The 144179-nt window shown below is 39.4% G+C and overlaps 2 protein-coding genes across 8 annotated transcripts; both read right to left on the bottom strand.

Annotated features, from left to right (window-relative positions):
* Window positions 1-58884: 58884 nt before the first annotated feature.
* On the bottom strand, window positions 58885-61793 carry rassf10b (Ras association domain family member 10b). Its single transcript, XM_077202095.1, has one exon. It carries the CDS (start codon window positions 61603-61605, stop codon window positions 60241-60243), a length of 1365 nt encoding a protein of 454 aa, XP_077058210.1. The 5' UTR covers window positions 61606-61793; the 3' UTR covers window positions 58885-60240.
* A 4068-nt stretch (window positions 61794-65861) lies between these two features.
* On the bottom strand, window positions 65862-142856 carry tead1b (TEA domain family member 1b). Of its 7 annotated transcripts, XM_077201754.1 has the most exons (15): window positions 142628-142856; window positions 142113-142209; window positions 120055-120307; window positions 88961-89025; window positions 85078-85140; window positions 84924-84986; window positions 80709-80720; window positions 78711-78845; window positions 78381-78427; window positions 75326-75387; window positions 74970-75094; window positions 73855-74028; window positions 72458-72598; window positions 71282-71434; window positions 65862-69305 (listed from the first exon to the last, which is right to left on the bottom strand). In XM_077201754.1, exons 3-15 carry the CDS (start codon window positions 120200-120202, stop codon window positions 69192-69194), a joined length of 1302 nt encoding a protein of 433 aa, XP_077057869.1. In that variant the 5' UTR covers window positions 120203-120307; window positions 142113-142209; window positions 142628-142856; the 3' UTR covers window positions 65862-69191. The 7 variants fall into 7 exon arrangements, with proteins under 7 accessions (XP_077057869.1, XP_077057870.1, XP_077057871.1 ...); XM_077201755.1 differs by lacking the exon at window positions 80709-80720; XM_077201756.1 differs by lacking the exon at window positions 84924-84986.
* Window positions 142857-144179: the final 1323 nt, after the last annotated feature.

Raw genomic sequence — 144179 nt, 5'->3', positions numbered from 1 at the left:
ATAAAGCATTGTTAATATACTTAAGTTGTGAGTTATTTATTTACATGGCAATAATAGTAATTATAATTAATATTAATAATAGGTTGATTAAAGCATTTTGGCCAAATAATCCAACAGATTAGTTTTTTGTAACCCAATTTATTGGGTAAAACTAGTTACCTAATTTATTGGGTTAAAATAACCCAACAATAGGGCGGTGCTATATCAATCCACCATTGGGTTAGATGTTGGGACGTTTTTAACCCAACTTTTTTAAGTGAGTAATTACATATTGCGTAGCCTCCACATCCCAACAAGAGAAATATGACATAAAAAGCAAAGAACATCCAACCATAGCCACAAATTTCAAAATGCGACAAGCCAAAATACAAAATGTATTATTTATATTTTATTCAGGGGAAAACAACCACAGGGAAGGGGTTTTCTCACTATGCCATTATCAGTTTATCCAAGCATAACTCTTGAGGAAACATACCTGTACCTGATGCAGAACACACCGATTAAAAACAAGCCAAAACAATGATCCATGGGGAGATAGACATGGACAGAGAGGTTTTGTCACAGGACAATTACAAAAAAAGAAAAGAAAATAAGTGTTCACAATGTGCCAATCACCCCTTTCACACATACACACATATGTTTAGAAATTAAACATTTGTCGGCTAACGTTGGACATATGTGCAAAAGAGAAGAATCAATAAACATTTCCAACACTTTTAAAATTAAATATTTTGTTTAATATCATTCTGTGGTGGAAAGACATTTTAGACATTTAAAATAAAATACAAGTTTTGCTCCATTTTTCTTTGTGAAAATCATTTTATGTGTAGCATTTAAATACGCACAAATTACTGTAAATAATATTTTCAGGTGATTACTTCTTGATTGGAGATGACACACAATAAAAATATTCTGCTCACATGATGTTTCTTTGTTTTGAACAGGCATGCTCTTCGCTGGCACTGTTATCTCCTTAAAATCAAGTACACTAATAGAATAGAGCTGCAAGCAGCAATTAAGGGGACAAGCTCAAAAAGGCCTGATGAGTTATCCAAGCATGGCTGGAAGCATCACACCAACTGCAAGCAACAATGAGCAGTTCAAGACATTTTAGATGATTTTAGTCAAAACGGCTGAAAAAATTTAAATGGAATCACTGTATAATTTTATTTCTTATCACTTTTGACCGATAGGTGTTGCTGTGACCAAATTGATGTGGTGTAGTCAGTGTGGGGTGACAATAACACACACAGTTTGACATGCCTGAAAATGATCTGAGGAGAATTTGATGAAAATCAGACAAACCGTGCAAGGAGTAGAAAAAAGTAGGTTTTTCAAGGAAACAAAATGGCGCATGGGAAGCAACTATTGCACAACTGGTATCGTGTGACTCACGGAATCTATCGAGACAATTTCAATAAAATAGGCAAAATAAACCAAAAGCTATTAGCATTTTTTAAAAATTTTATTATAATTTTGACCACAAGGTGGCGCTGACCCAAAACTTTTTGAGTACTTTCAAGGCATCATGCCGAAGACACATACCAAGTTTTGAAATGATACGTGAATGCATTCTTAAATATAGTATTTTGCAAAATAATTCAAAAGGGCAGATGCAAATGGTCTGGATACGCTGAATAAGTGTTGCGGAGATATACAGCCTCATGTCCACTTTGCCGTGCTCTTGTCAAATCCTTTTGTGTGTTATTCGAGAACGGTTTGACAAATTAACTTGAATTCTATAACTCTGTGTCGCATGGTTTGACGATGACGTGAGATGTTTATGTGAAAATCGGAGCAACTGTCTAGGAGGAGTTAAAAAAAAAGGGTTGTTTTCAGAAAAAATCAAAATGGCGGAAAAAATTTCATGGCGGAAAACTACGTCAAAGGGTGCATTCGAATCATTTTGAGCCAGGGAATCAGAGAAAAAGTTATAATTTTGTGTCTAGTCCTTAAGATTACTAGCATTAACATTGGTGCAAAGTTGGACAGTTAGTGAAATAAATAATAACCAAAAATAAAACGAAAAAGAATAAAATTACTTCTTATTTTTCCTTCTATCTCATTTTTTATTTCCACCACCATGTCCCTTTAGGGCCTCCATAATTTCACACTTAGTTTGAATTATCAAAGATTTTAAAATGTTACAAATGTTTATTCATTAGATTGTCTTGTTCTGATAAATAAAAAAGGGTAAAACAATAAAAACAAAATCGAAGCATAAAAGTTATTTGAATAGTAGCAGAAATAGAATCAATCTGTTACTGTATTTGAACAAATGCCTATACAAACTATCCTTTCAGTGTCCAACACAAAAATGTACAGTCACTACACTGACATCATGCACATTTCCTAAAGACAAAGGGAATTTCACACTGGCTACGTCATATAACACAGTTTCTTACTTGTAATTAGTTCAAAAATACTTCACATTTTCAGCATGGTTTTCAGGTTTTGTTCTTGGGTCGCTATGATGAAGTGGAGTATAAATGGTTCTTTGTGTTTGTTGTTTAGAGTTAAAGCTAAAGAATGAACTCAGTTTTACCTTCCTGAAGGCATGCTTGACCTGCAGACCATCTCCAACCTTTGACATTTGACCGTCCCACGGGGCACTAATGATGCCTAAATCCTCTGCTTAAAAACACACCTGGTGGTTAGATACTTCATAAAAGACCGGTTTATGGGACCAGAGGCATTCAAAAAAAATGCAGAAAAAAAAACAATTTGTGTCACTCATTTGTTTGATGTTTGGTTAGCTACACTGTAAAAAATTATCGTGATTTTAACGGTAAAAGACTGTAAAAATGCTACAGTGCAAAACTGTTAATTGGTTAACAGAAAGTGTCCTTACTATATACGGTAAATAACTGTGATAGATCTAACGGTACATTTAATGTAATTTTACTGTAAAACACCGTTAAATGTACAGTTTTTGAAAGTGAAAAAGAACAACTCATTGTATAATTTACAGTGAAAAAACGTAAATTGACATTCCCACAATTCCCTGCGTGACACTTCACATTTTATGTATTTTTATTGAAATAACTATGTTTCTTCTTAGTTTTCTTAGTTATTTTCTAATCAGTTATGTACATTAGGGTTTTATGTCACATTTAATGTTGTTAAATTAATGTTTATTGTATTTTTATAATTTCGTGTGTGTTACCGTGATGGTGTTTAATGTTTGTGCGAATGACACTGTGCAGCTTCTATATAATAGTCTTAACTTTCTTGTTGAAGATTGCTTGTGATAAGTTTTGATTTATCACGTGACTCTCATCACTGCTGTGGTGATTGTTGGTTTTATTACAATGGTACAAAACAGATATTAATACTTCAATGGGTTGGTAAATTAACATTAAATCAGATTATGAAATACGGTTTATTACTGCAAATTTTACGTTAAGTCTGTAAAACCAATAACGTTGATACTGTATTTTTGACGGTAAAGTTCTGGTAACCACAGCTGCCGGTTTTATTCCGTAAAAACAACGGGATTTTTTTTACAGTGTAGCTTTTCTATATATATGGAGCTTTGTTCAGTGAACTGCTTCTTCCAAAGCTCACGCTTTTGACCTGTTGAAAGCCATGTCAAAGATTAGAAAACCCCACCTTACCTCAAAGCTCAAAGTAAACATGCCGTTGATTTCTGCTCAGGTAATGTATATATGTCAGTAAACCAATACAATACAATAAAGTGTGACTTTTCTTTCGATTATTTTTTCAAGAATGCATCAGCAAACGATATAATTGCAAATCAATGTGAGCTTCCCATATCATTCCAACCATTTCAAATCAGTAGGAAAGCCCGCTCAATGAGGAATTCCCACGCCTGACTTAACCCACCACGTCTTCAGAGTAACAAAAGAGGTAAATCATGCCATACTGCTTCTCACAGATGGGCTGGCTTCTTTGTTGACAAAGGCATGCAAAATAGTATTTACAGATGGCAGAGCGGGCTCTGGTTCTCTAGCATAAAGGCTTCCCTTTTGAGAGGCGTTTTAGGGCCATGAGAAAACATCTGAGCTGAAGTGTGTGGCGCTTGTACCACCATCCCTCCCTCCTGGACCACATTGCTGGAGTCTTTCACAGCAGCCTGTGGATCCTGGAAGCAGAGACGCCACTGCTGTGAGGACATTCAGAGGATGTGACATGCATGACATGTTCATCCCCATATTCTCTGAAAGAATAGTCCATTAAGGATATGTGGCATTTGTTTGCACTGTCAGACTTCTTGAGTCCCTGTGGTAAATATCTCTGAGACTAGGGTCTGATCTTGTGAGATTGACCTTTGCCCTTAACTGCATGCATTTGTCTTGTCTCCCAACCTGCAGATTGATGTGAGAATTCTTACACAGACTATGCTCAATAATTCGATAATGTGTAAGGTCATGTAAATGCTTTAAACCGTGTTCTTTTATTTGGTAGAGGTCATAAATGATTTAAGCAGATCTGTATACCTTTGTTCATTATTTTGGTAACACTTTAGTTTAGGGTCCAATTCTCACTATTAACTTGGTTATTAACATGCATATTACTAGGATATTGGCTGTTTATTAGTACTTACAAAGCACATATGCATGCCTTATTCTCCATGACTATATTATACATATTATGCAGCATGACTATTTTATACTGAAGTGTTAATAATAAGCAGTAATTAGAAGTTTTTTGAGACAAAAGTCTTAGTTAATAGTTAGGTAATAGTGAGAATTTGACCCTAAAAGTCTGACCATTCTTTTTGTTCTCCATATGGTTGTTGTTCTTCATCAGTTTTGATATCCATGTAAATACCCTTATTGCCATTCTGATTGCTTATTCAGTAAAGTTTGGAATAATTATATATTTTTTAAATGCTTTTTAGCTTCTTGAAGTCACTTATGCTCACCAAGGCTACATTTATTTGATCGAAATACAGTAAAAACAGTCATATTTTGAAATATGAATACATTTTAAAATAACTGTTGTACATTTATATATATTTTAAAATGCAATTTGTTCCTGTTATGCAAAGCTAAATTCTCCAGTCTTCAGTGTCACATGATCCTTCAGAAATCATTCTGAAATGCCGATTTGCTGCTCAATTATTTTTGGGGGGTCAATTATTAATAATGGTTATTATTAATGTTGAGGACAGTTTTTGCTGCTTAAGTTTTTTTTTGTTTTTTTTTTGTGGAAGCTGTGATACACTTTTTTTCAGGATTCTTTGATGAATAGAAAGTTCAAAAGAACAGCATTTATTTGAAATAGAAATCGTTTGTGACATAATAAATTATATCTTACCCCAATTTTTGACTGGAAGTGTATCATAGTTTCACAAAAATATGAAGCAGCACAATTGTTTTTAACATTGATAATAATCAGAAATGTTTCTTGAGCATCAAATAAGCACATTAGAATGATTTCTGAAGGATCCTGACTGAAGATTGGAGTAATGATGCTGAAAATTCAGCTTTGCATCACATAATAGTTTTGAGAGTTTTGTTTACATGTAACCACAGAGACTCCAGAGTTTTTTACACAATTTGCAGTAAAAAAAAAAAAAAAAAAAAACCTATTCCACATGATTGCCCAAGTTCTCAGATGTTCCCCATCTGTGGTCTGATGTTATGAAGCTATTCCCTTTATAAAGGTCAAGTTTGGGGAACTGGATGGGCATCAATCATATAATAGTTCAGTGTTTATATTTTAAAAACATGAATGTGTTGGAGCTGTAATAGTGCCAAGTGGTAGTACAATCTTCAGTGAATTGTGACCTACGTTTGGTCTCTGTTTCTTACATAAACTAGCTTTAGAAGACTTGGAAACGCTATAGTGCATTAGTTACTATAGCTTGTTTGTTACATATATGGTGTTTTTCTTTTGGTGCAATAACTTCATGGGTCACAAACTTTCAATGTATGAGAAAGAGGTGCATGAAAAATGCATTTGGGTTTAGAACAACAATTCTGTAATGACAGAATGTTTAATCTTGTGTGAACTTATGTGAACACAATCAAAAAGATGCATAAATATCAGAAACTTGCAGCCAAGTTCTGTCTCCTTGACATTCATAGTTTTCTTATACTAAAAAACAGTCAGGATCCATGCTGAGATTTTGACATGGACAGCGGAATATCCAGCTTGGTTAATGTCAGTCTTCTGGCTCCTCTGTGTCAGCTATTAATGAAGCACAGCAGGACTTATGCAGACAGTGACACACCACAGGAAGAGCTCCAAAACATCCACTGGGAACAGGGGAAGTGGGGTAGAAAGAAGAAATGCTGAGGGCTTCAACCATGGAGCAAAAAAAAATATCACAGATTTGAACTACTGAGGGTATGAAACAGTCATGAGGAAGACCTTTGTTCAAGATTTATTGAATCCCTGTACACTGTAAGGAACTCTTTTGCATGGAGCATTAAGCTTCATGACATGCTTTTGGATGACGTATTTGAGATTCCAGCTGCTAAGAATCTGAGAATAATAACTTTACTGTAATGTTAAATACTTCTTGTCAACATAATTCACAACTAACACTGGTTGCTTGTCATTGGGCAATTCGTCTCCATGAGCGCAGTTGCAACAGTCCCATCACCTTATGTAATGCTATGCAACTGTAAAAATGTCATGGCGAGGTTAAAAATAATAGAAAAAGCTTGTTTATTTAGTCATTTAGTAATAGCTAGAGTTTTCAGAGTGAAAAGCTGAATCTCAGGTATTCATTATAGACCAAGCAAAGGTGTGTGTATACATTAAGAATATATACTTGAAACAGACTGCAGTTTTAACAAAACATTCCTAATGCGGTAATTGTTAATGACAGCAGCAGCACACACACACACACACACACACACACACACACAAGCTGTATGAACTCCAAGCTTGCGTAAAACCTGATGATACAGTTAAATGCAGTTTTTTCAAAATCCTATAAATGTGTTTTTTATATATATGAAAAGTATGAATGGCTGACCAATCAAAGTGAAATGTAAATATATTATATTATATTAAAACATGATAGCCTATATATAAAAGAGTAAGCAAACACATGGATTGCTTAAGATTTGACATTTTCTCCGATAATTCGTCTCTTGGTATCCTGTAAAGTTGGTTTATGTCTCTCTTCCAGAGGTGCATGGAAAGTAAGGAATTACATTTACTCGCGTTACGTAATTGAGTCGTTTTTTTGTGTACTTCTACTTTTGTAAGTAGTTTTTAAAATCTGTAATTTTACTTTTACTTCAGTACGTTTTGTTTTGAAGTATTGTACTTCGCTACATTTGAAATTATATCCGTTACTGAGTAAAAAATAATAATACAAGGGAGAAAAAAAAATCACACTCCCGAAGGGGGGGAGAAAAAACACGCAAAAAAAGGTGACGCAGTCTCAGCTGAAGCTGAAAGCAATAATGGCCAGTATGGAAATACTTTGGATGTAAAAAAGTGTGGTTGTCCTCGAGGATAAATATCCAATTTGCAAAAAATGTGGACACGAAGTGGCTGCAAAAGGAGGATGCATAGGACACCATCCCTCCTGCAGATAAATGTAGCCTATGTCCCGATTATAACGTAAGGCCGAATGATTTACGTGATGCAGAGGGAATCCCGGAATCCAGTCATGTAAATTGAAGTTACATAACGCAGATGTCATGTAAAATAGGCAAAATGATGAATGGATGAATACATGGAGAGTAGAACTGTGCAATAAATCTAATCACCACATCGTCTGTGAATATTTAAGCGCAAAGATACCGCCATGTAAGTATAACCTGCTTGTTCTCCGTTTCTGTGAGTGTGAATGAGCTGTGGCTTTGTCTACTACATACTCAAGTATGGGTGGTGTTTTCAGCGTCTCACAAACTATTTGAGTACATGATGATTATGAACATTTCCAGAGCTGCTCTGAGAGAACGCCTAAGGAGCATTTTCATCATTTTATTTAAGAAAAACCATTGTCAAATAGGCTTACACTTTGAAACTGGTCTTCACTACAACCCGTCAAAATAAAAGTTTGGTTTAACTAGGAGTAATTATGACAGAAATATATTACTATTGTAGGCATACAATAGAACATACTTCTCAAAATAATAATAATAACAACAACAATAATAATACAATTTATTTATACATTAATTAAGGCATATATTTTTTGTCCATGGTTTAATTAAGTAGCCTAAATCTGTTTTTTGCAGCTCTTCCCCAAAAAATAAAAGGACACAAATTTAAATTTTCATTTGATTGCCACCGTTTTTGATAATATATTTGGATTAAATCATAAAAAGAAACATTAGTTTTCTGAATAAAATCCATTTCATAGGATTATATTATACTTACATTTTTTTATAAATTATTAATGTTAAAAATGAGTTGTTAATCTAATTCATTATCAATTATTGAATTTAATTGATTAGACATGTTCTATTGAAATTTTAATAAACAAAACAAACAAATGGTTTCAAGTTTTTTATAATAAAAGCATTTTTTCAACCCCCAAAAAACCTGTTTTCTTTAATTTAACTGTCATTTTAACTGATGATAATAATAATAACCATAATTTAATAATACCGTTTATTTAATAATTGATCAATACTGTAAACCGTGATATTTTCTGAGACGTTATCATACTGTAAAAATCTCACACCATTACAACCCTACACGGGAGAGCCCCCCCACCCCACCCACTGTTCACCCACCTCCCACTGTTAAAAAAGTAACTCAGTAACTTTTACTTGAGTAAATTTTAAATGAGCTACTTTTTACTTTTACTCGAGTAGATTTTTAGACCGGTAATTTTACTTGTACTTAAGTAAAATTTCATTGAAGTAGTAGTACTTTTACTTGAGTAGAATATTTTATTACTCTTTCCACCTCTGCTCTCCTCAGATAACGACCATAAGCACAATACAACAGTATCTCTGTGTGTGTGTGTGTGTGTGTGTGTGTGTGTGTGTGTGTGTGTGTGTGTGTGTGTGTGTGTGTGTGTGTGTGTGTGTGTGTGTGTGTGTGTGTATGTGTGTGTATGTGTGTGTGTGTGTGTGTGTGTGTGTGTGTGTGTGTGTGTGTGTGTGTGTGTGTGTGTGTGTGTGCCTGTTCAAAGACATCAGCGGTTCTCTTAACACTCACAGATGCTACAAACCAGGGGGAGAACAGATCCTTTTGATTCATTTTTGGGGAAAATTTTGCTTGTCCAAGAGACTTGTCAAATCTAGAATTGTCACATCGGTGAATAATTAAAACATATTTTGCAATGTGTGTATATCCAGGTGAAACAGAATTTCCACTGAGAAAAATATAGAAAATTAGAGTTTAAAATAAACTAACTGGCTATATTGTCAATTATGCACTGGGATGCACTTGTGTTGGAAAACAGTAAACACGAGTGGCAAAAGTTAAACATAACATAGTTGTCATCGTTCACCCACAATGACCCAAAATTGTTCACACTTGTTTCTAATGATGTGATCAAATCAACTGCATGAAATATGAGCTAGTTCAGAGAGCTCCGGTGACTCAGCTGCACTGAATGTTGATATGAACAATGGATGGAAACGATCTGAGAGGCAGAGGAAGAGTAGCCTATGTGTCAGACGTGGTGGATGAGGAGGATTTTCTTTTTTTGACTGTACTGTAAAATGCTTTTCATTTAGAGCTTTCTTTTACCTTTTGGGCTTTCGCAGTTTGACTACTGGATTTTTACAGTATGCAAGGGCATATAAAGCAATGTGATCTACTATATTTGCATTATACGTATTCATCTTACTAACAATACCTTATGTAATTGCAAAATTTGTTTACTGTGCAATATCATTTTTTAACCACATGCTCTGTTCTCCATTTTCTTATAGTTTCTAATTAATGCTCTGTATAGTGTTTATATATTATGCGTATATTACAGTAATGTGTTGAGTAGAGGTAAAATGGTTGATGCGATTGTTTAGTTTTGCCAGAAGAGTCAGGAGTTTTGTGAATTTAGTTTAAAGATTTGTTTTTGAGTTTAGTGTCATGAGAAAATGGGTGAAGGTTTTAAGAAATGTGGCTTAAGGTGTGAAAAACTGTATAAGGCAGCTGTTGCTTATAAATCTGTGTATTAACTAGGGGTGTAACACTATATCGTGTCACAATATATCGCAATACAAAAATGCAACAATATCTACCATGGATAGTGACAATATTTATTGTGTATAGTTCACCCAAAATAAAAATTACTGTGTGAGAAAAAAATTCAAGTTTACAGAGTTTTAGTGTCAGTACTACATTAAACTACTATATATACTGTAATGTTGAATATAATGTATAGTAATGCAAAGGGGGAATATTTGTCGGTCCTGATAATGCCAGATGTCTTTTACCAGTAAAAGTGGCCTCCCTTAATTTAAATATAATTAGTGAGTGACAGAGTGAAAGCATATTCATCTAAAATAATTCAGTATTTTCAGCTTCAGAATCATGAATATGTTTATTACGGTGTCTCTATTGTCCTGTGCGTTGGATTTCCAACACCAAGTCCAAGTCTATTCATTTACACACACAATGTAACATTTTAATCAACAGTTAATTTTTTGTTAGCCTTTTACCATTTGTCTTTAAATATCACAATAATATCGTATCGTGAGTTCAGTATCGTGATATGTATCGAATCGTGACATGAGGGTATCGTTACACCCCTAGTATTAACTATCTTAGTCAGCTTTGTGTTATACTAGCTGTTTCATCTTTCGAGGGGAGAACTGGCATTGTCAGGTTAATGTAGAATCAAAGCAAATGTCATATCAAAACAAATCTCATTAAGAATATATTTATATGTATACATACGAAAGAGAGAGCCATATCTATCTTTCATGATCATTGTTACATATCAAAACAGAATACATCTGTCAGTAATCATTACAAGATAATAACTGTTTGGATAATAATTAATTCAATTGTCACTGATTTCCAGAGAAGCGTTTATTTGACATCTGTTGCATTGACGCTGTGAGCAGTTCTCCACCTTGTGTTTTACAAGGAAACACCCTTTCAGAACAAACAAGGGCTGGAGCAGGTTAAGAATGTCAACCAGCGGCTCTGAACTGATTTTTCTAGTTTCCGATATGAAACAGCAGCTATAAATCATCCTCACACAGTACATCAGTGCTTGTTGACTTTGACACTTGCAGAGCTTATGGATCGTAAAATGCACTTGTGGACGTGTGCAAACAAGAGTTATGTACGCGCACCAGTACAGAAACCAAACTGACTCCCTTTATCTGTGCAAAATCAAGGTAGTATTTCATACATCTAAACAGATTCCCTGTATAAGGGTGTTCAGAGATATATCATGAGTCTTATAAAACCAGTCAGATGTTTGTAATAATTTTGCTTTTTGTTTTAATAATTTTTAGAAAGAATAGGAACATTCTCTGTAGGTTTTTTTTTTTTGCAACCTAACGAGAACCTACCCAGAACGTTCCCTGCAGGTTATTTTAGTTTCATTTTATAACCATGTTATACTGAAATGTGTCATTTTTCATAAAGTGCATACAGCAGTTTATTAAAGTCCCCCTCTGGTGAAAATCCAGCCTTTAATGTTGTTTATATGTCTATGTGGTGTTTTGTTTAATATGCTTTAAGACAAACCATGTGCAAATTCATAAGTGAACACCATTGCTGATTATTCTTTACTTAAAACTGCAGTGAACCAAAGACAGTCTCAAAAACATGGTCTGAAATCGCTGCTGTTTCTGACGTCACAAACTAGCTTGTAACCAATCAGATCAACATGTGATCGTCAACGAGTTGATCTCTGAGCTGAGTTAGTGAGTGATTGGAGGCGGGGCTCATTTACATATTCATAGAACCACGTATACTAAATAAGGCCAGTGTGTAGAGTTACATTCGAGCTATTTCAAGGCATGAAGAAAGAGAGTAAATAGTGTGATCTCAGAGAGATTTGACACGTCTAATTGAAGAAAAAATGAAGTTAACTGAGAAGTTTTTGGTAACTGACCAAAAGAGAGAAGCACGTCTTGCTAATTCAGTGGTTCTGGGATTTCTGGGATCCAAAAATTGTTAGCTGTGATGATCCTATTGAAATCACATAGAGACATCCTTGCTGAATCCAAGAATTTATCTATTTACAAGAAAATCTTACTGAGTTGAATGGCAGTGAAATATCCAATAAAATTTAAATATATACATTTTAATTAATTAGGTATTAGATAATATAATTTCTATTCACAATCAGAGCATCACATAAAAACAACATTTCAATGCAGTGCCTCAAATGTGTGGTTCCACTTAAGGCAAGTTTGATGAGAACCCATGTTTAGTTTATTTACAAAAACCTGGACAAATACAAAATTAAACAAAGACGTGGCTTGACGATAAACATGGACAAAACATGAACTTAAACAACCTCTGTAACAGGGGTAACAAAATCTAGACAAAGGAACAATGAAACATGAGGACTATTTATACACAAATACTAACAAGCAACAATAAACGCTTACAACTAAAACAATGAACCAATCAGAAAGTGCGCAAGGAAAAAAGAATGAATGAAAATGAATATATTATATATACACATGAATATAGTATACACAATAAAAGACATGAAAACATAAAAGAGAATACAAAACCAAGTATGACAAAATGAATCAGTAAAATGTGTTTGCATTAGTTAATTTACACAAACTGTCCAAATGGAAAGATTGACTAAAATGAATCAGACTTTTCCAAACTACATTAAAGATTTAATTTGATTATTGCATCATCTTACTCAGCTGTAAAACTGTGTGCAACACAATGTGACATGAAGAAAAAATGTGACAGTCATTTAGTGAGTCAACAGCTTAACGTGGCTATAGCTTACATTTTACATGAACCTACATTTAGAAAGGTTCTGGCTAGCGTTCTGGCGAGGTTCTCTCACAGTAATGAAGAAATGTTCTTCCAGTAACATTAATAGAATGTTCTAAGTTATCTGCTCTTTAATTTTACATTGTGCATGGAGGTGTTTCATCCCCCCCCCCCCCAGCCCACCCCAAAACGTTATCGTTTTTTTCTAATGTTGCTAATTTCAGAACATACCGAGAACATTATAAAAGTAACATCCCCATAATGTTTGCATAACGATAAATTGGAATGTTCACTTCACATTTGTTTTGAACATTCTCAGAAATAGCAATTTTCATATCATAATGGGAAAGTTAGCAAAACATTCTCTTTTTTTTAGTTAGTTACTGTACTCCCCAACACTGCAGCCAATGCTGGATCTGACCAGGCACTCCTGTTAAAAACACTAAGGGGATCAGGAAGAAAGATAAGATTGGTCCTTGACTTTCAATTCTAAAGGTCTACAAACACAATAAAAAGTTAGTAAGGAATTAACAATGAACAGTTGCATGTTTAAAAATGACATTAACCTATATTAATAAATGCTGTAAAAATTGTTATTAACTTTTGTTCCTGATGTCATTAACTAATGTTAACAAATTCTCATCTAACAGGGAATCTTCTTAAAACGTTCTGACAAGGTTCTTCCAGTAACGTTAACAGAATGTCGTTCAGAGTTGTCTGGTCTAATGTTCTCCAAATGTTAGTACAACAATTTTATCTCTACATTATTCATATAACTTTTTTTCTGAAACATTTGAACATTTTTTAACATTTTCTGTAACACTTTTAAAATAATGTTCCTTCATTAATGAATAATTACACAGGAACAAGTGAGACACATACTATTCTAGTAATTGCAATTAACTGAGACTCTGATTAAATAATTAAGTAATAGCGCTTACTTGAATGAGGTACTTCACTATTAGCTAATACATTTTTTTCTTTTTTTTCATGCCTCCCAGAGGATATACTAAGAACTACTTTATACAGGTTCATAATTAATGTGACTAATGCACAATGTATAATTAATGCTAAAGTGAAGATCATGGTAACCCACTAGTAATTACTCAAGTATTACCAAATACGTCAGAAGCAACTATCCAAAACTTTACAAAACCCTCAAAATCTTACAATGATTTATGTTTTTACTAAAGAGTTATCATGTTATTAACTTTAGAATACTGATCCAAACAATTAGTTATTCCTTCTAAAGGATTTGAGTGGGTTACCATGATCTTCACTTTAGAATAAATTTTGCAATATTTGCATCAATTATGAACGTGTATATAGTAGTTCTTAATAATCTGGGAGCTATAAAAAATAGTAGTTATTGATTAGCTAATAGCTCAAACTGAGCACTATTACATACTAATTAATTAAGTTGAGTTTCTTGTTCGTTAATAGCAGTTATTAGAATGTTAATATTGCGTGACTCATTTGTTCCTGTGTAATTAATCATTTATGACGTGGTGGAACAGTATTCTAAGTGTTGCCTTTTTTGTTTTTATTTTACTGCTTGTTTCATAATCTTCAGAGAACATTCAAAAGTATTGGTCCCATAATTTATGTTCAGAGAACATTCAGAAATGCACAATAGCTTAATGTGAAAGTTAGCAAAATGTTCTTAGAACATAGCAAGGTTGTACCCTATTTTAAAGTATGTAAAAAATTGTTTTATCCTTTTATTACATGATCAATATCAAGACCCCAATACTGTCTGAGACCTTTTTGACATTTATACTAAGAGCACTCATGTGCAGGTAAATACTTTTAAATGTTTGAAAGGCTGTGGCAGACTGCCATCACCCATAGGGCTATAAGCTCATTACACACTCATGAACTGCACTCACTTGGCTAGTTAACAGGTTAGTTTGCTCAGTGAACACGCTCTGTGAGGTTAGAAAAGGATAATATAATAAATGTGATATAACTAAAGAAAGAAAGAAAGAAAGTCTTAGCAAACCTGCAGTGATCATGGCATTACTCTGGAGCAACTGCACAGTGAAATAGTATGATGAGCACAGTTCCCTTTTATGTCGGTCACTCCCATGTTCGTCGGAGGGATCCAACAGAAATGGGATCTTCGCAGAAAGTCCAATCTACTTCGAGAGAAACTAAACGAGCCAATGCACATTGGCATGCGATAATTGCACCAGCTGCTTCTATCATGCAGTGCAGGTATATAATGAGAAGCAGGTGCAATGCATCTTTGACAACTTTTCGAGTGATCTTTTTGGAAGAAGCCCATACTTTCGTGTTGGTGTCAAGGCGTGCTACAGCAGGATCAGCTCAGAAAAAAACAACAACAAAAAACAGCTGTTTTCACAGCTCTGAGCGTGGCGGTTCGGTTGAGTGCCTCAGCGGATTGCACTATTTCCCACTGTTGGCCGCGGACATCCCCCTGTGCGCTTCAGCACTAGAGAGAGCAAATCTTCCTAAAAGAGATTACACGAGTGTGACATTCCACTCGTGTGTTTCTGGATGGAAAAATGATTCTCTCAGGAGAACATGACCATGTCGGCACGTTGTTCATCCTCCCTTTCTCGCAAGGGCTTGAGTGTTCAACGCGTTGTGTGCCGTCCAGCTGCCGGTGCACGGGTTGTCATGGCAACTCAGCGCGTCGTACGGTGCTCTAGATGTGCGGTCGAGACTCGAGTGCCTCACACAGCGGTGGAGTCCCTTTGCCTATTCCCTGATTTAGTTCCTTCTGGTGGCCAAAGAAAAGGGTGATTTTGGTTAATAGCACTGGTGATCTGAGGATTACAGTGAGCTTTCCCCGACAAGTTGTTCCAAGCATTTTCAATTGCATCCATCCGCAAGATTGGGTTGCAGCGATCATCCTGAAGTATGTGTACTTTGTGAATTTGAACCGGACCTGGTTCCCAGAACTAGTACTCCTCGCGATTGTCCCTACCTGGCCCATTCCTCTGAGGAAGGACCTACTTTCTCAGAGATGGGGCACCCTATGGCCCCCTCTACGAGGCGCCTCTCTGCATTGAAGTGGAACCTATTCGTTGAGTGGTGTTCTTCCAGACGGGAAGACCCCCGAAGATGACTGGTAAGAGTTGTGCTTTCCTTCCTGCAAGATGGGTTGGAGCAAAGGCTGTCTCCCTCCACCCTCAAAGTGTATGTTGCCACTATTGCCTCGCATCACGATGCAGCTGAAAGTAAGTCATTGGGAAAGCATGACCTGATCATCAGGTTCCTGAGGGGGGAAAGGAGACTAAATCCGCCTCGTCCCCTCTCTATACCTTCTTGGGACATGTCTCTGGTGCTCAGCGCACTGCAGAGGCCTTCCTTCGAACCGCTGTAGTCAGCCGAGCTAAAGATTCTGTCATTACCGACATTGCTCCTGATGGTGCCCAAGGTTCCTACCACGCCTTTTAGATACCAGGTAGTGAACCTGCAAGCGCTGTCCTTGGAGGAGGCAGACTGCAGAGGCCTACCTTCAAACCGCTGTAGTCAGCAGAGCTAACGATCCTGTCATTAACAACAGTGCTCCTGACGCCGCCCAAGGTTCCTACCACGCCTTTTAGATACCAGGTAGTGAACCTGCAAGCGCTGACCTTGGAGGAGGCAGACCCTGGCTTTTCTCTGATCCTGTCCGCTCCTTGCGGTTTTACGTGGACAGAACGCAATGCTTTAGGACCTCAGACCAGCTCTTCGTCTGTTACGGAGGCCAGCAGAAGGGAAAGGCTGTCTCCAAGCAGAGGTTAGCCCACTGGATAGTGGATGCTATTGTCTTGGTGTATCGGTCCCAAGATGTGGCTTGATATTGCAGAGCGTCTGACGCCAGGCCTAACACTCGTGTGCATTGAGGAACCTTCCCTAGGCTGGGTGTCCATATGTAGCAGTCCCTTTGGTGACCCTATATGTGTAAAGTCCACGGTACGGCTATCCTGTCGGCTAGCCAGTGTCATTCTCTTGGCAGAGCCCGCTCTGCCGCCTCTGCCGGTGCGCTTCCCCCCAAGGATTAGGCTGGAACCACCCCAGAGACTGCCATATGTTACACTGCCTGCTAACGTCTCGGTTACGTATGTTAACTCATGTTGACTGAAAGAGGGAACGGAGATGTTCGTCCTGTCGCCATGTTGTTGTGCCATCGCTGCAGACAGCCAGCTCCCTGGCTCGGCTCTTCAGCGAAAACCAAAGACGCGTTGCACCTGCTGCTTATTATATACCCGCACTGCGTGACAAAAGCAGCTGGCGAAGTTATCGCATGCCAGTGTGCATTGGCTCGTTTAGTTTCTCTCGAAGTAGATTGGTCTCTCTGCGAAGATTTCCATTTCCGACGAACGTCTCCGTTCCCTCTTTCAGGGAACGTGGGTTCCCTTTCGTTGTCACTCCGAGTTACGTCGGATGACGACGAATGGGGTTTCGCTTAGAAAGCCTATCAACTTCGAGTATTACAAAACGAGCCAATGGCAAAGAAATGCCATGGGTCTGCGGAATTTGCATGACGTAACTCCGCCCCACCTCGTGGGTATAAAAGGAGGACGCCAGCAACAGGCAGATATGTTTTTGCTTCGGAGCCAAGTGTAATTCTTCACTCCTTAAGCTATCTCTGATTGTCAGCTTCTTACGAGACGAGCAACTCTCCAGTGTTGGTGTGACGGCGATCTCCCGGCGAGTGCACACTTCCTGCTTATCTGAGCGTGGGTTGCCAGCGAGTGTGTTCTCCGCGGGCGCTTCAGCACTGAGTTTCTCTCACAAAAAGAGCTTGCACGCGGCACGTCTTTTTAAAGATGCCTCGCCCGTGCACTTCTGGTTGCGGTCGACTGGTGTCTGACTCTGATGGGCACGAGCGCTGCTTGGTGTGTTTGGGCTTTGATCACGCTAAAGCAGCGCTCGTGGATGAGTCATGTTCTTTCTGTGGGAACATGACCATCGCAACACTTAGATCGAGACTCAAGGATCTCGCAAGAGTGAGAGTCCCCTCATCCACACCCCGATCTAGCGCCTCCTCGAGAGGTTCTACTTCGGCTGGTGGCCAGGGTGATCTGAGGGTGACTGTGTGGAACAAAGCGCCGACTATGTGTCCGTGCCCCGCAGCACCTTCTCCAGTGTTGCAACCCGCGAGCGTTCAGGGGATCATCGCGGGACCGTCCTTTGAGGTCCCGCGGGTGTCCTTTGGCGCTCCAGAGGAAGATTCGATGTCGATCGCAGCATCACTAGGCGGGTCTGATTCGTCTGGAAGTGACGACTCGTCACAGCTGCCACCCTCGGGTGTGAATACGGCTGTGGCTCAGTCTGATCCAGAGATGACGGCCATGCTTTCCCGGGCGGCCGCGAGCATTGGTTTGGAGTGGAACCCTCCACCCTGTCCTGAGCGCTCGCGGCTGGACGATTGGTTTTTGGGTGCAGCTGCGGCTTCCCGTCCTCAGCTTGCCCCAATACCTTTCTTCCCGGACGTGCATGATGAAATCTCGAAGTCCTGGAAGACTCCCATGTCTTCCCGCGACCGCTCGTTGATTTCATCCGCCTTTCCTCCCCTCGATGGGGCAGCCGCCCGTGGGTACACTGGGCTCCCCCCGGTTGAGCGCTCTGTTGCGATGCAGTTGTGTCCTCAGAGTGCCTCTTCTCGCGGCGAGCCTAAGCACCCATCCAAGGCCTGTAGGTTCTCGTCTGCCCTAGTGGCGAAGTCCTACAGAGCGGCGGGACAGGCGGCTGCCTCTTTGCATGCCATGGCCACTCTGCAGGTCTATCAGGCGCAGATGCTAAGGGACATGCACGAGGGTAGGACGGACCCAGGGCTCTTCGATGAGCTGCGCGCCGCCACCGACCTCGCCCTCCGGGCGACGAAGGTGACCGCACGCTCCCTGGGTCTGGTGATGTCCACAGCTGTGGTCCAGGAGAGACACTTGTGGCTGAACCTGGCTGACATGCGGGACGCTGAGCGCTCTCGCCTGCTCGACTCCCCCATGTCCCAGGCCGGCCTATTCGGCGGTGCGGTGGAGGACTTCGCCCAACAGTTCTCCACCGCCCAGAAACAGATTGAGGCCATTAGGCACATTCTGCCCCGACGGCCCGCTGCTGCCTCCACCCAGCCGACCGGGCAGATCCCTCAGTCTGTTCGCCGCCGAGGGCGCCCTCCTGCGGCTCCCGCCCCTCCCGCCCGGCCCAAGCAGCAGCCTCCACCCAGGCCCGGTCGCGGAGGAAGCCGTAAGAAGGCGCCCCAGCCCTCTCCAGCCCCGCCCCCCGCTAAACGCCGGGCCAAGCGGCGCTCCTGAGACGGGCTGCTCAGGGATGCTGAAAATTACTTCTCAGGAGATGGTAGCAGGACCACTCCTTCCCCCGGTGGAGGGCCGGGGGAGAATCTTTTGTTCTCCACTCCCCGCTGCTCACCTACGGGTGGGCAGCACCCTAATGTGGTTAAAGAAAGAAGTAACATTCCCATCCCTGAGCACACAGAGTTCTCGGAGACACGGTGCGCCGCCTCCGAGCCGTGCACCCCTCGTCCCCCTCTGTCCCAGAGCCGGTTGGCAGCGCGCGCCGTCCCCGGACCGTGCCGCTCCCTTCCGCCTCTGTCGCCAGCCCCCTGGCAGAGCAGACCCCCGTGGAACGTTCTTCCTTCCCTGGTCTCCTCTGTCAGGGCGCGGTTAATGACTGTGCCCCCACACCGGGCCGCTATGCCGTCCACGTCCGGGCCAGTCATTCCGCCCTGCTGCACCATCGGTGGGAAGTCTGTGGTCCGTATGACCCCGCTGGTACAGTTTTTGGGAGCCTGGCTAGAGCTCCCCCTCCTGTCCCGCTGGGTCGCACGGACGATCAGGCTCGGCTACGCGATTCAGTTCGCGCGGTCTCCTCCCCGCTTCAGGGGAGTCCGCTCCACTTTGGTCGGTGGCAACGCCCCTATCATGAGAGCAGAGATCGCCACCCTGCTGGCGAAGGGTGCGATCGAGACCGTCCCTCCGGCCGAGATGAGGACCGGCTTCTACAGCCCGTACTTCATTGTCCCCAAGAAAACCGGTGGGTTACGACCAATCCTGGACCTGCGTGTGCTGAACCGTTCCCTTCACAGGCTGCCGTTCAAGATGCTCACTGCCAAACACATTCTCGGATGTGTGCGGCCCCAGGATTGGTTTGCAGCAATCGACCTGAAGGACGCCTACTTTCATTTCTCCATTCTCCCTCGACACAGAACGTTCCTTCGGTTTGCCTTCGAGGGGCAGGCATACCAGTACGCGGTTCTCCCTTTCGGGCTAGCCCTGTCTCCTCGCGTCTTCACGAAGGTCGTCGAGGCAGCCCTTGTTCCCCTTCGGGAACACGGGGTTCGTATCCTGAACTACATCGACGACTGGCTGATCCTAGCTCACTCTCGAGACCAGGTATGCGAACACAGGGACCTAGTGCTCCGGCACCTAGATCGTCTGGGCCTTTGGGTCAACTGGGAAAAGAGCAAACTTTGCCCCGTGCAGAGGATCTCTTTTCTCGGTATGGACATCGACTCGGTCGCCATGTCCGCGCAGCTTACGAGCGAGCGCGCGCAGTCACTGCTGACTTGCCTGAGACAGTTCGAGGGCAAGAGTACGGTTCCACTGAAACTCTTTCAGAGGCTCCTGGGGCATATGGCATCTGCAGCCGTGGCAACACCGCTCGGATTGCTTCATATGAGACCGCTTCAGCTTTGGCTTCGCGACCGAGTCCCGAGGTGGGCATGGCAACACGGCCCCTTCCGAGTAACTGTTACTCCGTCCTGCCGTCAGACCTTCACCCCGTGGTCGGACCTCAGTTTTCTACGGGCCGGAGTGCCCCTGGAACGAGCTTCGCGGCATGTTGTTGTAACGACAGATGCCTCCTCCACGGGCTGGGGTGCCATGTGCAATGGACGTGCTGCCGCGGGCTCCTGGACAGGACCCCGCCGCCTCTGGCACATCAATTGCCTCGAGTTGCTGGCCGTACGTCTTGCTCTGCGCCGCTTCCGGGCCGTGCTCAAGAACCAACACGTACTAGTCCGTTCAGACAATACCGCCACTGTAGCGTACATCAACCATCAAGGTGGTCTACGCTCCCGCCGTATGTCGCAACTCGCCCGCCACCTCCTCATATGGAGTCAGAAGCATCTGAGGTCGCTTCATGCCATTTACATCCCCGGAGCCCTGAACTGTGCAGCCGACGAGCTCTCACGGCTTCAGCCCCTCCCGGGAGATTGGCGACTCCATCCCCAGTCGGTTCAGCTGATTTGGGACCAGTTCGGGGACGCACAGATAGATCTGTTTGCCTCTCACGACTCGACCCATTGCGCCCTGTATTATTCCCTGACCGAGGGCACGCTCGGCACGGATGCACTGGCGCACAGCTGGCCGCGGGGCCGCAAATATGCGTTTCCCCCAGTGAGCCTTCTTGCGCAGACCCTGCGCAAGGTCAGGGAGGACGAGGAGCAGGTCATTCTGGTCGCGCCATACTGGCCCGCCCGGACCTGGTTCTCCGAACTAGTACTCCTCGCGACAGCACCTCCCTGGCCGATTCCCCTGAGGAAGGACCTCCTTTCTCAGGGACGGGGCACCCTATGGCACCCTCGTCCCGATCTTTGGAACCTCCACGTGTGGCTCCTGGACGGGACGAAGCAGGTTTGAGTACCCTTCCACCTACGGTGGCGGCTACCATCACTTCCGCTAGAGCGTCGTCCACGAGACACGTCTACGCGTTGAAGTGGAACCTCTTCGTCAACTGGTGCTCTTCTCTTCAAGAAGACCCCCGGAGATGTTCGATTAGTGTCGTGCTTTCCTTCCTTCAAGATAGGCTGGAGCGAAGGCTGTCTCCCTCCACCCTGAAAGTCTATGTTGCCGCTATTGCCGCACACCATGACCCAGTCGAAGGTAAGTCTGTTGGAAGGCACGACCTGATCATCAGGTTCCTGAGAGGAGCGAGGAGACTGAATCCTCCTCGTCCTCCTCTCGTTCCCTCTTGGGACCTCTCAGTGGTTCTAACTGCCCTGCGGAGTGCTCCCTTTGAGCCTTTGCAATCAGTGGAGCTTAAGTTCCTGTCTATGAAGACAGCGCTCCTGGTTGCATTGGCCTCCATCAAGAGGGTGGGGGACTTGCATGCATTCTCCGTTGACGAAGCGTGCCTGGAATTTGGGCCGGCTTACTCTCACGTGATCCTGAGACCCCGGCCTGGATATGTGCCCAAGGTTCCTACCACTCCCTTCCGGGACCAGGTGGTGAACCTGCAAGCGCTGCCCCCGGAGGAGGCAGACCCAGCCTTGGCACTGCTCTGTCCAGTACGCGCCCTCCGCGCCTATGTAGACAGGACGCAGTGTTTCAGGACCTCAGACTAGCTCTTTGTCTGTTATGGTGGGAAGCCGAAGGGAAAGGCTCTCTCCAAGCAAAGGTTGTCTCACTGGATAGTGGACGCTATTGCCTTGGCATACCAGCAGCAAGGTCGACCGTGCCCCCTTGGTGTGACCGCCCACTCCACCCGGAGTGTGGCATCCTCTTGGGCTCTAGCGCATGGCGCCTCGCTAACAGACATCTGCAGAGCTGCAGGCTGGGCGACACCTAACACATTCGCCAGATTCTACAATCTCCGAGTGGAGCCAGTGTCCTCTCATGTACTCGCTTCAACCAGCTAGTACTGGACCCGCTCAGGTGTCTTCGCTTGCTCGCCATTCCACTCCACGGACTGGATACGTGCGATATTCTCCTCAGGTGAGCTTCCCCGAAAAGCCCTGAGTTCCTCCAGCACTCCTGACGTTGGCGCCAGTGTCTATTGCCTGTGCGTCGGCTAGGTGCCTCCCGTGTGCATGGTCCCTCCCCTGAGCGACCCCCACATGTGTATTTCCACTGTAAGCCTCTTGAGCATGTGTCTTTCCCTTGGCAAGCCACCTTGCCTCCCCTGGGGTTGAAATATTCCACCTGCGGCTGGACACCCCAGTGTTCTCCATATGTCTCCTTCGGGTCATATGTGTATTCTCTAAGTCCCCCCCCTCTGGGTTGGCAGTAATTGCATATTTCCCCTAAACTTTGGGATATGCTCCCCAGTGTACCTTGGCATTCCTGTGCTAAATTGGAGTCCTTCGTCCGTGCCAGTCTCACGACAGGGATCTCAGATTTACGCAGGGCACTGGAAGACAGCTGAGAAGGTGGCGTGATTAGACTGGTAACCCCATTCGTCGTCATCCGACGTAACTCGGAGTGACAACGAAAGGGAACGTCTCGGTTACGTATGTAACCCTCGTTCCCTGAGTAGGGAACGGAGACGTTACGTCTGCCTGCCACTTTCCGCTGTACCGCGGGGATCGCCTGAGCTCAGTCTTGGCTCCTCAGCGAAGAAACATATCTGCCTGTTGCTGGCGTCCTCCTTTTATACCCACGAGGTGGGGCGAAGTTACGTCATGCAAATTTCGCAGACCCATGGCATTTCTTTGCCATTGGCTCGTTTTGTAATACTCGAAGTTGATAGGCTTTCTAAGCGAAACCCCATTCGTCGTCATCCGACGTAACGTCTCCGTTCCCTACTCAGGGAACGAGGGTTACATACGTAACCGAGACGTTCCCATACGTAACCGAGACGTTTTCTTTCCTGTGTTGAAGTTTTTTTCCTTTTGAGACAGAATGGGCTTGTTACAGACTTTAGCTTATGTTTTAGGCTACAATATGTTTCGATAAACATGAACATTCACATGCCTTCCATGCAACTATTTATCTTTAACATGGCACTGAGAATAACGTGCGGCCAACCAATAAGGTTTGGTCATATATGCTGTTCCTGTTACATAAAGCTATGACTTGGTGGTGTTTAAAGGGGCAGTAAGGGATTTCTGAGAAACGCTGTTGATATTTTAAAAACTCAAACAAACACACCCCTCCCTTGATTGCTCCACCCCTAAAATGCATGAACACGCAATGCAACAGTGGATGTATTTTTACCAAGCAAAATAATTCTCCACAAAAAATAAAGCCAAGATGATGAAGGAATGACAAGGAAGAACAAAAAGTGAATACTGTATGTAATACACAAGAGTGTATACAAGCAATAGTTGGTTGTTAGTCGCCAGCAGCACATCAGCTCCAGGCAAACAATGACACTCAAAACTGTCCTGTTACTAGAGCTAACATTACAACAACAGCTTATTTTGGTTCTGTGAAACAGAGCAAAACCAATGTAACTCAAATATGGAGCAGAAACAACACAACCTCGGCATCTATTTTCAGACCTGCCCACTCAGGTCACTCCAGCACTGGAAAGTTTTTCTAATATTAACGCAGGTCCTAAAGCTCTTGCGTGATCATAACTCTTCTTGTTCCAGTGATATTACTCTGACCTTTTCTCTTTTGTAATGTCTCTCGCCATTTCTCTTTCAACAGTCTTTCTTCAAATCTCCCTCTTGCTCACTCTCTCTCTTGCCTCATCAAGAGTGGACACCCCCCTACTGCTGATTGGCTCACTCTCTCTCCTCCCCCATCATAAGTAGACACCCCCTACTGCCGATTGGCTTGCTCACTCTCTCTCCTCCCCCATCATGAGTAGACACCCCCTACTGCCGATTGGCTTGCTCACTCTCTCTCCTCCCCCATCATGAGTGGATACCCCATACTTCTGATTGGTGAACTCTCTCTCCTCCCCCATCATGATTGGACATGCCTCCTACTTCTGATTGGTTCACTCTCTCTCCTCCCCCATCATGATTGGACATGCCTCCTACTTCTGATTGGTTCACTCTCTCTCCTCCCCCATCATGATTGGACATGCCTCCTACTTCTGATTGGTTCACTCTCTCTCCTCCCCCATCATGAGTGGACACCCCCCTACTTCTGATTGGTTCACTCTCCCTCCTCCCCCATCATGATTGGACATGCCTCCTACTTCTGATTGGTTCACTCTCTCTCCTCCCCCATCATGAGTGGACACCCCCCTACTGCTGATTGGTTCACTCTCTCTCCTCCCCCATCATGATTGGACATGCTTCCTACTTCTGATTGGTTCACTCTCTCTCCTCCTCCAGCATAATTGGACACGCCCCATACTGCTGTTTGGTTCACTCTCTCTCCTCCTCCAGCATGAGTGGTTCACTCTCTCTCCTCCTACTGCTGATTGGCTACAAGTGTGTTGTGGCGCTCGGTCCAATCCACTTTCAACAGTTTTTCTCAGAAATCGCTTACTGCACCTTTAATGAACAATGTATTTTGCTAAGGTACAGTGAATAGTAGAGAAACAATCCGGAACCGGCTCTCTTGTCATTTTACTTTTGTTACTATAAAAAGATGGAACCATACCGCCAATCCAAACTGCATGCAACTTGTCAATTATCTTTGATGATAGTGGTTCCAACAGAAAGACTTTTGGTTCCACTTTAGACATTCTACTAACTATAAGTAACTTTACGACTACATGTCAACTCACTTTTATTAGAGTACAGTAGACTGTTAGGTTAGGGTTAGGTGTTAGAGTTTGGCTAAGGAGAATAGGTTGACATGTACAGTAGTTGCAAAGTCACTTATAGTAAGTAGAATGTTTGTTGGAGGAACAGCAAAATAAAGTGTTAGCAGATATTAAGCTACTAATACTCTAATGACTGCTAGTTGACATGTAGTTGAAATGTTACTTTTAGTTAGTAGAATGTCTAATGTTGACCATTGAAATAAAGTGTTGCCAGACTTTTAATTGTACAGTATGTGTATATGGCATCAAAGCTAACCAACATATTGTATTTTGTATACATACTAAAAGTTATTTTGATTTCAAGGGACCTTGAAATCAGCTGTTTTTTTCTTTTTTGAGGCATGCATGTCATGCCTAAGAGACATGGACCAAAACCATGCTGCTTTCTAGAATTTCAAAGAGAGCTCAAGACATGCCCTGTGGCCAGTGTAATGCTGTCTTTCAGACAATGTCACTTTATCCAGCCCTCAGCTGGAGCCTGGCTGCTCTGTGATAGGAGCTTTGATCAGAGGAACACAATCAGATGATCTGAATGTCCTGTCAGATTCAGAGTCAACAGCAGCACAATAAACAGTGAGCCAAACTAAGAGATATTTACTTCATACTTTGATTCAGCAAGGATGTGCACAGCTTTGACCCACTGTGGTAATTAACACATCAATTTATACTATTAGTTAGGGAATAATCCATGACGACACATTTTGGGAGAATTTATAAAGGATTAAAGTGGGTCGTGGTGATTATCTGTCCATTAATTGGATTTAATCAATGCATATTAGTGCACAGGTGTTGCTAATATGTTACACATATTAGAATGATTTCTGAAGGATCATGTGACACTGAAGAGTGGATTAATAATGCTGAATATCCAGCTTTGCCATCACAGGAATAAATTACATTTATTAAAATAGAAAACAGTTTGCATTAAGACTTGGTGAGTATAAAATACTTTTATTTCAAAAACATTTCAAAATCGTACCCATTCCATACATTTAAATGGTAGTGTTACTGTAAAAATTAAAAGATCATGGATGAACCTTTTGGGGTTCTGGAACCTCCAGAAACTGATCCCTTTCAAAAAGGGGAAGTTATTGCATATTATAGATACATGTTATTACAGTTTTTTTTTCTTTTGCTAAACGACAGTGAGCACAACTGGAGCTACTTGTTGAAAACTCTAACTACAGTCTGCACTACCAACAGTCACCTGAGCTAAACAGTTCACATCACCTGCAAAACTCATTCCAAGCAACACAACTCTTAGTAACACATGGCTCAAAACAGGCTCAGTGCAGCCAAACACTACGCACAACCCTCACTGAGATAACACACACTGTCACTCAGAACACACTGAGAGTAAAAACACTAGCATCAAACACCAATACAGAAAATATAAACTTTTCAGTTTAAACAATTTCAGTGACTTCATACAAAGTAATATTTTCTTCAAAGAAAAGAGTGACATTCTTTCACATGATTTATTTATATCTTTAGAACATAACAATTCTTTAAGGTAAATGAAAATTAGCAGTTTGCTTCAATAGTCTGTAGTAATTTACGGAATTACAGTAATGAGAAAAAAAGGTAGAAACTAAAGGTACATACTGTAATTCGAACAAATAACAAACAAGACACTGCTTAGCCTTTCAGCTGAAATTGCAAACAGCAGTGTTTGAAAATCACAAGGCTGAAATCTATTCTGTTTTAAATGTGTGGTTCACAGTTTTGACAGCAGTGTGTTAGCATTTGGACAAAGTGCTGTAAATCCACAGTGTTGTGCAGGTTGTGGTTAAAGTCATGGGGTAAGTGTGTAGAGTTTTGAAAACTGTGTTCAAACAATGAAAAACGAACTAGAGTTTGGTCCACATGAACTGATGCTGTGCAGACTGTAGTTAGAGTTTTGCACATGTAGCTCCAGTTGTGCTCACTGTCGTTTAGCAATCTAAAAAACTGTAATACACTTGGAAAAAAAAGCTAATATATCTGCTGTAGAAAAAAGATACTGCCCTGTTGATTATAGCTTCAGTGTTTGCTAGATTTTGTGGTAACACTTTATTTTGATGGTCCCTTTTGAACTTTCTGTTAACTAACTTTGCAACTACATGTCAACTAATTCTCATTAGAGTATTAGTGTACAGTCTGCTTCATATCTGCAAACTCTTTATTATGATGGTCTTCCAACAGACACTCTACTGACTATAAATAACTTTGCAACTACATGTAAACTTATTCTAACCCTAACCCTACCAGTCTACTAATACTCTACTAATACTCTAATAAGAGTTAGTAGACAAGAGGGTGCAATGTTACTTATAGACAACAGAATGTGTTAAAGGGACCATCAAAATAAAGTGAAACCGATTTTGTTAGTAGCTTGTAGTCTGACTAAATATTTTACTGTAAACGAGTAGCCTGACTGTAGCTTATATATCTACTTTAAATCAGTAGCCTGTAGCTTGGAAAGCTACAGTTTCAAAGTACTGTAGTTCCCCCAATTGAGCGCAGTCTCTCTGCATGACAGAACTTCAACCCTGTGGCACAACTGTCACAGAGGAATTTCACACTTCAAACATCTGTGTGTGTGTGTGTGTGTGTGTGTGTGTGTGTGTGTGTGTGTGTGTGTGTGTGTGTGTGTGTGTGTGTGTGTGTGTGTGTGTGTGTGTGTGTGTGTGTGTGTGTGTGTGTGTGTGTGTGTGTGTGTGTGTGTGTGTGTGTGTGTGTGTGTGTGTGTGTGTGTGTGTGTGTGTGTGTGTGTGTGTGTGTGTGTGTGTGTGTGTGTGTGTGTGTGTGAAGATAACACTCTTTGTATATTTCTGCAGAAACTTCATGCTAAATCTACAGCCAGTTTCAAATTAATTTACCATGTATGATCTGAATGCAAAAGAGTTATACCTTAATATGATAAATGGAATGGTGTAACAAAATGTTTAATGGTCTAAATTCACAAAAATCTAATTCTTTGTTTGAAATTAATTCAGTTGTGGATAGGTTTTCACCTATTAAAAGTAATATTTATTGACAATCACATGCAATTAAATATATTTAAAAAAATCTGAAGTATTGTTTAAAAGCACAGAGAAGAAAGGAGCGTACATCAGTCATAACAACAATCAGCTAGCCCTTCCAAAACCTCCACTTTTTACCACAATCCCAAAACATGCAAATATCTCTCTTTATCTCACATAAAGTAACATTTGTTTTCAAGAGTAAGAATCCCCTTTCCAGTCACTTGCAAAAAATGCTTAGAAATGGAAATCCTTTACCTGAAAAGGGGTGTAGTCCTAATGCAAACTGGTTTAGTAAGCTTGTACTGTATGAGTATTAAGCAGACGAAGAAAAAAAAAAAAGATTGAAGGTTGTAGGTTTAAACTTTCAAAGTTTTGATCGAACCAATACTTTCTCCAGGGGTCAGTTCTTGTTATGTGCAACATCTAGCTTTGGGGAAAAGCCAAATTAACGAGTGGAAATATATTATATTATATTATATTATATTATATTATATTATATTATATTATATTATATTATATTATATTATATTATATTATATTATATTATATTAATTAAAATTATTAATTTAATTTAACCTCATGATTTTAGTGATTAATCTCATATTTTTATTTTTGTTGTAATAATGCGTAGGTCCGAAGCAGAAGCATAAATCAGCCTTAAGTTGACTTGTAGTTGCCAAGTTACTCATAGTCAATAGATATCTGTTGGGGACCAACAAAATAAAGAGTTTGGAGATATTAAGCAGACATTCTACTAATACTCTAATGACAGTTAGTTTATATGTAGCTGCAAAGTTACTTATAGTTGGTAGAATGTCTAAAGTAGACTATCGAAATAAAGCTTTACAGACTGAATTAAAGAAAAAGCTCCAGGTCTCGTTTCCTGACGTTGAAGGTAAGAATTTCAGACAGATCCATAATATTGAGATTGAAGATGGTAATCCATCTCGAAAATGAGTCAAGACAGAGACCTAAAGAAGGTCTGAACAATTCGAGCGGTATAAATACGTTTTCCATATGTGTGAAAGATCTCTGATTTTACATCAGCGTTACGCAAACCTTTGCAGTGCACATATTGTGATGTATGCTGTGATAGAAATGCCCATACGCACCTGGCTTAAGGCAATCCAGGTGTCTCCCACAACACCCTACGATTGGCACCTCCAATCCAAAATTATCATCGAAATGACCTCCTCTCTGACTATGTCGGTAACCCCCCACGTCTAAGAATAGGCACTCTGACAACATCAGGTAAACCCAAATGCCTAAGACTTGAAATACTAGTATTCTGACCACAAAATATGACTAAGAATAATATCTACTCTAACTATGTTGGTAACCTCCTAGTCACTCTGAGTCCGATGAGATCTCTCCCTCTATGAACACTATCACTTGGGATTAAGGTCTCTAGTGTTTCGCTGACCTGCTGCGCAGCAGTTACCAAACAGACTCCAAACAATTCCTTTGAAATGGTTTAATCGTGACCGCGAGGACCTCATATCAATCACAGAGGAACCTCACGACAAAAAGAGTACACCAGTTTATATAGATACGTGCATGGCAAACGTGACATGATTCATTACATCATTTTTCTCTACTATAATTGGTTCTTCGTATATGCGAACACTTCTCTATTACTAGGTAAAAGCAAATCTGTATTTCTCGATTAAGTTTAGGACATGTGAAGCCCAAGTATGGTAACCCATACTCGGGTTTTGTCCTCTGCATTTAACCCATCCAAGTTACTGTGGCACCCTGGGAGCGATTGGGGGTTTGGTGCCTAGCTCAAGGGCACCTTAGTCATTTTCTGCCAGTATTGAGAATCAAACCCACAATTTTCAGGTTACCAGTCAGACTCTCTAACCTTTAGGCAACAACTACCCAACTTCAGTTTGTTACTCAAGTCATAAGGTTATATATTTGGACAGTCGTCTTGTCCATCTCCATCCATTATTTCAACACACACTAACTTTGGCCCAAGTGTTGGGGACATTTAGTTTTCAAAAGCATATATATATGTTAATCCTGCAAGAAAAAGGAATGTTAGTTATGATTAAAACAAACTGTTGTTGTACTGCAGACCATACTCGGAGTCTGAGACAACTAACGATTTGTTTCTTTTTAGCCATTCAGATGTGGACTTCTGTGTTTTAGATCATTGTACTGCTGCATCACAGTTGCACTTGAGCTTCATCTCTGGCATAGATGGTTGGACACTCTTGAAGAATATCTGGTAAATTGCAGACTTCATGTTCCCTTAAATTATAACTCATTGTCCAGATCCCCAGGCAGAAATTAATTCCCATATATTCACACTGTCACTACCATGTTTCACTCAAACAGTTCTTTTGAAAAGATGGATGAGGTGCTGCTGTGTTCTTGGGGTAAATTTTCCCACTTCTGGGAACTGAGTCTTCTCCAAGTGGAGGCTCTGGCTTGCACTTTGGTTTAGTGGAGTTCAATAAACGTAGAAATGGCTTTGCAACCTTTTCAAGGAAGATATATTACAGCATCTCAGCTGCTCGGGAATTTCTTTTAATTGCGCCATTTTGTAGAAGCTTTGAGGTGAGCAGTTCTCTCTGATATACAGGATGCACAATTTAAACTCAACAGGACATTTCACAATTTGTGAACAGCACATAGTTTTCCCAACTTCTACTGTACTCAATACCCTCTTAATTTGTTTTCAATCAATTTGCTTGCCAAAACTGGGATCCCAGAGCTCAAGGAAAGTCTATTGAGTGCACAGCCTTTTCTGACGAGACACAAGAGGCCAGTATTGTCTCCTGCAGAGGATCAAATCCTTCAGTTGCAGAGTTTAGACTTCACTTTTCAGTATCGAACATTGGTCCATGACCTACCTGACACCAGCCTTTGTGAAAGCATCTCTATTCAGCCTCCTAATTTGAATGGGATTAGGCCTAATGAAGGTCCTCTCACATTGGCTACAGGTCAAATCAGCAGCCTGTTGTCCTGGAACCTGCAGGCAACTTAAGGCCGTGACACACCAAGCCAACGTCAAAGAACTAGCAGCAACAATTTTGCAATAGGCTGCGTCTGGGCCGAAAAGCTGCACAAAAGGACTACAGGCGACTGTCAACTACCATGTGCGTTCTGTGTCTGGTGCAAGAAAATAACTGTCTATATTATCAGGTATAGATAGTCTATATTTGTCATTCAGAAAGGTGAAACCAAAATTAGGACTGCAGATATACAAACCGTAAACAAAGCGGCACTAAACCATTTGTAATATCAATCATTTCGATCACTTTCTCTATTCCATGCAGCTCATGTTGTTAATGTTAATTTATGCATTAATTACCATTAACTAATGGAACCTTATTTTACTTTACTTGTTACAGGTAGTTTTCATATTACTTTCTCTCAGTCCTACACAGATTCACATGCTGCTTAACTGATACACTTTATATTTCAGAGATTTAAGAATTGGAAAAATGTCTTGGGTGAAAAAAATCAAATATCACTAAAAAAGGAGACACTTTCCCACATGCAAAAACAACTAGGATATTGGCTGTTTATTAGAACTTATAAAGCACATAATAATGCCTTATTCTGCATGACCTTATTCTACATTCCTAATCCTGTCCAATACCCTAAACGTAACAACTACCTTACTAACTATCGATAAGCAGTAATTAGGAGTTTATTGAGGCAAAAGTCATTGTTAATAGTTAGTTAATAGTGAGAATTGGACCCTAAACTAAAGTGTGACCAACAAAAAATAAAAAAAATACATTTGGAGAAGACATTATTTAAGATGAAGGCTTAAATGAATTGCTACATCACTGCGGACACCAAGAAACTGCAAAAACTGTGGGGAAAACATGCAGTGAAAGGTTATTGTCATTCCCCTTGCCAGAATAAACCTCTTCAAATGCTATCTAATTTCATATTTATCTTAAGGGCAGCATATCTTGAATTAGGCTGGGTCTGAGTAGCAGTCATGCTCTTTTTATTCATTACTACATCAAAAGTGCTCTCCATGCCTTTAAGATACAAGCACACAGACAATACTGTGGCTGACTCACTGTGAGCTTTGAGCCAATCTGATGGGAAGACTCTCTTTGGGGGGTTTCTGCAATGTGGGTCCCACATATTCCTAACACATTGTGTCAAGCCTCAGTGTTATTATTTTCATTTCAGGGATGTGATGAACAGACTGTGTTTGTGTGTTTATGCAAGGCTGGGTCCTTAACAATTAAGTGACTGTTTAAGTGGGGGAGTCATGAATTATCTACTGAGATAACAGAGATTGTCTAGACAGATAAATTCATACCACAAATCATAACACAAGCATTTGTTATACACAAATAATATATTATATAAAATCATGTATTATATAAATGTCATAGAATTTAGCAACACTTTGGAATTGAATATGACGTCACACAGAATCTTATGCCATAACTTAGCTTAGACTGCCCTATTTGAACAATCTATGCGCATGGTCTAAAGCGCATGGCACAAATGCACTAAGGAAAATGGTCTGCGCACCAGGCGCATTGTCTAAAGGTGTTGTCCCTATTCTCTTAATGAGTAATGGGTGTGTTTTGGGCTTTACGTTCAATAAACCAATCAGAGTCTCATCTCCCATTCCCTTTAAATGCCAGTTGCGGAATGTTAACATATTTACATGGGGGAATACGTATCCGGAAAAACTGAATGCTTCTTCAGAGCGCAAACGGATCTCTTTAACCTCACACACGAGCAGACCATTTACGGGACAGGCTGGATTCCACCATGTCTTTATGTACACAATAAAAATCGTTTACATTTGTTATCCTTTTATTTTTAATATTTGGCTAGTTTTTGTGCTGCTGTGTTACGCGCGTTTATTAAGCGAACATTACTAACGCGCTCTTTAAATAACAAGACTTTAGACCAGGTTTCAGTTGGTCAATGGCTGTCTATTTCAGTTGCCTCAAAATAGCAACGGGCCAACAATGTGCCTGAACACACCTCGTTTTCAGACCAGCAGTCCATGGGCGCACAGATTGGCACAAATGCATCTGCTATTTAAACAATGTGGTGCAGGATGTGAAAATGATAACTGAGTTAGGCTGAAACTAGCAAAAAACACTTGTGTCGCGCCTGGCGCTGCACTGGGCCGGGTGTATGATAGGGCCAATTATGTTAACACACTTAAGTACACTTTTTTAAAAAGTGCACTTTTGTAATAATGTTTTTACTTAAATAAATAAAAGTTTTACTTTTAAATCATTGTTTTAATATTATTTTGTCATGCTTTAAAAAAAATCACTTAATTTGGTCATTGACTAACATTATGTCACGATTTATAAATTCTCTGCTTTTTTCTTGTCTCGTGATTGTGTGTGTGTGTTGCGTGTGTCTCTGTGTGGGCGTGGCCGCTGAGTGCCGCTGATCATCAGCGCCGGCTGATCTCACTCTACATCGGCTATTTATTCCTGTGACTGGTATCTCTTGTTGTCAGATCGTTTTGGTATGTTCCTGTGTTGGTTCCTGTCCTGTTTCGTGGTCGTCTTCGTGGTCTTCTCCGGGGTCTTCGTGGTCTTCGTGTTCCCGGATTGTTTCCCGTGTCTTCACTGCCGGATCTACTCATGTCATTCCTTGGACACTGGACTATCACCAAAGATCATCACTCACCACCCGGTTGCCTGTCAAAGTCCCTGCGTAACTCGCCCTGTCTATGTTCTCTGCGTTCAGTGTGTTCTCACCAGCGTTTCTGTTTATTCTTAAATAAACGTTTATCACTGCATTTGCTTCCAGTCGTTTCCTGACATAACGATCTGACCAGCTGTGGAAGCAGCAGGAGGATCCCCAAGCAGTCTGGAGGAATTCATCAATCGCAGCATCGCACGGATGGATTCACAAGAGATAAACATCAGCAACACTGGAAGGGCAGTACAGACATTAGTGACGCAGGTGTCCGAGCTCACCCAACAGCTACAACATCTGAGTGCTCCCACTGCGCCACCCACACCGCCCGTTCAACCCACACCACCTGAGTCGCCATCCCAGTCAGAATCACGGTTACCGGTACCTGAGTCTTACAGTGGAGAACCCAATTTTTACAGAGCCTTTTTGACCAGGTGCTCTATGCATTTTTCTTTGTAGCCACGCACTTTTCTAAAGGAGGAGACGAAGGTGGCATTTGTTCTCACCCTGCTGACTGGGAAATAGGCGTTATGGGGAACGGCGGTGTGGGAAAATCAAGATCCATGCTGTTCCTCGTTCCCGGCACTCGCCGAGGAGATGAAGCGGGTCTTTGACCGTTCGATGGCGGGAAGAAAGGCGGCTAGACTTCTCGCCGACCTGGAACAAGGCAAGCGTTCGGTTTCCGATTACTCCATTGAATTCCGCACGTTGGCAGCCGAGTGCGAGTGGAACGAGGAGGCGCAGTGGGATATGTTCCTGCGTGGGCTGGCTGATCGTGTCCAAAAGGAGATTTACATGTTGGACTTACCCAAGACTTTGAATGGACTTATCGACCTGGCGCTGAGAGTGGATGCACGTATTTCCAGGATGGAGTGTCGGGGTGTTTCGAACCGACTATATGGTGGCATTGAAACTTTTCAAAACAGCGGCAGGGACAAGGTCACCCCTAACAACGATCCTGAGCCCATGCAGGTGGATAGTATTGGCTTTTCCGGGAGGAGAAGGAGAGGCGGAGGTCCCAAGGACTCTGTCTGTACTGCGTGGGAGCGGGCCATTTTAGTAACACCTGCCCGGTAAAAGGCCAAGCCCGATAGTAAATCTGAGGCTACTATCGGTTGGGATCTCCGCCGAGAAGACCTCATCACCATCATTCACGCTCCTCCCGGTAAGACTGAGAAGGGCAACCGGCACCCACACCTGTCAAGCCTTACTGGACTCAGGAGCGGAGGGGAACTTCATTGACAGTAAGCTCGTTCAGAGACTTAACATACCGGTCCATTCACTCACTCGCAAGGTATCTGTTCACGCTCTCAATGGACAAGAACTTCCGGACATTTCTCTCACCACTGAACGCATTACACTAATCACCTCAGGCAATCACACCGAAAACATATCATTTCTCCTCATGGACTCACCATTAGCTCCCATAGTTCTCGGCCACCCCTGGCTTAACGAAAATAACCCCCGGGTGGATTAGCATCATCATTCCATTTCGGCTTGGAGCACTTCATGTTATGAGTCTTGTCTTGTCTCTGCTTGTCCGTCTGTTCCTGTTTCTGTGTTTCAGGAGGAGGCAGGGGATTTATCTAACGTGCCCGCAGAGTACCTGGATCTGAAGGAAGTGTTCAGTAAGTCCCGGGCTGCTTCTCTCCCTCCTCACCGTCCCTATGACTGTGCCATAGACTTAGTGCCAGGTAAGTCTCTGCCTAAGGGCAAGTTATACTCACTCTCTGTTCCAGAGAGGTAGGCCATGGAGAAATATATTTCTGATTCTCTAGCATCAGGGTTCATCCAGCCTTCCTCTTCTCCGACGGGGGCGGGGTTCTTCTTTGTGAGTAAGAAGGATGGATCCCTGAGACCTTGTATTGTCTACCGGGAGTTGAACAACATCACAGTAAAGAATACTTATCCTTTGCCGTTGATGTCTTCAGCTTTCGAGAGGTTGCAGGGAGCATCAGTCTTCACTAAGTTGGACTTACGCAATGCTTATCATTTGGTTCGCATCAGGAAGGGGGATGAATGGAAGACTGCTTTTAACACCCCCAGGGGGCACTTTGAATACTTGGTGATGTTTTCGGGTTGTCAACTCCCCAGCGGTCTTCCAGGCACTCATCAACGACGTGCTGTGAGATATGATTGATCAGTTCATATATGTTTACCTGGATGACATATTGATTTTTTCATCTTCTCTCCAGGAACATGTGCAGCACGTCTGATGAGTGTTTCAGAGGTTGCTAGAGAATGGGCTTTTTGTCAAGGCGGAGAAATGCGATTCTCATGCACATTCTGTTACTTTTCTAGGATACATCGTCTCTTCTGAGGGATTACGTATTAGGGATGGGACGATTACCGGTTTCACTATAAACCACGATAAAATGTACTGACGGTTAGTATTATCGTTTAAAATTTAATTATCATTAAAATCGTGTTTGATTATCGCGACTTTAATAACTCACTATAAATACTGTCCAGCCAGCAACAGTCTGACGCAGGAGCGCAGCGCACAATGTTGTTTTTTTAATCGAGAAGGAATGGCGGAATGCAGTGACCGTTCTCGGGAGATTTTTCCGTCTTTTAAGAGGACCAAATCTGAGGTGTGGTGATATTTTGACTATTACAAAAGTCCTGAGGGAAACTTAATCGAGGATGGTCACCCTGTCTGCAGAACATGCTCAAAAAAAGTCCCTGCAATAGAGGGAATCACTTCAAATCTGTTTGACCAAAACCCACTGTTGTAACTTAGCGAACGCAAGGCAAGTTAACTTTGACCTCAATACCAAAACTACATCTGGGAAATATTTGGGAACAAAATTTTGTTTTGAGTTGAAATATTTTATCTCATTCACTTGAAATAGACGTGAAGCTTCCGCGAAGAAAAGTTTGCAGCAAGTGACTTTGAGCCAAAGACGAATGAACAAGTTCAAACAAGACTAGGCTTATTACGTTTTTAAATTTAAGATATAATAATGTATATATATTGTACACTTATTACACCGATTTTTTTGTTTTACCACATAATTACGGGGACATATTGAATTGAGATTAATGTTTTGAATCTTACATGTTAAATCCATTTTGTACAGCGTACAAAACTCGACCAGGCAATATGATCACAACAACATTATCATACTCTGTATTGAAAATTAAATCATTGTTGATTTATTGTTTACAATGAAAAACGAAGAAGGAAGACAGCAAGTTGAGAGAGCGCGTCCATTGTGATGCATGGATGTGCGCAGTGTTATAATGCGTTGCTATTGACGACGGTCATTATAAGGAAGGAAATGCCACAGAATCTTGCTTTAAACAGTGCATAGAGCTGCTTGTTTTATTTGTTGTTTGTTGATTTTCAAATATAAAACCTGTTGAAATGTTTTCAGTGGGAGCATCAGTTCTTTTTGAACACTTTCATCTCATTTTAACAAAACCGTAATGTTAAATACATGGTATATAATTTACCATTACTTTTAACATTTACATATATTATAAATATGTACTACTTAAGCGGGTGACAAAAACATTCAAGCTACTTTACTTTTCTCTTTTTTAATAAGTACTCTTTAAAAAATGTTTGCTAAAGTGTTCTTCTTTTTCTTAAGGGATATTGGGTATGAGAAAGTGGGTCTGCGGAATTTGCATTGCGTATCTCCACCTTACCTCGTGGGTATAAAAGGAGGACGCCGGCAACATGCAGATATGTCACTTCGCTGCGGAGCCGAGATGGAACTCAGGCGATCCCGGTACAGCGGAAAGTGGCAGGAAGACGTAACGTATTCCTACTCTGGGAACGAGGGTTACACACGTAACCGAGACGTTCCCTTTCGCTGTCGAGTTATGTCGGATGACAACGAATGGGGTTACCAGTCTAATCACGCCACCTTCTCGGCTGTCTTCCAGTGCCCTGCGTAAATCTGAGATCCCTGTCGTGAGACTAGCATGGACGAAGGACTCCTATTAGCACAGGAATATCAAGGTACACTGGGGAGCATATCCCATTAGTTTAGAGGAAATACGCAATTATTGCCAACCCAGAGGGGGGGGGGACTTAGAGAATACACATATGACCCGGAGGGATGCATATGGAGAACACTGGGGTGTCCAGCCGCAGGTGGAATATTTCAACCCCAGGGGTGGCAAGGTGGCTTTCCAAGGGAAAGACACATGCTCAGAGAGGCTTACAGTGGAAATATACATGTGGGGGTCGCTCAGGGGAGGGTCCATCCACACGGGAGCCGACGCCCTTTCCCTTCAGCTTCCCTCCATAACATACAAAGAGCTGGTCAGAGGTCCTGAAACACTGTGTTCTGTCTACATAGGCGCGGAGAGCACGTACTGGACAGAGAAGTGCCAAGGGTGGGTCTGCCTCCTCCAGGTGCAGCGCTTGCAGGTTCACCACCTGGTCCCGGAAGGGAGTGGTTAGAACCTTGGGCACATATCCAGGCCTGGGTCTCAGGATCACGTGAGAGTTGGCCGGCCCGAATTCCAGGCACGCTTCGTCAACGGAGAATGCATGCAGGTCCCCTACCCTCTTGATGGAGGCCAATGCAACCAGGAGCGCTGTCTTCATCGACAGGAACTTAAGCTCGACTGATTGCAAAGGCTCAAAGGGAGCACTCTGCAGGGCAGTTAGAACCACTGAGAGGTCCCAAGAGGGAACGAGAGGAGGGCGAGGAGGATTCAGTCTCCTCGCTCCTCTCAGGAACCTGACGAGCAGGTCGTGCTTCCCAACAGACTTACCTTCTACAGTATCATGGTGTGCGGCAAAGGCGGCAACGTATACTTTGAGGGTGGAGGGAGACAGCCTTTGCTCCAACCCTTCTTGAAGGAAGGAAAGCACGACACTGATCGAACATCTCCGGGGGGGTCTTCTCGGTGAGAAGAGCACGGGTTGATGAAGAGGTTCCACTTCAACGCATAGGCATGTCTCGCGGACGATGCTCTAGCGGACGTGATGGTAGCCACCACCGCTGGGGGTAGGGTACTCAAACCTCCCTCGTACCGTCCAGGAGCCACACGTGGAGGTTCCAAGATTTGGACGAGGGTGCCATAGGGTGCTCCGTCCTTGAGAAAGGAGGTCCTTCCTCAGAGGAATTGGCCAGGGAGGTTCTGTCGCGAGCAGTACTAGTTCAGAGAACCAGGTCCAGGCAGGCAAGTGCGGCGCGACCAGAATGACCTGCTCCTCGTCCTCCCTGATCTCGCACAGGTCTGTGCAAGACGGCTCCCTGGGGGAAAACGCATACTTGCGGGTGGCCTGCGGCCAGCTGTGCGCCAGTGCGTCCATGCCGAGTGTGCCCTCGGACAGGGAGCAAAACAGAGCACAATAGGTTGAGTCGTGGGAGGCAAACAGATCTATCTGTGCGTCCCTGAACTGGTCCCAAACCATTTGAACCGACTGGGGATGGAGTCACCATTCTCCAGGGAGGGGCTGAAGCCGTGGGAGCTCGTAGGCTGTACAGTTCAGGTCTCCAGGAATAATGGCTCGAAGCGACCTCAGATGCTTCTGTCTCCATAAGAGGTGGCGGGCGAGTTGCGACATACGGCTTTAGCGCAGACCACCTTGATGGTAAATGTACGCTACTGACGCGGTAATGTCAGAGTGGGCTAGTACGCGTTGACCTTGAGCAACACAAGAGCGGTGCAGAACAAGCCGTACTGCCAGCAACTCGAGGCAATAGACATGCTAAGGGCATAGCTAGGATAGCCAGTCGCCGAGATAGTTCAGCATGCTAACCCCGTGTTCTGAGTCGAAGGAGAACGGAGACATAAAAGTAGGCGTCCTTCAGGTCGATTGCTGCAAACCAATCCTGTGGCCGCACACATTCGGAAATGCGTTTTGCCAGGAGCATCTTGAACGGCAGCCTGTGAAGGGGGCGGTTCAGATGCGCAGGTCCAGGATTGGCTGTAACCCACCAGATTCTCCGGGACAATGAGGTAGGGGCTGTAAAACCTGGACCTCATTTCGGCTGGAGGGACAGTCTTGATCGTACCCTTCGTCAGTAGGGTAGCAACCTCCGCTCTCATGATAGGCGCATGGCCACCGACCATAGTGGAGTGGACTCCCCTGAAGCGGGGAGGAGACCGTGCGAACTGAATCGCATAGCCAAGCCGATGGTTCGCGCGGAACAGATTGGGAAGCTCTAACCAGGCTCCCAAGAACTGTGCCAGCGGAGTCATGCGAACCACAGACATCCCCTCAGTGGTGCAGCGAAGCGGAATGACCGGCCCGGACGAGGACGGCATAGCGGCTCGGTCATAACCGCACCCTGACAGAGGAGGCCAGGGATGGACCAGCGTTCCACGGGGGCCTGCTTTGCCAGGGGTCTGGCGACAGAGGAGGATGAGATGGGTACGGTCCGGGGACGGCACACACTGTCATCCGGATCTGAGACAGAGGGGGATGAGGGGTACACAGCTCGGGGGTGGCGCACTCTGTCGTCAGTGAACTCTGTGTGCTCAGAAACGAGAGAGTCAGTTCTTTCTGAGAATAAGGATTCTTCCCCGGCCCTCCACGGGGGAAAGGAGTGGCCCTGCTACCAGCTCCTGGAAAGAACTGAGTCCCATCTCTGAGCAGCCCGTCTCAAGAGTGCCGCTTAACCCGATGTATAGCGGGGGGCAGGGCTGGAGAGGACTGTGGCGTCCCACTGCGGCTTCCAGAGCCAGTCCAGGTGAACGGGCGTGGTGGGAGCCACTGGAGGGTGCCTTCAGCGGTGGGCAGACTAAGGGATCTGAGTGGACGGCGGGGCCGTCGGGGCAGAATAAACCTCAATCTGCTGTTGGGCAAAGCGCTCAACCGCACCACCGAAGAGGCCGACCTGTGATATGGGGGTCCTGCACATCCTGCACATCGGACAGGTTCAGCCCCAGAATGGTGGGCATCACCTGACCCAGGGAGCGTCCGGCCACTTTCGTCGCTCGGAGAGCAAGGTCAGTGGTGGCGCGCAGCGGCCCCGTCGAGGGAAGGAAGGGCGGAGGAGATCAACGAGGGATCGCTGGAAGACATGGGGGTCTTCGAAGATTTCGAGATCTCCTGATGCACATCCGGGAAGAAAGGTATTGGAGTCAGCGGCAACACCCAAAAACCAATTCCTGAATTCCTGTCTTGTTCTAAACACAAAAGAAGATATTTTGAAGAATGTCGGGAACCAAACAGTTGATGGGCACCACTGATTTCTATAGTATGGAGGGGAAAAAATACTATGGAAGTCAATGGGGTCCACACTTTGCATTTTTAATGTTATTATTCCTAAATGTTTTCTCTCTTTTTCTCTTGCCAGCATTTTAAAAGCATATCCTCTGGAAGCAGAACAATGTGTGGGCACTGATGCTATCAGAGAGGTAACAGAGATGCGGCTCTAGGCAGATGAAAGGCAGTATTGTGTGTGTTGTCCACAGCTCTGCTGCAAGAAAAGCGACTCTAAGAGGCTGAGAAAGTGAGCAGGCACTCAAGGCTGCCAAAGCCACCATGATTCCAGCACTCCCAGCACTGCCTTTCAACACTCTGAAGTTACTCATGGAGGCGAAGATGAAAAATTCAAAACATCAAGGCTATTTTGTCAAGCTCCTATGAGAGCTCTAGACTACCTGTATTATTGACATAAAATGTGCTTCTCAAAATACATCAAAAACATCTCATTTTATTGAACATGTGCTTTGAGGTTTGAGGTTTTTGCATTCAAATGCTACCAAAGAGACAGCTTTGTGTGTCTCTCCCATGTGGGCATGTCCAAAAGGCCTTGACAACTCTCTAAGAGAATTGAAGCATATAAAGCAGTGAATAGACTTTATTGAATGTCCTGCTTGACTCTGTGGACATCTGCTAAGGGATGAGGCGTGGACGGCAGACAACGTCTCCCCTTACACATGTCAGACATTAACACTTGACCCTCAATCTGCTACACATGGGTCTTGTTTCACTCAGTGTAGTCGCTGTGTGCGGAACACAACCTGCTGTGAGCTTACAGAGGAACACTAGCCTCAGATAACTACTACCTGAGCAGATTAACTTACCGTCCATTCACCATGACACCGGATAGTGTTCACACATACAAAGTATGTGGCTACATGCAGTTTGCATGAACAGCATGAACAGAGTTCCAGCTTATTCATAGATGAATTAAAAGGGTCACATAATTAAAAATGTTATTTTCTGATCTTTTAAAGTAAATTTGAATTTAAACAAGGTTACTGGTTCTTTCAGCATCTTTAAAGTTTGATTAGAAAGTATTAGGTAAAAAACAAAACACAAAAAAAACCTTTATTTTTTAAATGCATGTTATATCTTATTGTGAACGATTCATCTATGCATATGTTTGCATATGCATTTTTTCTTTTTGTGTTAATAATATCCAACACCAAAAAAGACAGAGAATAGAGAAATAAATATTATCTCCAAAATCAAATTTTGCCTCCATTTTTGAGTGCAAAACTCAAAATCCAATCAACAAGTCCCCGACCAACATTTCTTAATTTTCAACAAGCTGTTATACTAGGATGCGTGTCAAAATACAGATCAAATACAGAAAAGATCTGTCACTACTTCAGCTGCTTTGCTACGTTAATTATCTTAAAGGGTTAGTTCACCTCAAAATAAAAATTCTGTTATTAATTACTCACACTCAAGTGGTTCCAAACCCGCAAGATTTTCGGAACACAAATTAAGATCTTTTTAATGAAATCTGAGAGCTTTCTATCCCTCCATTGACAGCTACGCAACTACCACTTTGACGCTTCAAAAAGTTCATAAAGAGATCGTAAAACTAATCCATATGAATTGAGCGGTTTAGATGAAATTTTCTGAAGAGACTCCTTCGCTTTATATGATGAACAGATTTAATTTAGGCTTTTATTCACATAAACTTTGATCAGCAAACAGAAAACAGAAGCTCAACCGAACCTGCTTAATGAGTGAGAACAAGCCTCATTGGTTCTTGCTGAAGCTCAAACATTGCTGCGTAACACAAGAATGAACCTCATGGGTTCTCGCACGTCAGGCAAACATGCATGAGCTTCTGTTTACCACAACTGATGTCTGAGTGGATGAATGTTTATATGTGAATAAAAGCCTAAATTCAATCTGTTCATCATATAAAGCGATCGTGTCACTTCAGAAAATTTGCACTAAACCGTTCAATTCATATGGATTAGTTTTATGATGCCTTTACCTTTCTGGGGCTTGAAAGTGGTAGTTGTGTAGCTGTCAATGGAGGAACAGAAATCTCTCAGATTTCATCACAAACATCTTCATTTCTGTTCCGAAGATGAATGAAAGTCCTACAGGTTTGGAAGAACATGAGGGTGAGTAATTAATGACAGAATCTCCGTTTTTATGTGAACTATCCCTATATGTCAGTATAACTCATTGAACAGACTGAGCGTCTGTCCCTCACAGACTCATTTTCATTCATGTCAAATTAAATAATGCCGGCCCTGGGTCACTGTGACTTTGCCAAGTAAGACATGTTATTGGTTCAACATACACTCACCTAAAGGATTATTAGGAACACCATACTAATACTGTGTTTGACCCCCTTTCGCCTTCAGAACTGCCTTAATTCTACGTGCCATTGATTCAACAAGGTGCTGAAAGCATTCTTTAGAAATGTTGGCCCATATTGACAGGATAGCATCTTGCAGTTGATGGAGATTTGTGGGATGCACATCCAGGGCATGAAGCTCCCGTTCCACCACATCCCAAAGATGCTCTATTGGGTTGAGATCTGGTGACTGTGGGGGCCATTTTAGTACAGTGAACTCATTGTCATGTTCAAGAAACCAATTTGAAATGATTCGAGCTTTGTGACATGGTGCATTATCCTGCTGGAAGTAGCCATCAGAGGATGGGTACATGGTGGCCATAAACGGATGGACATGGTCAGAAACAATGCTCAGGTAGGCTGTGGCATTTAAACCCTAGCGTAGCCAGAAAAGCGTCTCTGGGTGAGCGTCTCTCGCGGTCACTGTGATGTTGCTTAACTGTATCATATCATATGTTATAAATATAAAAACTCCACATTAATTTTTTAATCACTCTATGTTCATAAAGTTTCTTTGTGTGATCTGCGCTCATTTGTTTCCATTTCTCCTCATGAGGCTGCGCGAGCCTCAACAGTACAACCGTATTACCAGTCAGCGGCTGTTTGCGGATTGGTTGGCAGTCCGAATGTCGGCAGATATTTTGTTAACGATAATAATTAAAAAATGTAAATACATTTTAAAATGTACAAATATTTTAAGTAAACAACAATAGTCCAAGTTTAGGAAACGTTTTTATTAAAACTTTAAAAAATAATTCTGCATCTATTTTAGGTGTGCCAGCTGCCACTGTGGGTGGCACCGGCACACCCTGGCACACCCGTGGCTATGCCAGTGATTTAAACGGTGCCCAATTGGCACTAAGGGGCCTAAAGTGTGCCAAGAAAACATCCCCCACACCATTACACCACCACCACCAGCCTGCACAGTGGTAACAAGGCATGATGGATCCATGTTCTCATTCTGTTTACGCCAAATTCTGACACTACCATCTGAATGTCTCAACAGAAATCGAGACTCATCAGACCAGGCAACATTTTTCCAGTCTTCAACTGTCGAATTTTGGTGAGCTCTTGCAAATTGTAGCCTCTTTTTCCTATTTGTAGTGGAGATGAGTGGTACCCAGTGGGGTCTTCTGCTGTTGTAGCCCATCCGCCTCAAGGTTGTGCGTGTTGTGGCTTCACAAATGCTTTGCTGCATACCTCGGTTGTAACGAGTGGTTATTTCAGTCAAAGTTGCTCTTCTATCAGCTTGAATCAGTCGGCCCATTCTCCTCTGACCTCTAGCATCAACAAGGCATTTTCGCCCACAGGACTGCCGCATACTGGATGTTTTTCCCTTTTCACACCATTCTTTGTAAACCCTAGAAATGGTTGTGTGTGAAAATCCCAGTAACTGAGCAGATTGTGAAATACTCAGACTGGCCCGTCTGGCACCAACATCCATGCCACGCTCAAAATTGCTTAAATCACCTTTCTTTCCCTTTCTGACTTTCAGTTTGGAGTTCAGGAGATTGTCTTGACCAGGACCACACCCCTACATGCATTGAAGCACCTGCCATGTGATTGGTTGATTAGATAATTGCATTAATGAGAAATTGAACAGGTGTTCCTAATAATCCTTTAGGTGAGTGTATATTGTTGACATTCCTGTCCGAAAATTTAGCCGTAACCCTATCCCTAAACCTAACTCATAAGAATCCCTAAAATTAGAAGGAAATGATGATGAATAACACTGATGTAGAAGCTCCTAACCCTGGTTTTAAGCCTAAACTTGGCAAAAAAAACTATAAACTTGTCACTTTGAGTCTGATGTTGATCCAAGAACATATTGTACTTGGTGAAATCACGTTTACCTGCAGGTCCATTGTTCTGTGAATGTCACAAAGTAATACGGGCTTTGCGATGAAGCTGCTGCTGAAAAAAAATGGGGCAGAAAACCTGCAACTGGAAAAAGTGAGTCCACATTTATTTTCTTTTTTCTGTGTAGAGCATGTTAAATCACAGTAGGCTACTTTTAAGTGCAGTATTATTGTACTGTACTGTATTTTAATATACGCCCTTACCAGGACTCCTGATTCTTTTGTATCATTGATTCAAGTTTTTATCATTAGAGACAGTGACAGATTTGGTAATATTAAAGTTTCTCTGTGGATTTTTAGGATTTCATACCCAGTAATATAATCAACAGCGCAAGTGAAAGCACTTTAATTTTACCTATTATAGACAGTTATGTGACTCAACACTGCATATGGACAACAGTCCTTTGATACACTTTATTTTGTGCCGTAGTGTGGTTGAGATAGAGGTGATTACAACACCGTCATCTGCTGCAAATATGGTAACTGAATTTAAAGAAATTTTCTGCTTCAAATCTCTGTGAACTCCCTGACCTGATTCCATACAAAAAAGTTTCTTCTTAATCCCAGAAATCATCTCTGCGTATCCAGCCTAGCTGGCACATTTATTAGTTTGTATGCTCTCTTTGCCTTTAGAAACATCAATCAAGAAAAAATATTCAAAGGAGTGTGTGTGTGTGTGTGTGTGTGTGTGTGTGTGTGTGTGTGTGTGTGTGTGTGTGTGTGTGTGTGTGTGTGTGTGTGTGTGTGTGTGTGTGTGTGTGTGTGTGTGTGTGTGTGTGTGTGTGTGTGTGTGTGGCCTGGTAAACCCTACCTTATGGGGACAAAATGTTCTGTGATGGGTAGGTTTAGGGGTAGGGTTAGTGTAAGGGAATAGAATATACAGTTTGTACAGTATAAAAATCATTATGTCTATGGAAAGTCCCCATAAAACATGGAAACACTACGTGTGTGTGTGTGTGTGTGTGTGTGTGTGTGTGTGTGTGTGTGTGTGTGTGTGTGTGTGTGTGTGTGTGTGTGTGTGTGTGTGTGTGTGTGTGTGTGTGTGTGTGTGTGTGTGTGTGTGTGTGTTTTGGAAGAGAGATGTGGCCACACTAGCTCCCAGGTTTGAAATTGAATCCCCTGTTTTAAAAGAGAGAATCCATTTAGCCATCATATCTCTGACTGCTACATCTCTGAAGCACTGCCAGAATTCCCATTCCTAGTCAATATTATATATATCGTATTCACAGCAGAATGCTTCAAGGTGACATACATGAACATTCCATCTATTCACCCCAAAGAAAGCTTTAAATTTGTTACAGTGTTATGAAAACACACAACACTCAGTGCTGCATTAAACAGAACTAATTCAGACACATATAGAGCTCATACTGCAACTTGTTCATATGAAGTGATATGTCAACAATAACAGTTAATATTCTATGTGCAAGGCTCGGGGTGTGTGTTTGTGTAGGGGTGGGGGGGTTGGTCGTCTGGGGAAGATACAGTACTGGGGCATGTTGTCACACTATATGGGGTAAGTTGTCACAATTGCAACCTGCTGTTTTTGACTGATTTGAGAGTAACTTTTTTGAAATATTGAAATATTATATAAAGTTAAAAGTTACTGCTACTGCTATAATAACAATACTATAATAATAATAAATATAGATGCAAGCAGCCATTAAGGGGCCAAGCACAAAGAAGGCATGACAAGTCATCAGGTCCACTGCAACGATGAGCAAGTAGAGACATATTAAAATGATTTTAGGCAAGATGGCTGACAAATCATAAATTCAGGCACTAGTAATTTGATTTAATGGTTTATCACTTTCGACCAATAGGTGGCGCTGTGACCAAATTGATGTGGTGTGGTCAGAGTGAGGTGACAATGACACACATTTTTTGTTGGCATAGTCTGCAGACTACACGTTTAAATTTTCGTGATTTTCAAATTTTTCAAGACATATCGACGTATCAATGTCGAATCGTCTTAAGCCAAGGAATCAGAGGAAAAAATAATTTTGTTTCTAGCACTTACGGCTAAAAAGTTATTCTAGAACCCAAACAAAAAATCAAGACTTTGTAAAAGGGAATAATATTGCCACTTTAATTCATGAGGAATATATATATATACACACTGAACAAAATTATAAATGCAACACTTTTGTTTTTCAATTTCAATTTTATTAATGGATAGCCCCTTGAGATGCAACATCTCATAAAATCCCATGCTTTTTTACCCCATTTTTCGTGAGCTGAACTCAAAGATCTAAGACTTTTCTATGTACACAATCTCTCTAAATCTGTATTAGTGAGCACTTCTCCTTTGCCTAGATAATCCATCCACCTCACAGGTGTGGCATATCAAGAAGCTGATTAGACAGCATGATTATTGCACAGGTGTGCCTTAGGCTGTAAATCTGACAAGTAACATCAGAATGATGAAAAACTGAAAATTAAATGTCTCTGGAGATTTAAGGCATATTACATAAAACCCACGGCTTTACACATGATATGTAATCATGCAAAGTAAAGTACACATTAAATAAACATGATTCACGGTTTACCGCAATTGTGCTCAGTGACAGAGATAACTACTGCTACAGTTTCACTCTCAAGTTTTCCAACACAGGAAACTAACAAGGCATGAGCTAATAAATGTTGCATAGCAGAGCATTCGGAACGATAAACATTCCAGATACAAGTGGTCTGATCACAAAAGTTGAAACCAATATGGACATCTGCTGTAGACTAGAATACACAATGAGTGTCTGGACATCTAAGAGCATTTTCTGAGGGTAAAGACCACTAACTTCATTAGAGACCAATCCCACAGGAAGTAAGCAGACGGCTAATGGGAACTAAGAAGTACTTATGTTAGCATCTGGGTCATTGAGGCATAGCTGACTTGCTTGGTTGTACTTCAGGCTTTGTTCTAAATTAATTTAAGGCGGCTCAGTGGCTTTTGGTGACCAAATTAGCTGCCGAGACACATTAGAAGAAGACAGTGGGCATGTAAATCTCTTTTCAGAACCGGCCAAGAAGTGTTTGAGGTGCCATCGTAATATGTGAAAGTAAAAAGTAAGCAAACAAAACATCAAATTGTAACTTAAATTTTACATTTTCTGAAATAAATTTTGAATGCTACTTACCTGTGTAATAATTGCCTTTCTCATTTACTTTTTATGTTAAGTAATGTGTTGCGTTACTTTTGCATTACTTTTCTCATCTGGGCTTGCTTGTTTTTATTTTATTTATAAAAACTATATATATATATATATATATATACATATTTAGCAAATGTAAAGGCCCTTTCACACCAAAAGTGAAATGAATAATCCTCAGGCTGAAGAAGATGCAAATTCACGCCTGTACATTAGAGGGCGCAGCTCAAACAAACCTTTCAGATGTGCTGCCATTCTGGATCGCAGGAGATGAAAGTTTAACACTCTTACATCAGCAATAAAAACAAACACAAAACAAAAATTAAACTTAAATGTGATGTTTATCTAAAGTATTTTTTTGCTTATTAATATGGCTGAATGGATCATTGGAGGTCAAGACATTGGTTCATAAAGTGAGATTAAATACATAAAGGCCTGGTTTCACAGACAGGGCTTAAAGTGTTAGTTCACCCAAAAATGAAAATTATGTCATTAATGACTCACCCTCATGTCGTTCCAAGCCCGTAAGACCTCCGTTCATCTTCGGAACACAGTTTAAGATATTTTAGATTCAGTCCGAGAGCTTTTTGTCCCTCCATTGAAAATCTATGTACGGTATACTGTCCTTGTCCAGAAAGGCAATAAAGACATCATCAAAGTAGTCCATGTGACATCAGTGGGTTAGTTAGAATTTTTTGAAGCATCGAAAATACATTTTGTTCCAAAAATAACAAAAACGACGACTTTATTCAGCATTGTATTCTCTTCCGGTTCTGTTGTCAATCCGCGTTCATGAGTCCGCTGACGTAAGACGAGCTGACGTGTTATCTGGTGCGCCCGAGCTTCGTTTACAGTCTGAGGGAGACGCACACTGTAAACAAAACAATCTTTGCAAACATGTCTAAGGATTTCGACACAGGGGAAGACTTGCAATTTTTTTTAACCAGACTTATTTATTTGAACCCGAATACACGGACGCACCAGATAACACGTCAGCAGCGTCTTTCGCCAGCACTGGCCTCGTGAACGCGGATTGACAACAGAACCGGAAGACAATACAATGCTGAATAAAGTCATCGTTTTTGTTATTTTTGGAACAAAATGTATTTTCGATGCTTCAAAAAATTCTAACCAACCCCCTGATGTCACATGGACTACTTTGATGATGTCTTTATTGCCTTTCTGGACAAGGACAGTTTACCGTACATAGATTTTCAATGGAGGGACAGAAAACTCTCGGATTAAATCTAAAATATCTTAAACTGTGTTCCGAAGATGAACGGAGGTCTTACGGGCTTGGAACGACATGAGGGTGAGTCATTAATGACATAATTTTCATTTTTGGGTGAACTAACCCTTTAAATTAAACCTGGATTAGGCCTTAGTTCAATTAGGGCACTTAAGTATCTTTTATAAACTTGTCTTAGGAAAAACAGCTCAAAAATGCATTTTAGTCTGTGAATAGGCTTAAGCATTTGTCTGTGAAACCAGGCAAAAGTATATATGTGTAATTTAACATTGAATTACTGCAGGTGTGCGTAATATTCTGAGTTTGCATTCCACTGTTTTCAGTCATTTTGAGGATCACTAAATTAGTTTTTGCATGCTCACATTTATTTTAGAACTACAATAACCAACATGTTTACACAGCGCACGGACGCTACTCAAACGGAAGGCTCGTGAGGCCGTGTCTTTCTTAGTCCAGTCCTTCAGAGGCTTTTAGGCTAGAGTCTTCCTCAGCGTTAACTGCTAAAATAAGACGTCTAGTAAGTGTGCATGTCTACATCACACATGTTTCCGCCCCCACGGTACAAAAATAATATTATAAACACACGTAGGCTACATTTGATGCATCCTTAAAAATTAGCTGAATGAAGCACGTGAAACGAAGGCTGCCTTCCAAGGATTGCTAAAATTGAGACGGCCTTCAGTGGCGCTTGATGACATGGCAGCTGAGATATGCATAAATATGACATACATTTACATTTGATATATAAAAGAAAATGTGAGGCATCCTCATTTTTAAACCCCTCCGCACACCACTGGTTCTAACCCATACAGAATGAGCCAGAGCTACAGTGATGTTTGCCTTAGCAAACACCTCTAATGAGTGTGCTGCGGGCTACAGTAATATTTCATGAGATGATAAAGCACCGCCACATTAATTAATCTCAAGGAGATGAATATTGATAAATAAGAAATTTCTAATTTCATTTCTGCTTCGTCATGAGGTTCTTATTTCTTGGCAAGAAAGAACTTGTCGTTTAGCTCAGCATCAGTGAAAATACAGCATAGTGTACAATGGGAGTGGAAACTAATTGCAAACAGTCTTATCTCTGCCTCATTGACCAGGAAAAGGGTCTGGCGGTTTCATTTGATCACCACACCATCTGTATCTCAACATTCATAATCATCCATTATGAGTTGTTTACCTAATGTGCATAGAGATCTCACCGAGCGGAACCAGGTATGTAGCTGGCTCACATTAAGTGTGTGTGTGTGTGTGTGTGTGTGTGTGTGTGTGTGTGTGTGTGTGTGTGTGTGTGTGTGTGTGTGTGTGTGTGTGTGTGTGTGTGTGTGTGTGTGTGTGCGCGTGTGTGGGTTTGTGTGGGGGTATTTAAGGTGGGCTGTATTGTATGGATGAGGTAGAGGAAGTGGAGCGGAAGAGGAAAGTGGGAGCCAGCTGTGGTCACCACACACACACACACGCACATACACACACACACACACACACACACACTCCGGCTACAGCAGCCCTGCAGGGAGAAGGCCACAAGGCACAATGAATGACAGCTTGACCTGCTGTCTCCTCTGCATGCTTCCCCTGAAGCACCTTTATAGCCTGACCCATGAAATTTCATTTGAATGCAACTCTCCCCCTCACTGCTCGCCATTAACAACAATCCACACATGCAGGAATGCTGGGTAACTGAGACACAGTGTTCACATATGCCAATTTTACAAATAACTGTGTAAAAGAGTCATCCATTTAATTCAGTAATGACCATATGCCATTGTTTACTGCACCGCTGCTCCACACCACCACTGCTACAACTACAGTGACTGCTACAGAAATCATTTTATCAGTAAATTTAGTTCGTAGTCTAAGGCCTTGTCCCCAAATGTAACCCTAAGGCCTTGCATACTTCTTCCGAGTCCACACTTTTTTCAGTGCATATTGGCCACAAAGCTTCTGAAACCTAAAATGAAAAGTGGGACACCCTACATTCTCATGGACGTCACGATCACAGCGACCACTGTAAGTCCACAAGACTGTAAGTTCATATGAAGTGTACCATTTGGTACACCATTTACACCATTTATCCTTTCTCGAGGCCACATGAAATGTGCAATTTGGGACAGGGCCTAAATTGAATGAATGAATGAACGAATGAATGAATGAACGAACGAAGGAAGGAATCAAGGAATTAATTAATTAACACATTTGTGATTTTCTTTCCTACAGAAACTCACCAGTTTTTAGGGTGTGAATTTGATTAAGTTGATGTTCAGCCTCTCTCACTCATGCCACCAAAAAGTTCACATTCCTTTCCATTTCATTTCACTCACAGAACCTGTGTGAGCATCTTCAAATCTTGTACCCCTTATTTAAGATGTGTAAATGCTCTAGTGTCCTCTGAATTCAAGACCACTAAAAAAAGGTGAAACGAGCTGAAAATGATTTAACGCCTATGGCTCATCAAAGGAGTTGCTAAAGTGCAACCGAACAGCAATCCTCTAACAACAGTGAACACACACACACACAAACAAACCTTTTCAGAGATGAGCAGAAACACAACTACAACTGACGCACAAACCACACTGACTCATAAAATCAATATCTCACCAGTGGATGATTAAACTACTCCAAAAACAGCATTGCCATATTCACTTATTACAAACCAGTTTGACTTAATTTATTTCATATGGTAAATGTACAAAAGTTGATAAAGTCTGTTTGAAGTCACCATTATGGTGATCAATGTTCTTTTTAGTTTGGCACTTGGCCATTGACTGGTAGAATTTATTCTCTTTCAGCAATTGTTGACAGTGCATGCTATCAATATTGTCAGCAATATTTCATGCTCCTGACTGCAATGTGCACTTTTGGAATCAGTGACAGACAACTGTATTTTTTATACATGTGAGTTCCCAAATGAGTATGACAGTCTTTAAAAACAGCAACTTTCAGTTTTGAACTTTCATTATCAAGTTGTTTATAACTGTCCCATCGAAAGAGCTCTTCTCATAATCCCTTTTATTTAACAAACTGCTTATTATTATGTTTTATTAGCCATTTTGTCTAAATGGTTTTGTTTTGCAATGTACACAAGCTCTTTTTAATTTATTTGAACTGATTTGTGTACAGATCTTTAGAAACAGGAGATAATTCCTTTTGATGTTTTGAAACATATGACCAGTTTTCCAGTGTTACCATGTTCAGTTCTACTTTTAGCAAAGGGAGCAAAAGAAATAACAAAGTTACAATCATATTATTCACAAAATCATATGTTTTACCTCATATTGTTTACCCTTTACATAATTAATGTGTTACATAGAAATATTCAAGCAAAAACTATGATTGTCCCCAAAACACTGTTACAGACAACTGGCCTATTCACATTCAATCCAAAGACCAGCTTCACCATCTCCATTTTTCTTGATCAAATCTTCACCATTTTCCATTTTTCATTTTTCTTGATTTTTCCAGCATAAACCACTAACAAGCATAAACCAGCCTGGATCAGCACTATACCAGCACTAACCAGCCTGGACTAGCACTATACTAGCACTAACTATCATAAACAAGCCTGTCCCAGCACTAACCAGCCTCGACTAGCACTATACCAGAACTAACCAGCATAAACAAGCCTGGACCAACACTACACAACGTCCACTAACCATCATAAACAAGCCTGGACCAACAATATACCAGCACTGACCAGCATAAACAAGCCTGGACCAGAACTAACCAGCCTGGACTAGCACTATACCAGCACTAACCAGCATAAACAAGCCTTGACCAGCACTAACCAGCCTGGACTAGCACTATACCAGCACTAACCAGCATAAACAAGCCTGGACCAGCACTAACCAGCCTGGACCAGCACTATACCAGCACTAACCAGCATAAACAAGCCTGGACCAACTGTATACCACGTCCACTAACCATCATAAACAAGCCCGGACCAACAATATACCAGCCCTGACCAGCATAAACAAGCCTGGACCAGCACTAACCAGCCTGGACTAGCACTATACCAGCACTAACCAGCATAAACAAGCCTGGACCAGCATGGATGTCATTATGTCAGCTGCAATGTACTAAATAAAGTCTTTTGAAATCAAAATGCACACTATGGAAAACTGCCACTAGTGACACTTTTTGCTCCAGTGAGTATTTCTTTTTGAAAGTGAATATTTGTATATGAAAATCTTAAAAGTTCTGGCTGCAAAAAGCCATTAAACTTTTCTCTCTTGAAAATAAAGAGTCTTTATTAGCATCTATGGTCCCACGAATAACCTTTTACATCCATGGAAACTTTCCAATCCACAAAGGTTCTTCATAGTGGGAAAAAAAGGCCCCTTAAATTTATAAAATGTTCTTCACACAAAAAAATATGAACTGTTTGCTGAACATTTTCTTGTGTTATGTCACCAAGCAGATTTATTACAACCTAATCATAATGTGTAAAGGTGAAGCACAAAGGCCTCCAGCGTAACGCAGTGAATGAATGTGCCCTCTTATGTTTTATGGAGAAAACACTGGCACTTTTAAGCTGTGGGACTGGTTGAACAGTGTGTGCTCAAGTGTATGTTGGCACACAGGTGTTTGTACAGAATGCATTACACGTCTCTACCCTCACGCACCAAGGGACGAATCAACAATTTGTCCACATTTCAGTGTTTCGCAAATTGTACACGACAAACACACAGGTATCTAGCCAGATGGGGCCCGTGTGCCAGTTCCTCTGTGATATGAGGGTTGATGGTTTATTCTTCACTCCTCCCTGCTGCAGTTTAACAGCTCTTGACTTTATTGTGTGAAAGTGTACTGATACTCGTTCTGCCAATAATTCCCTGCAGACATTTCTGATTAGTGGAGATGGATGGATCGGTAAAGGGTCCGTTTACACGACACCATTTTCAATTAAAAACTGAAAAGCTTTAAAGAGTTTTGGCCGTTCATTTACATGACAACAGTGTGTGTTTGTGAAAAAAGTGACATCATGCGTATGCATATTATTTGTTCACCCAGACATAAACATAGTGTCGGCCCAGATCCGGCCCACATCTGGGCAGTGTGAAATCCACCAGATGTGGGCCGGATCTGGGCAGACATTGTCACAGTATGTTCAGTGTGTTTAGTTATCATGTTTACATTTGTCTTGTGCCTTTGTTCAGATTCCCACCACTCGTTTGTCTCCTTGGTTACCTTTATCATTAGTTCATATGTGTCCGCTGTGTGTGATCATTGTTCTTCGTTTGTCTTCCTTCTTAAGTTGTTCCCTCATGCACTCCTTGTCGGTTATTGTTTGTGTATAGCACACTGTTTTGCGTGTTGGCTGTTTGTTCTTAATATTATATTAAATCTTGTGTTATCTCATCCTTGTCTTCATCTTCTGTTGAACCTAATGTTCTAGACACTATGTTGCTGTCTGGGCAGTCTATAGGTGTTTCTTTACAAAGTGACATCGCCAACTACTGGCCTGGCTGCAGAATCTGCGTTTTTAATCGTTTTTGCGGATCCGAGGGAACGGGGATAGTTTTGATAACATTGTTGTCAAAACAATGTTAACGGGTATAAGGGTCGTTTTGCTAAAAAAACAAAGGAAAAACGTTTCCGGTTTAGTACTTCATTGATGTGTAAACTTAACCTTACAGTTTTTTTTTCAACTGCTTACACACATTTTCAAAATCTTTGCCTCTTTTTTTGCACAACTTTGCCTCTCTTTTTTTTCAAAACTTTACACACAAGTTCAAGAATTGCACACGCAAAATGCCGCACTGCATTCAAAATATCACGAACACATCTCAGAAGCAAACATTTGTCTTATGTTGCAAACACCTTTTCCATAATATTATATTTTTGGATATATCATATACACACAGTTATTCAAAACATAAAATTCTTCATTCATGAGCTCCTATGTACATTTCTCTACATGATTGAAAGTAATTGGCAGAGAGATGTTGAGAAATTCATGGTAAACACGAAAGCAAGATTGAAACCAAACTTATTTTTTTACTGTAAGCATTTGTGGTTGTGAATACAGTATTACACAGTCCGAAAAACTTATAACTTTGACCTTTTGAATTGTGTGTTGTGTGTAATGGTCAGTGTTGGGGAAGTTACTTTTAAAAAGTAGTGTTTGCTTGTTACTCGTTACTTATTAAAAAAGTAATCCGTTACTTTACTTAGTTACCCCCTTTGGAAAGTAACTTTTTACGTTACTCGTTACTTTTACGTTACTTTTATGTTGCTTGACTTTGGGCAGAACCCAATATCTGTTCCTAAATGTGTAGGCCTACATAAAATTCTACTATGAACTCTACTTATTGAAAAACTAGAAGAAGAAAAACGAGTAAAAAAAGAGAGATAGAAATTTTTTTATTTTATTTAAATAACATTTGAAAAACCTGTATAAACTGAACACCAAAGAACAATATTGAGCGGTGGTGACGCGTTCATGAAAAATGTCACAAAGAACCGGCAAATGTAATGATTATGAATATGTCAAAAATAGAAACGAGATATTCCAATTGTTTATTAATAAACAAGTGTTTTCTTTGTCAGTCAGTGTTGGCTGCAAAGATAAAGTTGACGATGCTGACTCGCGATCTTCGCAGTAGTGATTGCGCCAGAGAGAAATGCACATTGGATTACATAAGCAGAGAGTAGTCTGTTTTCTTTCGTTTTGAATCGTTTTGTTTTAAAGTACACATTTCAAGCTTTATATATATTTCTCAGATCTTTGAGGCAAGTAGCTTATATGCTGAGTTTCGGTTCATTTATGAGACGAGCTCAGTTCAGGCGCCGGCACGAAGTCCTGATTATATTGCCTGCTATAGCCTATTTACTTCTTATTTATTAAATCCAGACAATTGGTTGATTAAACATTGATTAAAATTAAGATACAATTAATACAAAACGAAATTCACTTTAAAGAAAGGCTTTCTACAAAAACAAACTTAATGAAGTGGTCAAAATCATGTCTGCCCACTCCATTTGTCTCCCGATTGCGATGTTATGATCTTACTCATGCTTTTCACTTTTCATATAATCAATATAGGCCTAGATGAAATTAAAAAAATAAATTATTTTATTTAAACATAAATATGAAACTAAATCGTTTTCTTTAATGACTAGGCTACAACACGTAGGCCTATACAGATAAATTTAATATCGGAGCGGATTTGAGCGAACGCCGTCTTACGGTAAGCATGTGGGGGGAGGGGGGGAGAGGTACGATTTTCGAGCAATCATCGAATATTATTTTGCTTGATATGCGAATCCTTAATATTTGGTGTTTTAAATGCCTGTTTGAGGTCTCTGTGAAAGTTTTAAAGCAGTCTTTTAGTGCGGCTTTCAGAGCGGTCATCACGTCCGAAGAACTGTTTTCTTTCCTCATAAATGCGAACACGAAAAATACAATAAAATGAATATTTTATGTTCCGTGGAGACCCAACCCTTCTTCATCCGGGGGGTAGTATTACTTTTGGTTTGCGCAGTGTGTAATTCACAGAATTGATTGCTCTGCTTCCAGCCTCTGTCACGTACCGTGTGGAGCTTGTGACTATTGCAAGCGCGCAGCTGAGGAGACAGTGTTGCGGTCAAACTTATCCCTGGGAAAAGTAACGTTGTGCGGAATTGAAAATTCGTAACCAAATTTTCAGTAGTAGCGCGTTACACACAACACTGGTTTTGGTTTTGCAGATTTGGTGTGTGGTTCTGGTGTTTGAGTGTCAGGTTTCAGAAATTGACAAGTAAGGATTTTGTGTGTAAGCAGTTGAAAAAACTGTAGCCTAATAAACGTTTTATCACTCCTGAAGTCTGATTAAAAGGCTGGAATCAAGAAATATTTATTTGTTTATTGCTTTGGTTTAATAGGCAGTGGTTCAACAGTTGTAGGCTACTGCTTTTTGTTTGTAGAAACTGTGATTAATTTTTTTCAGGATTCTTTGATGAATAGAAAGATCAAAAGACCAGAATTTATATGAAATAGTAATCAGCAACATTACTTTCTCATCTGATAAATTTAATGTTCTGACCCCAAACAGATGCATATGAGAAACAGTCCACTATAGATGGAAGAAACCATAATGCTCAAGATGGAAGCAATAGTCCTGCATTCATTTTACAGAATTGTACGTGATACAGTGTCTGTATCTCAGATTGCTCTGAGCTATATTCAGTGATAAGAAGTGACTTGGGATCTTCTGTCTGTTTCTGGGGTCTTTCGTCAAGCGTGAGCACATGAGTGGAGGTTATCTGGGTGGGTTATGTAAATGTCCTGCTTTTACAATCACCCACCCCCCCCCCCCCCCCCCCTTACCTCTGGGACAGGAGGATTGTGTAACAGTTTATGCCACCAGCAACTCATCTACCCTGTTCACACAACACTTGCAATTACTTTTCCATGCAAGTTACCTTTCTTCACCTTTTAGCCTGAACAATATTTATAGTTCTGCAATTATACAAGCAGAGAACCATCTGTGTGTGCTGCAACATTCCCCCTTCTGTTAAACATCAGGAACAATGTTGTGTTACATTTACATGATGGCTCAGCTGCAGCTGTGATTGTTTTGTAACACCTAATAGAGCTTGAATTGAACACAGATTCCCCACTGAACAAGACAAATGATGAGCATTACTTTCACTCTTCACTGCAAGTGCTGGAAATGTTGCCTAGGTGTGTCATACATTTCACAATTCATATCGTAAATCCTCTGGTGAGAAATGTCACCCCAAAATTAAAATATATATGGCCATAATTATTATTATTATTATTATTATTATAGCATTTAAGCACATTTCTCTTATAGTATTAGAGTAAAAACAATTACTGTAAGATTTTTTTTCCTCTTTTTTTTAATTACCATATATTAAAGGCAAAAAATGTATATATTGCATTGTAGTAATTTTGTTTTCTATTTTTAATATAGGCCTATTTTACATTTTAAATTATTCCAGTGATGGCAAATTTTTCCTTCAGAAATCACTCTAACATGGTTTTTTGGTCCTCTAGTAACATTTCTTGTGTTATTTTATTATCAGTGTTGTATATAGAACAGCATTTTTTTTATAAAAGTTTTTAGCAACATTATTATTTAAGTTCATCAATTTCTTTTTCTATTGATTTAGGTATCAAATATCAGGTGAATAATTTTTTTGTGATTGTGTGTTTTAAAATATAAATAAATGAAGCATTTAGCATTAGTTCAGACGATATTGTTTTATCATAGATTCTCATATTACACAAATGTTGTATCTGTACAATTCTAAATACATAGGTTCTCTGTTAAAAGACAGTATGATATAAAAAATCTCCTGTATCATTAAGTTGTATCAGATGTCCACTTGCTCGTGTCTATACTGAAAAATATATTCCGCTCACTCGAATCCCACAAACATAACTCTCTTGTGCTTATGGCAAAATGCAACTTAAAGCTGAAGTGTGCAATTTTTCTCAGTATTGAAATACTTTCTCTCAAGGAGGTCTATAATACTTGGAGAAGTTATCTGTCAGCATTCCTATTCATCTCAAAGGCTGTTGTTCATTCTGTAAATTCAATTCTGCCATCTTTGCTCATGGTTCCGCATGCATGTTTTTTGAGCCAATCACCTGAGCCGTAAATGACATGTGACTGGAGCTGCATGATAATGTCAGGGCAATGCAGATTGCCAGCAGACAGTGAGAATTTATTTCATGCTCTTGAACTGGCAGAACATCTACTACAATATCATTAAATATTTGCAACATTCAAATCAGTCTGAAAACTATTTTGGAAATTCCATTTGAGGATGCACGGACATCACACACTTCAGCTTTAAATAACAAATCATAATTCATAAACCATACTGCAATGTAAAATTGATCTTCATTGATCTGCAAGGCACAGCCTTCACAGTGCTGGATCGTGTCCATTATACTTTCTCAAATTATGTCTTGTGTGGAAAACTCCAACCATTTCAATCCTGCATGTATTTCACAAAGTAACTAATCACTAATTAATGTCTAGATAAAATTAACACTGTTTCTTGTAGGATGCTCAATAAGTGCATAGTTGTGTTCTTTGATCATTTTCATTTGCAGGAAAGTACTTTTTTTGTTTACTTTCCCTCTCCTGTTTGCTTCCACTTTATGCTTGTGTATTGTGTGAAAATGTAAAAAGTGTGTTATATTAAAGGGATAGTTCACCCAAAAATGAAAATTATGTCATAATTTACTCACCCTCATGTTGTTACAAACCTGTATGAGTTTCAGTCTTCTGTTGAACACAAAAGGAGATATTCTAAAGAATGTTGGTAACCAGACAGTTGTCGGCACCCATTGACTTCCACAGGTTTTTTTTTTTTTTCCTACTATGGAAGTCAATGGGTGCCGTCAACTGTTTGGTTACCAACATTCTTTAAAATATCTTCTTTTGCGTCACACAGGTTTGGAACAACTTGAGGGTGAGCAAGTAATGACAAAATTTTAATTTATGGGCGAACTATCCCTTTAAGCCAGTGTTATGTTGTTCATTTCAATAATCCAGCCAGGGATAAAGTGAAAGCAGGCTGTGGTTTTCACACTAAAGATTCACAGACGGGTGTGATATCTGAGTCTTGACTGTGCATTGAACTGAGTCCCGTATCTGAGTCGTCATCATTCCCGTCACATGTTTTTGAAAGCCCTCTTGCCTGCTCCACCCACACACTGTCCCCCTCGAGACCCATCAGTCTGTCTGTTTCTATTGTGCTTTCCTCTTTCAGCTCCGCATTGTCTGCACTGTCCTCCTCAAAATCCAAAGAGTTGACTTTCTCCAATAAATCTGTTAGTTCTTTCTCTTTCGCCCCCCATATCTCCTTGGTCAAGTCCAAATCATTCCTTATAGCCTCCAAGTCTGTGTTCAACCGCAGGCCGATGTACAAACTGGTGTCCAGTTGGGTTCTGATCCTCTCCTCTTCCAGAAGCAAGTCATTGTCAGGCGACACATCCAGCGCTGAAGATCCTCCATCATGTTCTTGAGTTGTGACTCTGAGAGATACCTCGCCAGAAGTGCTTTCGGCGTCTTTATTTGCAAGTTCCTCATGCCTTCTCTTCATCCATCTCTGGTTGAGTTCCTCTTGGATCTCAGTCGTAATGCTCTCCATGAGGGCCTCGTGCTCAGCCAGTTCTTCTTGCAGTTTGATGACCTCCTCGCATCTCCTCGCATATTCCTCAAAGTGGGCGAGAGCTTCTTCTGGGCTGGTTTTGTCCCCCTCGCCAACTTTATCAGGGTTGGCGTCCACTAAATACGTATCCTGGACATAGTTGATCCCGTGCATCTTCATTCTATCAAAATGAACTTTGGCCTCATACCTGTCGATTTCCCTGTCAAGCTCTTTTATCCTCTGAATCTGCTGGCGGATGGTGTGATCTTGAGATATGACCAGGTGCACAAGGGTCTCCATCTTCTCCATGCATGATTCGTCCTTAGATGCAGCCTGTGCTCTTTTCTTATTGATCTTATCCAATTTTCTGAACGCTTTCCTGACTATACGTCTTTGTTTCTCTTGTGACAGAGCCATGGTCACTCTCGCGGTCCCCTTGTAAACACACGGGCTCTCCTTGCTGAGAACTACGCGCGCCTCTGCGCTCCGCGGTCCGTTGCTCGGGAGAGACGCCTCGTTCTTCACCAGCACAAACCGCACGTTTTCTTGTTCCTCTCCCCACGCGCTCCACAGTCGCAGGATCTTGGTTTTGTTGGGTAAAATCCGCTCGACCCCTCTCCATTTCTCCACAACGCAGTAGGACTGAGGAGAGCCAGAGAGAGACACGCGCGTCTCCGTGTTCTGCTCCTCCAGTAAAACCCGGATCACATCTGCGCAGGTCGTGCGCTTCGACAAGCCCGACACGAGCTTCTCTTCGCGACAAACCCACACTGATATTTTACTCTCCTCTGCCTCCATCTCTCCGACTGATAGTTACTGTCCCAGCAAAGTTTCCTGCTGCAGGAAATTATTCAGACGAAGTGAAAACTATTATAACATATACCTATTGTAGCCTATACAATGTAAAGGGTTAATCCACACTGTTGAAATGATAAAGTTGAAATGTTTCTGATTGAAAGAGTTGCTGATGCTCCACTCCTCATGTGTGTCTCTCGGTCTCTGGGAGTGAATGAGAGCTGACGGGACAGCGCTCCTGCGAGTGCACTGCACTGATCACATGACCTCTCTCTAGCCTAGATAGTGCCATTATAAGATAGCCTATATCTGTTGTGTGCAATTCTATTCACAAAGAGAAACAAAATCTCTTTTTAAGGTATTTAATAAAAAACGTTTAAGTAAAACAATAAAAAAAAAATTAAGCAAGGAAATGAGAACATTGGATAAAGGAATAAGGATCTGATAAGTTGTTTTGATTGTCTAAAGAAATGACGGTGATAAACGGATCATTGACCAATAAAGCTTTTCAAAAGTTTTTCAATTATCTCAACAGCTTTAAAACTACTGTTATTTATAAAATTTGTTTATAAAAGGTTTCAAACCTAAAATTATGTCATAGTATTTAGTTATTCATTTATTGTTATTAAGCCGACATTTTAATTTGTTATTCGGACATTTGCACCACCTGACATTTTGGGGGTTTAAGATAACAAAACATAAAATAATATGTATTATTTAAATGTACAAAAAATGAGTTCCAATTAAATGGGTTTTATAGAATAAAGTCATATATGTCATGAATTTATCAAATTATTTTAAAAGGAAATAATGCAATTGGACTCAAACATATGCATGTCATGTCACTGACCCAAACTCAGTAAATTTACTGAGTTTTATAAAGGAACAAATACCCTGACATGTTTAAAAAATAAAAATAAAAACTTGATGATTATCACATATAGGCCTACATTATTAGTATCATCATCATTTCATAATTATTATTTTGTTTTCGTTTCATGACTTGAGGTTTTCTTTTTCTTTTTTTTATGCCACAATGAGTAATATCATTTTATGACATATATCCCAGTGAAACAGCTTCTGGAACAAGAACAAATATAGGGCGCAGGAGGAAGGGGAAGTTATTTTGTTATTAGAGGGCACATGAAAAAAAAGACTAAAACAACAATGCATACTTTGCACAGATAATTGATTTATAATAAATAGCCTACTGCTATATAAGATTGGTTCATTTTGATTTCATGGTGACAAACAATTAGCAATACATTGGCTTACAGTGTTAATGCAATTGTTTAATATTAGTTAATGTTGCTCATGTCCATTATTAACAGATACAATTTTTGATTTTAATAAGTAAATGTTGAAATTAAGATAAAATATTGGCATACGCTTCAGAGCATTTTCATTGTTAGTTCATGTTTACTTATGTAGTTAACTAATGTTATCATATAGTAAAGTGCTACACATTAATTCTGTGAGTAGTGGATAATGGGAGGTTTACAAAGACACAATCTGTGTTTAGCTGGTCATGTGATTTCAATATGTCCCCTTAAGGCACCTCACTAAATCAGCTGTGATCAGTGGATGACTGAGGGAGTCATCTCATGTGAGTGGACATGATTTAAAGTATTATTCACCTTTAGCCTGAGTACATCTTTAACCTGCCGTTTCCGAAACAATAAAACCAAGCAGCCTCTCCCAACCCACAGTAAACTGATCCATTTCATAAAGGCCAGAGTTTACTGCTTAACATGCCTAAAAAAGACCTTTTGATGAGATGGACCGTTTGTTTGCAAAGTTAATAGTTGCATTTTTTCATCTTGAAGGCCAAAGTTGGTGTATTTGCTTCTTCAAGCATGTAGTGCTTCCAGAGTATTGCATTAAGAAATTGACAAAAGAAAAACTTATTTAGAAATTGTACATCACAACACCAAACAACCGTTTATCCTGTCGTATGCAGTGATTATAAGTCTGCAAATTAATAGACTACATGCAAACTGTGCAGTGAGTTTATATGCTCTTATTTGATTTGTCGGTAAAAAAAAATAATAAAAAAATCGAATTTCAGGGTCAAACCTGATCCAATTGTGATTAAAGGGCCATCATCCTTGTAATAAAAAGCAAATTGCATGATCATTGTATGGTTTAAAACTTCAGAAATCTCTTCACATCCACAAAAATAAAGACATATGCAATGACACCACACCTTACCTCGCTCTCCCTGTTAACGGAATTGTATATTTAATTTTTAAACCTTTTAAATGTCTTTAAGCAATAAATTGCTAATAAAAGTAATTTAGTTTTAACTGCTTCCTGAGAACGATCCTGCAGTGACACCTGCTGTTTACTCTTATTATTGCAAATTCACAATTCCTATCTGTAAAATACTGCCCCTAGTGTTCACTGCTATTACTTTACTGTAACTACATGTCGTGTACGAGACGGAAATAAATACAGTAGGCCTACTAACGCCTACAGCTTTTATATATGCATTAAAATAGAACAAATTATGCTAATTAAAATTAGCTAAGGGCTACCACTAGTGTTCAAGTTTGTAAGATGTCTTAAGTTACAATACATTCAATAGACTATTACACAGCTGTAGAGTTAATAGTAGCATAATTGTGCAAATACAAGACATGCACTAAATCTGTAGATTTTCATGAATAATAATAACCCAAATATACAAAATTCACACACACACACACACACACACACACACACACACACACACACACACACACACACACACACACACACTTAATTTAAAGGGTTGGATCACCCAAAAATGAAAATTCTGTCATCATTTACCTGTAGAGTTAATGGACCCCGTAGTATTTTTTTTCTCCATAGGCTACTATGGAAGTCAATGGGGTCCATTCTGTCTGGTTACCAACATTCTTCAAAAAGGTATTTTTCGTGTGTTCAAAAAAAGGGCTGGCACAACTTGAGGGTGAGTAAATAATGACATCATTTTACAGTTTTTTACAATCATTTTGTTACTATTTTCAGAACCTTGATGTCATTTTTCACAACTCTAGACACAAAACTCACAACCAATGATCAAAATGCACATTTTTCAAAACTCTAACCCTTTTCTCAATTGCTTGGATACAATACACATAAAACTTAGATCATTTGTTCATTCAACAAAAATCACCTGTTCAATATGACACAACTTAACATCACAGTACTACTATTTCAAAAGGCAATTCACACATTACATTTCAAATGAGTGTCTATTCATTTCCGTACAATGATCTAACTATCAATTGATACAACTGCTCAAAATGATAAGTAACTGTTGCATTACTCATAATGCATAGTTGTATGGAAACACACGCAATCTTCCATGTTTACAGTAAATCATGAAAGTTTCAAGATAACGAGATTCATTGTCACCAATTAGCGTGGAGCATGAACCAATTAGACTACAATATCCATGGATGTAGCCTAATATTTTATATTTTTGCTTTGATTCCAATAAACCTATGTTGTGATTGTACTGTAGTGTTTTGCATCAATATATTACAAACTTTCTTCGCTGATTCCACTATTTGTGTATTCTCTCTACGACTGCAGTGCTTTTACAGAGATGTATATTTACTGTACATGTAGTACCATAATGAAACCTGGATCACCTATTTTGTTCTACAATATTTAATGATTGTACGAACAATGACACAGTGAAACTATCGGTTGCTTGTGTGTGGGTGATCTATAGTTATGTTTCAATGGTATTTCACAGTAAATTTGTTCTTTGAACCAATGATTGTGCAAGTGCAAGATTTCTTTAAAGATGTGAATGCACAATGCAATGTTTTGAACATTAGACAGCCTGTGTTACAAGTGATAACCGTTGTGAGTTTTGTGTCTAGAGTTTTGAAAAATGACATCAAGGTTCTGAAAATAGTAGCAAAGTGATTGTAAAAAACTGTAATGTTTGGGTGCACTATCCCTTTTCAAAAAGTGACGACAGGTGGCGCTGCAGACTGGCAGATAATTTCAGTACTACAATCCATCCCCGCGAGAACATCAACTCACATGTCATTCCAAAACTGTATGTTTTTTTTTTTCTGTGGAACGTACAAAGATATTCATGGAAACTTACAAAGATACTCCTGGAAACTTTCCATAGAACAAAAGACATACGGGTTTGGAACAACATGAGGGTGAGTATAAATAATGACATAACTTGCATTTTTGGATGAACTTTCCATTTAAATTAAAAAAGGGAAAGATAACATGATTAGACAAGCTGTGTTTTAATTATTTATTTTATTCAATATTGTATACATACAAAGTATTCTAGAAAGCTACAAAATATCTACCACTTTATCAAGGCGGCATCAAAATGTTACGGAGCAAAGACAAGACATATGCGATAAAGAACACACACATTATACGTTTTTTCTTTTCTCTCTCAGCCCTGCTCCAATGTGTTTTTCACCCCCATCATCAGGGATATTAAAAGATAGCACACCTTTGTACCAAGAAATGCCAGAATATATAATTTTATACAAAGCACCTTTTTACAAAAAAATCTCTGCACACAAACCCAATATCTTTTTATGATACTATCTGAACTAGAGGAAAGTTCACTTTAAAGCCAACATCTTAAATGGTAATGAACATAGGAGGTACCAGTACCTACACACAGACAAAAATACAAACATAGATCAAAAAACATAAGCTAAACTGCCGTCATACTGTAGTCCGGATTCCGCTCAAATCCTTACTTAGTGTCCATTATTAGCAAAATAATGTCCGTTTAACATCCATCATATTAAAGGCATTAGTTCTCAAATCCCTAGAGAAGTAAAGGGGACTGTTAAGGAGGAACTGACGTAGCAGATGCACCAGCAGTAACAGTATCACCACCCAAACGGGCTCTGAATATACTGACGTCATCACAAAACATGTATAACAATACAGGAAGATCTCTATATGAAACGTGAACAAGAAGGCGAAGGTAAGGCAAACACAAAACAATCAACATCGTTTGCCATTTTGATATTGAGCGTACTTAACTCCACAGTTTACTTTAAGCGGTACAACATACACAGCTGTAAATCTAATTTAGACTTTCACTCTTTGAGGGTTTCATCCACTTAAATGAACAACATGAATAAATTATGCAGTGGAGATGATACGGTTTGGTGAAGCCAAGAACTTTGCGGATAATATCCTCAACTGTCTTTAAGGTCTGAGGAGAAAAACACCTTTACGTCACTTAATATAGTGTTTGCTGTATTCACAAAAGAAAAAGAAGACATTGGAATGGCTTAAATCAAAAAGAAAAGGAAAAAGAACACCATTTAGCATTCATAATCTCCATGGTGCTGTGAGGTTTTCACTTTTATAATTTGATTATGCACTAGAAAAGACGTTAAAGATAAGTCTCACAGAGAATGGAACCGAAGTTCTTGAAAGAAGAGAAAAAGAAAAAGAAAAACATGACAGTTTGCCACATCCACCAAATCAAATGCTGATAGAAATTTGTTATTAATAATTATTACATAACTTTATTTCAGAACATCTCCACTCACTAGCCCATTTTGATTTTTCTATAACATTTTATGAAGGCAATGTGGTGAATATTTTACCTACATCCACTTTTTTTTGGTTTTTGATCATCTTAACAACGCACAATAACATGTCTTTTCTAAGCTGGAAAAATCGGAACCAAAGGCACTTTCATGCTACAGTGCAGGAAATAAAGAGGAGCTCAGTGCGTCTCCAACTTTTTGGTCTTTTCGGATAAGAAAGGCAAGGTCAGATACTTTACGTACAGTATGTCTAAATATGTCTTCTACGTGTCTCTGAGAGTGAAAGGTCAACCAAATGGCCAGTGCTTTTTTTTATAAAGATGACACGTAGGATCTTATGGTGCGGTCACATTTGCAAAATTGCAGCGAAATTTCAAGGACAAAAAAAAGTGGTGGAGAATGCAGGCATCTTTGCGTGTAACCTCCGATCAATCAACAATAGTCCATTGTCTATTGTCAATAGCGTAGTGATTTCCCCCCCCCCTCCCCCCAAAAAAGCAGCTTTCTGTTGGTCAATGCGACGAATCCACGTGACCAACTTGAAAATTAGCAAAATCTACATGTGGAAAATTTTCGCCATAACGCAAAACTCTGGATTATGCGGATTTCTATTGAAATGACTGGATTTCACCAGCAAAATCTCGCCGAGCAACAGCAAACGTGACCGCGCCTTTAGCGTTACTTTTTCCAGAAAAACGACTGCGCTCATCTGCGTTGACTTCATACACTAAGGCACTGTGCTGTATATTGTTACACTTTGGCAGGTTTGTACTGTACAATTCCTACAACATGTGACAATAACAAGAAAGTCTTCCAGCTTAGGAAAGAGGTCACAGCTTTAGTGGCATCTTTTGGAGTTCACACAACCATTATTAAGGCTTGCAGTCGTAGAAATCGATTAGGCCACAGAGACATGGGCTGTGTGGGAATGTCGAAGGCAGCAAAGAACTCTGGGACAGGACTGATTCTTACAGAAGATGAAGGAGTGATCCATGATGTACAGCATGTTCAGGGATGGGCTTTGTTAAGTGTGGCTTCCCCAGCGGCAGAAGGCATGTCCGACGAGCGGGTCCAAGTGCTCGGGTCAAGCTGATGGATAATCCATCAACCCCGGGTAGTTAATGCAGTGCTTCTTGTTTCTAGAGTTATCTTTTATACAAGCATGTTGGCAGGAGGCATTTAGCTGTCCAGTCAACAGGGTTGATTCTCTGCGTTTTCTTATTGCAGGTGGTGACACGTGAAAACAGACACAGGTTGGTATAAACTTCTCGTATCACAGTGCAGTAATTCCTCAACGAAAATTAAAAAGTAGCATGTACAAAGTAACTCTTTTCAAGGGCTGGGCTTCTGAATTCCCTGAATTCTCTGAATGTTCGGAATGCAAGAACTTTTGTTTTCCGATGGCCACAGGAATTTTTTTTAACACCTACAGTAGCTTTCTTTTCAATAAATCAATGTTACAGAATGAAATTTCTCAAATACTTTTTCTTTGGGAAAAATACCTGTGAGAATGTACTGTATATACATCTGTACACCCACACCAAACCCCCCCCCCCCCCCCCCCCCCCCACACACACACACACAAACATTTATGGCTGTACCCATATGCTTTCAGATCTTTTGAGTACATTACATGATTTAAAAAAATAAAAATCGAAATGAGGTTGTTTTCAGATTCAACCTAACTCAACCCAACCCTTAAGTCGAACGATACCGTACGTCACTTTATATGTATAGTCTACGAATGAATCTTGATCCGGCATTCTTTGACATTCTTTCCTGTATTAAAACATAATACAACTGTACCGCCATTCAAAGCTGCAGTTAAACGTCAAACACATATTAATACAGAAATATATATATTTATATATATATATATATATATATATATATATATATATATATATATATATATATATATATATATATATATATAATTAGAAGCATCACCCAAATGTGAGTGAAAATCATCTTGAGTGAGTGTTGAGCTAGAGGCACTGCCACTGTACTGAGGTCGAGAGTCTGTGTGAAAGAGCTGCTTCATTCCTTCACTAGTCTGTAGATGTGATGCTGGGCTCCGTGCTCGCTGTTTGACACTTCGAAAACACAGGCCATGCACAGCAGAGTCTCCTGTGTGTCTCTGTTTGTTACCACCTAAACAGAGAGCCATAGACGTCGCATTAAACCACATGAAACCTGTCAAAATCATACTTGGGTTACACTTTATTTTCAGGTGTCACTGTTACAGTGTAATTATACATTTAAGCACTGAAAGTATTAAGTACTTAAGCATGCAACTAACTTTAGGGTTAGTTGGATACAATTAGGTCTAATTTATAGTTATTACTATAGTAAATACATATAACGTGTAACAAGTACACATTAAAATAAAGTGTTAACTATATGTCTACAACATGTTTAGAAAATTAAGCACAACACCCCTCAATTCTCATTACTCTAATGGAAAAAATATAATTCAGCAGTGGCAAAAAAGTACTGTACGTATACACCTCCCATTCAATAGTTTATGGTCAGTAAGGTATGCATAATTTTATGCAGAAAGGATACATTAAATTGCTGAAGGGTGACAGTAAAGACATTTATAATGTTCTAAAAAATTCTATTTCAAATGGAATCTTTTCTTTTGAACTATTTATATTCATCCAAGAACCCTGAAAAAAAAATGTTTTATTAAAATATTAAGCTGTTTTCAACATTGATAATATTAAGAAATGTTTCTTGAGCAGGAAATCAGCATATCAGAATGATTTCTGAAGGATCATGTGACACTGTAATGATGCTGAAAATTCCGCTGTGCATCACAGGAATAAATTACATTTTCAAATATTTAAACAAATATATTTCACAACATTTCTCTTTGCATTGTATTTAACTGTAAACATAAAAAAAATCTCACAGACCCCAAACTTTTGAATGGTAGTGTACATCACAGTAGTATTTGGCATTGTATGTGCTGATTTAAAATAAAACATAACAATACAATGATTTATAATTGATAAAAAAATATAGCAGTATATACACAGTACATTTTTTTGTACTTCAATTATATGAAAAACCTGACCAGCAGACTACAAATTGGTAGAGCACAATGATTTTGTCTCTTTCATTTCAAATAATATAGTAAAAAAAAAAAAAAAATATATATATATATATATATATATATATATATATATATATATATATATTATAGAAGCAATGATAATCTATTGAAAATTACCAGAATTACAAAAAATAAATAAAAATACAGCTTTGTAGCTCTCTATAAAATAAAGATCTTTAGCTTTCTAAAGATCTAAAACACATAACAGTAATACGAATTTGATGTGGGAAAATTGTCTTGAAAATTATGGGATAGTGCAAATAATATTGTTCTAAAATATTGTATTCCTTTTATTTTGGTGAGAAATGTGACCTGGGTGTGTTTTTTATGAGATTCACCAGTTCACTGATTAGATTTGTGAATGGATTTGATCAAGAGGAAGGTCTCAGGTTTTTGACTGCATGCATCACTTTATGTCAGTGCGTAAAATAACTTGTTTTTATTAAGTCTTGTGTCTTTTATATTGGACTTTTTTCAAGCACTTGACTTTAAAAGCCACATTTAACCGACCATGTTTAAAACCTGATATGATGCAATGATGGCTTGATAGGTAAGGTTGGGATACATTAGTATTTAAAAAGAGTTTTAAATGATTGGATAATTTTTCACACATTGGATCCTGTGCATTTAGCGCTGTATGTGTTTGGATCACCTGAGATCAACCCTTCAACAACCACCACCTTGAAACAACATACACTTTAAACACATCTTTCAGTCTTTCTATCATGACTAAAACCTCCATTGTACCAGGATGTGAGGGATTTGAGGGAAGAGAGCAGGGAAAGTGCATTAGTAAGACCCTCACTGTAGGGGAGAATAGGACTCTAATCCTTATGTGTGTGTGAAGGTTAGAGAAAGGGGTTCCTCCCCTCTTTGCAGGAGATTATCAGGCTTTGCACAGCGCCACAGGAATGCTAGGAATGCAGAGTCGTGTCAGCTCAGAGGCTCCGCCCTACACTGAGAGCTTTCACTGATTGGTTTAAACATCACTGATGACATGCAGACTCACCAATAAGATGGTGAAGTTCTCCAGGACGCTGTTCATCATGTATTTCTCAGGCAGGTGTTTGAGTTTGTGGATGAAGTTGATCATGTATTCACACATGGGAGACCGACTTATCCGGTAAACAAAGCGGCCGTTCTCAAAGCGAGCGTACTCCGTCTGATAGGAGAGATGAGAGGGAGATGAGAGAATGCACAACAAAAAAACACCATGGCTACACTACCAGTCAGAAGTATGAAAAGTATGACTTTATTTAACAAAAAAAAACGTTTTGAAGGAAGTCTCCTATTCTCACTAAGGCTGTATTTGTTCAATACAGTAAAAACTGAACATTGTGATATATTATTACAATTCAAAATAACTTTTTTATTATTTTAATGTATATTTTAAAACATAGTTTATTCCTGAGATGACAAAGCTTAATTTCCAGCATCATTACTCCAGTCTTCAGTGTCACATGATCCTTTAGAAATTATTCTCATATTCTGATTTGCTGCTCAGGTTTTATCAATGATTTTTTAAAAATGTAAAAAAAAAAAAATGTTTGTGGAGACATTTAAACATTATAGAGTCTTTATTGTCAATTTTTTATCAATTGTATGTGTCCTTGCTAAAAAGCATTAATTTATTTTTTAAAAAGTACTTATGAATGGTAGTCTATCATGGTTTCCACAAAAATATTTAGCAGCAAAAACGGTTTTGAACTTTGATAAAAATAAGAAATATTTCTTGAGCAGCAAGTCAGCACATTATAATGATTTCTGAAGGATCATGTGACGCTGAAGAATTTCAGTAATAATGCTGAAATTCAGCTTTACAATCAAAGAAATAAATTACAAAAGTCTTGACCAAAGTACAGACAACATTTCATTGGTGTACAGGAGATGCCACGTGTTTTTTTAAAAACTGGTAGACTAAAAATGGTAGAGGTTCTAAAATAACATTATTGATCTCAAAATCTCAACAATATCTCAAATTGCTCAGATTAAGATACCAAAGTCTGCAATTAAAAATACATTTCTCTAAACATTTCTTATCAAATTCTCCCAAGACCACTCTCCCAAGTGTACTGAGATATGAAAAAGCAATACACTTTTTCTCATTTGAATGGAGCATTAAATGTGAGAACATTTAATGCTGCATTCAAATGTTAAATCCTGTACTCAAAACTCAAAAATTCACCTCCACTTTCTCCACAACCTGTTTGCCAAACGAGCAAACTTTTGTGGAGCAGGTGATGGTCATGTTCTCCGGGCTCTCGTACTGACTGGTCACTCCATAGAAGGCCCCGGTTTCATCCTGAATGTTGCAGTTTAAGTCAGCCTATGAACCAATGAGATTGAAGCTTTAATTATCAAATTAATTAAAAAGAAATCTATATCTGAACAAATGGATAGATTTACTGACATATAACATTCAATACAAAACTGCCATCTAGTGGAGATTGTAAGCACAACAAGAACAAAAAAACTACAGTATATGGATAAATTAAATTTCAGTTTGGAGCATGACATACAGTACAACTTGTATGGACTATTTTTTTAATTATTTTATTGTGTTTTTTGTGTGGACCTTCTTCAATATTTCGATGTTCCATATAAGAAAAAAGTCAAGCAGATTTGGAAGAACATAAGGGTGAGCACATGTTCATTTTCAGATTAACTATCCCTTTAAGACTGCATTATCCTATACTAAATTACCAATCAAGGCTATTTCTCCCTATTAGTATATTCAAATATTAAAGAAAAGACTGTGTCCAAGGTTAGAAAGAATAGATTAAATAACTTGGAGTAAAAAGGCACTCAAAAAAAATCTGAAAAAGAGCGGAAAAAAGAACAGCTCACTCTCTGCTCTTTCAGTAAGCTAACACGATTTTCATTACAGAGAAGGCTCAAATATTCATTTCTGGCATACTCTCTTTTCATTAAGACAAGCCTGTTACATTTTCACATCATATTCAAGAGAGGCATTATTGTGCAGATCCAGAGTTTCATTTGAAATTCAGATCCCTCCGTCACTTCAAACGGAATTTGAGCAGCCTCGCTCCGACTACGACGAGGCCCACTTTGTTGGTTGCCGCTAGTTAGCATTTCACAAAATGCATACAATGTCTGAATAGCTATTAGAGGAGCAACCAGGTCATCCAATTGTTTCCCGATATTAAGCGGAATAAGTGCGAGCTTTGATCATGGACTCTTCAGCTATGCCGTGCCAAATATAGCAGCGGCGGTCTGGACATGCAAACAGAGACGGCTGTCTTTAAACCTAAAGTGGCCCAGTGTCTTTAGGGAAATGCACAATTATTCATGCATGTAATCACTCGGTGGATAAATATTTGCGTTAAATAGGCAGTTGTATGGGTGGTAAACATGAACTGCGCTCTCATTAGAGTAGAAACCTTGGCAAAGGGTGGCATGCATTACACAGCACTCTACGTACATGTTTGTTTTTGAGCCTAAATAATAATAATGCTAAGTTCTTCCTGGACTAATTGTGAGTTACGATATCTTCTTTGGCAGATAATTGCAGGGTCTGTGAATCACTAAACAGATGCTCATTCTTTGCCGGGATTCACTCACCCAGAACTTTATGAGAAAGAATGAATTCTGAGGACCCTTGCCAAACAATTCCTTCAGCCCTCCTTTCTTCTCAGGGAATTTGTCGTAAATCTGACGAATATCCACAGACTCGAGCATGGCATCGTTGTAAGAGTGATTTGTCTGACCGATGTGCACGAAAAGATGCTTGTTATACTGCATAGAAAAAAACAAAACAAAAAAAACATGTTAGAAACAGGAAAACTTCTCAAAATGACTGCAAGTACTTGATTGTTTAGTTTTATAACTAGGGATATCAATCTATTCAATATTGTAAATAAATTTTTTTCTTGATTATTTTGATTAAGTAAGCTAATTAATCATGATTAATCAAATAAACAAATAACAATATTTGGTGAGGAAAACCCCTGTAATGGAGACAATTCACATACATTTCATCATTGTTGCAGACATGCAAGTTATTGAATAGACATGACAAAAAGGTCAATGTTCATTTATAACAAGATTTCAATTTATAAACAATAATCTTGATGCTAATTTATACATACTAATGTTCAGAGTTTAATCGTGTTTGTTCATAATACATTAATGGTCATTTATGCAAGCTGACAGTTACAGTTAAAGTTACTCTGCATATAATTTAACATAAGCATATCACTGGCATACAGGCAGCAGCGATAGACTTTCAATTAGGTTTCTTTAGTCATTCACTTAAGAAAATATCAGTATCACTACGATAGTATTTTACTATGATACAGAAACAATACTTTTTTTTTAGGGTGATAATACCTGAATTGTTACAAAACAAAAAATATTAAAAACTCACTTTCAGTGTATTTTGGAGACATAAAAGTGGTTAAACCAATTCATCTGATATTCAAAGAGTAAAAAATGTGTTTTTTCAATCAGGAATATATTATATTGCGAAAAATAGGTGTTGCATACTATAATTCATACTAAAATGTGTTTTCAGTCAATTGTAGAGGACTCCTATCTGAAAACACCCACTTTTGACTGGGAGGCCGTAGGTCAATGATAATCATGCACAAAAAGACCTGGAATCTGTATTAAAAAGTAAACCAGCTCCATTTTAATTTTAATTTTGATTTTAAGAGTGATATACAGAAGCTACTCACAGAATCTGGATCCCTCTGGTGCTCCAGAAAAGCGGAGAATTCCACAAGCCTGAGTTTCGATGTGCCGATAGATCGGCCCTGCCAGGCGGGAACTGTGGGCGCCGGTGCTGTCGTGGGCTCATAACCTACACACACACACACACACACACACACACACACACACACACACACACACACACACACACACACACACACACACACACACACACACACACACACACACACACACACACACACACACACACACACACACACACACACACACACACACACACACACACTGAATATTAGCTCTTCTAAACAAAAAGATTGTTAAATCTGAATGGATAAAAAAAATAGGGCAAACGGTGACATACTTGAGATTGTAGTTGTGACAGCTGGCTGGATAGGGTACGCTTGCTGGGCAAATGGCTTAATGCTAAAACAAAGACAAAGAAGAACTAAGAACAGGAAAATGAGCAGTCTAGCAGCAATACATACTGAAGAGATTAAGAGGGTTATACAGCAAAGAAGAAACAAAGCTGCACAAAGCATTCAAACTTGGATTCAACCCATCATTGCCTCTGGAAAGGCTTCCTCTATTGCTGATCCCTCGAAGGGAAAGAGAGAAAGCTGGAAGGGTCAGGGAAAATACAGACATCAAGAAGAAGAGAATGACAATAAAGCAGACAAAACAGAGACAGAAAGAATAAATAAGATTTGCATTTCCTGAAGGAAATACCAGTGCTTGCAAGAAGAGCAAAAGAAACACATAAAAGTTAGCAGAGAGTAAAAAGGTTCAGAAGATGTTGCAGACAAAGAAGAATGTGAAAAAGAATAAGAAGCTGCGGATGAAGACGTGAAGAAGATGCAGGAGAAGAAAAAGTTAAAGGCAGAAGAAGGTAAATCGTGAAATTATGAGCAGCCTACCTGAACAGTTAGACTGAACAGTGGGACAGTAAGATTGAACAGCTAGACTGAATAGTGAGACAACTAGACTGAACAGTGGGACAGTTAGACTGAACAGTGGGACAGTAAGATTGAAAAGCTAGACTGAATAGTGGGACAGCTAGACTGAACAGTGGGATAGTTAGATTGAACAGTGTTACAGTTAAATTAAACACTGAACAGATAGATTGAACAGTAGAACAGATATATTGAACATTGGGACAGTTAGACTGAACAGTTGGACAGTTAGACTGAACAGTTAGACTGAACAGTGGGACAGTTAGACTGAACAGTTAGACTGAACAGTGGGACAGTTAGACTGAACAGTTAGACTGAACAGTGGGACAGTTAGACTGAACAGTGGGACAGTTAGACTGAACAGTAAGACTGAACAGTGGGTCACTTAGACTGAACAGTTAGACTGAACAGTGGGACAGTTAGACTGAACAGTTAGACTGAACAGTGGGTCAGTTAGACTGAACAGTTAGACTGATCAGTTAGACTGAACAGTGGGACAGTTAGACTGAACAGTTAGACTGATCAATTAGACTGAACAGTGGGTCAGTTAGACTGAACAGTTAGACTGAACAGTGGGACAGTTAGACTGAACAGTTAGACTGAACAGTGGGTCAGTTAGACTGATCAGTTAGACTGAACAGTGGGACAGTTAGATGGAACAGTTAGACTGAACATTGGGTCAGTTATGGCCCTTTTCCACTGCATGGTACGGCTCGGTATGGCTCAGCACGGTTCGGCTCGCTTCGCTTTTCCACTGCGTCGTACGACTCGGCTCGGCGCGGCGCGGCTCGTATTGCTTTAGCTTGGTTGCTTTTCCACTGCAGTTAGTACCGCTTCAAAGTGGGTGGGATTATGACTGATCGTTATAGTTTATCCGCTCCTCGGCAACCAACAAGAGGATAGTCTGCGCTTCTCGTCCACTGACCACGATTCAGCCATTTCTTTTTTGGAAGTTTTTTTTCTTCAAGCAAGTCAAGCAAGTAGTTTTAAAACAGGTGCTACAGCGGTGGCTGTTACTGACTATTTAAGTCTAGCGGGTTTGATGTCTCGCAAATACAATGACGCTGGTAGTGACGATTCTGTCTGTCTTACCAATCAGTGATCTACAGTGCTTCCACGTCACATTTTAGTATCGGTACGGTACGCTTGGAACCTCAACAGAGGTGGTACCATTTAAAGCGAGCCGAAGCGAGCCGCACCGTACCATACCATGCAGTGGAAAAGCGCCACAAGTGAGCCGTACCGAGACGAGCCGTACCGTACCATGCAGTGGAAAAGCGCCAAAGCGTGCCGTACCGAACCGTACCGTACCATGCAGTGGAAAAGCGCCATTAGACTGAACAGTTAGACTGAACAGTGGGACAGTTAGACTGAACAGTAGGACAGTTATAATGAACAGTGGGACAGTTAGACTGAACAGTGGGACAGTTAGACTGAACAGTGGGACAGTTAGACTGAACAGTTAGACTGAACAGTGGGACAGTTAGACTGAACAGTGGGACAGTTAGACTGAACAATTAGACTGAACAGTGGGACAGTTAGACTGAACAGTGGGACAATTAGACTGAACAGTGGGACAGTTAGACTGAACAGTTAGACTGAACAGTGGGACAATTATACTGAACAGTGGGACAGTTAGACTGAACAGTTAGACTGAACAGTGGGACAGTTAGACTGAACAGTTAGACTGAACAGTGGGACAGTCAGACTGAACAGTGGGTCAGTTAGAATGAACAGTTAGACTGAACAGTGGGACAGTTAGACTGAACAGTGGGACAGTTAGACTGAACAGTGGGACAGTCAGACTGAACAGTGGGTCAGTTAGAATGAACAGTTAGACTGAACAGTGGGACAGTTAGACTGAACAGTTAGACTGAACAGTGGGACAGTCAGACTGAACAGTGGGTCAGTTAGAATGAACAGTTAGACTGAACAGTGGGACAGTTAGACTGAACAGTGAGACAGTTAGACTGAACAGTTAGACTGAACAGTGGGACAGTTAGACTGAACAGTGGGACAGTTAGACTGAACAGTGGGACAGTCAGACTGAACAGTGGGTCAGTTAGAATGAACAGTTAGACTGAACAGTGGGACAGTTAGACTGAACAGTGGGACAGTTAGACTGAACAGTTATAATGAACAGTTAGAATGAACAGTGGGACACTTATGGACAAAGAAGAAGAAAGTGCAGATTAGGACAGAGAAGAAGATGCAGAAGAACAAGATGCAGATGAAGAAGAAAATTAAGCAGAAGAAGAAGGTGGTGGTGAAGAAGGTGAAGAAAAAGAAAGTGAAGAAGAATAAGAAGATGCAGAAAAAGAAGGTGCAGAAGAAGAAAGTATAAAAAAGAGGTAGGTGAAGAAGCAGCGCAGCAGAAAAATAATGTTTGATGTGCCTTGCCATGCACTGTAATATGAGGAATAGCTTTAGTGGGTCAATGGTAGCAAAACTTCTAGAGATACTCACTCTTGTGAGGATCCAGGCTGGCCAGTGGATATCATGCCCTGCCAAAACTAGAGAATAAGATAAATAAATAAACAAAAAAACACAGGCTATCCACACGCACACACACCGTCTGTGCTCTCTAGATACACGAGTTATCACATTGCCATTGAAAAACGAGGTGTACTATGTGCCATGCAGTCTAGTTATCTTGAGTGTGGCATTAGTGGGCTTATCTGATTGAGGCAGGTGATGGGGCACAGCTCTGAGGGTGTGTAATGGGATTGGACCCGGTGGCCAGCCGTGTGGCTGAAGTAAGTGTACTGATAGGTGGGTGCCAGAGGGCGGTCTTACCCCTGCTGCTCCGGGGAAGGCAGGACGCGGGATGCCCGGAAGACCCAGTTTGTTGTGGATGGCTGTTGCAGAGACGATCTGAGCCGAGGACATGGAGGCCATACTCTGAAGAGCTTTGTCCTTCACGCTTTGATCCTTTAATAGCATTTACAAAAGAAATTAAAACTCATAAACGGATGGACACGGTGAGCTAGGGGTTAAACTGTTTCTGCAAAAACACACGGTTCGTTAAACACGTTTGTTTGTACCATGATTCATCTCATGTCTTACAAGTCTGAGAGACTGAGACCAGTGTAAATGCTTGCTTCTTGAATTGTTTTATTTTATTTATTTTTATTTATTACAAAAATGTAATGGTCAAAAATTTGGTATAAATACGATTTTTAATGTTATTGAAAGTTTCTTATGCTCACCAAGGCTGCATTCTTATGATCCAAAATACAGTAAAAACAGTAATACTGTGAAATTGTATTACAAATTAAAAGAACTGTTTACAATTTGAATATAATTTAAATGTAATATATTCCTGTGATTGCAAAGCTGAATTTTCAGCAGTATAATAATCAGAAATGTTTCTCGAGCAGCAAATCAGCATATTAGAATGATTTCTGAGGGATCATGTGACACTAAAGACTGGAGTAATGATGTTGAAAATTCAGCTTTACAAGGAATATATTACATTAAAACATTAAATTTAACTGTATGTTTGAACAGACAAACAAATATACTGTATGAGAAACTTGAAACACATTTAAAAAATCTTAATTATTCCAAACCTTTGACTGGTAATAAAAGTACAAATTATAATAATAAATGGTATTTATTATTAAATTATTCAATGTAATTGAAAATACAATGCAATATATTTTTTTTTTTACTTTCCACTTAATTTGTTAGGTTAATAATATGAAAATTTTGTGAAAAATTAGAACATGCAATAAAACTGTGAATCCAATACAGTGATGTTCACTGCGATAACAGTAGGTCATCCTGCAATAATGACACTGAGAGTGCATATTTGGGATGTATTGGTCTTAATTATCACTAACAATAAAAGAGTTAAATATTTCTATATTTACTGGATAAAAACTGTGACCACAGAACCGTGGTACAAACCGAACCGTGAGACATTGGAAACCATCACCCCCCTACAGTGAACACAGAACATGGGAATATAAAGCAGCCCACGCTCACACAGAGATCCACAGATAAGAAAGCATGTTAAAAGATTCTTCAGAGCTATAAAGCCGTTGATCTTAAGAGGAATGTGCTAGCACTAAAGGCGGAAAGTCTGAAAAGAGAGAAAGCCTCCAGCACAGAAAACGGGAGATTATACTGTTTAATATCCAGCGCAGAGTGAATGAGAAATGAATTTAATGTTATAAATTATCTTGCAGCTCCTACATATCTAATAAACTGCATTGTGTCAGTCGGGAACAAGGTTTAAGTAATGCTAACTTTCCTTTTTTGATGTGTGTAATGTTCTCATTTTAAAAGCTCCAATCAAGGTCACCAAACTGAGCTGAAACTGTACAGATGAACGCATTCGAGAAAAGTGCCTGAAGGACATCACTTTCTCCTTTACACATCCTCCTTGTTATTTTCACAAGGAGGCTAAAGACGATTTTTGAATATAGAGTTTAAATAACTCAAGGAATGTCTGTGCATAGACAAATTTCTAAAACTGTTAATTTAATTAACGGAGCTAAACTGTGTATGCCTAATTCAACAAAGGCAAACATTCCACGTGCTTATTGTATAGTGTGTATGGCCATATAAAGAATCAAGTCCCGCCACGGATCATGTTAAACAGCCAGTGAATGTAGCAGAACTGCATTGAAAAGAGTGAAAAGTGGGCATAAGCGGAGGATGAACATGCTGGGAGTCACGGCTCACGTATGAGAGAGCTGGCTTAGAGAGATTCAGAGCTCGAGCAGGAGTTTAGCAGCTGTTATACAGTGACGGCGACACATTGATGGACTGAGGACTCGTACTTACCATGCTTGTCACCTAAATGCAAATAAACAAGGTTAAATTGTCAATTTTCAATTTGCACTTTTTGGCAAGTTAATTCAAACAATTTATGAGTGTGCTGAGAGACTTGTGACAAGTTCACAGATTTATAGATCTGATTCACAGATTAATTCCTGCTGAAAGACCAGCATAAATTGTGTTTTGGATGTCAGGCTTCTTAAGTAGTTTAATATGGTTAGACAGATTCCACCAAGCTTCACCAGCTAACGCCGTGTTCACACCAGCCTCATATAGCATGTTGTGACACGCAAATCTAGGCTGCTTCAAATAAAATCAACGGAGCTGCATAATTTTGACATGGTGCACTATGGTCATTTTATTCCTCCTTTCCGTCTAACATGAAATGATTTTATTAAATATCATATCATGAATTGATGACTATTCTATATTTCAGTCATGACAACTCTCGGAGAGATTTGCATGGTAATAGAGATTGGCATGGTAATGGGTATGGCAATGTTTAATGTATTTGGTCTTGGCGGAATAGATCCGCGACGCTGCTGCTAGTGCTGCTGTACTGAGACTTGCTACTGCCAATACATTCACAGACATTGGTGTGAGCATGTAAGACATGATGCTGCTGCTGCTGCACATGCAACATACATGAAATAAAATGAAGTAGGAAACAAATAAACCAATTTTATTTTAAAGTCTCAAGTTAGGGTGCCTTTCCCAAAAGCAACGTTAGCCAACTATGGTTGCATATTCCATCGTTATTCAACAATTCCGAAACCATAGTTCCAACGAACATTCGCAAAAAGCATCGCAAACTTGTGTGGTTGACTATACAGCTCTCGTCCTTTGCTAAGAAGGATATATTTTCTTGTTGTTAAGACATGTAGACTTACATAGTTCATGCTTTTGGGCACAATAAGCAAGCTAACTTGAGGTACATTGATTTTACAATTAATATATATATATATATATTAGCATGTCAATAATCTGTGCCGTTCATGTGTATGACGTAAGAGGGATCACACAATGAATCAATAAAGCAAAATGACAGGGATCAAAAATAGTGAAGTGTATGTCAATTAAATACTGCATGCTAACATGACTTTTTTTTTTAAATGAACAGCTTTATGATCAGTTTTGGGAAACAGTCGTGACTAGCTATAGTTAATTTCTCTGATGATGCATTATACTATAATGGTAGTTAAACAGCGAGTTGAACAACCCAATGCAAGTCGCCATTAGCTGGTGAACAGGGTGCTGACCAAAATAGAACTAGTTCTAACCATCATAAACTAGAATTGAAACCGATGCTGGTCTAAGCTGGTCTTTTCATCAGGGATATAACACAATGACTGAATAAATGTCATTTTTATTTCATAAATGTCATTTTAGTGATATCCTCCCCATGATATGCTAAGCCCTCTGAAGTCACACAGCACATGCTAATAGTAAAACCAAGATTAAGGAGGCAATGTGAGTGCTGGTCAAGCAGATGAACTGCAGAAAGCATATTTAGGGAAGATTTATAGCTGATAATATGGCAGTTTGAGATTACTGTGGCTAGGGTTTCATTACAGACCAGCTCAAAGAGGGGCACCATAATGACAGTCATTTCAGTCAACATGTCTCAGATAAGAGCACACTGGGCAGGTTTACTATAATGCTACGCTGCAAATGGCAGGAGGGAGCTCAAATTCTTCCCCGCTCCTGATTTCTAATTTGCTTTAGATGAGAGTAGACAGAGACCCATACAAAAGCTGGCTGTTTTTACTCAGGCAGCCGCCAGTGTCCCTGAAAGACCAGCCATTCATGGCGGAAATGCACACAGACGCTCCACTAGGCACACACACACACACACACACAAACACTCGCACACAAATGGGGGAGTCATTAATCTATCTGAGTAAACTGGGAACTGTGGAAAAGTGTGCTGGTCAAAAGGAGTTAGTCATCACCTCACAAAAAGAAAGAGAAGGAAACAGAAGGAGATAGAGAAGTCAGACCAACCTCAAGGTCTTTTCAGTAAACACAGACATTAGGAAATGACCCTTGCAGATGTATCTTAAATGACAGGTCAATTTATTATCAGATTATCCCTTCCACAAAAGGCCCCTTTTTTTGTAAGCCGCAGCCTTTGTGGATGAGATGCATTTGATGTAAGGTGATTATATGCAGCACACTTTGCTGTTTATATGGCTGAATCACACAGGGGGGTGTTTGGAAATGGTAGGACAGAATGTGTTGGTGGTGGGGGGGATGATTTCAGTGTTTCATTAATGCAGCATGAGGAAAGCGTTTGACGGCCAGTGGGTTATTGAAAAAAAAAAGCCAAGAGAAAGAGCGAGAAGAGAGGGGAACGCCACAAAAAGCATCTGAGCGACGGCCCTAATGGGGCTCTTTGGGCTAGACTTCTTGTGCAGAGCGTTTGGGAAGAACAGATGACCTCATTAAACTTCAGAAGAGATAAAGGCAAAGCAGCGCTGGTTTTACTCTAGACTGTGCTCTTTCTGTAGTCATGTGGCCACTCGTGTTGTTTAAGCAGTGACCAGAATCCAGCTGAACTCTGACCTCCAGCTCTCAGCCACTCTCACCAGCTGAAGCGAACTGCCAGCATGAGACACTCCAAACACGACACACACACACACACACACATGCAAACACGACATAGAGAAATGCATTCATGCGACCAGCAAAGTGCATTGTGCTTTTGAGGCTTTGTTTTGTCATATAATGGTTTTCAAATGTGTACATCTTTTAAAGCAGTTCTTTCTCTCATTCTAGTTTAATTTGCTGAGGCAACTATAAGCCATTCGAAGGTTGATTTCCGGAAAATGTAAACACTGAGAAAGTGTCACTATCAAAACATCCGGACACATTGACAGTAACACTGACTCAACCAATGGTGTTAGTTCGGAGGCAGGGCTAAATGTTTGCCTGACCAATAGCAGACAGCGGAACTGTTTAGGACATCTTAGGAACCTTAGGGTACGTTTACACGACAACAATGTGCTGAAAACTGAAAGGTTTTTCCTTTAAGTTTTTCACATGCAGATGACATCGTCGTCAAAACGATCCCCGTTCATACAGATCTGTGAAAACAATTAAAAACGCTGTATTCTGCTGTCAGGCCAGTAGTTGGCGATGCCACCTATAAACTGAACACGTAATGCTCATGTGCATGACGTCACCGCTTTCACAAAATCACGCTTTTGTAGTTTACAAAGAGACGATAATGGTATTGTTTTCAAAAACTCGCAATTTGAAACCCGTTTCCAAAAGTTTGCGTTTTCAGGCACCCAAAACACCGTTGTCGTGTAAATGAACGGCAAAAATGCATAAAAAGTTTTCCGGTTTTAGTTTAAAACAGCCCCTTAGATTATTTTCACAACTGTGCAAATCTTTTTATTTTGTGACACTAGCAGCACAGATTACAAACTTCACTTTTCATATTAAACTTATATATTTTTGTTGGACACAAATTAGAGATGTTAAAAATTCAGTAAACTTTATGTAAATATTATCCGGACTGGTTAGTAAAAAAACATGCACAGATAATCAGAGTTTTTAATGCATTTATCATAATGCATGTGAAGCTCCTATAATGTAATAAATGCTTATTTATCAAAAAAGAAATCTTAATTTTATACCTACCATAAATTATTTTATAATTTAATATATTTTATATAATATTTACCACTGAGATGGAACCTAAAGATTTAGTTTGTGAACTTCTACAAATACTGTCCCCAAAATTACAGGGATAGAAAACTGGGATTTATAAAACCTCAGTTCCAAGCCAGTGAGCAGCACAATTTGCTGCATTATAGAACAAACTTAATAGTTGTCCTTTTCTCTCCAGAGCTATTAAATTTCACATCCATATTAATTTCCAAAGCATATGCCTCTTTTTCAGGTTTGCGGCATGTGCCAACCGTTACTGCACCCCTGCTATATTTAACCAGGAGTCGGCGTGGGACCTGTAGCGTTAGACTCAGAGCACACGCACTTCGTGGTCGGTGAAACACAGAGGAGAAGACGGTCACTGATGAGCATGAAAGGAGGAATGCACATCGGGGACGGAGTACAGGCGTTGAATTATGTATGTTAAACAGGACGTCACATGCGAGGGATCTAGGTTACAGGAATTAGAGCAACAAGGCATTCACAGGAAACAGGAAGTGAGACGCATGGCAACCACAAGCCCAAAAGCAGAAAAGCGCATACCTTTAGCTTGGAATGAAATTCACGAGATTTCCTTCTGGCAAGAACCTGAATGTGACTAGACACCTGCGGGGTAGGGGAGGGGAGGAAAACAAAGGAACAGCCTGTAACCATGGCGATGAAAAGCCCCCCTGCAACTGGGCAGAGCCAGACGTACCTTGATGGCAGCTTGGATTTCTCGAACTTTCTTTCTTGCTAAGACCTGTATGTGACTAGACACCTCCGTTTTTCAAAACAAAACAAGAAAAGCAAAAAGAAAAGAAAGCAATCAAGAATTACAGACATTTTAAACAAGTTAAACATTTGAGGACGGGCAGCCCAGCGCACCGGCCCGCTCACCTCCTCTTTTAAGTGAGCTGATTAAGGAGTATGCAGGCTTCTTAAGCACATTAAGACAGAGCAGATGTGATCTTCTGTGTACAGAATGAGAATGGCCACGTCTAGTATTCTTCGGGGAGGATAACGCGAGGGCCCCGGGGCCCTTTAACCGCTGCTCTGCATATTCCACCAAGTCAGAGTTCTGTTTGTGAATTATGTACTAATGGTGTATTAATAGTGAGGCGAGGTGGGAGGTTGTGTGATGTTGTAATGAGACTCTGCTCCGAGGGGTTACGTTGAGAGCGTCCCTCGTCTTAATCAGGCCAATCACGCACAAGTGGCTTTTGAGCGGGCCTCGCGATCGACGCGGAGTATTAATGAGGTCGACGGTCTCCGGAGGCCCGCCGCTCTCAACTCTCACGGCAAAGTCACATTTACACATATCTCAGCAGCACAAGTGCTCCTTTGACCTTTCCAAATTAATTACAACAATCACTTCAATCGTTCAGGCTTTGCCAAATGAAATTACAATGGGATTGTTGTAATGCTTCAGCGTTCGGGTCGATTTCTGGACTGTTCACTTTGATGCAAATTTTTTTAAGTGTCAACCAGATTTTTTTTATAATATTGTCCGCATAGGTTTGTGCCATTTCTTCCATTATAAATCGTTAGGAAATCACTTTATGTAAATGCATGTTCTGGGTTAAACACAATGTTAGGTCTGTCAACACAATTTGGGGCATGCAGCCGATTACAAAAGCTAATTATTATAATTCAGCCCTCAGTTTGTAAATCCAAATGTTAAGTGTTCACTGAACTTTGCACTTTTCAAACTACTAATTGTACAGGGTGGTCACTTATAGACAATGGTCATTATTCAAATATATTAGGCTAAAGGCCCCGATATACTTCAAGCGAAATTATATTACTTTACTAGAGTGCCGAATTACGGAGCTCCTGCAAACAAACAGATCCACGTTTCTGTGATGATCAGATGCTTTTGTTATCCTTTATTAAAAAAACACATTTGTTGTGTGTTTATTTTGTTACTGAGATAGAAGTGTGCAGCACATTGCCTATTTACATTTTCATCAAACCGTCGCTCTCAGCAGAGTGGGGGGCTTCGGATGTTCGCTAGCAGAATATCGCTGCTCATGTATTTCAAACTTCGTTTTACCCCTAAACAAACATCGAATAAGAACTTCACCGTGAGTATATTGGGGCCTTAACATTTAGGTTAGTTCACGTTAACCTTAACTAACAATGAGCTATACATTTGTTACATTATTTAAAAAAATACATTGTTAGTTCACGTTAAACTTTTTGATGAAATGAAATGTAAATGTATGTGGTTAACTAATGTTAAGAAATGGAACATAACTGTAAATTATTGCCAATATGCGATTGCTGAATGCAGTAATTAACCAATCAGAATAAATTATTTTAGCGAGTTATATGAGTGAATTTATCAAACAACATCATTCAATGCAATGTAAGGGTTTGGGTGGATGGGGCACTAGGCAACTGTTGAATTATATTATTTAACAGTCTTAAAACAGTGTGATATTGTAAGAGATATTCTGCTGCAGAAGTGGTTTACTTGTTTGTTTTAACCAACTGATGGATCAGAGAGCGGCCTAGACACTCTATAACCTGGAATATTGACATGTCTCATTTAAAACAAGAGGATGTCGTGTATCATGTTCCCTTTCTGCTGTATCTGATAAGAGCTTTGAGACATGGCCCTCAATGCACAGCCCACTGAAGTGTTAAAGCTGCACCAACACATACAGATCACCATGACAAATTACACTACAATCAAATGAAGAAACAAATTCATGGATTTAAACATTCTAACAGGTCATCATTAAAATTGTGTTAGCTAATGTGTGAGTGAATGTGTCTCGACAATAGCTGTAGTTCAGTGGCGTGTTCTCATAAAGCTGAATGAAACATATGCCGGCTGAGCCCAGCGTTCAGGGTCCGTCTCTTCTACAATCGCATTAGCGTTCTTGCGCCCAGCCTGATCATGCTGCAAAGCTCCATGCTTCTTCATGAGTGGCTGTGTGTGTGTGTGTGTGTGTGTGTGTGTGTGTGTGTGTGTGTGTGTGTGTGTGTGTGTGTGTGTGTGTGTGTGTGTGTGTGTGTGTGTGTGTGTGTGTGTGTGTGTGTGTGTGTGTGTGTGTGTGTGTGTGTGTGTGTGCATGGGGGTACAACCTTATGTATGTGTGTGAGAGTAGGGGTGGCCAATAAAGAAACACCTCAACCTAGATGCACAGAAAGACCAACAGGTGTCCCTCAAATGCCACTCGAGTTTCACTCCACAAGTTAAAGCAGCACATATTTTTTCAGTGCTCTGAAAAGTGTTTTTCATATATTTATAAAACAATCACAAAATGTGATCACACAAAATACTTCATTCATTATTTGAAAAGCTCATCTTGGCTTTACAAGGCACACATAACTTCTATTCAGTAAATCTTAATGAAGAATCTACAGAGTAGTAAATCTACAGATATTTTCAATAGTTCACAAATACAGTTGTGTGTTTTGGTTCAAGTTGTCAATTTTATAAAATGTTAATATACTTTCATATACGAATTAATATAGCAATATATTTATTTTAGTGCTGTCAATATATATATATATATATATATATATATATATATATATATATATATATATAAAGTAATTAATTGCAAATTTTTCTGTATTTAATTGTGATTAATCGCACCTAGCATTAAAGTTTTTAATATATTTTTATGTTGTTATAATGTCACATTTAAACTCCAAATGAATGTAGAAACAACATAAAGAGTAGCCTATATTTTAAATATTTGTTTAATGCCATCTTTTTATTAATAAAGGCATCACTGATACCAATGTCTCAGTTAAATTCATTTTTTGCTCAATTTTAGTCCTTAATTATAGCCATCCAGCATTACAGTACAATTGAACGCTATAATTTTACAGTTATTAGGCTTTATACAACTTTTCATTTATGTGAACTTTAAACAATCTTCTCATAACCCCATTATAATAATAAATTTCACATTTACCTGTGCCCTTCAATATATCAAGACTACATTTTTTTCTATTGGCCCATTCAGACCAATTAAGATTTTTAAATGCCCTGTCAAAATGCACAAAAAAGTTATTATTTTCGTTGTTTTTGACCAATGTAACCTTGTAAACATTGCTTTAAGATTTTTAGGTAGGTTTAACAGGTAGGATATATAGCCTAGAGAAATTGAATAAAGTTATCAAACACTTCAGTATTCACTGTGAAAATTATTAATCCTGGTTAAAGCTACAAAAGTTTTTCAATCAAGAGCAGTGAGTGTATTTCTCTTTTTCTCTGATTAACATTAATGACAGACAGCAGCAGGTTTATTAGGCTGTTGTCACTTTAAGAACAGAAGCACATGACGCAGATCTGACTCTACGTTCATTTAAGATTTCATCAACTCGTTTAAGACTGTGCTTGCATAATAATATATTATATATATATTCTAATAATATGATATCATGATATCAATTTTAAGGATCGCATAATATAATTTTTTAAAATAATTTTCCTTATATCGCCCACCCCTAAGTGGATGTCTTTATTGTGTGAGCTGTAAGTTCGATCTCTGCAGAAGCTCGGACAGCAACCACATTCAACAGGACTGGCCTTCCCCCATTTAGTGGCATGCATGCAAGACCACGGATTCTCTTACCTGTTTCCGTGTCCTTGTCTTCCCAGTTCTGAGTTTAATGTATCTGGCAATTAACTCATTCCGACCTAGGGAAAGACAAAAGATGAGATGTGTTAAAGTCAAATGTGTAGAGATGTAATGCAGTAAATACAATTACCCAAATCAAAGCAGAAATGCGAGCCAATGAGCCAAAATTTCTGCCACCTCAATTGTTCCCACAATGTCAACAACATGTAGCAATCTTTACCCCAGTGAATAAACAAACACGCCTAATTTAAATGAAAACTTGGCTGTGAGTGCCATTACCATGAAAATAGCCCAACAAATCTACAGCTTTTCAATTTAATCTAATTTAATCCCAATTTCTTCAAAGCCTCATGCTATGAAAAGAAACAGATCCAGACATTCATATGGTTACAGCACGTAATGACAGAGAACATATTAATTTAACACACTACTGTTCTCACTAAATAATAATTAAAGCATGGTTTTGTAGTGATCTCCAATTAATGGCAGCTCTACACATTCTTGCGCCCTCGGCACTGCTCTAATTACTGATGCAAGGCACAATGACCCCTGCTTAGCCTTTTCATATGTTAATAACATACCGCCACCCCAAAACTATTACGCAAATTATAGGTAAGGAGCCACTCTAATTATGTGTCCAGCTGTAGCCAACGGTTGCCATAGAGCCCCTTTTTTTTATTCAGGGCCATGTAATAAAACTAGCTCTTTAAACAGGAAACCGCAAAATTATGTAGCTACAATGCACCACGTGTCTACCCAATTTACGTTGGAACAACAATAAACTTTATTTCCCACAAAATATAATTAGCACAAAGTAAAAAGAATCGAACACATGTATATGTGAATATACACACACAAACATATATACTCACACACACACATATATATATATATATATATATATATATATATACCCAAAAAAATAATCAAGTTTTCAGAGTTTTAGTGTCAGTACTACATTAAACTACTATATATAATGTTGATTATAATGTATAATAATGCAATGGGGGGATATTTCTGTGTCCTGACAATGCCAAATTTCTAATGTTACCAGTAATAAGTGGCTTACATTTATTTTAAATACATCTAGTCAGTGACAGAATGCAAGCATATTCATCTAAAATAATTCTGTATTTTCAGCTTCAGAATCATGAATATTTGTATCCTTGGCAAGCACCAAGTCCAAGCCTATAATTTTAAACCCACAATGTAATATAATATCAAAGTTAGCATTTTAATTGACAGTACATTTTTTGTTAACCTTTTAACAATGTCTTGGAGTATCGCAATAATATTGTATCGTGAGTTCAGTATTGTGATATACATATATTGAATTGTGACATGAGGGTATCATTACACCCCTAGATGGAAATTTTGAACAGGAACTCTGTCCCCCCTTGGAAATCACTCCCTGGACTCAGTCCCCCCTGAGTCCAGCTTTTTATTAATTTTTCTAGCCTCTGATTAGGAGGGAATGGGAATGACCTGAACACAGCGAGACTTGAACTCAAAAAAGCCATATGAGCACCACTGCTCAACATGTAACTTACAACCAGACCCTGGCTCAATCAAAGCACATGCTAAAATTAAAGGTAGACTTGTCGAGGGGGAAAAAAGATGAGTTGAGGAGGTGAGGCAGCAGATGTGTTCTGGGTGTGGAGTGGGGTGACTGGCCATGGCGGAGGCTGGGCTGAGGTCTGTTGTTTGTGAAATGGGCACACACTGAGATGGCAAGGCCGCATTATCCACCTGCTGTGCGCTGGGCTCGCGGTGTTCAGGTGGGCTGGGTAATCTCCTGAGCTTCTTCTATTAGGCACACCTGTCGTGTGAAAGGGAATCTCTTTCTCACTTACCTCCTCTCTCTGACGAACCAGTAATTTGCTTTTCTCTCAGTAAAATCCTCACGAGTTTTAAAACCAATGGGAACCATAAAGAATGAATTGGACCTTCTGATATCAGGTTTTTTATGACAAAATATGAATATTGTGTAAATCATACGCACAAAATAATTATTATTTCCCCGTTTTACTAAATCGTGGCCACATTGTAATAATTTGAACCCTCGTGTTGATTTAACTAAAACAAGTGATTTACTAAACTAAAGAAACAAATTATTATAGTGTGCACATCATTTATTAAAACAAGAGAACAAATTAGTGAATCATGGCCATGAATTACTAAAACGAGAGAACGAATTCATAATTCTTGGCTATATGTCCGCATGTCATGTGCAGGGCTCCATATGTTTTAGCACTCAACTGACTAAATGAATTATGCAAATGAGGTAATGACACAAACATGCCAACAAAATCAGTGCTGACCATCATTTGTATGCCACTATTCCCAATCTTTCTGGCTAGTTATGAGAAGGTGCTGAAGGCTAACACAATATGTTATACTTTACTGGGACTGTACAGCATCACCATACCTGAATAGTCTATTTTAAATAAATAAATAAATAAATAAATAAATGCTTGTTTATACTGCACAACTGGATATGATCCATGATAATTACTTATTCAAAAATTCTACTTCTTTGATCAATACAAAAATGTACATTTTAGCACTAGAAAAATAAGCTAGAGATGTGAATAAGGTGCCATTTAAAATAATATTAATTATAATAGCCTAATTTACATCAGGTCTGTTTCGCTGAAAAAGATGACAGAGACTTCATTTGAAAACTCATACCGTGGGACAAACTGGAATGCAGATTATGGGTTAAATAAGAAGGTTTTTTAGACTTGAGTAATAGCACATAAAACGGTTTATAAATTTGCCCTAAATGTTCTACAAAAACCCTTTGCATAAAGTCGCATTGTGACGTACTGTACATCCGAGGGTAATGGATTGTTGGGGGGGGTGTAGGGGGGGGACTTGGTTCTATTAATCGGTTGTTGACTTTTGAGATGTGGGCGTTACAATGAAAAGTGGAGGCAGATGAACCTGAGCTTGTGAGGAGCGGGGTTTAAGTGGATTAAATGATTGGAGAAGTCCTGCATATGTCACAAAAGAGAAGTCTGTCATTCTCACCAGAACATCCAGTTATCAAATTTTGATGAAACAGTATGAGGTCAAAACATTAAAAAATAAATAAATAAGAAAAACATATACATAGATGAATCGTTCATAATGAGATCACAATAAGATGCATTTAAAACATAGAAGAATTTTTATTTCATGCCAACTAGAACTATGAATTTATCATCAATGTCAAAATAAATCTGAAAAAAACCCAATCAGACACCGATTTCTTTTAAAGACCAAACTCTGGAATTACCCACAAACCATGTACACGTGTTGCTAGCAATGTGTGAGATGTCTACATGATAAATAAACACTCCCTCTACAAAGGCCTTGTCCTAACAGGTGTGTAGCGCTCCCCAACATAGTCTGAAGCCAATGAGTGTGCGATTCCAACATGCGTGCTTGATGCATGTGTGGGCTGAATGGATGGACAGCTCTCTTTCTTCACGTAGGCCTTTCTGTTAAGGCTATAACAACGGCGGGAGATCATGTGACCTCCAGGACAAATAAATAGCATCTGGGGATTTTCAGTTCTAGCCCACCTCCTCAGCATGCCAACACTGTAATCTCTCCCAGATGAAGCCAGGGCCTCGCCACTTTCAATAATTCACACACTGTGTACACATAACATGACAATAAGGGCATTCATGCAGACGCCTGATTCCTAGATCAAAGCTCACAAACGGCCAGCTGTAAGCATGCTTACTGCTGAATAATTCATTCTTTTCACCGCCTTGAAAAAACCCTGCTCAGCGGGACTTGGGCAGCAAGCTTTCTTTCCTGTGTTTGCCGTGCAAAACAACGTTGGCAGAAAGAAACTGAGTCAAAAAAGATGGTAAGGACACACTGGAGTTCCTGAAACCCCAGGAGACAAGCTGCCCTCAATGACATTATATAAAAAATTGAATATATTGCGTTTTTAAAGTAATATGTGCACGAGTTTTATTCTAAAAGAGTGTGAACAGGTGACCTGCATATGATTGGACTGTGAAACCCCAATTCTGCCCAAAATGCACAAAAATTAAAATGCAGAACTTTAAAATAAGTTATTAATAATTCTCGTTACTGAAAATCATACATAATAGGGCTGCACAAATTTACTCAAATTGTTATTATTTTGTGATTTGACAAATCAATGAGAATATCTATGAATGATACGAATACAAGTTTTTTAATAGTAGATAATTAATATTTCAATATAAATTTTACAGCTTTGGGCTAAGTTAGTTCAGTGTGGTGTAAACGAGGAGGATGGCAGGGCAGGGGGTGGGAACAGGGAGGATGTGAACTCTTGAAAGAGTTCTCTAGATGTCAGTCAAAACAGTAGGGAAAGGATTAGGTATTTATGGTCTGACTAAAAAGCAGAGCATAGAGCAAGAAGTAATCAGTCCTCTCAAGGAAAAGCCTTCCCTTAATTTCAAAGACAGTAGAGTCCATATCAATAGTTCCTAAAACATTAGAAGCCACTCAGTGGGACCTGCCGGTACCCCTATTTCTAGGATTGTCCCCCAGCTGACTCTTCATTCAATTAGGAATGCATCTCCGCCCTTTGCGCCATCTCCCTCAGAGGAAAGAGGAGCGGACTACTTCCCCACTCCCTACTGAGAGCTGTCAGCACACCCACCTCTATTTAGACACTAACTCATCCTCCCCTGCTCAGACTCCTCAGTTATGCACCGACAGAATCTGGCCATTGAATAGGGTATGGGTCATTGAATCTCTGAATAGCGTGTGTCTTTGATAGCTGCACAGTCTGGAGCCGAGGTGTGACTGTAGCTGGACGTAGCTACGCCAGAGAACAATTAACAGTCTTGGTACAACAGTTCACCCTCTCAATACATTCATCCATCCCTTGGTTCCTGCATCCCCTTTTTAAACTGACGAGGTTTACACAGCTGCTGCTTTGGCCGCTACTTCCCCGTGACTCCCCACTGCAGCCCACTTTACCACTTTTCACTCTCACCTTACAATGCTGCATCACACTTTTTTTAATTTGGACGAGGTTTCATTACCTCAACTGGGCTGCTCTCAAACAACTTGGCACAACATTTCCTCAGTGTTTTATGGCTGTTTCTCAGTATTGCCAAAACACCCTAGCAGCAGTGAACTTTCAAATTACTAATCACCATTAATGTGTCAAGACTCAATATCTTATCTCAGCCCACAACAGCATCCCTCATCTTAAAAATGTATATCAAATGAGCCTTGTACATTGTCTACTTTGCGTAATTACCTCTCTACTGCAAGAAAAGATCAGTGGACCATAAAGCTCTGCTGAAAGAAACAGTTGGTCCAAGTTGATCGTTTATCCTCATTAGATGGTCCAGCTGGCTAGGGCCACATTCATTTAAAACTGCAAAATTCAGTTATGTCCAAAAAATTAACATTGAGCACCTTAAGCAGTTAACGACAGGTCCAACCCAGCACTCATTAGCTAGTTGATCAACTGGACCAACTGCTAGACGATCTTGGTCAAGCTGGTTAGAGCTTGTACACCACATTGGACCAGCTGCTATGCTCCAAAAAACAGCTTAACTGACTTAAACTGATATGACCTGGTTTCTTCAACAGGGTGAAGCAACACGTGTAAACTCCGTCCTCCTCACAGTTTAACTGGGTTAAAACCATCACCAGCGCTTACATTGGCATCCCCTGTGCCCTTCAAAGCACTTCAAAGCGTGTCTAGATGATTGATTAACTGGATTATTAGCTGTTGGAACTAGTTTCGACCTGGTAGATCAAATTGATCAAGCTGGTTAAAGCTGGTAGAACACCTTTGAACAGCAACAAATCAATTTTCATGTCCCAGAAATACGCTTGACCACCTTTACTTGTTGTGAGCAGTGGCAGCATCCTCCTCCTTACAGGTCTAACTAGGATAAAACCATCACCGGCCCTTACATTAGCATTCTCCTGGAGCAAGTTCAATCTGGTCAAGATGATTGATTAACTAATTTGACTATAATTTGGTGGACTTGCTGTTGACCTGGTAGACCATCTAAATCAAGCTGGTTAGAGATGGTAGACCACCTTGGAACAGCAAAAAAAACAGCTGTCGCAAAAATGAATTTGAACACCTTAAGCCGGTATAAGCTGTTCTTTTTTTCTAGCAACACGTGGCAGTGTCCTCCTCCTTAAAGGTCTAACTGGGATGAAACCATCAACACCAGCCCTTCCATTAGAATCCTCTCAGCCCCTCACAGATAGCACTCCACAGGAGCCAAAGAGCCTCTGCAGCAGGAGTGTGTTATATCATTTAAAAAGACAGCATAAAATTGCCATTGATTCCACACCAAGGGGGTGAAGCAAATAAAGCCGCATCATCCTTCCTGCCAGCATGTCATAGCAAAGATGATTTAATCAAAGAAAAATCCTGCAGCTCGGCTCAGACCCCATGCCATAAACATTGTCCTCATTTATAGTTATAGCATATTAAAGCCTTTTAATGGCTTTGGTTATGTTCTTTGATTGCTAAAAACACATCACATTTTTTTTCTCAAAGCATTTTAAAGCACTCATTTCCTGTTGTACCACATTTGTTTAACGCAGGCCTGACCGCACTCACATCTGGCCAGTTGGACAACGATGAAATCAGTGGATGCTGAACCGTGGCCATACAGTCAGTCAGCAGCGATAGATTTCTCACAGAAAAGCTCACTTCAATGACTTCCCCCCCATCCAAATCTAGCATTAATCCCCAATAGGCCACAAGTTTTGATTGTTTTTAACATTCTTTCCTGTGAGATTTCAAACGTGTGCAATAAAGTATTCTACTTGAACATTGCCGTTCTTTCGAACAAATGACTTTTATGAGCAAAAAAAAAAATGTAAACACAAATGATTGCTTTGAATCAATCTGCTAGTCAATATGAGTACACTCAATTGTTCATTACTAAATTAACCCTGCATATATTTAATAACAATATATTTATGTATATATTTGATAGTGATTTGAACATTTACACTTTCACTCAAAATACACTCAAACCAAATTCAAGTGGATTTTAATCATCCGACTGGGCAATATTATCAAATCTATTGCTAGTTAAAATACCCATAGGCAATAGGGGAGCACATTTAAAGAAAGATATACATGCTTGGTAGCTAGAAATTTGGAGTAGTGTAGTTATTGAGTAGTACTTCTGTCACTATGGACAATATAGCACAAAAGCATACATTCTTTGGGTTTGATATTCCCCCGGTGAGACCTGTGGAGACAGCAGCCCTTCTCCTGTGTGCAGTACAAGACACAATGCCCCTGCTTCCCTGTCACGCGTGATAGATGACTCGAGGGTCTCCGGCCTCCATTAGCATCACAATAGACTAAACCAACAATATGGAGGCATTCACTCCAAGGGTCCCTGGCTTGGCTGGGCTGGGGGAAGGGCAAGAGTGGGGCAAAGGGAGGCAGGCAGGAAGCCTTTTACTCCCAAGAACAACAGCATTCAAGGAACACTGCTTGCTAGGAGGGGAACCCACATAGACAGGAGACAAAGAGCAAGATTTGTGCATTGGAAGCTGAGCAGGTGACACAGAACTAGATTCAAGTGCGCAAAATGAGGCACACAAAAGGATGAGGTTCATGCAAAAGTTTACCCAGCAAAGATTTCCAGGATTGTGACTAATTTCACAATTTCAACAACTAATTTCTGAGTACATTCACAACTGAAACAATATCTTTCTTCAAAATAATAGTGCAAGCAAACTACAAAAAAAAAATACTTTCTACTTTAAAAATACTGACTACTTTACGTTAAGTGTAATAATATTAGTAAATGGGAAATATATATTTGAACTTGACCTTCCAGGGAACTAACTCTTGCAAGAGGATGTGCCTAACCTTAATCTAGCAACTGCAATCCATTTAGAAGTCTGTTTATAAAGATCTGAATCATGCAAACCAGTTGCCTAATTCAGGGGGTTTACATTTCCTCATTACAGGGTTATAAGCATTGTGGGACCCAACCCTGGTCATGGATACTCTCAACACATTTTTAAGGGGCAGTTTACAAGACACTGTTTTTAACTAAAACCTACAAATCTTGTATGTGTTTTGGCCATTTTTAGTACATTGTTGTTGTGTAAACATACCCTAAGTCTGTCTTATCTGACACTGGACTTGAGGGCTGTGTCCAAAATTATCTCCTATACACTTATTCAATATTCCCTACATTACTCCACAAATACAGTCCACTTGAGGGAGTGAATGAAAACGAGAAACAAGTGAGTGAATTCGGACACTGAGTGCGCCGAAAGGGCTGCCGGTTTTGCATAGTTTGTGTGTGCTGTTTAATAATATTTTGAAACTTAGCAAACTGGCAGCTCCAGTAGTAATGAAAATATTTATCTTGAACTCTGTCATAGAAACTATGCATAAACCTTAATTAAACTATTTAATAGTCAATTAAAAAATAATTCATACCTGTATGATATTATGCTGTACCCACATTGGACCAGCGGTGTGGAAAATGGATGGATGGATGATTCAGCTGCGGGCGCCATCTTCTGGTCAAACACGGGAATTCATTTGGTGCGTGACTCTCACAGTGCATTATGGGTATTCTCTAGCCGTTGAGTGTACATTGGTTGTACACTTGTTATTGCGGTGCATTGTGGGATTGAATGAGTGCACTCGATAATGTCCACTTTGGTTTCGGACACCACTACAAATGGCTGTCCCTTCAAATAGTGCCCTATTTAAGGGTATAGGGGGCGATTCAGACACAGCATCGGAGTCTTTACTAATGAGCTGATGAGTTGAATCAGGTGTGTTTGATTAGGGAAACTTTGCAGTGCCAGGGGTACTCCAGTTCCAGGGATGAGAAACACTGTCATTAAGAACCTTTTACATGAATTGTACAAAATGCCCTCTGTAAGTATCATACGATTTTTAAATGTTCTTCACACTAAAAATGTTTCCTTTAAGTATCTTCCACTGAACGGTTCTTTGGGGAAAACCAAAGTATGCTTTATTCTATCACATTTAATTTAACCAAATTCGACATGCACTTAGCAGGACCCTGGCCTTTAAGAGTCAAAACACTGGGCTCTCACCCACCCTTTGACTTGAACAAGCTTAGAGTTCAAGGTCATGCATTTTGCACTGTGACCTAATGAGTGTGTGTGTGTGTGTGTGTGTGTGTGTGTGTGTGTGTGTGTGTGTGTGCGTGCGTGCGTGCGTGCGTGCGTGCGTGCGTGCGTGCGTGCGTGCGTGCGTGCGTGCGTGCGTGCGTGTGTGTCTGAGATTGGGTTATTTTGCTGGGTCTGTCATCTGCCACCTGCTGAGAAAGCAAGACCTCCCTCACACACACATGCACATGCATCACCCACTTACCACACTCAGAAAGCACCTTCATATGAGAATGGAACAAGGAACAAGCTTTTCAACCCACGTCATGTCCACATATTAGTGATGTTTGGTAAGGCAGGATTCAAGATGTGAACGAACAACCAATCCAAATTAATAAAAAATGTAAGCAAATTATATTAGTCTGCCGTACAATAAAACGGATAAAAGAATCATCTAGACTTAGATTAAAGTAGGGACTCAGGATAAAATATTATAGAGACTTGTGGGAGGGCTCTTTGACTTTGGTAAGTGAGGAACCACTAAGCAACCACAAAGAACACCCTAGCAAATGAACTACTTCTGACCCAGTATCCTTCATTTTCTGTGTTCAACTCCGTTTCGAGCACAATCGAGTGCGCAAGACTTTCAAAGCATCCTCAATTGACCATGAGCATGGATGACGTGTTGGGAGTGTGTGCATCTAAAGTGCTTCTTTTCAAGCTCTCAGAGTACTTGCACATGTAATGGTGTTCACACAGACACAAAAATCTAGCTGTAAGCAAATGCCGTGCGTAGAAATCAGTGTACTGTACTACTGACAATTTTGTCATGGACTGTCTGCAAATCGAAGCGTAAAGTGGACAAGGGAAGCATAAGGTCTGGTGACACCTAACATCATGGGGGCAAGTTTTATATGAGCAATATTAACCTTCGCTCCAGAAAATGTACAAATCGAATTGATTGGCATCCTAAAAAGCTTTGTGAGTGTCCTCGAAACTAATAAACAATGTCCATCCAAGGAAGTTTACTACAGCTTGCTGACACTGGACAAAAGAGGAAATTTGTATACTGTATACTTCCTCATCATCATGAAAGTGCTTGCTAGTCACTGTCAAGTACAAACCAGGCTGATTTTAGAAGTCTCAGGTAGATGGAAGTACTTGTCCTGATATCCAAGCTATGCAGTTTTAGAGCTCAAAGGGAAGCAACAACACATATAGGCTAATTAATCACACAAAAATACTGAGAAAAATCCTTTTAAAGCACCAGACAATACTTTTATGGTGAAGCATTCAAACCCATCTTATAAGGACACATTAATTCTGTCAATAATGCTCAACATCACCAGGACACAGGTACACTGATGGTACATCTTTAATCTTTCAGATACTCTATTAAATCTAATCTTCACAGGCTTTCATTTATTCCAATCCACTCTTGATCCAAGGATTTCTTTCTTTGTCTCAGCTTTCATATCTATACTTCATGAGCTGATTCTCAATGCACATAAAAATCGTTAAAAGCATTTAACCTTAATGTACAAAATACAACTTCTGTTTGAGCCAGTCACTTATCAGAAGCTCATGGTGACAGCAAATGAGGATGGATTAATGCGCACCCTCGTGAGATTGTAACGCACAACTGCCTTCAATAGCCACACTTGTTTTTTTGGTCTGTAAATAACGAACAGACAGGTCTGCAGGCCTGAAAACTGCTTCATGTTTCTTATTCACCTATTACGTCCTACTGAAAGTTCCCCCCACTCCATCAATGTCATGCAATGCACTGTTGATCTGAAGTGAGCGGGAGTTTTGTATGTAATACAAGCATGCGTTGGTAATAGATCAGCACTTCAATCCAAAAAGACTGCCTGGGCACAGCTGAAAAAATTCTATATCTAGGACAATTTATCAAGGATCAAAGTAACACTGGTCTTTAAAAATAAAAATAAAAAGACTATCTGATCAATTTTTGTGGAAAAATGAATGCCAAATGCAAATTGTAGCAAAATGCTGTCCTTTATTACTAAGGTTTTGATTGTTATTTAGACTGCAAATATTTTGTTTATAGTGATAGATGTAACGTTTCTGGGCTGTAGAAAGCACATGACGATATGCAGAAAAACAAGGTGTTTAATAGAAAACTCCTGTTAAATAGGAGTAACATACATGTTCACACAAACAATAATCGACAAGGGGCAGAACAGAAAGTATAAATACACCTGGTGAAATCAGGAAACTAACTAGACACAGGTGGAGGAAGATGAACTAATCAGGGATTAACAAGAACAGGTGCAGACAAGACAGACCATAAGTGTGACAATAGACATATGTTGGCCAGTATGACCAATATTTGACTATTTTTAAATGTCTCTAACTTGTCCAATTAACATTTTTCCTTCAGTCAGTCTCAACATTGCCAATAATATTTTTTTAAACAGTAAATGGTGTATATAGCCACTGCATAGTTTATCCACATCCATTCCATATTGGATATTTAAATGGTTTCTGGCTATTGAAATGTTTAGATTACTACTGTGATAATTTTGCAAATGATTAAATGGGAAGTGATTGATTATTACAAAGATTTAAGCTCTAAGCTATCTCTTGAAGAGCACTTACAGAGTGTGTTCTTGCTGTGCATGATAGCAGAGCTGTTCGCATATAAAAATGAGTTAAGTTGACATAAATTATGTTACTTTGAAATGTGCTGTAAATTATTTTTTAGACCACAAACAAACTCACAAAATGAAATGTTTTGTCCAACTAATCATTAAGATGTATTGGTTATTACTCACTACACTTTTATTGTCTATGTTTTCTATATTAGTGTCACGTGTTGTCTGGGAGAGACTAAACACACGAAGACGATAAAGGTAACAGACTTTAATTCCAACAGGTAAATCCAACGAGGACAAAGACAAACCGAACTTAAAATAGTGAGAGTATAACGAAATTGATAGGTGCACAGCTGAAACTAATGAGTGTCCATGACAAACTAACTAAGGAAGAACGGTACCGATTAAAACAAGAGTCCATGTGGTTGGAGCGTGACAGAATGCCCCCTCCTGGAAGGTGCTTTCTTGCTGTGGTGACGAGGCAAAGATGAGGCAAAGGGTAAGCAAAACAGCCAGAAGAGACAGGAGGAGGTTCTGGAGGTGGACGGCCAACCAGGAGGAGGCGGAACACAAAAGTCCAGGGTGGAGCAGATGGTGGTGAAAGCCATGAGTAGAGGAAGATAGTTACTGACCCAGGCCACAGCTGAGACTGCGCCTCATGGCGGCGTCACAGGAGGGAGGAGCCATGGAGTTGTTGTCACTGACAGCACCATGGGGACGACTGCAGGTGACGATGACATGTTGCGAAGGGACTCCGATGATCTAGGCGGCCGCGATGTAGCCGCAGTGACGACCCCCTGAGATGGTGGTAGGGATCCGGAGGGCTGAAGTAGAGCTGGAGTGACAGAGGGTGGAGACGGAGCCTGAGGGAGGGAGGAGCTGGAAGAGCAACGACCTGCCCGCAAGTCCGCTGCGTAGGTGTAGTGATGCCCGACTTAGGTGGAGCCGACGTGTTGAGGGAGTCCGGCAAGGCTGAATGGATGATGGTCATAGGCAGGAAGAAGCGCAGGTGCAGGAGCCAGGGCAACGGGTCAAAGAGGAGTGGAGCGCACAGAGGCAGAAGGCAGAGCCATGGGCTTCCCACATCCAGGAAGAGATGGCTCCCTGCAGTCCCAAGGTGGATCCATGCTACTGAGAGGAGACTGAGGTGAAACTGAAGGTAGCCAGCGATGACTGGGTGACAGGCATGGCTCGGGATTGGAGAGTGATGCAAAAATAAAGAAAAAATAAAGTCTCAAAAACAATTGAGAGGTGATGGGAGAGGGAGGTTTGGTGGGACCAGAGAATTAGAAACGTAACAGAAAGATTCAGATGGAAGAAAACTGGGCATAAAGTTAACCTCTCCAAAATCAAAAGTTTTCCCATGTACTTGCCAAACACTCAGTGGCAGGAGGGTGGGACTCCCTTCCATACCCTCATATTCCACTAGCACTCCCTCAGAAATGAATGAAGCTGTCGGCTCACACACCTGGTCAGGCACGCGTTGCTCAGGTTCTGTGGAGATGTTCTGCTTGTTCGCACCTGTTGGTGTTGGCTCGAATGTCACGGCGAAGTCCCTCTCAGTCTGTGGTGGGTTCGGGCTGCCGATCTCCACAGTCTGGCTGTTGTTGGCTGGGCATTGGGTAATTAGTGGGTCTGGTGTCGTTGTCGACAACGTCCACTGTGAGCAGCACCAACTCTACATATCTGGTGAAGCTCCCTCGAGGGCCTTTCCCAGACAGCAGCTCTCTGGTGGCGGTTTTGAGGCCGGCATGAAGGAAGCTGCAGAAGCAGTTGTCTGGGAAGTTGAAGCTGGCACAAGGCTGAGAAATTCCTCCAAATGTTCCTTCAGGGAGCAGTCCTTCTGCTCATGACATAGCAGTTTGAAAAGAAAATCAAACAAAAAAATGCTTCAATAAACACGCCTCTTATCCTTTCTTAGGTCTGGTCTTCTGTCACGTGTTGTGTGGGAGAGAATAAACACACAAATAACACAAAGATGATAAAGACGGTAACAGGCTTTAATTCCAACGAGATACAACTAATAGACGTGACCAGACAAAGACACACAAACAGAACTGTACTTTAATAGTGAGAGGATAACGAGATGATTGATAGGTGCACAGCTGAAACTAATGAGTGTCCATGACAACAAACTAACTAAGGAAGAACGGGACTGATTGAAAACAAGAGTCCATGTTGTGTGAGAGAGTGACAATTAGAATCCTCTATTAATATGGACACTTATTTATTATAATTTTTTTCAAATCAGAATATTTCATCATGTACATTATATGTTGTAGCATACAAACTAGTTTAGCTTTTAGTGTGTTTTTTTTAACAAAGTAAAACAGTTTTTTTCTTCCATAACTCAAAAATAATTGCCAGCCTATCAGTATCAGTCAATATTGGTGCATTAGTTGTTATAAAAAAATAAATAAAACATATTGATAGCCCTCTTTTTATATAATTGAGTAGGGCTGTGCGATATGACGATATATATATATATATATATATATATATATATATATATATATATATATCGAATGGACGATATAAAGAGTCTATCGTTTCATATTAAGCTCTATCGTTTATATCATGGTGTCGCAAAAACATTGTTTACGCCAAAACTTTTTTATTATTGGGATGACTGCATCTTACACGCCGCCATGGGGATCCAGGCAGAAAGGTGAATAAAATGGTGAGTGAAGGGGTGACAGAACCGGGTGGCTCCGAGCATGAGAAGGATCAGCCAGAACACCGAGGATCTCGTTCCTAAACGAGGGGCAACCTCTGAAGCATGAACATGGTTTGGTTAACTTTCTATATGTTTGGTTGACTATTTTATTTTGATAATGAACATGCTGCGATGTCAAGTTAGCAATGAACGTGCTACGCGTGAGGCGTCGCAGCAATCACGGGAATTTTTGTCCTTCTGATTGCTGCTACATTTTAAACTTGGAAGTACAATGTTTACATTTGGAATTTAACCCATGGGGACTAAGCTCATTTTGGTCCGTTTTCTCTATTTTTACATTTGGGCTTATAAACTATATGTAATGGAGATGGAACACAATGTGTTTGGTATCTATGGATTCAGAAGACCCTAAGCTAGCATAAGCACGCATGTAATATGTTTATAAAGGAAGTATGAGTGAAAATGTACCATAAACTAAAGAATTTCAAAAACGGAAATTCGATTTTTGGCATTTATTTCTGAAAATCACACATCACACAACTATAGTGAACAGTTTTTGAACAAAAAATATATTTGTCAAAGCCTTTGCTTGACAGACATGTGTAATTGTTATGTAAAATGTGTAAAGAACAATGAAACATTTTACTTTATTTACAAATAGTCCCAGGCGTTTTTCTTAGGAATGTTTAGAATTTTCTAAGCAAAGTTTTCTCCTCGTCACTCTCCAGTAATTCTTCCAGAGCTTGTTCCACCGTAAATCGTTTACTGCTCGCCATCATAAAAGTGCTAAAACAATAAATAATCCTATAATTGAATGTGTGTATATATATATTATAATTGTTCTGTCTCTCTCTCATATCTCTGTGCGCTCTCGCTCCGTAAAGCCTTGTTTATACTCGACGCGTCTATTTGCTTTCTGTTGTCTCTGCCACTCAACGCTGTTTGCGTAATAGTATATAGTACCACCCCTTTCAAGGCTACAGAGTCCTCCGATTTGCTAGAATACGTCATGGTAACCTTCCTCTGATTGGGTAACAAAAATATTCCTCCATCGGCAATTTTTCCACTGGTGGTTGCTCGTGAATCTGCCAAACAACATCAATTTCATTGGCCTTTGACGTATTGGTATTGCGCAACAAGGAAGTGTGTATACAAGCTGGGTAAGTTTGTTATCACTGTTTTCAGCGGAATCTAAGGAAGACGGCAAAAAACACTGCACCTCTCTATCATTAATAGTTTTTAAGATAATTACACATTTGTAAAAGTATGCCATTTTGGGCGGTACCGCCCAATCCGTCCCCAGAGGGTTAATATAGCAATATTTTATGTTGGGCTTGTAATCATTTGTTTTTGAAAAGTGTTTTATATTTCATTCATATTTTATATTTCTACATTCGTAATCAAACATTTGCCCAGGAGTTCTAAATAAAAGGAGAAAAAGTAATCACATATGAATGAGTACATTTTTGAGTATATACTTAATCCTATTCTTTTAGTTGATATATACTAAAATAAAGTATTTTCCATGTGGTAAATATATATATATATATATATATATATATATATATATATATATATATATATATATATATATATATATATATATATATAACTATTAATTGAATGAATTTACAGAAAAGGTACTATATCGTGATATATATTTTTATCGGGATATGAGATGACTTATATTGTGATATGAGATTTTCGTCATATCGCCCAGCCTTAGTGTGTTTTATGGATGTCTTACTAATCCAACTACAAAGTAATTACAAAGAACCAGTTCGAAACACAAAACTGAACATCACCAGTTCAAAGGGCACTGGTAATTGGTCGGTATGACTTAAGAATACAAATACAAATTGGTAATGCAGTTTTTAAAGCTGACTAATAGACCATCAGTCTTACCACAAGTACATCGACATGACAGCCAATCTATTAATTCATCATAGTACTGTCTTTAAATATAATAAATACCACTTTAAAAATCAATTGAAAGTGTACGAACACGAAATGAGATCGATAAGTAACTCCTGGTGACCTGTGAGAAGTCTGAAAGCTCTGGTCGCGGGCTCTGGGTCATGAGTCAGAAAACCGCGGCAGGATTAACGGTGGGCATCCATTGTGGGAACAGACAAGCCACCAGCAGAAATCTGTGGGTCGCAACCTGGAGGCTTCACCGAGACAGAGAGGATTACGCTAGACGACCCCTCGTAAATCCTTATGGTGAGGTGGCAGGTGAGGAGGAAGAGAAGGCCTCGGCGTCTTTCCTCTATTTTTCCTGTGTTTTCCAGCAGCCAGACTCCCGCCCTCTCTCCCAGGGTCTGCCTGTGCTCCCAAAGGACCAATTATTACAGCAAGTCCTCCACTGAATCACTCTATCAATTAGGAGGTGGTGAGTACATCATCACATATATTACTGCTGAGGCAGGCCTGGCTGTGGGGGTTAGGAGAGAGAGAGAGGAAGAGATGGATGGATGGACAGCGCACTGATATGCTAGAGTCGGTTGCTGTAATCGGGGCTTCTCGGAGGTGCGGGACAACTCCACTTCCAGCCCTGCGGATGTGTGAACACACTGATGGCTGGCACCACGTTCAGAGCAAGAAAGAGGGTTAAATCAATATTTTCAATCTCTCAGGATCAATCCCACACCTGAACATGAAGAGAAACCTGTTAGCAGTCACCAATATGTGTAAATGAAAAGCCAAACTTCATGACCTTGATGGTCCTCGTTTTTAAGTTCCCCGCCTTATCTCCTGCAATGTGGATCTCCAACAAGCCCAAACTCAACTGAAATGTTTCAGATTTCAAGTGAATTGGGCTCCTGTGCAACACCACCTTCTAGTATCGTCCATCAGAATATAAAAACATTAGATAAAGTGTTTGACCAAAACACAAATTATTTAATAACCATTTAGCAAAGCTTCTAATATTGTTTAAAAAATGTAATGAGTGCATTTAATAATCAATAGTTATTTTAGTAAATGTAATTATTTTATCTTAATCAAAACCAACTAGATCTATATTTTTCCTGTTTGTAAATAAAATAGTAAAGAAATGAATTCCAAATGTATACATTTAATTATGTTAATTTAATTTTATAGTATAATAACAATATGTTTAAAAATTAGTATTTTTCACACATACACAAACACACACTTATTGTTTTGCTTCAGAAGACATTGATTTATCAACCGGGACCATATGAATGACCATTGTATCCCCTTTGCATGGTTTTTGAAGCATCAATTTTGAGGCACTTATCTACTTACATTATATACAGAGATGGATTATTTTTGTAAAAATGTTTAAGAAAGAGAGTCATATACAACTTGGCATGAGGGTTAGTAAAAGATGAGAGTATTTGGAGTATCCCTTTTTTTCTGCACATTTATGAGCAAGAAAAAAATATTTAATTGGTTTTGATTGAGATTAAACATATATTATTGATTGACAATAAACATAATAAACATATTATAGGTTGATATTATTTTTGCTCAACCATTCAGTCTAGGTTATGTCATCAGAACAGTAATTTTAAGTCATTTTTATAACATTTTGAAGAAAAATGGCGTGCACAATAAAACCAGGAACATTTATTAAGATGTTAAATATGCTTAATTTTGATTTCACGTATCATACTGATTCATCATGATGTCAGGCTCTGTTACAGTATAGCCTACTACTAATAGTATACTACCATACTATTACTATGTCTGCACTAAACAGTGTACAAACTGTCAATGCTAAGAACATACCCTGCCTTTTCAAAATGTGCAGTATGCAACAGAACACACCTCGTAATATTGTACTCCACAATGCAAAGCGCATTTGACTATACATTTTTAATTTGACAAATTAATCCAAAGTTATTACAATTTTAATTTCCTCTTTCCTCTTTTTTAGATCGTACACTAGTATCCCATTACATATAGCCACAATATGTTTTAACCAATGAATGCTGCTTGCAGAATGTCCTGCTCCCACTCAGACAAAAGCAGCCAATTGGAGAGGTGAAATATGAGACCAACCTAAGCACTGGCTGATTCTGCTGGATCCGCTCTTCAATAGTGAAGAAAACGGCTCACATGACCAGCACAAATCTCAGCAGTCATGTCCAAAATATGCAGTCAAATATGTTGAGCAGGTACATTCATTCTTCAAAATGGGATCTTTCAATATCTTAATTATTGGTATGATGTTTAACCTATTAAGGATTGAATGAAAAATAACTAAATGGTGACTGACATGTAAATGAAAACAGAAATTAGACAATTGGATTTAATTTTTGACATTCCAGACTTATTCTTATTCTGGTATCGCTCAGAATCACAGTCATTTTCTTCCACACTAGATGAAATTGCTCAAAATTGACCACTACATTGTACGTGGTCTTCAACTTTAAAACAAGCTCTTTGTGCAATCAGAGAAGCTGTCAATAGTATCATGTCACACCGTGGTCAACAAATAGCAAATATGAAATGCCTTGGGCATTTTGCTTTCAGAATTGGCCAGCCAAGCATGGAATAGAACAGACAACCCAAAGCACTTCTTTTCATCCGGAGAATGTCTTGACCAGTGGGGACATGCAGCATGAGACCCCAGGGTCATTTAAACAACTCAGAAGGTCAACAAAGGGGCACATCCTAGCCACGAACACTAGAGATAAGTGAAGAAATCTGAAACCTGCATTGAAAAACAGCCCGATTCAATACAAACAAAATTATGTTAGTTCTCTGGCAGATCCATATGTTTACAATGTCTAGGTCCAAAAGAACGAGGAATTCCTCTTTAGTCATTGTTAGCGCAAAACATCAGGTGCTGACAAGCCCTAACAAGGCCGTCAAGACTAAGCCTTGTTAAGTGTGACACGACCAGGAGGCGTAAGATAAAGTACACATCCATCACTCAGACAGAAAACATGGCTAAATAGCCTCTGATCTGACATATTGCAGCTGCTTTTGTGTTTTTGGGATCAAACACGTGTGTATTTTTGTCACTACACTGCAAAGCCCCTCTTTCTTATTTTGCAGTCAGACAGACGGCAGTAATATGAATTTTGGGGAACACAATCAATGATAATTCAATATGTTTTGTTAGAAACCACTCCAAATATTTTAGCAAAAATAAAAATATTCCACAAGGCACAGAAAAAAGGCAGTTAGTTGGCTGGTTTGCAATATCCATATAGCAAATCAATGCAGGAACACGTTGTTCCAGCCGCGGCGTTCAGCATATTTTTACGCAAATAAAACCCCAGCAAAAAAAAAAAAAAAAAGACTAATCATCATTTTCAAGCAAACCGTTTCTTACTCTGTTTACTGCGTGAGAACAACCCTGGTGGAACAACCCTCATTTGCCCGGCATAAAATGTAATCGGAAATATGTTTCTTGCAGGTGTAAAACCACTGCGGCGTGTCAAAGCTACAATTGCGCACAAACAAAAGCGAGGGATTATATTGGAGGTTTGTGTTAGACTAAAGTTCTCCAGACTCCATTCTGAGCGAATGCAGAAAGCAGGGGCCTGAGCGGATCCCAGAATTCCTCATTATCCTCACAGCAGGTAGCTAGGGTGCGCCAGCGGTGCGAGCGCGAAGCGGTCTGCCACTGAGGCAGGTCTGGGAACAGCGCTCTGACAGCCCCACGGGGGAGGCCAGGCTCGCTCATTAGGCCTAAATGATCCACGGCAGCCCTGCAAACCAAGTGCCACTTAGTGCCCGTCGGAGACGCCAGTCCGGCCTTGATGAGATTGCTGAGCACACTGCATATCTATAATAACACAGTGAACAAAAAAGGCCTTACAATGGTGGCGATAACTCCGGGAAATGGGTCCAGTAAACGTTTGGCCGATAGTGCGGCAGCGAACTCCCTGAAAATGTCTTTCATCCTTCGGTCAGCGTTGAAATGACACAATACGATAAATGTTTGCCACCTTCAAAGCAAGCAGATGCGCTGTGGGAAACGCGACGGTGGCGAAAAACTGATGCCAGCAAGTGCGACTGTGACTAAAAGCAGCTCGTTGCTCCTGAGACACATGGTCATTTCACATGTAATAATTACAGCAGCCTCATGCATTCTCACGTCCCTATCACATTGTGAGATTTACACTGCTTTATGGTAATAATCTGACTGATTATACTAATAAATGTCACGAAAACTTTCCCAACACCCATGTCTAAAGTCCAGTGCATGGTGACAGGAAGAATTAGAGAACCTAATAGAGACATCTCAACATCCTCAAAAAAATTTGATAAATTTACCTGAATAAGATATTAAGACTTTAATATATTTATTTATTTAAATGACCTTGCTTTGAAGATTTTATTTTTATTTTTGCTAGAAAACAAAACAAACAATGTTTTATTGCAGTGTTGAATTTACTAGAATCTTCAAGAAAGATTTATCCAGAAATAGATTATTTATCATAATCTACTCGCCCTCATGTTGTTCCATAATTTTGCTGCTTCTGCAAAACACAAAGGATGATACTTTGAAGAATGTTGGTAACCAAACAGTTTTGGTGACGACTGACTTCCATTGTATGGACAAAAAATACACATTGATGTTTCACAAAATGTCTTCTTTTATGTTTCACAGAAGACACTTTAGTTTAGGGTCCAATTCTCACTATTAACTAGTTGCTTATTAGCATGCATATTACTAGGATATTGGCTGTTTATTAGTACTTATATATGAATGTCTTATTCTGTATGACCATATTCTACATCCCTAATCCTACCGATCCTACCCAATACCTAAACCTAACAACTACCTTACTAACTATTAATATGCAGTAATTAGGAGTTTATTGAGGCAGAATTCATAGTTAATAGTTAATAGTTAGAATTGGACCTTGAAGTGTGACCAAAAGAAAGTCTGACAGGGTGAGTAAATAATAATATAATTGTATTTTTAGGGAGGAGGGGGGGTGAACTATCCCTTTAAGATGGTGTACTTCAGTCCAATGAGACTTGAGTGTGGGCGGGGCTACCCAACGCAACGACCAACCAAATGTTGAGGAGGCCATGGCTGGTTGAGACAATTCATGAAACATGGAAGATATCCATTTTATGCATTAGAATCTATTTTTTCAACATGACTTTTCACTTCGAAGTGCAAATGAAGTTCTTGAAAAAGAAACTGGAAGAAGTTTCTACATAACACACATTACAGACAGCATTGTGCTGTGGCGCATTATTCCTAACAATTTGACTTAAGGCTCTGCTGCGTGCACAATAACATCCATTAAATGCAATTTCTGGGAACTCAATGTCCCATTGTGTGATTTTTGCCATATTTCACATCTGGTCATGTGTTCATTTATATAATCCAGAGGGTATGTAATCACGCAGGCCGTGCTGAATGGAGGCTCGCAAAGCAGGTGAATTATGTAAGTGCCGCATCTTCGCTTCTATCTGCTGAAGGGGACCGCCACTTTCTTCCACCTCTTTTCATGCTCCTCTCATCACAAAGCAGCTGTTGTGATGTTTTTCACCGCGGTCACAATTAACCTCTGAGGCTGGGCAGGGAGCCAGCCCCGGCACAACTCAGGGCGCTAGAGAGCCCATCAGGTAAACAGTATGATAAGCTTTGCTGCAAAAATTAGACATTGTTTTGAAGTGAGAGGCAGTTGCTATAGTGACTGTTGCTAATTAACTGCATTCAGCCAGGGGAACAAAGGGCTTAAGGGTACTCAGGACGGCGTCTCTAGCAGAGAGCTATGCGCAGTGAATATGTGCAATCCCGTGGGTCTCTCTGCACCAAAATACCTGCGCCTCTCCTTCTCGTAAGTGCCAGGAGACGCACGGCGGACGTTTTATCGAGGCTAAAGGCTGCTGGACAGCAATTATAGAACTGTGTGAATCTCGATGCCATCAGGTTCTAAGCTGCCCCTAAAACAAAAATAATCATCGAGCCAATCAGGGTGCTTCATCAGCATGGAAGACCTCTGAAAGGAGATCTCATCAGCTCCTGTGGCATTCTGGAGAGTGGCCTGCCAGCTAGTGCATTTCATTAAAGCAATGGTACACAAGAGAGAAGAATCACAGAAACACGAGTCAGAATGAGGTACGGTCACCATTCATGTTTGCCCATGGAGAAAAAAAAAATATGCGAACATAAATACCTTACAGGTTTAAGAAATGTTTACTTGAATATCACTGGATTAAAAAAAAATATTTCCAAAAAATATGACTCGTCACTACTAAAAATATATATTTTCAAAATCGACTAGTCTGCATTTTGACTGAACCCTGATTCAATTAAGATGTTTTTTTTTTTTTACAAGAGATAGAAATAACATCTAGTCATTAATCACTGGTCAGTTGGATGAATAGATAATTGTGACCTGTCCCTACTGGTCTTGTTGTGTTTAACATGGGACAATTGTATTTTTCACCATGCTTCCTAAATAACTTCCTTGGATCAATCACCAGGCACCAGGCAAACCAAGCTTCACCAACTAAGTTTTGCTAGTCAACAGCATGGTTTTGTTGGTCAACCAGTTAGACCATTACCCAACCAGCACTAACTAACATAAACCAGTATGGAATTTAATTCTAATACTGGGTACGATTTTATATGGGCGGGGTTAAACTGACCTTAACTGGATTCAATACAATTCACAAAAATTCACATTATGAAAAACAAAACAAAATAAGGTTAAAAGGTTATGTTTAACACTTACTTATCACACATAAAAAAAAAATGTCACTGTATATAACAACTATTTATTAAACATTTTTGATTTCACAAATGATTAATTTTGTAAATGGTACTAAAACCATTTTAAACAAAGGAACTATGAAAGCCTGTGTGCTTCCCTGATGCTCAAACAGTAGAGCAAAAGCGCTTGCAACGCCAAGATGGGTTACAATCCCAGTTAAATTAACATCCATGAACAATTATGTCTTTGACATAGTTTAAATTTATTCTGATAAAAGTGCAAGCCAAATGCATAAATGTAAATATCCTTACAGGGTAGTTGAGATAAAAAAAAAGTGTTTTAATTTAGGTTCAGCAGCTGCCTTCTCATTTTGACCCGAAATTCATTTTCTTGAAATTTTTTAAATAACTGAGTGTTCATCGGAGTGGTCCAAGACCTTAGGACTGTTGTCACACGTGAACTTGGTATACACTAAAAAAAGTTTTAATAAAAATTGGAACAAATCTTTCCCTCTCAGGTCAATTTGACCACCATAGGAATGAATGGGAAATGGGGATTTTATTTTAATTTGTCACAAAAAAAAACAAAAAAGAACAAACACACAAACAAATGAAGACATGAGACTCCAGAACATCCCCAATGCAGAACACGCTCACATGCATACACACACCTAGGAATTCCCATTTAAATCAATGGGAGGTCACATAAAGGGGGCAAAGTTTGTTTGTTTATTTGTTTCGATATTCAATCAGTTCAGTTTTAAAATATCAATCACTCACAATGCAGACTGCACACAGATATGAAGTGGTTAGATTTGAACACATTTACAATGCAGAGAAGGATTTGTTACAGATACGGGAAAAGAGGATGAGGGTTAACCATGAAATGTGTGGGTCAAATAAATTTCATACGCACATTCCACAACACATCAGTGTTGTGGCTTTGCAGGCATGTTCATCACCCTAAATGAGGAAAAAGTCACAAAACTTCAAGAAAACAAGAAAATCAGACTGATCTGCAGATCAGATTGACCAACAACAAAATATATGTGTTAAATGCTAGAATTTTTTCAAAATGGTGTGTTGGTGGAAAATGCTGTTCGTTTAATGCAATTAGACATAAATGCAAATAAATGTATTTGCAAACTGCAAAATGTGAATGAAAACGAAAGAACTTCAGCTGGATTTCAAGGGTAGAGCCTGTTTGTTTTGTATATGGGCCACAATAGACATGCACAACAACCCAAGAGTCAAAATAACCCTGTATAGAAAAACGGCCCATTAACCACATTCAATTCACCAAAAATGCCAATCAAGTCTGTTTCTCTAATTTGTCCCGGAACCCCACTGTCTCTTGTTTTGACAGTTGTAACGGCCCTTGTTAATGGTTGAGTGAGTGAGCGGGTCACAGTTCACGGTGCGATGGCTTTGGCACTAGGACCCAGTGACAGCTGCAGAGCTGAAAGACGAGACTATACAACGACTCTACGCTCAGAGAGAGGACAGCCGCAATCTGCTGCCTTCAATGTCCCGCCAAACTTTGTGAAAGCCCGAACACAGCCTTTCAGAGATCCACACTAAATGCAATGCTCAAATCCTTATAGACAAAAAAAAAGGTCTACATTGCCAAAACATACACATATGTACCGTATTGTCCGGAATAAAAGACACTTTTTTATCCTCTGAAATTTGCTGCAATTTTTATTCAAAACCAACTTATGAAATGCAATTAATGTCAAGCATGCAAAAAATGCTCACATTTTGTATAGTGCATTCCCCACATGCCAGTAGTTTCAGTTTCGCTTTAAATAAATTAGTTTAGGCTTGCCGTTTATAATGAATGTTGTTAATAATGAATGCCACTACAGTTTATGTTTGTTTTATACTTTTCATTTCTGTTCTGGGGTCCGTTCTTCATTTGTACTAGATTTGATTAAAATATCTGGATTAAGTTCTCTGATATTACTGCGTGTTCTTGTGTTCATTGGAAAGGGCAGATTTATCAATACTTGAAACCATGATTAGAAATTCAGCGATTGGCTGGCGGCAAGACACGAACATAATGACATCATATAATTTAAAGAATTTTAAAGGAAACAGCCGAGCACAAGCAATTTGTAATGGTTTGTTACATGATTCCAAGATATTTCCATTTTTCATGATTTCTAGGATTTATAAAGGCTTTACACTTTTTCAGTGTCAAGAGTAGCCTATTGTTATTAGCAATTCATAACATTTTACGTGTGAAGCGGATAAAGATCTTTAAGGGTAACATACTTGTAATGGCACAGTAGACAGCATTTTTACGTTGCATTATTTATTTATTTTCAAGTTATCTGCATCTACTGCACTGAATCAAGCCACCCGTATAATAGCTGTCACCGTTCAAATTAATGCATGGTTCACACTAACTGTAGGCTATGTAATGTGTGTAAGCAGGGCTTGACATTAACACTCGCCAACCTGCCAAATGCGGCTGTATTTCAGCAGTGGCGTATAACGCTGTCACTCCTACTAGCCACTTTGGCAGGTTGAATTTAGTATATAATAAATACATTTTTCAATTGTAGTCTATTAAAAGGGCATCTGAAATAAGTGATCTGAAAGTAGTGTTGTTAAAAATATCGCTTTTTTCAACACACATCGATACAATGCTCATTTTCCGCAGAATAGATGCACGATACCAGCTGCGCTTACTCTCTCTCTCATCTCTCCGACAGTGAGTGACACACAAACCTGTGTTACCCGCCTCCTCTAACTTTCCTTTGCGTTTTATGAATATTGTTAGTGTTGAAGGGCTTGAATTTCGGCGTGGAATTGCGTTTATTGCGCATAATTTTACTCATTCCCGCTAATTTTGTGCTCACACCCAAACTGTGCGCACATAAAGCCACCTCTCAGCACTAAACTGAGTTCTTATTGCGCTTAAACAGTCAAATACAGACACAATAATGTAAAAATGCCGGAATTAGCGAGTATTCATATAAACACAGTCGGTTATGTCTAAAGTGAATGTAAACAGTTGAGAAAAAAAACACATGTGTAACAGTATAATGGATCCACGTGTCAGGTGTTAAAGTGACAGCAGCCTAATATTCCTGCAGCCAAATTATGAGATAGCATTAAAAAATATCTATATGGCAGTTTTTCCCCATGGTATTGATGTCAAAAATGTGTCGAGTGAAAATGCTGAGTGCCAAGTAACTTTGAAGAACCACAAGCCAAGGTGGCTGGTGAGCATAAAAGTCAATGTCAAGCCCTGTGTGTAAGGCCCCAATAAAATTATGATAATTATTCCCTCACGAATAAATCTTTCAATGAGTAAAAATGGCTCTGTCTATTAATATAGACTCAATTGAATTTTAAAATTATGTGTAGAATAACATATTTATATTTTTAATTACTAATTTCCCAGGTTTAATATGGTGCTCTTTTAAGAAAGTATCAATGGCTGAGACACATTTCCACCTTTAAAAAGATGCAGTCGAATCTTGTTTACGTGAAATAAGCTGATATGACAGAATCTCCAGGATGAGCTTCAAAGAACCTAACAATCCAGGGTCATGTCAACAGTAAAATCCAGATAACTGCGTAATCCACATACAGAATATGGGTCCCCGGTTCTGAATATTGTTGAATTGAAATTAATTGTTGTGGACTGAAGGGAAGTATACATGGTTATAGTGTTTATAATGTTTGTAAATGTTTCTTTTTTTAATTTTCGAATGTAATAATTTGACTTATACACACCGATGTGACTTTTTTTCTCTTGACAATGCAATTTTGACCCTGTGTGACTTATTTTCCAGAAAATACAGTATACAGATGTATTGTACGTATTCATTTCCATGATTATTAAGTTCTATTTTATATAGCTTGCAAATTTTTGACATTCATTGTGGTGTTTTGCAAAGTGAGGCAAACAAATTATGCATGGATATGATGACATGAGGTTAAAACACAGTAATCTTTTGGCAGGTAACTTGATAAATCAACAAATGATAACCTTTTCCATGACAAAATATCACGTGTTTTATTAACCAGTGATGTGACATTTTGTCAATCGCCTGGTTTCTGGACAAAATCTCATTTGGTTTAAAATGCTGCTCTTTACAACTGTACGTCGAACATCAAATATGTTCTGATTTGCTGTGATTGTGTAATGTCACAGAGAGGCTTTACAAGCAGTGTGGACAGACACATTTCTAGTTGCTGAAAAAGTTATTACTCATGGTGTAAGATGAACTGGCTGAGTGGACGACCAGTCATCCAGACTGTTGCTTTGGCTTATGTGGAATATAAAGTCCCTTTTCTAGAGCCACTAAAATCAGTTTATTTATACCTTTTCTGCCTACATCCTCAACATGATCCCCACATATATTATAGCCTCCTATTGTTTTGTTATTCGTCTTTTCTCCCAACAGTTCTGTAACAGATTACTGTATGAGAACAACCAAAAATCTCCCAAAGACAACAATCCTGAGGTCGTCATTTAATGAGTAACTGAATCAATATGCGTTTAAAGCATCAAGTCAAAACTTTGTTGGCAGGGATTTTATGTACAAATCTAATTCATCTACAGTATGTGATCATCTGCTTGTAATACGTGTAACAATGCGACCCGTGACTGTGCGCTGCTTTCTTGTTGTCTCTGCCTGTGGTCTGGAGGACTGTGAAACATTACTCCTGAGGCTATGATGGACATCGCTGTTGAGTAAACATGAAACCAGACACCCTGAACAGCTGCTAAAGCTGACCTCTAGTCAATCCCTGCACTCTCAGACAGGTCAGCAACCCCAGCACTGCACACCAGCTCTCCACTGCCTACGTGGTCAGGTGATTTTTGTTGATAGAATTTCCTGTTGGATCTATAATGACTCACATGCCACTTCCTCTGTACAAATGATGTACAAGAAACTGTGATAGAAAATTCAGCACCGTTTCATTATTCAGCATTTTTTCACTCACTATAAAATTCTCTTCCTGTTCTTAATCAGAATCTTTTTTCTAGTAAAAATTATACCTATATTTAACAACAATAAGACGAAGCAAAATTGTTTGTCAGGATTTCTTTTGAAAGAACTGTCTTGAATATGGAACAGTATACAGTGGTACTTTGCAGTTTCATTAACTTTTTTGTGCAATAACCTTGAAAATAAAACAATACATTTTATCAATATGGTTTATGCTAAAAACAAGCGGCAAATGCAACAAAATGCAACAAAACTTTATATATATATATAAAAAAAAAATTTATATACATACTTCAAAATGTTACAAGCACACTACCATTCATAAGTTTGGAATTTTTAATCTCTAATGATGCATTTATCTGATCAAACATACAATAAAATACAATAAAAACTGAAATATTTGAAATATTACAATTTAAAATAACTGTTTTCTATTTCAATATATATTTTAAAATGCAATTTATTCCTCAGATGGCAAAGCTGAATATTCAGCAGCCACTGTTCCAGTCTTCAGTGTGATGGTATTCACAGTATTCCAAATATCAAGCAGCAAAAACAATTTTCAACATTGATAATTAGAAATGTATCAAGAGAGGTTCCAAATCAGCATATTAGAATAATTTCTGAATGATCATGTGACATTGAAGACTCAAGTAATGATGCTGAAAATTCAGCTTTGATCACAGGAATAATAACATTTTAAAATATATTACATTAGAAATTGTTTCTTTAAAATTGTAATCATATTTCAAAATTGTATAGTTTTTTCTGAATTGTTCATCAGATAAATTAGCAGCTTCTGTGAGCAAAAAAGACTTCGGTAACACTTTGGTTTAGGGTCCAATTCTCACTATTAACTAGTTGCTTATTAGCATGCATATTACTAGGATATTGGCTGTTTATTAGTACTTATAAAGCACAAATTCATGGCTTACTCTGCATGACCTTATTCTACACCCCTAATCCTACCCAATACCTAAACGTGACAGCTACCCTATTATAACAGCTATACAGCTAATACCTAACTATTAAAAGGCCGTTTATAAGGAGTTTATTGAGGCAAAAAGCCATAGTTAATAGCTAATAGTGAGAATTGGACCATAATCTAAAGTGTGACCAAGACATCATTCAAAAACATTTAAAAATCTTAAAGATTCCAAACTTTTAAATGGTAGTGTAAAACATTTGTTGTAAAATTTATTGTAATTTAATTACATAATCTGGCTTTAATTTGTTGTTTTTGCATTGACTTATAAAATAAAATAAAATAAACCTATACCCTTGCTTTAACTCTTAAAGGAGGGAGTGAATGAAAGTGAGTTTGAGAGCAGAGGGTGTGCAGGGTGGCCCAAAACATGTTTTTTGTAGTGGCAGCTGAGAGGCTTTGCTGCCACTCCTAAACTTTACATTTCATTTGGCCGGAGGGGTCACATGACAGCTGCAAACGAAAGCCCCGGGGGCCTTCTGCTTTCACTTGACACTGACAAGCTGTGAGGGACTCCAACACCGCAGAAAGAAAATATTCCCTCTTTCCATGACATCACCAAGCCAGGAATGGAGGACAGGGGGAGGACGGCAGGAGAAGGAGACGAGAGGAGGAGGAGGAGGAGGAGGCACAGCTGGTGACAGCCGCAGTACCATCTGCTCCTGACTAATAGTTCATGCTGCTTTACTTACACTCCCACTACTCAACAACAACCCAACGAATGGGAAGCCTGTTGCAGAGGCCCGTGAAGACTTCGGAGATACCTGATTGACAATTATTCTCATCTTCTCCACCCTCACGCAATTCCTCAGAGCCCTCGGTTTCACTTCTCACTTCTCCAGCGATCACCTCTGGTACCAATCCAAGCAGCCTGAGTGTTGAGGCTACATCGTAAGGGATTTGTGTTGTTAACTTGTCATGTGACATTTACAATGTGTCTTAACCAGATGCAAAGTGACAAGTTTCCAGCAACAAGTAAAAGTCTAATATATTTCAATGGAAAAACGGTGTTCGCAATCCATATTACTCCTATAATTTTAAGTGAAACAGTATATTCAATTAGAAAAAAATCTGGATCTTGAATAGTGCTGAAGTGTGAAAAATACGAGGGCCTGGTGACAACAATAAAAAATTTAAAAAAGCAAGTTACATGCAAAACTATGCATGCATCAATAACATTTTGTCCACAACTGATAAGCCAATGATTAATAAATTGTGACTTTGTTAGAATGTGACACTGGTTTGTCTAAAAAAATTAAATAAAACATTTAAACAATTTTTTAAACATTTAAACTCAGTTCTTACATTGTACTATATTATTATTTATTTATTTTTTTATATATAATTTTTTTTTGGGGGGGGGGGGGGTCTAATTGCAATTCTTCTGATAAAAATGTAGATTGCAATTTTAAAAAACTGTTTTGCTGTGCTTGTTTGTAGGGTACATTTTGACTACATATGAATATTGCTATAAAATAATAATATAAAAATTACTATTGTAATATGTCACTGTAAAACAAATATAATAATATAATTACTTTTTTAAATTAAAAAGATATCTTCATTCATTTTCAATCACTACACCATTCAACTTTTATTTTGACAGCAGGGAGCTCATCTTTTGTTTACAATTACTTCTCATTGTATAGAAGTATGTATCATGCATCCCAACAGATTTTTTTTTCCTTTCGAATGACCTGAATTGCGGCCAACAAGACCAGGAACATGTATCACAAAGGTATGATAATTTAAATTTCCTGTTGATTTAATATACAGCCACTGAGCAAGATTTTTGACTGACTAGATTTCACCATGGCTGGGGAGATTGGAACCAACTGATCAATGGTTGTGACTGGTTAGGACAAAACCCTCAAATGACCATTGAAGAGATTTAACACGTACAACTGGTAAGAACAAAGTGTTATTCTTTGCTACACTATAATTTGTCAACTGAGCCACACCAAAAATCGACACCTTGCATTTTTATGTCAACTGTTGATTGGTTTTCTGAAGAAACAGAGATTGTTTGTGGCCGTATCCTGTCTGGTATAGTTTGGAAGAAGCACCGTGTTCTTACCATACATCTTGCCCTCATCCGAGAGGATAATTTTGCGGCGTCCACAGGGCGGGTAGATGGCTAGTGCCTCCTGGAAGCTCTGCTCTATGTCAGGGCTCCACACCCCCTCAGCGTCATTGTCAATGGGCTTGTCTGCTGAGTCGCTCATCCTCTCAATATCCTCGGCAGAGCTTTCACTGCCACTCCAGCTGCTGGGATCAATGGTGGCGGTTGGAACCTCCAAGCCGAAGCCTGGAGCAGACTAGGGTGAATCCTGGAAGAGACAATAAACAAAACAGAGTTGTGGTTACTCTCCCCTGAACGGATATCTGCTGGTGAGATTTCAGGTGATGGCATTATTCGCTGGAAGTATCAATTTAAACTCATGGCACCGGTTGAGCCAGAACATGAAAGCTCAACCACTCAAGAGGTTTTAAAGAGGTTGCACTCTTTGGTGAATTCAACGAATGGCTTACTCATATTTGTCTCAATATATTCAACTGGACTTTTGTTTAAGTATTTTAACACTGAGAAAACTTCAGCTTTAACTACATTTCACTTTAAAATGCTCTTTTTGTTAAATTGTCAGTCAAAGTGGGAATAAATGTAGTGCTCCCTAAATTACTTTGACTTTTTCGTAACATTATGACAGCTTGAATTTTGAAGACATGCGTCTAAGATTGCTGCAACTTAAATCCAATTGCCTGAGGAAATTAAGTTTCTGACTAGAAGGTTTATCCTTAAACATTTCTTAAAACCACCTGGCATTTCCATAAAAAACATAAAATTCATCTGTCAAAAGGAGAACAATCTCAAACTCAGTTGCCCGGTTTCGATTTGCCCCTCTTTGTCAGCATCCAGGGCAATATTGCCCTCATATTCATATGAATGAATGAAAATTAAAAAATTACCTACTATCTACTCTATAAAGTAAATAACCTGAGCAACATGAAAATATTTTTTTTTTAAATAAAAATAAAATAAACCACACACGAATCAAGTAGAAAAACAAATATGGCCTTCCTAATATGTAGGCTAGTCATTGGCAGAAGATTTTATCTAAGTGTCCTTCTTGGCCCTTATTGGAACCTAAAGCCCTCGCGATCTTCCTCCAAATCCACACTTTCGTGACGCAATGCCGCTTTGTCTGTCGAGTAGAAGTCAGCTGGGTTTAGATGTTGTTGTCCCTTTCTCAAGGGCACATTTGTGATGGTGCACTTTTTTAAAAAACCATTGCGCATTTTACCCATTTTACCACGGTATCAGAAGTATGAGTAAAAACTGGATTTTCAAGAAGAAAAATGTAGGCTGATATTTGATTTTAAACTCTTGGAAAATATGGCACAAATGTTACCCTTCCAAAGATACACCTTTGTACTTTATTTACCTCTAAAGGGTGCATATGCTGTGCCCTCAAGGTACATGTTAGTACCTAAATGGTAAATATAAGTACCTTTTTTGAAAGAATACCGTCACAGTGACTGCTTTTGTACCTTTTTGTTGTTGTTGTTGTTGGGTTGTTTTTTTGTTTTGTTTTTAGGGTGTATACATCATGAAATCATTGGAGCCTGAATGGAGGTTAGTGGTTGTTTTGAGGGGCTCAAAAATGAAAATGGATTTGTGATGTCAGCTGAAAAAACAAAGTTGTTTTCAGATTTGTTCCTGGGAATAAAGTGCTCTAATGAGTCATGCACGATCAGGATAGGAACATGCATTAAGAAAGTAAATAAAGTCCATTTTAATATCATGTTGACTTTAGAAGGTTTGAACTTCCCAAGTGCCAGCCCTGAGCTTTGGCCCCTACTCCAAATCACCCCATAAACTGGGGTCATAAATGGCAAAAATGTGATTTCCTCTTGAAAATGTTATATTCTCCACCCAACTTCACATGAACCACTCAATAGGTCCAACATGCAACACCTCCAAGAACTCATGAGCATTCTTGAAGTCTCTCCCCTCTTCTCTGTGTATCACTCCACCCCTTCCCCACCCCCTTCCGACAGCTTCCTCTCTCCGTGCCTTCTTCCATTCAGGCAGCACAAGCTGTTGTGATGTGGACTAGCAGCATATGTTTCTTCTAGAATGTCAGTTCACGAGGGGGGAAGGGAACAGGCTGTTGGAAAAAAAAGGGGGGAAACGCTCTGGGAGAGTGGAGAGAGCTTTTACTGAACTCCGTGTTTGTGTGCTGAATGCTGACGCTGCAGAACAGTTCCACAGACTGATGAGAGAGGGAAAAAAGCCTCCCCTTTCTGACCACTAAATGCTTTGGGCCTTCATGCCCAGGCCCCCGAACCAGAATCCCTCCCTCCGAAAAAACTGAATAATGAACTACACTGGTAATCACTTCCAGCACTGCTGCAAATATAATGTGGTTGTTCAGTGCAGTGCCTCATCTTGGAAGCGCATTCTCCCCCTCTATCAGATATACAAACTGTTTAAAGATGGCCAGTTTGAGGGGAACGCTCAGAAGCTCAGCATAGATAAACATGTTTACTTCGACTACCCTTGCAGTGCTGGCTTCCATATGCTAACAGAAAGCCTTCTTGAAAAATGGCTGCCATTGGTCCCTTGGCCACGCATGGCCTACTTGAGAGCGGGAGCTAAGGCCAATGTCTAAACACGTCTGTTTCGCCTGATAGAGTTTGACGTCCCTTTAGAAAATGCCAGCGCTTTCGAAGTGACATGGACAATCCCACTTTAACAGGTAAATTTAGTTTTGCATTAGCTGAAAAAAAAAAGGTTTGTGTGTCTGATTTGAGCTAAAAAAAGCACAATCATTGTTGTCCAATTTTATTACTGATTTGGAAGACATGCTATTTAAACTGAAATGTGCCCCCATGCAATGTGCTGTAATTGCATGACTGGAAATATCTGCCTTGAGATTTACCTTAAAAGGGACGTTGCCATAAAAGTCACTGATTTTCAATAGTTGTTTTCAAATTTTACATGCTGTCTATCCTTTAGTATGCAAGATAAAATGTATTAGTGCACTAATAGTAGTAAGCAAAAGGTGTTTGGATTATGTTCTTCAGTTAATATTGCCCACAAACCCTGTGCATCTATGATAGTTCACTTTTGGCATTTTCTGTAAAAAAAAATGTTGAGGAAGGCCGGAGCTCCCATAGCAGTTTTTAAAGGTCTGAACCTAAAAGTTAAGAAAGAATTTCAACCAAGTAAGCATTAACAGTACTATAGTAATAACAGTAAAGTATGCATAATTGCAAGTTACTAACCCTAACCAAATCGTAACCGTAACTGTAACTCTATAGTAAGTACATAGTTAATTAATATTACGGTTACACTTTATTTAAAGGTGTCATTGTTACAGTGTAATTATATATTTAAGTACTGAATAATATTAACTGACTACATGTACTTACTATAGGGTTAGGGTAGGATTAGGTTGAGGGTTAATTGAATGTAATTATGCATAATTTACTGTTATTACTATAGTAAGTACATGTAAGATATGTAACAAGGACACTGTAAAATAAAGTGTTACCAATATTACTCAGTACTTATTTGAGTAAGTACAATGTAAGTCATAGTAGGTCCCAATTCTCCCAAACGCTGTATGAACTTTCACCAGAGAAGTACATACTTTCACTTAATAGTACTATTACTACTACTAGTGGTCATTTGAAAATCAGATTTTTTGATAATATTACAAACTCTAAGTAAAGCAGAACCATTTGTCTGTTTTAAATGACATATCATCTTTAGCAAATGAGCATATTTTCAAAAGATTATTTAAGCCTTGGTAGTAAAATGCAAAAGCAATTAAAGCTTAATTTGCACAAGATGAATGCAAAGTTTAAACTGCACAAGATGAATGCTCAGAATAACACTAGGCCATGGCAATTTCTAACCACTCACTGCTCTGAGTTTTATCACCAGACCAAATGGATCTACTCTGAATTTACATTTCCACTTACATTAATTGGAGGTTATTCTGCCTTTGATGGTAATGGAAAGTGTAGTAGCTGGTTCTAGATAGGCAGCCGCTTTTAGTGGAGAGAAACAGTCAGTCTGATGCAGCGGATCACTGCCTCTGGACTGGGCTTATAAAGTTGGGTTAAATGTTAGCGACTAAACCATGGGTTGCATCGAAGGCAATTCTAAATTTAATATTATATAAGCAATGTTTGATGTTGCAGATCAAACGTGAAATGAACATGCATTTACAGAAACAAGTGTTAAAGAAGACAAATCAATAGCCTAAAAACAGCCTAATCATGCAACATGGCTGAAGTCCCTCGATGATCATTTAGCCTTCGATACGTCAACGTAACTGATTCACCTCTGCCACTATTTCATGCAACATCTCTCATGGGGATCCCAGATCAATGCCGCCTAAAAGATAATGATAATTTCCGCCTTGTTCGAGAGCGCTGCATTATTGGATTACTTCAACATGCACAATAAATGGGAGTATGATTAAAGCAGGATTCTATCTTATAGCCTTTTCCCCTGCAACTGATAAAGACGTCATTCATCAGATGTGAGCAAGAAAATCCTTCGCAGAGATGTAAAAGGTGTACAAAATGTGCTGACTCTTTCGCAAAAGTGAACAACATTTAGGAAGACAACTCTAATAGACTTTGTTTTATATCAGGCCATTTTCTAATTGTAAGTGCTCTCAGAAATATTTCACAGCAAACAGTCAGTTCTTACACATCTTGTCTAAATGGAGACAAACAATAGATAAAATGTTTGCTTGAGCTTATTAAATTAACGTCTGACAGAAACAGACATAAATTCATGAGGAAAGGTAAAAATATGAGGATGTTTACCTCATGGGGAAATTCTAAATTTCAGCAAAGAAAGTACTTTTTACACCTAAATATTATCTAGTGTTGACACAATAATAAAATCTGAATAGTACCAATACCATTGAAAACCAAGTAAAAATATGCTCTTAAAAAAAGTTAAATATTGATATAAAAACACATTTAATTAAAATAAAACAATGCCATGTAGCCTTCATTTTCAGGTCAATTTTTGGCAAATATTTCACTTCACACAGGATAATTAGATTTCATTACAAAACAGCTTAATTTGGGAATTTGCAATTAAAATTTGATGTGAAGTGTCTTTTTCTGTATTTCTAACTTTGTGGTCGTGTTATCCAGCCAGGAGCTGTGAGAGGACTTATCAATATTATTATTTTTATTAATATTAAGGATTTACTGATATTGATATTCTTGTCAATACTGATTAGGTGATGATTATTTTAATGCTTTGGCCAATAAAAATTGCAATATCATAAACTTTACTACTTTTTAAAATTAAAACATTAAAAACTAAACTAAAAATTCTGTATGCTACAAGGGAAGTATATAGAGAGACAGAGAGAGATATTATTAAATATCTCTTTTAAAGTCTATATGATTTATATGTATTAATGCCTCCGTAAAATGGCATCTTGACCACTAAGTGCTTTTGATTCACACATGCAGCCATTACGGCAAACGCTTTCTTTCGACATCCAGAATTTAATGCAAAAGTTTTAATCTTACCTGATGAAAGGACTTGATGTAACTCACAGAAAGCAGTAAACTACAGCAAAGATTGCAGTATGACAGACAAAGTGAGATGTCCTTATGGTGCAGCAGCTCACAGGCACACACAGCCAAAAAGCCTTGACAAATGCATTTTGGCAAGAGTGAAAAAGGATGTAGCTGGAAGGCTCTCCATTTTGATTCATTAAAAATTACACTATAATGGAGAAACAAGTCCTGCTCTGTGCTCAAACAATGTGAGCACCTGCAAGTTGTGCGGAGTGCACACTTACACACAATCCTTAAAGGAAAAAACCTTTTTGCCAATTTTTCCTTGAATACCCTAGGCCAAATTCTGCTTCTCCCAGCCCAAAATTCATTCACTGAAGAAAGTGGATCAGATGTTGAAATATTTCAAATTAAATGTTAACATTATAAAATGTGATGAGATTTAGTCCTTCATCTGAATGTCAACTTTTTATATTCATCTTAGTGAAGTATGTAAAACCATTCTGTGAATAAACAGATGCATAAAAAGATGTTTTGAATATTATCATTTTACTGTGAAGCAGAAGATCTTTTTGCCTTGAACTGTATCAAGCATGACCTTGTTGGATTTATGGTAATAAATAACACTGCTTCTGATATTATCATATTAAATGAAAAACTGCTTCTAGGAAGCAATTCAATAAATATGCTTTTAGTCTGTTGTTCAAAACTTGCATGACATGAATGATCATGATTATGATCACACTGTTATTTTTTGAATTCCTCATACAGTATATGGCAGCTGCCAATCAAGTAAGTTCCCAGTAGTGGCCTGAGGCACTATTAACCTTCTGCAGACATTACAGACGTACACACATTCACTGCTCTACCTCTCAATGCAAACATGTGCATTTATACATGAGCGCTTTTGTGTTTGTGTGCTCAAGTATGTCAGCACATTTGTGTTGCATTATAAGTGTGTGGCGCTGATAATACACCAGCACATCTGAGCCAGGATGTGCCCAAACATGCCTCCTTCACAACTCGATGCCATTATATACTCTCTGGCACAACAACTCCAGAGCTCGGGATACGGAAGAGAGAAAACCTATGAGAGGTGACACAGAGAGCATTGAACATGTCTGTGGGGGCGTTTCATCATCACTGTCATTAAAGTGAATACATGCCTCCATGGTACGATCATTCTGATTATTTAAAACCGGGAAAAGTGAGTCACATATGGGAGAACAACGTATAAACCTGCTTAGTACTACTGTGAGTAAATTGAATTAATGTAATATGCTTTTTTGCTGGAGTATTGAACATATTACATTGTTAGCATATGCTAATTCACATATTGGTTAAATAATGTTTACAAATGTGCTCTTTAAGAGGTTACTCTTTTATGGTGGGAATTTGCATTTCAATAGCATATTTGTGTTTGCGCATCTCTTGTTGTAGTGCTGTGCGCTCCGCTCCGGGTCTCATAAGGTATCACACAGCCATTTTAAGCATTTCACAATGTCTTATACTGAAAACACCAATTTGCATGTTCATTAACTTGTCACTTATTACATCAAACTCTTCTGGTTAATTAACAGATCCTTTCAGTGAAAGAAATCTAAATATGGTAAAATTCGTTTAATGAAGTTGAGAGTACTACACAAAAGCATTATAAAATTGCAAGGGGCAATGGATGCGCAGAACTTTGTCAATGGCGAGATTATGAATTATGTGGATAACTGCAGAGCTTTCTCTGTTAATTTGGTGGGTGCTGATTTCAAGCAGCAAGGCCCTATTCACTGTGAAGCTGCTTTGAAATAATACATATTCTGTATTATTATTCTGTATTACACCTGGTGTTTTAATCCGTCTCTTTTCTCCACTTTCAACCACTTCTGTCCTGATTTCCTCTAGGGGAGGGAGGGTCTATGGGTGGGTAAATTAATGTTTTTTTTTTCAGATCTCTCGATCTAAAGGACGAAATAAGCTCACACATATTTACTTAACGCAACCAGAGATAACAGAAAAACATACAGAAGCATCAGATTTAGTTTCTGCTCTGAAGCCGTGCGACCAGCCGAACACTGTGAGTGTGTGTTAGAGATCAGGAATGGTGAGAGAACACTGTGTTTGGTACGTTTTTCATCTTCAAACCAAACTTGAGTCTTCAGCCGACAAAGTTTAAATCCCGTCTGTTTACAGCTCTTCCCATAATGTTCACGCATTAGCAGGACCGGCGAGTGCACTTCTGCCGCTCTAGGCGAAAAACAATTGTTCCGCCCCCTCTATTTGCAACGTATAGGCCTACCAGCAACAACACACAAAGACCAATATGCCATATACATATAACGCAAAACCAGCAACAACACACAAAGACCAATATGCCATATACATATAACGCAAAACCAGCAACAACACACAAAGACCGATATGCCATATACATATAACGCAAAACCAGCAACAACACACAAAGACGAATATGCCATATACATATAACGCAAAACCAGCAACAACACATAAAGACCAATATGCCATATACATATAACGCAAAATTAGCAACAACACACAAAGACCAATATGCCATATACATATAACGCAAAACCACCAACAACACACAAAGACCAATGAGCCATATGCCTACATATAACGCAAATAGTGCGCAACGCGCGTGTGCCCAAAATGTCAACAATATTAAAGTTTATGCAGGAGGCAAATGCCTGATGGCAGTTTTCTTTAAGCAGTCATGACAGGACTTTTCCAAATAATCACATTTCACCTCCTCTAATTACTGTTGCAAATCTCTTTACACCACTTTCTTATGTGCGTAAAACACACACAAATGAAATGTCCGCAAGCACATTTTATCATCAGCAGGTTCAGCATCTTAAATAACGACTAAAGAGCAAATAAAGCTTAACTTACATTTCAGAAACGCGCACGGCGGGCCTTCATCGCAGCAAAGGTCTTAACTGCATCCTCTATTTCGATTCTCTGTGCCATTTCACGTTCTATGGAGATTGTTGCCAGTCCATTAAGTCTATCTTATGATTTGCATTATGATTTCTTAATTCAGAATATGATCAACATTGCGTACGTTGATGTGATCGGGGAATTTGGCTCTTAAAAGTCTAACATTTAAAGCCACTTAAATAAACGGAATGACTCGAATGACTCAAGAGAGTCAGTAAAATGATCCGAACTTCCCATCACCCAGTCATGACTCGTGAGAGCAGAGGCGCGCTGGTGCTGCGGGGCGGCGGCAGCTCAGTAAATCATATAAATAACCTATTTTGTGAATTGTTCATTCCCGGTTGGCACACATTTTGCCGCCCTTACAAAAGTGCCGCTCTAGGCAATTGCCTAGTTCGCCTATATGGACGCGCAGGCCCTGCGCATTAGATCAGTAGACGGAGAGAAGGCGGTCTTTTGTGGCTGTTTGAACACATTCGATCACATGAGCGTTTACACTACGAAAGCAATCCGGTCAAAAGTATTTTCCACTACCTCTGGAAGAGGTCGAAAGTGGACAAGCTCAAAACGTTTTAGACCTGTATTTAGCGTCGTCCACTTGTGATCCGAAGTTAATAGCAGGTGTATACAGGGCCACAGATTAGTCGACTTTGAAAAGAAGCACATTTCTCTTTATCTGAACTTTAAACGCTGGGTTCGGAGGCCGAAGCAACAGCGCAGAACTTTCAGAGATGCGAGATAAGTGGCTCTCCACTAACTTTAGCGAGACCGGCTTCCTACATCTCTGCCTCTGGTCACAAACCTGTCAAAGTCAAAGTCTAGTGTGCCACAGCCTGTTAGAACACTAATTATCACAGCTTCTAAGAGGCAGGAATGTCACCTGTGGAAACAGTTGCAGCCTTAACAAATAATTGCATGTTCCTATCTGCCCGTCTCCAGCACCATGGAAATGGTCTTATTAGCGAGATAAAGGAGGAAGCAGGCAACAAGTCAATGCCATGGTGAGAGCGGCCCATGGCTGCGACACGCCATGATGGGAGATGACACTTATCGACAGATTACATAAACCACTCAGGTTCTAGCTAAGCAGGAATTTGGCTCCCTAAATGAAGAGAACCAATTTCAGCCATCGCACAGGACCGGGGTAATGAAATAGAAGATGAGAGGTCTGAAATGTAATTTTCTGTGTGGACTCCTTTTGTGCCGTTATCTCTGAAGGTGCAATAATGGTTTAGTCAACGACTTTTGCTGACCCTGTAATGACCCGCAGTAGTTCAGGTCTCTTTAGAAGAACTATAATTACCATATAATTACTAAATACCGCATATTGTGCATTATTGCTGGGGAATTTTTTTTCAGAAATGTCTGAAGTATTTTCAAAGTATGCTTGTTTGGAACAAGCAGCATCAAATTATGCATATTCATGGCAGCAGCGAGACATAACAGAGATTCCACATGCTGTATTCGTCCTCCTAACAAATTCATTATCGCTGGAATGTGAGAAACAACTTTAGTACAACACATGAACCTTGAGAGGTAATTTTACTAATTTTTAAGCCGAAATTGAAAAGGACCATTCGATTTTCATTAACATTGTTTGCATAATAACATATTTTCACAGAAACCAAAGTCTACCGTGATCAAAATCAAATCAAAATGCCAATTATCAGTTTCCTTGTTGCATATAACTTACTTATTAGTGTTGCGATATCTCTTTCTTTAAATATTTACTTTTCTTGTTTCTTATTAAATAACTTTTTTAATTAAACAGGTATATAAACATCATTAAAAATGCTTTTTTCCCCAAGTCTATAAACTCTACAAGAATCTCTGGTTGCGCAGAGAGAAAATCAATTGATCTGTTTTGTACTGGATCTTTCTGCTGGTTTCATGAATAAATCTAAAGTCCTGGAGCATTGATGAATCAATGACAGAGTCTCTCACGACCAATCTCCTGAAGCAGACAGCAAAGGTCCAGTGGAGTGGACGGCCACTGGCGCTCTCCTGCTGGCAAGACCCAAGCGTTTATTTCATGCCTCTTTAAACCGGCGGGGTGAGATGCGGTGTAACCGTCTGATAGGATCCAACTCAAACCTGAGGCCTGAAGCCTACCGCCTGGTGCTCCAACTACGGGCCGCTTTGGGATCAATTTCTGTTGGGCAGAGAGCTGGATTGATTTACAGGGCCTGTCAAAACAACTTTCTCCACCTGCCTCCAATGCACCACAATTATGTGCAATGTTTGGCCCATCACACCGATGGCACAAGGAAGGGCAGAGGCAGTAGTCCCATTTCCTGCCTGAGGCTAAAAGTAATATTTTACACACAAAAAATTAACATTTTGTCATCATTTACTTACCCTCATGTCATTTTAAACCCCTATGATTGTCTTTCTACCGTTGTTTTAAAGAATGTTCATTCTGCTCTTTTTCATACAAGGAAAGTGAATGACGATAAAAAATGGCACTAAAAAGAAATCTACACTGCATTCCAAGATTTACAACAGCTTTGTGTAAAGAATACACAAAAATTTAAATTTAAATCCTGTACATGCAACATGAATATGCAAATATTACAATACACAATAAACAAGTGACATGTTCTGATGCACCATATTTGAATAGACAACAATGTAATCATCAAGGATAAACCATGTAAATTTGATTGACAAGCACGAAAATTCATTCTGCTAAATATCTATTTGTGTTCCACAAAAGAAAATAATCAGATTTGGAATGAAATGAAGGTATTGCTTTAAATAGTAATAACATAATGTGACCCAAAAAAAACGATAAAGAATTCAATTATACTTCAGAGCTTCTTTAGGATGCATTGGGTGACCTTATTAAAAAAGCATGTCTATCACAATACGCTTTGAATTCCACCGTCCCAACTTGCGAAGGTGCTAAACAACCAAGTGTGGAAATAGTGCATATAAAAGCCAGGTAATAAAAGCTGTGAATAAAGCCTGCTTATCATAAGAGATTTCCCAGCCAAAGCCGAGGACACAGGCCGAGCGACATGCAGTGAGGCATGAGGAATGAAATGGCAGTGATGAGCAGAGAGGCCATCTGCATTTCACAAGTCCCAGCATGTCAAAGACAGCGTCTGTTTGGAGCGCACCTCCATCTGTCATAAATCACTTCTTCTCACCACAGCACTAATGGCGGAAAGGTCACATGGAATTTTCTGACACGCTGTTTGTTTGTCATCCATCGGCAAAGGGATTCGGCCGTGTTTATTGGTGCCTCATGAGCGGCGGCGACCAGATGAGACACAGTCATGGGCTCTGCGCTAACATGCTAGTAAAACCCCCCTGTCTGGTCAGGTTAAGCAATGTTATTTCAAAATACTGTTTCAAAAGAGCACAACTTCAAAAAGTTCACAGACAACCAACCCTGACCGTATTACAAAAAAGTTTTTTAAAACCTCTAATATAAGATCAAAGGCCCTGTTTACACCTGGTATTAAGATGAGTTTTGGTCGATCGGATCACAAGCAGACGAGGGAGACACATTCCCGTTTACACCTGGTGTTTTAATCCGTCTCTTTTGTCGACTTTTAACCACTTCTGTCCTCATTTCTTTGAGAGGAGGTCTATGGGCGGGTAAATGTAAGGTTTTTTTTTTCAGATCTTTCAATATAATGGACGAAATAAGCTCACACAATTTACATATGAACACGACCAGAGACAACAGAAAAACATACAGAAGCATCAGCTTTAGTTTCTGCTCTGAAGCCGTAAGACCAGCCGAACACTGTGAGTGTGTGTTAGAAATCAGAAATGGTGAGAGAACACTGTGCTTAGTACGTTTTTTTTCTTAAAACTAAAGTTGGGTCCCCAGCCAAAAAAGTTTAAATCCCGTCTGGCTAGAGCGCTTCCCATAATGTTACGCATTAGATCCGTAGACGGAGAGCAGACGGTCTTTTGTGGCTGTTCGAACACATTCGATCACATGAGCGTTTACACTACGAAAGCAATCCAGTCAAATGTGTTTCCCATTACCTCTGGAAGAGGTCGAAAGTGGACAAGCTCAAAATGTTTTAGACCCCTTTTACACCTGTATTTAGCGTCGTCCACTTGTGATCCGTTCAACCAAAATTAATTTTAATATCAGGTGTAAACAGGGCCAAAATGACAATAATTTCCTTAAAGGGATAATTCGCCAAAAAATTAGAATTTGCTGTTAATTTACTCACCGTCAGTCCATCCAAGATGTAGGTTATACCTGATCAAGAACACTTACAATTGGTTTTGTTGTTGTAAACTTATGTAGTATTTAGGTTGATTCAATAATGTTTAAAAATATTGTTATTCAACAATATTTTTGAATTCTTGAATTTAGATTTGATCACATGAAGCACAACTTCTAGGATAACATTTGTAGTGTCATTTCTATAATGTATAATACGTTTTAAAATGTATATCATGATGTGTCAAAATACTACATCAAAATCCTTCAGCTGCAAACACTGCAAAATCCCCCCAAAAAAGAGTTAATTCAAGTAAAAATTAAATTATTTAATCTGGAAAAACTTGGTTACACAAACAAAAGTCATTTTTAATGGGTCCAATCAAATAGAAAAAAAAATTATCCGTGAAGAAACATTTGTAGGTCACTTTTGTTCCGTAAATGGAAAGTCCTATTAGAAATATTAATAAATTATTATCAAAAGCACTATTAATAGTTTTAGAAAGCACCACTGTTTGCACAAATGCCTTACTTATAGGTGTCTCAGCATATAAAAAAATGAATCCTTGGATATACTGCAGCTATCCAGACGATTATGCTTAAATAATTGAGAGAAGCAGAAATCGTGATTACAATGAAAATACGATTAATCATGCAGCCCTTGAGCATTCTGTCAGCATTTACTCACCCTCATGTAGTTCAAAACCTGTATGAAATTATTTTTTTCACAGAACACAAAAGAAGATATGAAGTATGTTGACAGCCAAACAACATTGGAACGCATTGACTTTTTCTCAAAATATCTTATTTTAGAAATAATTTGCGGTGGAGTTAGCTTCACCTTAAAATCAATGGCTGTATAGCATAGTAAATGTTTCCAGCAACTGCAACCTTTATATTAAACAAAAAATCCATCCCCTGGAACTCTTAGTATTTGCATAAGGCATTGGAGAGGTTAAGCGGTGTTTACAAAGCTGAAGGCCGCACTGTAGCGAGATTTCAAACTCATTGAGCAGGTCCACTTTGCATACTAATGTTCAGAGGTATCTTAAAGTCTGTATCTTCCCCCTGTAAATCCAGGCCAGCTCCAAGGCAAAGGGAATCTGCCCGGGCTCCTCCGCTCATGATAACAATGCAGCAGCAATTAATGAAAGGCCTGCTAGGGATTTATTACGACGGAGAAGAACAGAATACGGTGCCAGAGATCCTGGACGCTCGACATTTGAATACAGGCCACAAATTATACACAGTTTCAGTAAATGAAGTGACTGAGTGTTTTTGTTCCACAGGCGTACATCTTCCTATTGCTAGCAAGGAACAGGGCGCACTAACCACTAGCGTGGCGAGCTCTGGGAAAGGAAGTTATTGAAGCCTGGATTTCCTGCTTTCAGCTGTGGCCAAGAAGTTGGAGGTTTATGGCGGTTTCAGGAACTGACTCATCTAATGATTCATGGATCAGAGATTGCTTTTCACATGTGTCTGGTCATGGAAAAACTTGCTTGAAAAAGAACATACAACATTTAAGTATGCCAAAGATGGCTGAAGGGCACTGTATTGTTAGATATAAAAGCATAAGTCCTTCAGAATTTTTTTTTTTTTTTTTACAATGTTCAGTCGCCATTTGTATCAACATTAATTTCTTTCACTGAACTGACTAAGCCCTCCATCTGGTTTGAGTGACAAGGGTTTAACTTTGAAATGTTTAACTGGTCTCGCTAGTCTTTTCAGGTTTAACAACAAGCAAAAATGCTCTTGAATTGGCAGAAAATATCTTAGAGAACGCTCCAAAATCATGCAACGATTAAACTTCAAACTAAAATGGTGTGTGTTTTCAAATTGCTCTGGAGCATATTAGTCCATCACAATCACCACCACAGTTTACAGTCAGAATATTTTATGTTGACTTACATTTTTACCAACAGTGGCGGTAAACATGAATATAGCACTAGCAGAAATTTTCGTCAGGACCAAAGTGTGCTCCGTAGCTGCATGGCAGTCATTTTATGGCAGTTGTCCTGAAGCACATTTACTTACATGACGTCAGTGGCTAAGAGCCAGCTTTTCATTTTGGTGGCAATTTACCTCAGCTTCTTTACAGGCTTGTTATTACAACTAAACACCAGACCACACTCAGTTATTCCCTTGGAGAATCAATTTACCGTGGGTCATGCCTAACTCCAGACAACCGGTTTCGCAAAATGATGTAAAAATGCTCGTCTCGGTGAGCATCCTAGAAAACACAGGTCCTTATGGCTTATAAGTGCATTCATGCCATGTCTTAATTACCGCATGTGTAATTAGTGGTCGACGGATGTTTTTGGGGTTTTTTGTGGCCAAGTGCCGATATATACCGATATTATTTTAAAATATATATAACATAAATAATTGATATTTATTTTAATCAATATTGAATAAATTATAAATTAATATTAAAATTAATTTAAAAAAATTATCTTTAAAATAAAAATGCTTATACTTTAGATGACAACTTGTTGAATCTGCAATCCTACTACAGTATTTTTCACAAATAAAGTATTAAAAATACATGAATCTGTGAATAAAATGAAGTAAACACTGTGACAGGGCACTCAGTAATCTGGTAATTTTGTGTACACTGGTAATCATATTTTTTTCAAATAAAGACAAGATAACACAATTTACATACAGCACACAGTGAAAATGAAATGAATATGACACAGTGGGCAACTGGATATAGTGCAGCATATTTTACAATTAAGGATTTAAATTATGTCGATTGCGTCTCCAGTGAAGCTGAACTCTCCTGTCCGCATTCACTTCGCACGGACCGACCGTCACACACAGGAACACATTCATGCAGGCTACAAATGCACACTTCACAAGATCTCACAGCTGGATTTAAATGTTAAATCTCACAGCAGAAATGAAATGTTTATTGGATATTCAGAGAGTGAATGTTGACGGTAAATGAGAAAGTATCATAGCCTAATAGTTTGCCTTTCTGTTTGTAATAATATAAAAGCAAACGCTTTACTTTTTCGCATACCGTTTACTTTCTTTGTCTAACAGTTCTGTCAAATAACCTATTACATATGACTGTTAAACAGAGACCATAAACAATCAGATGCTGGCTTTCTCAGCTCCGCCAAAATAAGCTCTGCTTCTAACACATCGGCCAATCAGAAAAAAACGAATCGGCCGATGCCAATATTTTGAAAATGCCAAATATCGGCCTTGGCAATATATCAGTCGACCTCTAGTTGTAATTTACGTGATTTCAACTTGTAAAAAACGTTCACGTCCTCGTAGAGCTCGTAATTACAGCTAGTAAGACGGGAATTGTCTGAGAACTCCTACTTGTACCACATGACTGCTGTACCACCTGATCACTGCAGATTCTTTTAGGCACTGATAGTGGTAATTCCCAGCCCGAGGACTTGAACAGCTCCGGATATAATATCACGTGGTGTCATCTCGAGATTACGGTAATTACGACATTGCATGAATGCAGCATATGATTATATTTGATCCGTGCATTCGGTCTTAAAGTGAGAGCAGCCTAATATACTCTCTGCTGTCTGTGTCATTAATGTTAATCAAAATACAAAAAGTAAACCACTTTTGTTGCTTTAAAGTTGTCATATGATGCCGTTTTCAAAGACGATTATTTTGTGTATTGGGTGTAATAGAATATGTTATCATGCTTTAATGTAAAAAAAACTGTATTTTTTCAGATACTGTACATTATACAGTATGCCCCTCCTTCTGAGAAGCACAGTGTGCTCTGATTGGTTTAGGGATAGTCCCCCCACTCAGTGCATTGTGATTGGCCGAACACCTCAAGCGTGTGTCGCCCCTTACCAGAACCGCGAGCTTCAGCTACCAAAGCAATTTAAAAAACTATTAATAATGTTATCAGCTTTATCATATCAGTTCGAGCCCGAGTCGGTTTCTGAAAATGCTGATGACCAAGCCGATCGATCGGAACCAACTTTGCAAACGCGACTTCGGCAGAACATTTCACAGTGGGAAGTTGTAAGCTCTGCTTGAGCGGCCAGTGTGAAACAGAGCACGTACTGCATCATCTATGTTTTTCATCTTTTCACTCCAAGTTATTAGCCGAGAAATAGAAACAGACTTTGTGCACAGTTTAAGAAAATATGCATAATAATATAATAAAGTTTAGGTCCCACTTTATATTAAGTGGCTTTAAGTACTATGTACTTACATTGAAAAATAAGTACAATGTACTTATTGTGTTTATGTTGTATTGTAAAAACACTTTTGCTGCTATTGAGATGTGATACTGGTAAGGTTAGGGACAGGTGTGGTGAAATGGGTCGATTTAAGGGTAGGTTAAGGTGTAAGGGAAGGGTCATCAACAGTGTAATTACAAATGTAATTATCGGTATCAGTTTCTCAAATTGTGGTGTTTGGTATTGTGGAATTTAGTAAATTATTTATTTTAGTGTGGTGGTTTTTAACTTCACACTTCTCACGGATGATTGATACGGCTTCCTACAAAAATGAACTGAAGTGTTAAATCTGATGGGAAAGAAAACCAAACATAAAATACTTTTATGCATACTGAGGAAACAGGGCAAAGGCAATTGATTTTACACTGTTTAACAATGAATAACAACCAAAGCTTAAATCAGCTGCTGTGAACTAATATTAAACAATTCCAGCCCTGAAACTTTTAAAACAGATTGACAGTAGTGTTGCATCACCTAAATTCATTTAGTTTGAAAAACATGCATTTAGTGAACAAAGAACCATGCTTGATTGACGCTCATTTGTAAAACGTGTCATTATAGCAGCTGCAGTTTTGATGCACATGGTAGTGAACTGTAAACGAGTCAAACTTTAGTAGATTTGATGTTAATAACCAACTTTCAACCAATATGACACACTTCCTTTAGTCTTCATCCAACCTATTTGATTAATTTTCTTCAAAACATTGCATTGTGTTACAAACAAAACCAGACGATCCACCCGAAGACCATAAAATCAATCAGGAAAGAGTGACCAATACTTGGGTTTGTATAAAACACCATCTGATTTGTTCAGCTCTTTATTTACAACAGCTGTTAGCATTAGTGAGAAGAGACTATATTAAATATTGCTGCCAAACATATCCATCCTTGTATTCACTAAATATAATACAGAATTCCTTTTTAACATACATCTGCTATTATGCCAATAATTAAACGCAGAACCTTCCCTTTCAAGGACCTCACGAATGTATAATATTTTCCATGGCTTTGATTTTTTTTACCCCTCCCGCAACAATCTTGATTCCTGTTTGACCACAGATAGATTCTAATAGGAAATGATGACTATGAAGAGTAAAACACACAGGACGTGGCTGTTTGTGTTGGTCTGTCTCCCAGCAGAGTTTAGTAGTTCACATTACCCCTGACCACAGAGCACAGCAAAGTGAGTTAGCTGCTTCTCGAAGTGGCAAAGGCACTTTTGTGCGGTTCATTCATATCTGTTTTAGCCTTGTTGAGGTAAACCCTATTTCATATGCGTCGCCATTATAAACCTATTTGTTCCACGCCGCCCACCGACTGAACATAAATCCCATGCACTCAATGAAAACATCAACATGTGAGAGAACATACGCCTAGAAAGGCTAGAATCGAGTGTTTTCAATGTGCCAGGTGTTGATTTAAAAATAACTGCTAATTTGGACATGATTCAAAACAACTCTTGAAATGATTCACAAAAATGATGCAATGTTTCCAACGGGGGGTAAGAAAGAAGATCGACAGCAGTGGACCATATGCTAATGGAAGTCATAAGCTGCAGATTTCGATTTACACAAATTGAAAATCAACAGTTTGTTGTAGTCTACTAATAATATTTCAATTATCTGATTTCCATTAGAGTCGCTCGTAAATTCACAACATGAGTTAGCATACATCCCACACGGGAACATAACAAAAATACAAACCGAGGAAATGCTATTGTTTGGCGTGCAGGATGTCAGTCAGACTGAATATACTCAGCTCAACTTTTTGATCTTTCTTCCTTTTCAAAGAAACAATTTGGAACAAGCATGTCAATGCTGGCCAACAGAAAGTTAGCGACTCAAATATGAAGCGATTTAAAATGCCATTGATAAGCTGAGTGAAGAGATATCTTATCTGAAGCATACATGGGCCATATGGTGCCACGACTGCTGCCGCCTGTTGCTGGCATAACAATAGCCCGACCTGGACAGCGAATGACGGGCACAGTGTTAGCCTGGACTCCCTGAGAGGTAAATGCGAGAGCAAACGTTCATATTTGCATTTTTTTTTCTTACAAGTGCAGAAAGGGTCTAAACCAGAAGTCTGCTTAAGCGCAAAACTGTTTGCCTTCTACAATTCAACAGCCTCACACACACACACTCCTCCCCGGCTCAGCAACAGGAAAAACAATAGCTTCTCTCTGTACGCTCCCATTCCCCCACAATCCTCCATTCCCAGAGGTAACCCAATCCACTATGTCTGAGCAATGCACCTATTCTCTTCTCATTTCACAACTGAAAGACTGCTTTCTTCCTGAGCCACGCCGGAGAGCACCACTGAAACAGAAAGTATTGAAATTAATGTTTTTCCCTCCTGATTCAAATTCATTATTTATGGACAGTGATGTGCGATTTCCCTTAACAGAGATTGTAGCTTGAAAGGGCAATGCGGTGCTTTTGCAAAGCTAAACACGGTTTCAAAGACATTCTCATTCAACAAAAAAAAACTGTAGTTTAATAACTCATTCAGAGTTTTTGTCAGCCGTGTTCTGATCAATAAATAACTATTTAAAGCTTCATTATGTGCAATACATACTCAATGTGCAATTTATATATTAGAGAGGCTGTACGCAATATAAAGATCACCGGCAGCGCTGGTTTGCCTGAATTCATCTATCAGTGGTGCTCAAAATGACAATCTGTTCCTCATTCATAAATGATCATAATACAGTAACAGCACATACCTTACAATGAAAGCCACACTCAGGCAACCCGGTTAACAGAAATTAGCAATATACTAACAAACAGCCAACTAAAGTAGAGGTTAAGTTTGAAACTATAGTCGCTGCATCATAAAATTATTCCACTCTTATTTTATGGTTTATGCTTTCCTGTTTTTATATCCCAATGGATGTGGCTAACTTTGATAAGGTTCTTCTGTTTTCTAACCACATCTGATCAAGAGTCAGATGTTCCACATCAACTGATGGGTTCAGTGTGAGACAATGTTTCATTCTCTGACTTGAAAATGTCAAGCAAGCGTGTTCAACAGGTCTATGCGCGCACTGCATAACGCTGAGCAAAAAAGCACTTATTCCTATGCCTATTTTACACAACAAGCAGATTTGCTTCTCATCACTGTGATACTGTATGTCAGGGTGTAGATCAGATAGAAGTCAATCTGTTTACTGTAGTACATGATAATGGCTCAGTTAGAGGACACAAACAACACATTGTGTCGCTCGGACCCTTCTTTATAAAAGAGGCCAATGTGAAATATAAGACAATAATTAACTGCAAGAAAAGAGGTCTTTTCCCAAAACGCACAATAGGGAACTTGTTTTCCTGTAAAGAATTAAAGTCCAGAACAGGGCAAGGGTCCGCAGTTTTAAACATTTTGCATTAGAAAGAAAAAGTGAAACAGCTGCTTTGTGTTCTCAAAGTACACTGACAAAAAGTAAAAAAATAAAAATAAAAAAAATAAAAATGCTATTTCTACCTGCACAGTAATAATCAAGATGTTTCCATCAATTCATAATCTTTTATGTCATTTCTACTCTTGTAAGTATGTGAACTCAAATTTCATCATATATGACATTTCAAGTGGCCAAAATAGTAAAATGACATGCAGGCTGTGTCTTTTGCATCACTGATCCTACTTATTTAAGGCAACAATTTTAGTAGGTTGACAGTGTGATCTGACCCTTAATAACTTTGAATTAAGTAGCCTACTATAGTCAGCTTGATTCAGTCATATTAATATTATTTACTTGAAAAAAAAATCAATTACAATACATTTTTAGTGTAAAAAGTAAAAAGGTCACAATTTATTTTAAGGGGACGTTGTTACATTGTAATCACTCAAATAAGTACTGAATAAGATGAATTATCTACATGTACTACATCTACATGTAAACTATAGAGTTACGATTAGGGGTTACACTTTATTCTAAAGTGTCTTTGTTACACTGTAATTATACATTTTTGTAATAGGGTTTGGATTAGGGTTAGTTTCATGTAATTATACATAATTTACCATTATTACTGTGTTAAGTAGATGTAGCAAATGTAACAAGGACACTGTAAAATAAAGTGTTACCGGTTTTGGTTTAGTGTTAGTTACTTGAAATTATAATTTACTGTTATTCCTAATGAGTACATGTAGTAATATGTCACCTTAAAATAAAGTGTTGCCAAATTCGGTTACACTTTAGGTGTAAAGTGTGGGTTTTAAGGTGTCTTTGTTACACTGTAATTATATATTTAAGTACTGAGTAACATTAACAACGTACTAAGGCTACTATAGGGTTAGAGTTTGGTTTAGCTGCATGTAATTATCCATATTTTATAGTCATATTACTATAGTAACTGCATGTAACATATGTAACATTGACACTGTCAAATAAAGTGTTGCCCAGAATTAATATTGAAAAGTGAAACTCACAGCTCGTTTTATCTTTGAGTTTAAGCAGCTGGATGTGCGATGCATAGCCTATGTGATTTCATAACTAATGAATTCACAAATGGAGAGTGAAACTGTTAATACGTCAAAGAACAATATGTCATGGAGTAGTTAGTGTGGAGTTGGTAAAGCTAGTCATTGATGAATTGCTAGGCTAAGCTATGCTGTTATCGTTACATTCATTTTCGTTGCTTGTGATGATACAGCGTTTCTGAATATGAGACTTCAAAACACACACACACACACACACACACACAGTAACTGGCACGCTATATTTTAACCAGCATTATCGTTTAAAAAGTCGAAATACAACACGCTGAAGCACGGCATTAGTCCTTAAGAAACAGGGCGGGCAATCCCAACAAAGGAAATGACAGGAATAGCAGCCAGATTCTCAGTAGGAACATTAAAAACAATGTCAACTACTGATAGAAATTGTATAGCAGATTTGGACAAACTTTTAAACTGCACAGCAGAGAACTTAAGTTTCTCAAGAGTAACTCTGTCAAGTAAAGTGCGAGTAGGCTACACAGGGTTGTTGTTGGTGTTGTTGTTGTTGTTGTTGTTGTTGTTGTTTTTAAAATAAAAGACACAGATTAAAGCTTAAGGATATGATGTATTTTCCTGTGCGTGTTAAATGTCGAAACAACCATGGTAACGTTAATACAAGTAAATAAAGATGCCAAGAGTTCACGTACAGTACCTTAAGCACAATACATAAAGAGGAGAAAAGTCAAATGTACTTACGGCTGAGATCTGAACAGAAGTTGGAGAATAAACGGCAAAGATGCGCGAGCAACAAGTCTCTCCTCGATATATTTGTGCACCGCTCCGAAATAGCCAACTATGGAGGAGAAAACAGCAACATTTGGATCCGTCATCTTGTCCAAAAATTCTTTTCATGCAATAATCAATGTCCAAAAAACGTTGCCCCAAAACGACGCGTATTGTTTCTTGGTGTAAATGTGCAGGACTTACTGCAGAGCTCGAGCGCGCAAGGTCAGCTTCTTTAGCTAAAAAATGTGAAAAATGTCAAAGATTTTCATGCTATGTCAGACTGAGTCAGTGGACAAAGTGAAAGCAGCACCCTGTTGCTGCAGCGTCGCACTAAAATCCCATTGAAAAGATACTTTGAGCCCGACCCCTCTTGTAACATGCCTATCAATAGTCATAATCACGCAACACAGTTTGTATTTGCTCGTCTGCTTTAACTTAATCCATACAATATTAAGCCATTAAGGGCTAATTACCTTAAAACTTACCTTAACGTCCGCTTTCTTTATTTATATCAACATTTAAGTTCGGCCCCTCTGTTTTTGTTCTAGTGTGGGTTTGTATAGTTTTTTTTTTTTTTTTGCAAACTGTGTTTAAAGTTATTCTTGTGTTTTTTGGGGGCCGGCCGGGAATGTGAACGTGAATCTCCGCCGCACCGATAGAGATGCGAAGAATGCTCGGAATGAGAGCAGGAATGAAATGAACGCGAGCGTCGAGTTTGCAGCAGGGCGGAGCGTCACTGGCGTCATCCCGCAGCTTCTCCCACATCCATGGGGATGACCTCACAGGACACGTCCAAGAAATCCTCCAATGGGAGAAAGCGCTGGCTTGTTTATACTTTCTAGCCCACTTGTTTGCAACGTATCGATTCAGATCAATGTAATAATAGCTTCTTTCGAGGTTTTAATTGTTTAGGCTACTGTATATCCCTGTAGAACTCGTTGTCATATATTGTATATTATTTTCAAACATTAATGTACCGGTCAAAAGTTTGGAAACATTAATGTTTTGTAATGTTTTTGAAAGTAGTCTCTAATCTCACCAAAGTTGCAATTATTTGATCACAAATACATAAAAATCAGTAATACTGTGAAATATTATTACAATTTAAATTGACTGGCTTCTGTTGTAATATATTTTAAAATGTAATTTATTTCTGTGAGGCAAAGCTTAAATTTCAGCATCATTACTCCAGTGACAGTGTCACATGATCATTCAGAAATCATTCTAAGATCATGTATTATTATTATTACTATTATTATTATCAATGTTGAAAACAGTTTTAGCTGCTTAATCTTTTTTTTTTTGGGGGGGGGGGGGGGGGGTGATTGGGGGAGTCATTCACTGCCTTTCAAAAGTTTATTTGGCAAATGCACATTAAATTAATCCAAAAAGACAGTAAAGACATTTATGAAATTAATAAATATTACAAAAAATATATATATTTATAATAAATGCTGTTCTTTTGAACATATATTCATCAAAGAATCCTGAGAAAAATCACAGTTACCAGTAAAAATATGAAGCAGCACAACTGTATAGAAATAATAATAATAAATGTTTCTTGAGCAGCAAATCAGCATATTAAACTGATTTCTGATAGATCGTGTGATACAGAGTAATGACGCTGACAATTCAAACAGAAATAAATTACATTTTAAAATATATTACAAAAGAAACCAGTGAATTTAAATCGTAATAATATTTCGCACTTGTACTTTTTTTACTGTATTTTTAATCAAATAAATGCAGCCTTGGTGAGCTTAAGAGACTTTCAAATACATTAAAAAACCTTAATGTTAATGTACTGTATGTTTATCAAAGTGCTTGGAATTTCATAAAGAGTCTCAATGCATCTTGCATTGAATAAAGGAGATCACCTTTTTATTTAATTTATAATGGGTTTCAGAATAACCGTACCCCTGTATTTTGTTGGAAACAATGATTACCATGGTATTTTTGGAGTGATATATGTCCAAAAGGCATAATGTTTTAGTCAGCAATTGCATTACAGTGAGTGCACTATTCTACTGAACATTC

This window comes from Siphateles boraxobius, unplaced genomic scaffold (genome assembly GCF_051911475.1).
Source record: "Siphateles boraxobius isolate OS27281-9 unplaced genomic scaffold, OSU_SipBor_1 48, whole genome shotgun sequence".
Lineage (NCBI taxonomy): Eukaryota > Metazoa > Chordata > Actinopteri > Cypriniformes > Leuciscidae > Siphateles > Siphateles boraxobius.
This window is presented reverse-complemented; position numbering and strand designations above follow the sequence as displayed.

What these genes read in the sequence shown, in the direction of transcription:
- rassf10b (XM_077202095.1), bottom strand. Translation starts at nt 61,605, where the DNA reads ATGGAGGCAGAGGAGAGTAAAATATCAGTGTGGGTTTGTCGCGAAGAG.
- tead1b (XM_077201754.1), bottom strand. Translation starts at nt 120,202, where the DNA reads ATGAGCGACTCAGCAGACAAGCCCATTGACAATGACGCTGAGGGGGTG. An exon ending in GGATGAGGGCAAGATGTATG is followed by an intron (nt 89,026 to 120,054) that starts GTAAGAACACGG and finishes GTCTTTCCCTAG; the next exon opens with GTCGGAATGAGTTAATTGCC. An exon ending in AGGTTGTGGAGAAAGTGGAG is followed by an intron (nt 71,435 to 72,457) that starts GTGAATTTTTGA and finishes CTCTCCTATCAG; the next exon opens with ACGGAGTACGCTCGCTTTGA.